The 132,634-nt window shown below is 38.1% G+C and overlaps 2 protein-coding genes and 1 long non-coding RNA gene across 5 annotated transcripts; 2 read left to right on the forward strand and 1 right to left on the reverse strand.

Annotated features, from left to right (window-relative positions):
* Positions 1–26,918: 26,918 nt before the first annotated feature.
* On the forward strand, positions 26,919–107,402 carry LOC144965513 (tetraspanin-33-like). 2 transcript variants are annotated; one of them, XM_078900922.1, is made up of 8 exons: positions 26,919–27,005; positions 29,024–29,358; positions 64,531–64,719; positions 79,788–79,976; positions 86,201–86,347; positions 97,527–97,586; positions 103,510–103,614; positions 104,436–107,402. In XM_078900922.1, the coding sequence occupies exons 2-8, from the start codon at positions 29,212–29,214 to the stop codon at positions 104,499–104,501; spliced, it is 903 nt and encodes a 300-aa protein (XP_078757048.1). In that variant the 5' UTR covers positions 26,919–27,005; positions 29,024–29,211; the 3' UTR covers positions 104,502–107,402. The 2 variants fall into 2 exon arrangements, with proteins under 2 accessions (XP_078757048.1, XP_078757047.1); XM_078900921.1 differs by lacking the exon at positions 26,919–27,005 and having other exon boundaries at positions 28,318–29,358.
* On the reverse strand, positions 87,813–92,629 carry LOC144965515 (uncharacterized). Of its 2 annotated transcripts, XR_013644035.1 has the most exons (3): positions 89,379–92,629; positions 88,940–89,038; positions 87,813–88,601 (listed from the first exon to the last, which is right to left on the reverse strand). It is a non-coding gene; the product is annotated as an uncharacterized LOC144965515 (long non-coding RNA). The 2 variants fall into 2 exon arrangements; XR_013644036.1 differs by lacking the exon at positions 87,813–88,601 and having other exon boundaries at positions 88,766–89,038.
* Positions 107,403–115,623: 8,221 nt separating the features above from the next.
* LOC144965514 (uncharacterized) lies at positions 115,624–121,602 on the forward strand. The gene is made up of 3 exons (XM_078900923.1): positions 115,624–116,712; positions 117,667–117,812; positions 118,290–121,602. Exons 1-3 carry the CDS (start codon positions 116,685–116,687, stop codon positions 118,554–118,556), a joined length of 441 nt encoding a protein of 146 aa, XP_078757049.1. The 5' UTR covers positions 115,624–116,684; the 3' UTR covers positions 118,557–121,602.
* Positions 121,603–132,634: the final 11,032 nt, after the last annotated feature.

The following is a 132,634-nucleotide window of genomic DNA, read 5'->3' on the forward strand; positions in this document are numbered from 1 at the left end:
AGTTTTTCAGCATGCCGAAAGCCTGGTTTGCCTTTTGAATTCTGTGCTTGCTATCGTGTTCTGCATTTCCGTCGTCTGTTATTTTGGATCCGAGGTAGGAGAACTCTGTCACCTCTTCAATTATATGTTCATCTATCCTAATTTCACTGTCATGTTTTGGATTCACCCTAATGTACACGGTCTTATCGAAATTTATTTTCAGTCCAATTTTCGAGGCGTTCTTGTGTAGTACGTTTAGTTTCTCTGAGGCGTCTCTGTGTGTACTGGAAACTAACGCGATATCATCTGCGTAGTCTATATCTTCCAGAAAGGATGTCAGTGTCCAGCGAATGCCTCTCTTCTTACCATCAATTGTATTTTTCATGAGCCAGTCTAGAGCCAGGATAAACAGAAACGGGGAGAGTATGCAGCCTTGTTTTACACCAATTGTTACATTAAAGCTGTCTGTTAAATTGTTACCACAGATCACTTGGCATTGGTAGTTGCTGTACATTGCTTTGATTAGGTTGACTATCTTCATCGGCATACCATAATGGCGGAGTATTTTCCACAGGGACTCTCTGTGTAAGCTGTCAAAGGCTTTTTCAAAATCGACAAAAATGGTGTAGAGGGGGCTGTTCCATTCAATGCTTTGCTCCAGGATTTGTCTCAGGGTAAATATGTGGTCACTACATGACTTCCCTTTTCTGAACCCTGCCTGCTCTTTTCTAAGAATGTTTTCAATGTGAGGTGAGATTCTTTTCAGAAGGATTCTATTAAAAATTTTGCTCGTTACGGACAGGAGTGTGATTCCACGCCAGTTAGCACAATTTCCCAGGTCTCCTTTCTTGGCTATTTTATGGATGATGCCTTTCTGCCAATCCTCTGGTATTTCTTCCTTTTCCCAGATGTTGGTGAACAGTTTACTGAGAATTTTGGACATTTCTTGCGAGTTCGCTTTAAGCATTTCCGCACTGATTTTGTCAATACCTGGGGCCTTGCCATTTTTTTGTTGTTGTATTGCCTCGTGCACCTCATGCTCAGTGATTGGACCAAGATTAACCTCTACGTCCATTTCTGCTTCTGGGATATCTGTGTAAGAAGATGGGTCTGGTCTGTTCAGAAGGTTTGCGAAATATTCTCTCCATCTTTCAATTTTCTCCTTTTCGTCTGTGATGACACTACCATCTTGGGATTTTAATGGTTTCTCTTGACCATAACTTCTGTTTCCCGAGAGCTTTTTTGTGATTTTGTATAGTGTTTGTGTGTCTTGTCTTACAGCTGCATTTTCTGCTTCAGTTGCTAAATTTTCTGCAAAATCTCTTTTGTCTTTCCTTGTGGATTTTTTCACTTCTTTATCCTTCAATGAGTATTCACTGGATAGCCTTTCTTTCAGTCGGGGGGATTTAGCGTTCAGGAGATTTAGTTTGATTGATTTTCTTTGGTTAATGAGCTCCCATGACCTTGCTGATATCCAATTCTCTGTATTGGATTTATTGTGTCCTAAGTGTTCAGTGGCACTTTCCTGCATGACGTGGTTGAAATCTTGGATTGTCATGTTTGTAATATCTTGTATTGCACTGAATTTGTTTCTTACTGAGTTGTCTTTCTTTGCTGCTTACAAATAAACTTGACAATGATCAGTGTTTTTGACAGTTAATGTAATATTTTAGATGGCCGAAGTTACCCTAATTTGGCGCATCCCCCCGTCCAACGGTGGAGCTCTCAGATCCTGGCACAAGTCGAGGGGTTTACCGCTATTTGAAGATTCGACCCAGTTTCTCGCTCAATCAGCTGTAGCGATACTAATGGATAGAGCATTACTGGAGCTCGGATTGCTTTGCACCACGGTGTTGATTAAGTCACTAATTCGCGCAGTGATGTCACCAACACACGAGTCGGCGCAGTGCGTGTTCGGAATCTTGAATAGAGTGGAGACTAAAAAGGCAGTATGTATGTTGTTGGCGAGTTGGGGAAAGACAGTGGAGTTAAAATTTCTCAGTTTTATTTTTAATTAAATTATGCTGTTAATGATTTTTAAAAGATTGGTACGGTGCCTGGCATCCTTCGATCCAATGGCCCCACGCCACTGTATATATCCTTTTTCTTCCTTTTTACTGCCGCCGAAAAGACCTAAATGTGTCGCACTGGGTGGGGTTCCTGACCTTCCATAGTGGGCAGGGAGGTACTTACTGCGTCTTCTATCCCCCTATATCAGTTTTCCAACTTTCTTTCATTGTCTTGGAATGAGATTACTTGGGTTTTGTCCTGGTCCTGACCAGATGCCCTGGCTGACAGGGAAACAGTGAAATGTATAGTTAGTGTTGGGAGACGATATTTTTTTTCTTGTAAATCATTTCTCTCTTATGTTTTCTTTATATTATATATGATCTGTAAAACATTTGAGTGTATTCCTCTTAGTGAGGACTTGTGTATGGATGATCTCAAACGAAGTACTTTGATAGTGTGCTCTTGTAATCTACATCTGTTCCCTATTTGAACTAATTCTCCTTTGTCTCACCTTTTCTTTTGTCCTTTAATTGTAATTCTAGAACTTTTTACTCTCCCATTTTCTTCCTTTTTACTGGCGCTGATATGACCTTAATGTGTTGCAAGCGCCGTAAAACCCTTAAATATAAATTCGACTGTTTTCCTCCCAACCAAGGACTCCGGTCAGGGTTCGGACAAAACCAAGTACATCTCTCACTCCAAGACAACGACACGAAACAATTGGAAAACGGGTATAGGGGTATAGAAGACACAGCCTGTACCTCCCTGCCCACTATGGGCAGCAGCCTCTTATGGTTCACACTATTATGTTATGACGATCGACCCAATCAGCAAAGTCCGGTCCGCATTCGTGCACCGTCGCGAGCCCGCCGGGTAGCATCGTCACAACACACCTTTCGACTAGATGCTCTGCCGTCTCGGGTTCTTGCCCACAGCGTGGACATATTGGACAGGAAGTTAGACCCCACCGATGTAACGCACTTGCCGTTAGGCAGCTCCTCGACCTAAGCCGATTCGCAGCTACCCAGTGTCTCTTCTTACTGGTATCAAAGCCTGGCAACTTCTCACCAAGCTTAGAGGAGTGTAGGTCTCCGCCCCCACGAGGGATTGAATTCGTCCAAACCGACTTCCATGTCGTATGTGCAGCTCTGTCCGTAGTCAGGGATTCTGCGTACAAGGGTTGCCGGGACTTATTTCGGCTCGAAACAGGGGCACCGTCCATTATGCGCATGAGAGGGGTACATATTGGACAGCGTGGACATATTGGACAGGAAGTTAGACCCCACCGATGTAACGCACTTGCCGTTAGGCAGCTCCTCGACCTAAGCCGATTCGCAGCTACCCGCTTCGAGATATTCCGCGGAATAGTCTTCTGAGGAAGCTGGCGGGATCGACTTGGGGCGCTAGCCAAGCGCTCCTGAGAACGTCCGCCTTGGCACTATGCTATTCCACCGCGGAGTATTGCGCTCCAGTGTGGGGTAGAAGCAGAAACGTTGAGAAGGTGGATGTAAAACTTCGCAAGTCGATGCACATAGTGTTAGGAACGCTAGAGAATGGGGCCCGATAATGGCAGCGATCCAGCCCCCTGATGTCCGGAGGGAGACGATTACGGGAAACTGGCTGAGTAAGATCAAAGAGAGAGGGAATGGGGATACCCCTCTCATGCGCATAATGGACGGTGCCCCTGTTTCGAGCCGAAATAAGTCCCGGCAACCCTTGTACGCAGAATCCCTGACTACGGACAGAGCTGCACATACGAGATGGAAGTCGGTTTGGACGAATTCAATCCCTCGTGGGGGCGGAGACCTACACTCCTCTAAGCTTGGTGAGAAGTTGCCAGGCTTTGATACCAGTAAGAAGAGACACTGGGTAGCTGCGAATCGGCTTAGGTCGAGGAGCTGCCTAACGGCAAGTGCGTTACATCGGTGGGGTCTAACTTCCTGTCCAATATGTCCACGCTGTGGGCAAGAACCCGAGACGGCAGAGCATCTAGTCGAAAGGTGTGTTGTGACGATGCTACCCGGCGGGCTCGCGACGGTGCACGAATGCGGACCGGACTTTGCTGATTGGGTCGATCGTCATAACATAATAGTGTGAACCATAAGAGGCTGCTGCCCCTAGTGGGCAGGGAGGTACAGGCTGTGTCTTCTATACCCCTATACCCGTTTTCCAATTGTTTCGTGTCGTTGTCTTGGAGTGAGAGATGTACTTGGTTTTGTCCGGACCCTGACCGGAGTCCTTGGTTGGGAGGAAAACAGTCGAATTTATAGTTATAGTTTTGGGAGATTATATTTTTTTCCTTGGAAATCATCTCTCTCTCTTATGCATTGTTAATTTTTAAAAACATATTTGTAGCCTTAACATTTGAGTGTATTCCTCTTAGTGGGGATCTGTGCTTGTATCTGGGTGAGACTTTTAGGTGATATCAAACTAAGTACTTTGATCGTGTGCTCTTGGAATCTACATCTGTTTTCTATTTGAACCAATTCCCCTTTGTCTTATCTTTTCTTTGATGCTTTAATTGTAATTATAGAACTTTTTACTATCCCATTTTCTTCCTTTTTACTGGCGCTTATATGACCTTAATGTGTTGCAAGCGCCGTAAAACAAACATCTCTCTCTCTCTCTCTCTCTCTCTCTCTCTCTCTCTCTCTCTCTCTCTCTCTCTCTCTCTCTCTCTCTCTCTCTCTCTCTCTCTCTCTCATGAATATGCATAACCTTCCCCATGATTCCTTACTATTTACCGGTCAAACGATGATCCCTTGCACAACCTTTGTTCTAGTATAAACTAAAATTTGTTTGTTTTGTAAAATTCTGATATTATTGTGAATTCAGTGTATAATATAATTAATATTGTGAAGTGTTGTGAGTTTATTTCTTGAAATCAGGTTGTATTGTGTCTTTATTTAGTAATATTCATCCACAATGGCTATGTCAACGAAGAATGACGAAACCAATTTTTTAAAAACAATAAGTCAACTGGTGGAAAAGGGAAAAAAGGATTAAAATGAGTGACACGATATGTTGAGCACTAATTATGTTACAGCGACATCAGGGGTTGATATGATATCGGAACCTGAATTTACATCTCGCACTAATTGTGTAAGTCATGATAGCTCATCAAAAACTGGTGCCCCTAATAATAAAGGGTCTAATGACCTTGCTCTAATAAAGGAACAATAAGCCCAACTTACAAAGCTAATTCCTGTGGTTAAGGAGCTGAAGTCAGCTGATAATACCCACAATAGTGAAGAAGCTATATTCGAGGAGACGAGTAAGGAGGATAACTCTTCAATTGATTATTTTTAAGGGGTTGCAGGCACTATTGTGTCAGCAGGACCAGGGCCCGTTTTCACGAACGAGGACTAGATTTAGTAATTTACTAGTCTAGTAAATTACTAGCTAGTCTTAAGCCCAAGCGAAGTAAGTGTCTTTAAAAATCGGATTTCGGAGTATCTTGTTCATTCTCACTTTCAACTCCGATCCGTTTTATTTTAGATTTTACTCACAAAAATGTGGACTTTCGACGATCTTATAGTTTTCTAAAGCCAGTGTCAATGGCAACAGGAGACTTTTTTCCTTTCATTCGTAACCGACGGATTTTCTCCCCACTCAATCCAAAAATAGCTGCTATCTTGTTGACGCTATAACGTCACCTAGTAACTAGACTCAGACTAGACTCATAGTCTTGCTTCGGCACTAAACAACGCAAATTATGCAAAGCGCAATAACAATAAACATATGAGCGACGCTGTGAGAATATGTTTTGATTTATTTACAATCCTGAGAAAGTTAAGAAGGATTTGAAATAGATGACTACAGTTAGTTCCCCTCGTGTTTGTATAAATCTGTCTACAGATTTCTCAATTGTTTGTGTAGTGTTAATGAATTATTGCTTTTTATGGCCACGTAAGTAAACATGGTTCCATTGGTTTGTCTTGTTAGTGGTCGTTGGTATCGTTGTATTGTTCAGAATCTTCCACGTGATGGCTTAGGTAGTCGGCCACGTGGTTCTTTGACAGGTCTTTGACCCTTTGATATACTTGATCCTGAAGGAGTACCGTTGGAGAAGTAATGACCAGCTCATTAGTTTTGCGTTGAGCTTCTGTTCCGAAGCCAAAAATAGCATGGGTTGATTATCACATTGTAGAGTGAACTGTTGGCCATATAGGTACATCTCGAATTTTGAGATGGCCAAAACGATTGCGAAACATTCCTGTTCTACAGTAGCATATTTTCTCTCCGCTGGGTTAAGTTTCCGGCTGGCATAATATGCTATGGGGTGTAGTACAGAGTCATCATTTGCGTCTTTTTGCATTACGACGGCCCCAATAGGCGTACCGCTGGCATCTGGCCTCAGCATAAAGGTCTTGAAGGGTCAGGCAAATATAATGTGGGTTGGCAGGTTTGTTATTCCTTCAGGGTTTGAAATGCCTGTTCGCACTGTGGCGTCCAAACGACTGTATCAGGTTCTGCTTTTCTCGTGAGATCAATGAGAGGGGCGGCAATTTGGTTAAAGTCTTTAATAAACCTTTGATAGAAACTGCACATTCCGATAAAGGATCGAACATTTTTCTTTTTCCTTGGTCTAGGTGCGTTCTTCATCTTTTCGACATTTTTGTTTGTTTAGGTTGTAACGTTCCTTGATTTAGTTGATAACCTAGGAAGTCAAGAGTTGTGTACCTTGATTTGCATTTAGTCGATCGAGAGGTTAGCCCAGTTTCTCGCAGTCGAGTGAATGTTTCCAGGTCATGCAAATGAGTTTCCCCATGTAGGTGAGGCAACTAAAATGTCGTCCATACAATGGAGAATGTTGTTGTTTTGAAGTGGCGTTAGTAGTTTTCTCATCATTCGTGAGAATATTCCAGGTGCGTTGTGCAGTCCAAAATGGTTTAGGTTGTTACGTTCCTTGATTTAGTTGATAACCTAGGAAGTCAAGAGTTGTGTACCCTGATTTGCATTTAGTCGGTCGATCGGTGAGCAGATTTATACAAAGACGGGGGAACTGTAGTCGTCTATGTATTTCAAATCCTTCTTAACTTTCTCAGGATTGTAAATAAATCAAAACATATTCTCACAGCGTCGCTCGTATGTTTATTGTTATTGCCCTTTGCATAATTTGCGTTGTTCAGTCATTTGCCGAAGCAAGACTATGCTGATTTATACAAACACGGGGGGGGGGGGGGGGGGACTGTAGTCATCTATTTCAAATCCTTCTTAACTTTCTCAGGATTGTAAATAAATCAAAACATATTCTCACAGCGTCGCTCATATGTTTATTGTTATTGCCCTTTGCATAATTTGCGTTGTTCAGTCATTTGCCGAAGCAAGACTATGCTACCTTTACACATTTCGACTCGCCGGAGATTTGGCGTGGATACTAGAAGGCCCACGAGCCCCGCTGATAGCACTTTAACTCTCTCTCTCTCTCTCTCTCTCTCTCTCTCTCTCTCTCTCTCTCTCTCTCTCTCTCTCTCTCTCTCTCTCTCTCTCTCTCTCTCTCTCTCTCTCTCTCTCTTATGGGCACATATTAATCTACGGTACGTCATTAAAAGTAAACTTTATCACTAAAACGTGAAAAATGTGAGGTGAAAATTATAATAATAATAATAAGGAAGAAGATGATGAATATGATACACACACACAGAGAGAGAGAGAGAGAGAGAGAGAGAGAGAGAGAGAGAGAGAGAGAGAGAGAGAGAGAGAGAGAGAGAGAGAGAAAATATTCAAGTAAATAAAAATGGCGACGAAAAAGAATTGATGATGATGAAGAAGAAGAAGAAGATGATGATGATGAAGGAGAAGTAGAAGAATTTTGTATACAAATGAAACCAGATAGATAAATAAAAGCTATTTAAACAATTGGATTTTCAATTTCACGACAAATAAATCTAAAATATTGACTATTACAGAAACATTTTGTACAAAGAGAGAGAGAGAGAGAGAGAGAGAGAGAGAGAGAGAGAGAGAGAGAGAGAGAGAGAGAGAGAGAGAGAGAGTATTCAAGTAAATGAAAATGGCGACGAAAAAGAATTGATGATGATGAAGAAGAAGAAGATGATGATTATGAAATTGTTGATGATAATGATATTAAACCTTGCACAATGTTTCAAATTAATAATTATTGACGTTGAGAAGGTTTTCGTTGTAATGACGACATGTAACGGAGAAACAACAAAAGTTGTATAAACAACGGCGATCCACAACTGCAACAACAAAACTTAATGGTCAGTCACTCCAAGAAAATGTAATATAAAATAACACAAGTGCAAGTGGTATAAGCAAGACTGAATTCTGAAAAGTGACACATACGGAACTACTTAACTCTCGTATATGATGATTCTAAGTGTTTGTTTGTGTGTGTGTGTGTGTGAGAGAGAGAGAGAGAGTGTGTGTGTTTGTGTGTGTGCGCGCGTGCGTCTTAGTCTCAAAACTCTAGATTGCTTTGGTATGCGAGGTGTGTTTGAGTCATGTAATTTAATTACTGCCATACCATACTTGTAACCGAGGTAACTCAACTTCACCCCTTCCCTCAGCTAAAATAAAACCATGGGCCTTCCAGATTATTTTGGCCACGGTCGCTCGAACTGCACGTCTCTAGATTGCTATGCGGTAGGTTCGTAATGTCCTGAAGAAGTGCTAATGAAATCCTTTTGTGAGATCGAGACGGCTGATAAACGTTTTTTCCCGCTAACGAGGCGAATATCCATTGGGATCTGGGAGTGGTTCTGGTTGAAACTGAGTAACCGCGTTGAGTCTTCGGTAGGCAATACACAATCTGTGTTCCCCGCTGAGTTTCCGGAGTAATACGGAGTGGCGGTGACGGAAAAGAGTCTCTTTTATTTCCTTATAAGATTCCCGTGACGAAGGTGTCAGTAAGCTGTATAGCCGGTATGCTTTTGTTTTAAGTACGGTTGACAATTTTAACGCCCATTTGTCTGGGTTAGTTGTAATTTTCTGCCATCCGTTCAAAGCGGTGTATATATCCGTCCAATGTTCCTTCTTTTTCGTTGAATGGATCCATGTGAAAATTTAGCCTGGGGTCAATCGTGGGTGCGGTAGCTGCAGTGGCGTGGCATGCTTTCTGTATTCGGTGGAGCCAGAATCAGAATAAGATTACTTAAAATCATGCTATATTTGTAAATACAAAATAAATTTTAAAAATTAAAGAAAAGACTTACTCAAATAAGTAAGAGGCGGTATATACCATTTCTCAGTTTTATTTTTTTTAAATGCTGTAATCCATTTTTAAAAGATAGATGTGGTGCCAGGCACCAAATCAACCAATTTAGCCACGCCCCTGGGTAGCTGAGGGTGAACTATCAGGTGACGACAGGGTAGTTGACATTGGTCTGGTTTGCGTCTCCATCTCTAATTCGATTTGTTTGTTTTTCTCTCGTTACATTTCTAGCTCATGTGTGCGCATTTGTAGCTCATAATCACGTTTCTCTTTTTCCTCCTCTCTCCTCGTTTCTTCTCGTTTCCTTCTACTTCAGCGAGTTCTCTAGCATTCGCCACCTCTATTTTTTCCCCTAATGAATTGATTTATTTCCATTTGATCTGTCATTCCCATTTCTTCCGCCAGAACACTAATCACCTAAGTGGCGATCCGGATAATATAACAATGAGAAAGATAGAGATTGAGAGGGTGATAGAGAGGAATAGAGTATGTCTAAATATTGAATTTTCCCTACACACAAACATTTTATATATTTTGGTACCGTGATTGGTATTTAGGACTCTTACATTGATCAGAAAGTACTTTTCGATAGACCAGAGTCCTGTTCAAAGGATGTTTTTTTGTTACCATCATTGTTTTAATTTTGTAGCAAGGAGGACGTTAGTGAATATTAATCACTCAAAGTCCGGCTTCAATCAATAACCATCGCTTTTTCATTTGGTCAAATGAATTCAACTCATGTCAAAAATAAGCGTAACTTTAAACGTTTATGTTAAGAAGTAAGAGGGACTGGAATGAGAACTAATCACGGAAATGGTGGTCCTTAAACGAATATAATGAGAGAGTGAGTGAAAAGGGAAAAAAAAGAAGAGAGAGAGAGAGAGTGAGAAAGAGATAGAAATAGATATATGGATAGATGGATACACATGTTTCAAAAATTTCAAAACAACAATTTGAAAATCACGATAGAAGCAAACAAAAAAACAGTTGACTTCCTCGACATCACAATCGATATAAAATCCAATTCATTCCAACCGTTCAGAAAACCAAACAACACCATTAGCTACATTAATAAAAACAGCAACCACCCCCGTTCCGTCATTGAAAACATACCAAAAAGCATAGCACTGAGGTGAGCAAACTTTCGGAAAACAGAGAGATATTCAACGTCGCAGCCACCCCCTACAAAGAAGCACTCACAAAAAGCGGATACAACACACCATTTGAATACACAGACGCCCCCCTCTCATGTAAACCCCAACACACAAGTGAAGAACGCAAAACAAGAAAACGACACATTACTTGGTTCAACCCACCTTTCGACAAAAACGTCAGCACAAACATTGGACAGCGGTTCCTGAAGTTAATTGATACACACTTTCCAAAAAACCACAAGCTACATAAAATTATCAACAGGAATACCATAAAAATAAGCTTCTCGTGTATGCGCAACATAGAACAAATAATTTCAAGCCACAACAAAAAAATATTAATAAACCACCGACAAGAGCAAAACCCACCCACCAGAAAATGCAACTGCAGAAATAAGGAACATTGCCCGCTAAACAAACAATGTTTAGAATCAAGTTTAATTTACCAAGCCACAGTCACCGAAACTAAAACAAACAAGCAAGAAAAATATGTAGGACTAACGGAAAATAATTTCAAAACAAGATACAACCTCCACACCTCAACATTTAGAAACACTAACAAAAAAACATCCACAAAACTCAGCGAACATATTTGGAAATTAAAAGACAACAAACTAGACCACAACGTTTCATGGAAAAATTTATCTAAAGCAACAGGATACACACCAACATCAAAACAATGTAGCTTATGCCTGGAAGAGAAATATACTATAATCAAACACCCTCATGAAGCCACACTCAACACGAAAAGTGAGATGTACGGTACGGGTCCACATCGCCGGAAGTTCTTGTTAATCAACTACAAACCGGAACCACTTCAACAAACAACAGTCAACAAACCAACTCAGTCCTGACGATGGCTAATTAAGCCTGAAACATTAATGTAGACTGTCTCAAACATTGTGGTAAATATTTTAAAAATAATAAGTCGCTCCATTACTACATGTCGAGCACTTTTCGTGCCATATTTGTATCAAACACGATTCAATTATATATATATATATATATATATATATAATATATATATATATATATATATATATATATATATATATATATATATATATATATATATATATATTATTTAAAATATTTACCACAATGTTTGAGACAGTCTACATTAATGTTTCAGGCTTAATTTGCCATCGTCAGGACTGAGTTGTTTTGTTGACTGTTGTTGTTTCTTGAGGAAGATTTCTCTAAATTCTATATGTTACAGATTTGGGACAGGACTGTCCCAGGACAGTCCTGTCCTAGTGCGGAAGAGGTGTAAACATATAGAACATATAGAATTTAGAGAAATCTTCCGCACCTATTGGGACGGGACAAAACAGTCCCGTTGTGTCCCAAGCAGTTGTGAAATGCTACAAAATCAACGGGACAGGACTGTCCCAGTCCCGTGTTCATATCGTTTGTAATAGTAGAAAAATATAGCACTAGGACAAAAAAGTCCCAGACTTGGCGGCGCCATGTCAAAATTGAAATGCCTATCTTTATTTTCTGCATCCCTACTACTACTACTACTACTACTACTACTACTACTACTACTACTACTACTACTACTACTACTACTACTACTACTACTACTACTACTACTGTTGCTTCTGCTGCTGCTAATGCCACTAATATATTAATACCTACATCCCTTATATTTTGTATTTATTTCCAATTCCATTGTATTTATTTTCCAACAGTAGTCCACACTTCATTTTAGTTCACTATCTATACTGCATTACACAGTTCCTCGCCGCCTCCCCTCTTTTGACATAATTAAGTACGCACCTTTTATAAATTTCTATTGCTCTGTTTTAATTCGCGCTTCCTCACAAAGTAGCATACAATTTCCTACCCATCAATGTTTTCGTTCATGCATCTTAACAACGCCACTACCACATTATCTCATTCGTCTGTAGTTTTTAATGCATCATGTGTTGTTGATGAAGGGGAAACCCGAAACGTCCATTTTATCTGTTTTGGTATATTAAACTGAAGCTTACATTCAATTTCACAGTTATAATTTATTTATGTATTTCAATTCTGAATATAAAAAAGCAAGAACAATTCAAAAAATAATTCTATGTGAGGAAACCACGTACAGAAGGCATAGCAACATAAACATTTTCGGCAATTTAAAAACGTATGTTTATAAATATAATTTAAGAAGTGTCACACTGTGACACAGCAGTAACGTGTCTAAAACCGGTCGCACATCTATTCGGTAACTTGTGGGATCAAGTATCTTTATCGGTATTTATTTCGGGAATTCTCAATGAAAATATTTTTAAGGAAGTCCTTCTGAGCCACTTGGACTCAGTGTAAGACAAATTAAGTCCTTTAGAGCCTTGTAGCCAATGGTGCAGGAGTTATCCCGTTTTCAATAGCGTGAAGCGGACAATTAACGTATTTGTTTGAAAACCTTTAAACAGGACGCTAGTCTATCGCAGATTACTATCCCAGCTTCACAGGTACCCTTTTACACCTGAATGGAGTGAGTGATTGGAGTAAATTTTCTTGCTCTAGAAAGTACAAATTGGCTTCGGTCGGAATCGAACACAGAACCTCTGAGTCCAGAGTACAACGCGCTAACCATGGGCCATCTTGCCTCCTAAGCTTATAAATCCGGAACTTATCCATGTTTCTGTGGCGTTGAGCAGACAGATAACAGTTTAAATTTAAAAAAAATAAAATTCCCTTTTTCATCCCATAGGGGAAATTTTTCTCGAGGGTCTATTCCAAGGGAAGACTGGAATAACCCAGGCGTCAGCCGCAATGTAGCGCCGCAAAATTAGCTAGGACGAGGTATAACCCAGGCGTCAGCCGCAGTGCAGCGCCGCAAATTGAGCTTAGTCAAATGATGCCTTTCGGGTACGAAGCATGCTGACTTTCTATTCTCCTCTTGAATGATGCTAGTCCGTCAAAGATTACTTTCATCAGCGAACTGGTACTCATTTGCACCTGGGTAAAATGAGGTGATTCCAAGAAAGTAATTTTAGGATAAGATCGGAGATCACCATAGAGTCTACGGAATTGACCCTTGAGCAATCTTTGGGTCATTAAAGGATGCACCCAATATTGTTTTCTCTTTCAATTTGTCTTTTTTTTTCCACGTAGTAAAGCACAGAAATATGCAACCTCTATTTCATCCATTACTACTACTACTACTACTACTACTACTACTACTACTACTACTACTACTACTACTACTACTACTACTACTACTATAGTAGTAGTAGTAGTAGTAGTAGTAGTAGTAGTAGTAGTAGTAGTAGTAGTAGTAGCAGTAGCAGTAGTAATAGTAATAGTAGTAGTAGTAGTAGTGGTAGTAGTAGTAGTAGTAGTAGTAGTAGTAGTAGTAGTAGTAGTAGTAGTAGTAGTAGTAGTAGTAGTAGTAGTAGTAGTAGTAGCAGCAGCAATGATATTACTCTTCCTATAAGAATATGTCATGATTATATAAATCTTATGTAAACAAATCCCATTGTTCAGTGTAAAAAATCATTATCGTCATGTCGTATCTTATGTTGATTCATAAAATGTGAATTATTAGAGTTGCAATTGCCTACAAATACACTTTTGAATCTTGTAAAAATAAATAAATAATGCATTCGCGCAGGTGTGTCCTGGGACAGTCCTGTCCTAGTGCGGAACCCCTTTTGAATAGAAGTTTTCTCCCATGGGACAGGACAAATTTGTCCCGGGACAGTTTTGTCCTAGTGCGGAAGGAGTCTAAGGTTTAAAAAAAAATTAGGTAGTAGAAGTAGTGGTAGATTATTGGCACGTTATATAGGAATAGGTAGGTTCAGAAGATTAGTATTAATCCCCATTAAAGCAAAAGTACTTTAATATAAATCAGCAGAATTACCTCACACAATAAAAAGTTAACACATATTTAGCAAAAAGAATAATGGTGCTTTTTTTAAAATAAAGTTACGTTATGGGTAGTTAATTTCATTCCGTATCGTAAACTATTCATTTTTGTAGGAGGGTGCTTATCTAGTTTGACGTGACTGGTGGCGGCGTTAAGGTTTCTTCTGGTTAGTTCGTGGAGGAGCCTTTTTCATTCCTTCTCTCAGTGGATCGCTTGTTAGATTCAACTCTTGATCAAATAGGCATTTACTCGGTCGTCAGATGAATGTTTGGTGGGTACTCCGATCTGTGAAAATACCGGAGCAACTCTTTGACTAGTTGCAACATTTTTATATTCCTTTTGAATAGTGATGTCGTGAGGATTTCAATTAATACCCTTGACATCACCACTGATCTAAATTGTGTTAGTCAGTAATTTAATTAACGGGATACATGAAAGTTAGTGGGAAAGGGAAAGGTAAGTATCAATGAGAGCATGATAATCAATACATGTAAATACTGAATCGCGTATTAGCGTATTGTAAATGTAATTCGTGTAATGTAATTCATTCATTTGGAAGGCATACATACATATACATATACAAATGGATAAAGAGAGTGAATGAAATATTTTTTTATAATAACATGAATTATGAATTACTATTAATAACATGAGTTATCGATTTCTGTTATTTTAGATTGTGTCTAATTACGGCCAGGCGAAACAATATTAATTATTACTCACTACACATACTAGTTTTAAATAGCATTAATTAATAGGTAGCGTCAATTGCCAAGGACCTTGACAATTGTCAAATCGTCAATTGCCAAGGACCGTGTCAGTTCATCAACTACGCATGTGTACTTTTAACTGCCACGGAGTACCTTTAGTGTCACGAAGTGATGTATTGCCACATAGTGATGTTATTAATATTAATTAATACTCTCTTTTACTCTCTCTCTTCTCTCTCTCTCTCTCTCTCTCTCTCTCTCTCTCTCTCTCTCTCTCTCTCTTTCTTTTCTTTTTCTCTCTCACACACTATCTCTCTTTCTGTCTGTCATTTTCTCTTTTCCCTCCCTGTGCCATTTTTTCCTTTGTGTGTGTATTTCTCTGTCATTTCCTCCTCCTCCTCCTCCTCTCTCTCTCTCTCTCTCTCTCTCTCTCTCTCTCTCTCTCATATTTCCTCTTTTTGTCACGGACCTTGCCAGTTGGTTAATCGTCAACTATTTAGAATTAACTGCCACGGATTTATCTTGTTGCACAAATGTTTTACGTTAATTGTTCCTTATTAAGACGATGTGCAGTATATTTCCTTTAAAAAAAGGAAATCTTACTTTTTTTTTTTTTTAAATCTAGGACTTGACAGGGATTTGCCACTTCATTCTTCTGGGTTTTTTTTTTTTTTTTTTTTTTTTTGCTGAATCCGAAATCAACAGCAATGTTTGTTTTGATTTTGATATTATTTTAACTTGTCTTGGAATTCGTGAAAAGACATAAAAATTAAAAACAAATGCCAACAAGTTTTGACTCGATCCTTTCCACAACAATTGACAAGGAATGAGTGAATGGCATGGAAGAAAGTAGAAAGTGATGTGATTCGAGATTCGTATGCGCGCAAATCGAGGCTCGACTGAAATCACCACATGCAGCTGAAGAGTTCCAATTTGACTCCTTGGCAGTTGATGAACCGTCAACTACCAAGGACTCACTCCTTGGCAAATGACACTACCTAATTAATAATAACAAAATTTCTCGCTAAATAGAATTTCGAGTTCACAATAGAGGATGTGGATGATAGGAATGATGGAATGGGAGAGATGCCTGACAAGCTGAGTCATTGTTTATATACATAATTCTCACTGGAGTTCGTGAATCACAAGAAGCAATGATGTTCCAGTATTCGGCAGTGTTAGGGTTTTTACTGGTGGCATTCTCGATACCAATCATATTCTGCGTACGTCATGGTGGTTAGCGTCCGGTAATAATGTGTAATCCTAATTATGTCGTTTATATGCCTGTTGACCACGGGAGGTCAACTCCACATGGCTATCGACTGGGCTTTAATTAATGCAGTGTCAATTTCTTAGCTATAACAGATGGCCTTATAATTATACAAAGGGCAATAACAATAAACATATGGGCGACACTGTGAGAATATGTGTTGATTTATTTACAATCCTGAGAAAGTTTAGAAGGATTTGAAATAGATCACTACACACACGCACACACACACACACACACACACACACACATATATATATATATATATATATATATGTGTGTGTGTGTGTGTGTGTGTGTGTGTGTGTGTGTGTGTCCATTCATCCATAAAAATGGAAATTCGTTTACAGACGTGGCATGCATAAAAATGCATAAACACAAAGTTGAGAATCTATGGCGACAATGTATTCATATATAATATATTATGCAAATGCACAAAAATGTAAAAATATACAACCAAGAACCAATAGCAACAATTTATATATTAATTTGATAAATTGAGATAGGCCATACCTCTGGCCTTTAGTCCGAACTTGTGTGTGTATATTTAAAAGATAGTTTTTAATTAAAATCACAGTTGCGCGTTAAAAATTCGAACACCATGTGGCAAAAACGAATTAAGGTGACGTGTTGTCTTTGTTTGTTTTTTTTATAGATATAAGGCGGCGGCTCCTCGTTGAGAACTTAATATATTTGTGAAGGGGGTGATCCCTTCATAACTTTCTCCATTTTACTTAGACAAAATCTCTTGAACAGTTCTTCCACATTTGAAATTGTGTGAGTATAACTCCTGGCTTTATCAATTATCCGATCAACTTTTTAAATTTCGCAAATACTGGCATTTCTACACCATGCTGTAATACAAAAAGTAATAATGGTCTCCAAAACGGATCTATTAAAAGGGTTCATAACGTTTTGTCTATGTCAAATTCTGAAAGTAGCGATAAAATCATCGAGTGTGTCGCATTGGTCAGGCGTCGGTTTCCAATTGCTATGTTTGATGTTGAATGGGGCAAAGGGATCGTCATCACAGTTGTCGCTCTGAGGGTCTTGACCATTAGAACTGCCGAAGTAGAAGCAGAGGCGTAAGGTACGCATAAAAAGTTGAATGTCCGCTTCTTGCTGGATATGGTCAAGACTGTTGGGTAGTGGGACGAATTTGAGTCCTTTGCCCAAGACAGTCTTTTCAGCCTGGCACAATTTGATGCTAGGGGGATGCAGGTGACCAGTTTATCATTCTGGTTGGGTCATGGTGGTTTCTGTGGCACTGGGATGCACATCGACGGTGGATTGAGATACATAAGAAAGAGTTGTAGGACAAGATGTGGATTCATGGGTGGTGAGGGTTTTGATCTTTTTGGCCTTGGTGGTTTTAAAGCACGAGAAAAGCATTTTAATTTGCAAGTGTATAAAAAGCCGAATTGCTTTATGCAAATCAAGGTTAGAGGATAATAGGTTTTTAAGGCGCAAGGTTGATTTACGAATGATGTTGGAATAATCATTGAGTGATGAAATCAAATTGGTGATGGTAAGTTGTACTCGTTTAAGTGCAAAATTCTTTTCGAGAAAATCTGCCTTCGCTTTCTCCTTCAAATTGCTGATAGAAGGATGGAATTTCGATATAAAACCTTTGGGTGGCAATTTCTTACATACAAAGCCTCGTGGTCCAAGCCACAGGGCTATTGGTGTTACACAACCACTCGTCACTTTCGGTCAATCGTGTCCTTTGAAGGTGTACCGCCTTTATGAAAGCTCTCAAAGGTATGCAGTATCGGTACTACCGAGATCTCGTTCATGGCGTCGAGATGTGATGTAAGAAGGCTACATCCACGTATCTTTTTTCTCGTATCTCGTCGATCGGAACGATTTCGTTAAGAGTCCAATGTCTTGCCGAAATTCGTGATTCGAAGATTTACTTAATATAGCTATCAACAGGTCATCTGACGTCATGAGGTAGCCAAATTATAATGGTAACCTTTATTGTCACGAGTGTGGATAGCAACGAGAATTATCCGTCAGATTCGCGATTGAATGAATTTATTAGTTAGCCAATGTTAAAGTTTTCATTGGTTACTTTAAATCAAGACTCTGCGAAATATCGATAACAAGACTAACCGGCCATTAAATAGAATTTGTCTTAAACTGTTAAAGATTTAAAAGATTTTATTTCAATTATAAACGAAATATATAGGTATGAACAATTAATATATGTAAAAGTGCGGTTTATCTATTAGATTTCTATTAGACCAAAAAAAAAAAAAAAATCATCCTTTTCTTTCAATGAGACACCATCACGTAATTTGTCGAGATGCTATATAATATATCATTTTGAATTTACACATGATAGGGATGACAAAGGTTTTGGATGGTTGTATGGGGTAGACAGAGAAAGACGGTGACTAAGATATTTCTTTTAATGGAAACTTTTTTTTTCGAAAAGATTCTGCTCATAGCTTTGTGCTAGAATAAAGTAGGAATTTACATGCAAAACGACACATTTTACTTAAGTAAGGGAAACATCATTATTTGTGAAATTTCTTGTTACTGTTGTTCCAAACTTGTCAACACAAAATGTTTCAACCAAGGAATTTACCCAATGGAAACCGTACAGTACTCTTATTGGCTAACCAACCAGCGGCCTCGATGAGAAAAGTATCCGCCATTGAGACATGGGCTGGGAATCGCGTTACTATAGTAAACAAGCGCTGATCAGCCGTTCATGAAATCTAAGAAAATAACTTCCTGCTCGCTCGTTTAACTCAAAATTATTCAAAAGGATGTCTCTAAAATGATATAAATGTGACTTCTTAAGGTTTTCTTCACGGTCAAAACCACACAACATTCTATTAATGATTACGTCCTCGGCAAAAAGGTCAGACGATGATGTGGTGGTGGTGATGATTGTAGTTGTAGTGATGATGATGTGGTGGTGGTTGTAGTTGTAGTAGTAGTAGTGGTAATGGTAATGGTATGGTGGTGGTGGTGGTTGTAGTAGTAGTGGTCGTGATGATGATGTGGTGGTGGTGGTTGTAGTAGTAGTGGTAATGATGCGGCTATGTGGTCTAGTAGTATGACACTCGCTTTCGGATAGGAAGGTCCTGGGTTCGAGCCTCGCGCTCGGCGCATAGTTGAGTCCTAGGAAAAGGCTCTTTACTCACATTCTCTCACCGTACTCAGGTGTAAAATGAGTACCTGGCCGTTAACAGAGTTGTCTTTGTCCGACAAAATGTAATATCGCCTAACAGGCGTCATGTCCCGTCCTACATGTTAAATGTTGACCAGTGACCCCTTGTAAAGCGCTTTGAGCACATTTAGTAGATATTGCACTATATAAAGCTCAATATTTTAAAAAATATTTCAATGATGATGATATGGTGGTGGTGGTTGCAGTAGTAGTGGTAGTGATGATAATGTGGTGATGGTTGTAGTTGTAGTAGTAGTGATAGTGATGATGATGTGGTGGTGGTTATAGTAGTAGTGGTAGTGATGATGATGTGGTGGTGGTGGTTGTAGTAGTAGTTGTAATGGTGATGATATGGTGGTGGTGGTGGTTGCAGTAGTAGTGGTAGTGATGACGATGTGGTTGTGGTGGTTGTAGTAGTAGTAGTAGTCGTAATGGTAATGATATGGTGGTGGTGGTGGTGGTTGTAGTAGTAGTGGTCGTGATGACGATGTGGTTGTGGTGGTTGTAGTAGTAGTGGTAGTGATGATGATGTGCTGGTGGTGGTGCAGTAGTGGTAGTGATAATGATGTGGTGCTGGTGGTTGTGGTAGTAGTGGGAGTGATGATATTGTGGTGGTGGTTGTAGTAGTTGAGGTAGTGATGATGATGTGGTGGTGGTTGTAGTAGTAGTGGTGATGGTGGTTGTGGTAGTAGTGGTAATGATGATGATATGGTGGCGGTGGTTGCAGTAGTAGTAGTAGTAGTAGTGATGACGATGTGGTTGTGGTGGTTGTAGTAGTAGTGGTAGTGATAATGATGTGGTGCTGGTGGTTGTAGTAGTAGTGTTAGTGATTATATTGTGGTGGTGGTTGTAGTAGTAGAGGTAGTGATGATGATGTGGTGGTGGTTGTTGCAGTTGTAGTGGTCGTGATGATGATGTGGTGGTGGTGGTTGTAATAGTGGTGGTAGTGATAGTGTAGTAGTAGTGGTAGTGATGATGATGGAGTGATGGTCGTTGTTTTGGTGATGATGATGTGGTGGTGGTGTAGTGGTAGTGATAATGATGCAGTGGTGGTGGTTGTAGTAATTGTGGTAGTGATGAAGTGGTAATGGTGGTTGTAGTAGTAGTGACAGTGATAATTTGGTGGTTGGAAAACACATTATAGGTTATTATAATACATGATTACACACATTCTCTAACTTCATTTTTTGACAGCTTCATTGTGCCATAAATATACGCAACAGTTCTGATTCATTTTATTGTGGATTTTGATATTGTTTGTTGTTTTTCTTGTGTCGTCATGTTGACCGAATGAATGATAATGCTTACATTCCCAGCGCTGAATGCTTTCATTGGTGGACATGTTTTAGGCTTCGTACGTATTCTCATTCTTTTAATTCTATGGTTTCAACATAGAAAAAATTGTATTTACTGTGTGATTAATAAGTCAAAAATGCGAGTTACAACCCCCCCCCCCCCCCCCCCCCCCCCCCCCCAAAAAAAAACAAAAAACAAAAAAAACAAAAACAAAGACCAAAAAAAAAACAAAACAAAAAAAAAAACAAAACAAAACAAAAACAAAAACAAAAAAACACAAAAACAAACAGACAAAAAAAATGTTTTCTTTGCTTCCGATATCTTGATAATAAACATCAAATTAGAAAATATTATATCTTCCGACATTACACTGATCACATTATGCACCCACCGATACGCAACCCCCCCCCCCCCCCCCCCCCCCCCCCCCGCCCCCCGTCACATGCACGTCCAAACTAGGTTACATGTGATTTCTATCTATACATTATCAGTTGTCATCTCTCTCTCTCTCTCTCTCTCTCTCTCTCTCTCTCTCTCTCTCTCTCTCTCTCTCTCTCTCTCTCTCTCTCTCTCTCTCTCTCTCTCTCTCTCTCTCTCTCTCTCTTCTTCTTCTTCTTCTTCTTCTTCTTCTTCTTCTTCTTCTTCTCCTCCTCCTCCTCCTCCTCCTTCTCCTCCTCCTCCTCCTCCTCCTCCTCCTTCTTCTTCTTCTTCTTCTTTTCCATACGCATACATACTAAATGTCAGATGATCAGAGTTCCTCGTGGTCAATTTCAAAATCAAAGGCATCCAAATACACCCTAATGTGAACTAACACTCTGACTGCCTTGTAAACTCATCGTTAAAAAAAGATAATAAAACAGATCGACTACACTAAGGAAAAAGTATTTTGTGAAAAAAGGAAATAAAAGATATTTTATTAAACGCCCTATTCTAATTGTGGCCAATCTTAGCCAAATTGGACTTGACTGGCAACCCTGCAAGTAGCGACGTCAACTTCCCAAACCGTTTCGAAGGGTCCTACTGCCTACTAATTGCCGTCCGAAGCCGTCCGGCGGCCCAGGAGAGCCGTCCGGAGGTCATCAAAAGCATTCTCAAGCCATTCGGAGGCCCTCAGACCTGTACAAACCTTTCCAGAAGTCTTCCGCCTTCCGAAACCTCCTCAAATTACGCCGGACAGCAATTATATTCAGGTTTTTAATAAGTGGCCCGTGTTTTTCTTTTTTTTTCTCAGCTGGCCCTCAATGCACAGCTGCAAAAGTTTGTATGAACCTCTGAATCAATTTGTCTTAATCAAGAAATATTTTTACATTAATTGTAAAACAATAGGAAAGGATTTCGCTTATAACAGTTATATTAAAATCGATAACTGGTAAGGATCGTAACTCGCAGATGATTTACATTATCAAAATTATGACTTTTCAGCTTATCCATTTTGAAAGAATTCGTTAAAAAGGAAAATTCGGTTAATTCACACTTAAACGATATGCATTCAGTAATCTGATTATGAAGGAACGAATGGCAATCCTTAACTATCAGATATCTACATTTTATAACTATCAATACACAATACTGATGAATACAAATGAAAGTGAACATAACGCACTTTCAACATCTTTTTGATTGCAAAATTTATAGAAATAGCTTGTGTTTTTGCCAAAGAGGATTACAATAATTTAATGTAAACTGGCCATAAGTATAAATTCATCAATATATGATATATTGTTTCCACAAGCACAATCACGCTCAACCCACTTTGTCAAGGTGAAAGATATTCCCCTACACTTTCTCTAATTCTGTTGAGCGTGATTGTGCTTAAAACGTTTCTTAGCGTGGATAATAAAACTATTGGTCGCAAATTTTCTAAAGGGCCTTTCTTTTTATTTGGTTTGTTTAGCAGAATGAGTTTTCCACTTTCAAGATTGAGAACTTGTTTTGTCTTAAATAACTTATTATACATATCAGCTAGTATTTGCATGCCTTCGTCGTCAAGACATTTTAGTTCTTCTGCTCTAACACCATCTAGGCCTGGCGATCTGTTGTTATTGAGCTTTTGTATGGCTTCACTTATTTCTTGGGGCATTATAGGCGTTTCAAGCTCTGAATTGGTCGAATCGAATGGTTCCACTTCTTGAATGCCCTTGTATTTCTCAGTGTAGTACACGCATAGTGTTTATAATTTCTTTATCATTACATAAGGTCTTATTACATTTATCTTTGATTATAAGTCTATTATGTGTTTTTTGTCGTTTGATTGTATTCACCGCTTTGGGCATTTTCATACTGTCACTCGAACTATTTATTTCTGTCACAATCTCATCTATTTTCTTTTTGTGATTATCTATTGATTGAGATTTAATTTTATGCATGATTTCATTTCTTTATCTCTTCATTTTGTTTTTCGCATCCGTATTTGAGCAGCTGTTGATGTCAAGTCTCAGTTGTTTTTGCTCTTGTGATAAGTCATGCAGTATTGGACAGTAATCTTTTATTTTTGTACTACTTCTCTCCGGCAGTGTTGTTTCCCTGCTCATCAGCACGCTTTGGACAAGATGTTGTTGACTTTCAGCTGGGTGAGAGGCATCCTTTAAATTCTTTAACGAAAGATTTGAAGAGAGTTTGTTTTTGAAATTTTCTTTGACTAGGTCATCTCTTAGACTGCTGAAGTCTTTGATCGATCTTCTATTTTGTTTGTATGTAATACATACGCCTTGGCTTGTTTTCATTTTCTGTTGGTCTGACCTTTGAGACTAAGAGCCTATGGTCTGTGGAGATCTTCGTTCCTGCATATGTTCGTGAATCATTGAGAATGCGTTTGTAATGGTCCGAAATGATGATGATGTCTATCTGATTGTACGTTTTGATAATCTTGTCATCAGAATTTTTCCACGTTCCTTGCCATATGGCGGGAAGGGTGTTTAAAGGCACTATTACTATTACATATGAATGACTTATGCCCGCAGCAAAAATCAATAAGATACTTGCCATTTTCATTACGCAGTCCTTTGGAATAAGCACCAAGGCATGTTTCGTTGTTGTCTTTCCTTGTTCCTATTTTGGCATTGAAGTCGCCCGTGATGATGATGTTGTCATTTACATGGTCTCGGATTATCATTTCAATTTCAGACATTTCTGGATTCAGATGAGGCCGAATTAATCCCTGAAGAACTAAGAAATACTGCAGTGCCCTCTATACTAAAGTCACAACAAGATCTTGACATCCTCAAAACTCTGGCCCAGGATCGTGACCAATGGAAACAATTAACAACATGGATGGAGAGAGCAGCTATACCATGACTGAATCACACAATTCTCAGCAAGCGTCATTCGGACTGCGAAGCTTACTACTACTACTACTACTACTACTACTACTACTACTACTACTACTACTACTACTACTACTACTACTACTACTACTACTACTACTACTACTACCTACTACTACTACTACTATGTCCGTAAGAAATTTTCAAAATTTAAAAATTATTTCATGCAATAACAATAACACATTTTGGATAACAATATTTATTACCATTACTCTTGTGATGACATTTCTCTATTTCTTGTGGTATGACACTCGCTTTCGGATCGGGAGGTCCTGGGTTCGAGCCCCGCTTAGCGCATAGTTGAGACCTTGGAAAGGCACTTTTCTCACTTTCTCTCATGTGATATTGCCTAACAGGCGTTATGTCACGACGTGCATGCTAAGTGTTGCTGTTGGCCAGGAACCTCTCGTAAAGCGATTTGAGCACGTTTAGTGGGGGTTTTTTGTTGTTTTTTTTTTGTTGACATGTTTTCGACAATTCGGACCATTTTTTTAAAAATCTGAATTTTTCGTTTTGTTTTTGTAATGGTTTGGATTATTTATAAAATATTATCTGGTAACGCTGTTGTTCGGAATTTCCCTTGGAATAAAAATATTATTATTCCAAGGAATTTCCTCACTCCTCGGCCTATCAATCATTCTATTAGTGCTGGGATTACCCGCCCAAATCATTACCCGGGTAATACCCGGGTAGTGGTCTGATTACCCGGGTACCCGCGGGTACCGTGGCACGGGTGACTTTTTGTCCCCCCCCCCCCCCCCCGAAAAAAAGGGGGGGGGGGGGGAACTTTTTTTATTTTTTTATTTTTTAATTTATTTATTATTTATTACAACAAATGAAACGAAACTGAAGTAAGAAACAAGGATAATTAACTACAACGAAAAACAAAAACAAACAAACAAACAAACAAAAATAAATAAATAAAATAAAAGTAACTGAGATTCCTTTAAAGGATAAGAACTAATATAATATAGTCTTAATCTGTTGATTCCAACAGGGGGGGGGGAGCTTTTTTTAATTTATTTATTATTTATTACAACAAATGAAACGAAACTGAAGTAAGAAACAAGGATAATTAACTACAATGAAAAACAAAAAACAAAAATACTTGAGCTAATATAATATAGTCTTAATCTGTTGATTTCAAAATTGAATCAAATGTGTGTTAACAAATAAAACAAAAAAATCAATGTAATTGAAAAATAAAGGAAGAAAATCTTTTGAAAAAATGTTATGTAAATGTAAATATGTAAATAAAATTGTATTATTTCCAATTTTTTTCGGAGCGGTCCCAAGCATGTTTAGGACCGCCGGTCCTACGGTCCCTAGGAAATGTGAACCGCAAGGACCGGTTCGAACCGGTTCTTTTTCGACATTGGCCAATCACAAGGCGTCATTGTGACCGTCAAACGATAGGAACCGGTCCTGCAGTAGATGGCTGTCGAACCGCTAAGTGTAAGCGAGAGCGGAGAAGGCGTGTTGCCTCAAAACATGAAAATAGTGCTATAACACTATCCATAAAACATGTTGTGTGTGTGTGTGTGTGTGTGTGTGTGTGTGTGTGTGTGTCTGCGAAGATTGATGGAGCGGGTCGGGTCAATGTTAGGGAGTGAAAGGAAAATGGATTGTTAATATTTTGTGTCTGTGACATGCTGGACCAAAAGTATGGGAAGTGGGAAGAGTTTGTTTTGATTTTTTAAATCATTTGGGGGGGGGGGGGGGGGGGGGGGTTGTTGTCTCCATTCCTTTTTTCTCTTTTCGTGCGGCTATGTGGTCTTGTGGTATGACACTCGCTTTCGGATCGGAAGGTCCTGGGTTCGAGCCTCGCTCGGCGCCTAGTTTAGTCCTTGAAAGACTCTTTACTCACATCCTATCACCGTACTCAGGTGTAAAATGAGTACCTGGTCGTCAACATTGTTGTCTCTGTCGGAAAAAAATTGTAACATTGCCTAACAGGCGTCATGTCTCGTTCTACATGTTACGTGTTGCTATTAGTCAGGGACCCGTTGTAAAGCGCTTTGAGCACATTTAGTGGATATTGCGCTATATAAAAGCTCACGTTTTTGTTTCTTTTTTAATAAAAAAAAATGTCTTTGGATAGGACGCTGTCTATCCCAAAGTACTTTTCGCCAGATCTAACAAACCCAGCTACCCAATCACTGCTGAATAGACAGAGATCAGAAGAAAAAAAAAGCTCGACTGCACCCGGGATCAATCTCTGGCCCCTTGCGTGTAAAGAGAGTGCTCTATCAACTGAGCTATCGGGGCCCCCAAATAATCTAATGGTGGTTTTTTAAAATACAGACGTTATAATTGTTATTTTTGAAGAAACCTATAGTATGTGAAACTTGTATCATTTGATTAGTTAAAACACCAAACGAAATAAAAATATTATTGTATCATCAAATGACAACAATGCGATAGAAAGGAGTGGTGACAACAGATAGCCAAAAGAAAAAAATCGGACCAGGTAGGTTCGAAACACACACACGAGCACACACATACACACAAACACACATCTTATAGTAGTCACATTCATTTCAAAGAATAACCCATTAGAGAAGAGGGGTGATGTCGTCAAAATAGATCATTGTCATTGCGATCATTAGAATCGTCCAAGGCGTCTCGCGGCCCCTCTTACCCCACCACACACACAAGAGGGCGTATGTGCAAGAGGGGGTTGGTGCGATTAATTAAGTGGGATGGGTGGTTAGGCGAACGACCTAGGCAAAAGGACCGAGAAAAGACAGTAAAGAAACTAGAATCGCTGGGACCGTGCAAATAGAAAGATAAGAAGTGAGGATAATAACGTTCGGTTCAACGGTTCGGTGAACGGTTCGTCAGCTTCGGACCGGTCCTCCGGTCCCAGCTAAGGAACCGTGGGACCGGCCCTCAGCGCGGCACTAGTACCCGTTACCCGCCCCTTTTACCCGAGTACCTGGTTTAACTTTAGGAACTGTGTTTTCAGTCCACCGGAAATAAAAATATTTAAAACGGACCAATTATCGATAATGACGACATTGATACTGAGTCTATTGTAAGTAGTCATCATCAAAAGTGGATAGACATAACATTTATGGTAATTTGACGGCTTAATAATATCATTTACAGCGTTTTATTTACTCTCGGAAAGTCTTGAGTGAGAGTTGTTCGAAATCGGGAGCCTGAAATAGATCTCTTCGATACCATGGTTGCCAGATAGCCATTGGTCTGGCCAATTTACTCAAATTTACTGTGTTTTCAGTCCACCAGTGGACTGAAAACACAGCTGTGTATTCAGTCCACCGGAAATAAAAATATTTTAAAAGGACCAATTATCGTCTTTTCTTACCTTAATCGATCGTGACAACTTTGATACTGAGCCTATTATCGGCATCATCAGAAATGGACAGGCATAAAATATATAGCAATTCAACGGCTGAATAATATCATTTACAGTGTTTTATTTACTCCCAGGAAATCTTGATTGGGAGTTGTTCGAAACCGGGTGCCTGAAATAGATCTCAATTCTCGAAACCGATTTATCAAACATTGACGAGATTCTTACCGTCGCTGCGAGATAGCCATTGGCCTGGCCAATTTGGCCAAAATTGACCACACAGAGAATAATGTTTCTACAATTAATTTAATATTAACATTTACATCTATTTTTAATTTTTCCTAGTCCTTTAGAATTTTTTTGTGATTATTAAAACCGATTAATTTTCCAAGGAGATCAGAGTATTAGTATTGGTTCTAGGTTCTATTTGGTCACTTTTCACATCGATCACTGGCCTCGAGTACGGCTGTGCTTTGAGGCCTTCCCCCTCTCTCCTCCCTCCCTCCCCCCCCCCCCCCCCCCCAGGCAGTCTTGATTTTGTCTTCTTCCAAGATCCTTTTCTTTCAAAATCATCCCTTGTCCTTTGAATTGTAGGGCTGGTCTATTGTTCATCGTCAATCATGTCTTCTAAAACTGTAATTTGTTTTGACTGGCATCTCATTTTTTCCTTTCTACTAGACCTCAATGTTTTATAAGCGCCATCAAACCTTTAAAAACAAAAGAGTCCTTAAAAGAATGTAGAGTCATCTTCCTGGCTGCTCACGTCCATATTGTCTACACCAAAAGTGTCCCAGGCTGTAACCTTATAAATAAGGATAGGAACCAAAATAAAAAATGGAGTACAAGTAGCTACAAAGCAGTCCTTCTCTTTCTCTCTCTCTCTCTCTCTCTCTCTCTCTCTCTCTCTCTCTCTCTCTCTCTCTCTCTCTCTCTCTCTCTCTCTCTGTGTGTGTGTGTGTGTGTCTCTCTCTCTCTCTATCTATCTATTTATCTATACTCTTTTATCTTTTTTTTTTTTTGGTTGGTTTTTGTTTTGTTTGTTCGTTTTTCTCCGGATTCATATTGTTACGTACAAGAAATACACAAGGCAATACATTTTGACGCCTCACTGTGTTCTAAATTAAAATAATCTTAAAAGTGAGTAAAAGTAAATCATCTTTTTACAAAATTAAAAGTCGATCAAACTTCTCGAGTCACCAGGAATGGCGTCAACGTGTTGAACTTGAAAATTAAGAATTTTTTTTTTGCCAATGCCAAGGGAGTACACAGGCGTGCCCGAGGCCAATGATCGATGTGAAAAGTGACCAAATAGAACTTTACGTGGGCAAACAATACTAAAACTATGATCTCCTTGGAAAACTCATCAGTTTTGGTAATCATGAAAATTGTAACGGACTAGGAAACATAAAAAAATAGATATAAATATCAATTTTCGATAGAAACATTATTCTGTGTGGTCAATTTTGGCCAAATTGGCCAGACCAATGGCTATCTGGCAACCATGGTATCGAAGAGATCTATTTCAGGCTCCCGATTTCGAACAACTCTCACTCAAGCTTTTCCGAGAGTAAAGAAAACGCTGTAAATGATATTATTAAGCCGTCAAATTGCCATAAATGTTATGTCTATCCACTTTTGATGATGACTACTTACAATAGTACAACAGTATCAATGTCGTCATTATCGATAATTGGTCCGTTTTAAATATTTTTATTTCCGGTGGACTGAAAACACAGTTCCTTCTATTGAGTCATTGACACTGTGACACCTTAGGTAACTAAGTTTTATGTTGGCCATTCAGTTGGTAGAAGGAAAACAATTGTGACGTGACAGATTTGATACAGGGAGGCGTTGTTCTCTGATTTGATTGTAATGTTTCGATTTTAATCTATTGTTTACAAGACAACAAATACGACCAGTATCGATGGCGAATAATAGGCCTCCAAGACGACACTCTGGTCGCTTCAGCGACCGATTTACAAATTCTTTGAGACGAAGAGCTATAAATGCACGGAGTCCTATCAACCCATTTGTGAAGTACTTTCTATTTTTCGTCAATTTCTTGTTTCTGGTAAGTTTGATAGATAGCAAACGTTAATCGTGGTTATTTATTAGGTGGCGATTTTACTGTTGCAGTGGGGCCATTCCATTTCCATGATGTTAATGTAATAAAAAAAGTGGACCAAATTTTCGGAAATTGGGAACCACACCCCTTTGGATTTTCCTCAAACTTGGCTCAATTGAAGATACTTATGAGTATGAGACATGAAGAAAACCAATTATCGGGAGGCCTACCGAAAGCTCCTACAAAGGGAAACAACTCAAATAATATTCCCTCAACTAACCCAGAGAAAAAATAAAACCTATCTAGTACTCTAGTATACCTTCTAGGAAGCCGCTATTTTCACCGTACGGTGATAATAGCCTGACCGTGTGTGGGAGACTATTTTCACCGTACGGTAATATGGTTTGGAGGATGCCGACTTAAAACTTAGAGAAATCAAAAATTTCAAAATCTATTAAAGAGGCATCAAAAATAATAAACCATCCTCTTGATGGAGTAGAAAAAATTCATGGAAAAGCAATAGAAAGGAAAGCATTCTCAATTACCAACAATAAAAAACATATTTTATACCATGAATTTAGTCTTTTACCATCTGGGAGAAGGTTTTGTCAGATTAAATGTAGAACTAACAAGTATAAATCAACGTTCGTTCCATCAGCAATAAAAATTTTGAATATTTCATATGGACAGAAAAACCAAGGATTGATTCGTTGACTGATTAACTGATTAATTTATTTAATGTAAGATTAACTGACCAATTGATAATAATGATAATTTTTGGTGTCGAATTGCCACAATCGTAACAAATTGAAAATGAAATGAATATATTTTATGTTGTGTATATCGCACATGTGAAAGAAAGAGAGGAAGAGAGAGAGAGAGAGAATGAGAGAGAGAGAGAAAATAAGCAGGAGTGAAATATCTGTTCAATGTTACAGTTATTGTTTAACGTTATAACAAGTGTAACTAAATGACAAATTGCCATATTTATGGACAATAAAGATCTATTATTATTATTATTATTATTATTATTATTATTATTATTATTATTATTATTATTATTATTATTATTATTATTATCTTGGTGGACCATTTTCAACGTATGGTTATGGTAGTGTGGGAGACTTTTCACCGTCTCGTAATATTTTGGTGGACGATTTTCACCGTACGGTGATAATAGTGTGGGGGACTTTTTTCACTGTCCCGTAATATTTCGGTGGACGATTTTCACCGTACAGTGGTAATAGTGTGGGAGACTTTTTTCACCTTACGGTAATATCTTGGTGGACGATTTTCACCGTAAGGTGAAAATAACCCGACACACTATTTTCACCATACGGTGAAAATGGTGTGGAAGACTGTAATCAGTGCACGGTGATAATAATGCGGGAGACTATATTCACTATAATGGTGTGGAAGGCTCTATTCACTGTACGGTGATAATAGTGTGGGAGACGATTTGCACCGTACGGTGATAATAGTGTGGGAGACTATATTCACCGTACGGTAATATCTTGGTGGACAATTTTTGCCGTACGGTGAAAATAGCCTGACACACTATTGTCACCGAACGGTGATAATGGTGTGGAAGGCTATGTATTCACTGTAAGGTGATAAAAGTGTGGGAGACTATATTCAATGTAATGGTGTAGAAGGCTATATTCACCGTACGGTGGTAATAGTGTGGGAGACTTTTTTCACCTTACGGTAATATCTTGGTGGACGATTTTCACCTACGGTGAAAATAACCCGACACACTATTTTCACCATACGGTGAAAATGGTGTGGAAGACTGTAATCAGTGCACGGTGAAAATAATGCGGGAGACTATATTCACTATAATGGTGTGGAAGGCTATATTCACTGTACGGTGATAATAGTGTGGGAGACGATTTGCACCGTACGGTGATAATAGTGTGGGAGACTATATTCACCGTACGGTAATATCTTGGTGGACAATTTTTGCCGTACGGTGAAAATAGCCTGACACACTATTGTCACCGAACGGTGATAATGGTGTGGAAGGCTATGTATTCACTGTAAGGTGATAAAAGTGTGGGAGACTATATTCAATGTAGAAAGCTATATTCACCGTACGGTGGTAATAGTGTGGGAGACTTTTTTCACCTTACGGTAATATCTTTGTGGACGATTTTCACCGTAAGGTGAAAATAACCCGACACACTATTTTCACCATACGGTGAAAATGGTGTGGAAGACTGTAATCAGTGCACGGTGATAATAATGCGGGAGACTATATTCACTATAATGGTGTGGAAGGCTATATTCACTGTACGGTGATAATAGTGTGGGAGACGATTTGCACCGTACGGTGATAATAGTGTGGGAGACTATATTCACTGTACGGTAATATCTTGGTGGACAATTTTTGCCGTACGGTGAAAATAGCCTGACACACTATTGTCACCGAACGGTGATAATGGTGTGGAAGGCTATGTATTCACTGTAAGGTGATAAAAGTGTGGGAGACTATATTCAATGTAATGGTGTAGAAGGCTATATTCACCGTACGGTGATAATAGTGTGGGAGACGATTTTCATCGTCTGGCGAAAATAGCCTGACACACTCTTTTCACCGTACAGTAGGGGAGGTTGGGGCAAGTTGAGCCAATTTTCAATTTTGACTCTTCAGAACCCAAACGACTAGTTATTTCGCAAAGATGAGTAGTTTTATGTTCGATTCTTTTATTTGGGAACATTGTGAAACAAGATGCAGTCTTCTACTAGTACACCTAAACCGACTACGAGCCTAAAAAATATGCATATCAAATGGTTCAAGTTGCCCCGACCATGGGGCAAGTTGATCCAAACTCTGGGGTAAGTTGTGCCACGAGAAAATTTGTTGCAAATGAAGAAAGAACAAGCCCAAAATGTTGCTGTGATATAAAACAAATTAAAATTATAATCATGAAGTAGAACTGTTAATTACAGCATTGAACAAAATGTTATTTTTCTCATAGACAGGAAAGTAATAAACATGTAAAATAACATGAATAATAAGAAGAATGATGAATGATGTCAATGATTATGATGATGATGATGACGATGATGACACATATAAACCAGCAGAAAATTTAAAACAAGTTAATGAAGTTGCCACTGTGACAAGTCACAGCTGAACACGAGCTGGCTAGAACAACGGAGAGAATTGCCAACACTCTTCGGCTGTGGCAGCTTGTAAACAACATCTTCTGCATTGAAACCCGCTTCGTCTTTTGGATTTGGAACATACACAGGCTTGTCCGTTCCTACTTTCCCAGCAACTTTTTGAAGGAAAACACCTTCAAACTCAAAGTCCTCCCCGTTGAGTCGGTTGAGAATGTCAACCCGAGCAATGTAGTTCACAATTCGTGATTTGCCAGCACATTTGACAACCACAAAGTCACCTTCAATTATTGGGATATCCAGATCAATATCACCATCACTATCTGATGACACATCATCAAATTCAACATCTGAATCATCAGTGTCACTTGAACTTGGGGTTTTAGATATCAGAAGACATGACTTTTTCCCACCAGCTTTGAACAAACACTTCTTTGTTTTGGGCAATAGGCTTCTCTTTCTATTTTCAGAAAGGGCTACCAGCTCCTGTCTTTCGGGGGTGCCAGTCAAAATCTTTGAGCTGCCCTTTTTGCGACCACCTCTCCTTGCCTTTCTTGGTGCTGCTTTCGGAAATGGCTGAATAGCAGATGGTGAAATGTACGGACGAGGCATGTCATCATGTGAGCTAGGTGAGACACAAGACCCACATGTGGACGGTTGCATACGATCATTTGCTTGCTGTTTTTGTAGCTGGACATCATCACTGGGCACGGGCAAGACAGCTCCAGGAACCTCTCCTGAAGGTCCTGCATCTTCTATGGTAGAATTTGCCTGAAGGCTTTCTGCAGCAGCAATATTTTGCTCCTGGTCAGTTGGAAGAGAAGGGGCAAAGTCAATTTCACTAAAGATGTCCCGGTTAAATGGATGAATGCCCGAGGCTTGGAAGCCAGCAGCAATGTTCAACGGTGTCATGGCAATCATCTGGGCTTGGTTCACACGAGCTGGGATATCATAGATTGTTACTGTTTTCCCTGGATATGATCGTAGCCATCCATCCATGGCTCTGTTGTACGCAGTTTTGAAGGGTCCGTACACTGACCGGTCGAGCGGCTGGAGACGATGGGAAGTGTGTGGTGGAATGGTCAATATGACAACCCCATGAGACCTTGCTGTGTCCACAACATTCAAAGAAATATGTGTGTCATGGTTGTCAAGGATTAATAGGATTTTCCTTTCTGGTGAGCATCTGGTGTGTTTGATGATGTGATTCAAATACTCCACAAACACCAGCCACTTCGTGTTGCCCTGCCTATGCACTGTGTTGGTCCATCTCTGATAAAGTGATCTCTGTAGTGGACTCTAGGAAAGATGAACAAAGGAGGCACGACTGTACCAATTGCACTCACAGTGTACACCACAGTTACCAATTCCCCACGTTCAGCAGAGGTGATTGAACCAACTTGTTTCTTTCCTTTTTCTGTGACAACGGCTCCAGGGTTTTGAACTGTGGTGCACCCAGTCTCATCAGCGTTGTAAATGTCACTTGGTGAGAACTTGTACTTGTCCATTACCTGGCTCAAGTTGTTAAAAAATTTATCAACAACCGGGCGGTTGAAGGCTGTGGCACGCCCAAAAGATGTTGCTTCTGGCGCTTCTTGAAGCCTAACCACCAATCATGTCCTGCTTTTTTCTCACGATCCCAACTTGGTGCCACATTAAGAAAGTTTTTTTTAGCAAACTCAAATGCCAGTGTGCGACATCTGCTCACTGACAAACCATGAAACATGTCTGACAATTGTTTCACATGGTCAGCCAAATCCCTTTCCATTTCAGGATTAAAAACCAATTGCCATAAGGACACAGGTGTGTAAGCAGTCCCTGCTGGTTGCCTGTCTTGTTTGTCCATGTACCGCTTGAGTGTCATTCGATCAATGTTGAAGTCCTTTGCAGCACTCCGCACACTCTGCCCTCCAGCAACAGCGGCAGCAGCCCGTTCCATAACGTCTGTAGGAGTTCGCCCACGATTGGTCTTTCGTACGTAGTTGCGCATGCCTGATCGTTTTTTTCCTGTGAAACAACACAAAAAAAGAAACTGATGTTTAATTCTGATTTTAATTAGTAATAATAATAGTAACGATAATAATAATAATAATAATTATAGCAAAGCGACTTTAATTTGTGCAAATTCCTAGGCAAGCACAGCTTTCTAATGTTAAACATTTAACACAATAAGAGTATATAGGCTATCTATCTAGAACATGTAGGGCTAACTTACACACTTAAATTTTGAATTCAGTCTATAATAGGCTTACTGATGTGATTGCACATACAACTGCTTCTTGAAAACATGTAAAAAGACATATGGGGTAAGTTGAGCCAGTGGCACAACTTACCCCCTTAGCATTGGCTCAACTTACCCCCATCTTACCTCATTGACTTGTCTAGTCAAATGCATGCATCCCATGTGTGGTGCATGTAAAAAGCTTTTACAGGCATGAAGGCAAGTAATTGAACTAACAACTACCACATATTATTTCTAATCGAACTATTACTGCATAAAGAAACATGCACTTACCTCTGAAATGCTGAATTTTACTTTTTTGGCACGAAATCTGATTTTCTTTTACTGCACCAATGTCTGATCTTGAATCAGCAAAACAAAATGGTGGAGGTTAAAGTCATGTGATCAGTTATTTATAGACAGCATAAAAACTTGGATTGGCTTAGTCACTTGTGGTCGAAAGAGGGTGGCTCAACTTACCCCTATGCTCAACTTACCCCACCTTCCCCTAATAATGGTGTGGAAGGCTATATTCACTGTATGGTGATAATAGTGGGGATGACTATTTTCACCGTACGGTGATAATGGTGTGGAAGGCTATATTCAGTGTACGGTAATAATAGTGTGGGAGACTATATTCACTATAACGGTGTGGAAGGCTTATATTCACTGTACGGTGATAGTGTGGGAGACTTATTTTCACTGTACGGTGATAATGGTATCTTGGTAGCTAACAAACTTCGCGGCGTTTGTCTGTGTTGAACCCATGATCTCAAGAAGTCGGGGGTAGCGGCTCAAGATAGACATAGAGATTGAAATCACTTTTTCTCGAGTTGTGAATAACTCATACTCATACAGTAGAGCCACGCTCTCCCCGTCCAGGTGTTGTTGTTTTACCAGAAAGGTCGTGGGGTCGAGACCCTATCGCCGCCACGAAATTGGAAAGCTTCATCTGTAACTGTAACCAATTCTGAATCCGCCTGTACTATCATAGCTGTGGCAGGCCTTCCGAAAACTCATCGTGCCAAATATTCGCTCGAGAGAAAAAATACAACTTAGTACCTATAACTACCCGTATAGGAAAAACAAATGACCTCTAGCTATCCCTAATAGAAAAACAAAAAACAAAAACAACCCTAGGACTGCTTTGCACTGCCTTTCAATACCCCACAAATCAAAATGGCGGCCGAAAATCAAAACAATGGTCAAATTAGAAAATTTTTAACTTTCACAAATCTATCAAGGCGGGTGGTTGGATGGGAGCATCACCCTTGAATCATATACCTATGATGTTCGCATGGGTGTACGATCCGATAGTGATGTCGTTTCTTCTTCTCTTTACTAGCCTATCCTGCTTCTTTGGTTTGTGATTGTATTTTTGACAGGGGATATTTTTTTTTCTGTAAATCTTCTGCCTGTTAGTTCTTGGTTATTTATAATTTAGCTTATGATATCTTTAGGTTATGATTTTGATTTACATTTGTACTATTTTTGTTAGATTGCTTGTTTTTTTGTTTCAGCGGTCTCTCATATAACCTCAATTGTGTTGGAAGAGGCCTAAAGCAACAAAAAAACAAACAAAAATCTATCAAGGTTTGTTCTAGATATATGATGACGAATTGAATAAATCAACGTCTGACAAAAGGTCCAAAGTGAAAATACAAATTGAAAGCAATGCTACAACGAGGAGCTTTCGGGAGGCCTCCCTTGTTCTTGGCAAACGTTTTCTTTTTTTTTTTTACTCGTCTGGAAGAAAATGATGTTGGGTCGAATTCTAATGGTCAGGATGCTGAGGCACATACAGTTAGTATCCTGGCTTCTGATTGGTACATACGGTGAAAATAGTCTTGTCAGGCTATTATCACTGTACAGTGAAAGTAGTCCAATACCTTTAACTAACCCTAATAGGAAAAACAAGCACCCTATCACCTTTGCTAAGACTTATGGCTAACCCTATAGAAAAATAATCATCCATCCGATCTTGAGCTAACCCTAATAGAAAAAAAAATCCTCCGATTGCTTTGCACTACCTTTCAATACTTCACAAATAAAAATGGCGGCCAAGAATCAAAACAATGGTCAAATTAGGAAACTTTAAACTTTCACAAATCTAGATATCAAGGTTTGTTCTATAGTTTTTAAAATGCTTCTATTATGATGACAAATTGAATAAATAAACAAGTGACAAAAGATCAATGGTGAAAATACAAATTGAAAGAAGACTGGGGATGAAGGAGCTTTCGGTAGGCCTCCCCATTTTTCAGTCAGAATGTGGAGTTTTGACTTTTTAATACTTTTTTGAAATTATGTCTCAACCGTCAAAATCAAATTTCCTCGTGGGTCCAGGTTTGAGAGGCTAAAACTATAACTTTTTTATCACTCACTCACTCACTCAATCCCATGACCGGATGGTCGTCGGGGGGACGAGTGAAGCAGAAGTTACAGTCTTCCTCCATGCCTGCCTTTTGCTAGCCCTGTGTAGCAGCTCCGGAACTGACATCTCTGTCCATTCTTTTATATTGTCCAGCCACATCTTCCTTTGGTGCCCTCTTCTGCGCTGGCCTTTCGACTGTGCCCTGTAGGACTGTCCTGCTCAGGCTATCGTGTTGAGTATGGTGTCCAAACCAGGACAGTTTTCTGCGCTTCACAGTCAATAGAAGAGGTTCTTGTGGGCCTGCCCGAGCTTCTATTTCTTCCAGGACATCTTCGTTTGTGCTATGCTCCGTATATGACACGCATAGCAGTCCTCTATAGCACTTGCTTTCGAACGCCCTTAGGCGCCGTTGTCCATCCATTGTAAGTGTCCAGGCTTCTCATCCGTACAACAAGGTTGACAACACCAGTGATTTATACAGTTTGACCTTTACATTAAGACTCATGTTACTGTTCCAAATCTTTGTTAATTGAGTCATCACTGATGTTGCCATTGCAATTCTCTTTCGAATTTCAATTGTGCTAGTCCCATCTTTGCTTTATGTCACACCTAGATATTTGAATGTTGTGACTCTTTTAGTTTTTTATTTCCCACTGTGATGTTTGTGTTGCTTTCTGTGTTGCTGTTCACCAAGATTTGTGACTTTTCAGTACTTATTTCCATTCCTTATTGCGATGCACATTCAGCTAGACGGTTTGTTAAGCCTTGTAGTTCTGGTTCTGTGCCTGCCAGTAGGTCAATATCGTCCGCAAACGGGCGGCCGCCAACGGATATCGAGGTGTGGTAACCCTCCAGCACATCTTGCATGATGCTTTCAAGGAATATATTGAATAGCATCGGAGATAATATGCAGCCCTGTCTGACTCCTACAGTAGTGTTGAAAGGAGTTCCTAATTGGTCATTTACCAGGACTGTACTTTTTGACCTGCCATACAATGCCTCTATTGTCTGGATGAGCCCTTCTTCAAAATTATATTTCTTAATCACATTCCAAAGACCATCATGCCAGACTCTGTCAAATGCCTTCCTGAAGTCTATAAAATTATGGTTCAGCGCACGCTGGTGCAGAAGGCATTTCTCTGTGAGCACCCTGCAGTTAAATATTTGCTCCACGGTACTTCTTCCTGTTATGAATCCTGCCTGTTCTTCTGCGAGTATTTCTTCTGTTCTAGATTTCATTCTTTTATGGATTATTCGGAGCATGACTTTGCTTGGATGGCTTATCAAGCTTATTGTTCTGTAATTCTTGCATTGTTTTAAGTTCCCTTTCTTTGGGAGGGATATGACGATGGATTGTGTCCATTCTTTGCGCCATTCTTTCTGATCTAATACCTTTTTGCAGAGCATTGTGAATTTTTTTATAAATCAAGCTAAATCGCTCAAATTTGGTAATCCTAATCCTGTACAACTTTTAGCATATATTACAATTATTTGAAAGAAAATGAAAAGATTTATCAACTTTTGGAGTTATCTGCCCTTGAATATGGTCCAGCGTGCTGTTTGGTAAAAAAAATGATTTTTTTCATTTTTTATTTTTTTTTATGGGAGGCCTTCCGAAAGCTCTTACAAAGGGAAACAACTCAAATAATATTCCCTCAACTAATCCCAAGAAAAAATAAAACCTAATACGTTTAACTAACCCTAATACTAATAGTGGGAAAAACTAACACCCTAGCACCTTTGCTAAGACTTATGACTAACCAGTGGTGGTTGGTAATAGTGAGCAGGGTGGGCACAGCCCAACCTGTTATTTTCAAGTTTCAAGATGATTTACCACATCTGAAGAACACTTAATTTACTCAAGTGGAATTTAGCTGATAAAACTTGAACTTGATTCTTTGTGCTTAGGTTAATTTCGATGTTTCAGATGTATCATGATTAAGCGTGCACTCCACAATGTACAGAGCAGGACACGCTCCTGCTAAATTTACCACCATCTGCCCTCCACCTATCAAACACCCACACCGTCGTCATCGCCTCGGCGTTACGACCTTATGTCTAGCCGCTGTCTAGGTTGGGAAAAATGCAAACAATTCCATTCTGCCCACCTTACACTCGGTACCTATGGATCTCTATTAGACTATTGGTAAACGAAATATGATTTAAATATCACTTTAGCTTATATTGATTAAGCAAAAAATGTCTTAAGAAAAATCACAGTATGGTATTAATGTCATTTATTGACTTATTCATATATTCATTGTTGTCGTGCTGGTTTTTTTTTTTTAATGATTGATTAATTATATTACTTTTAGTCTTGAAATCCATTTGTATTTCTTCATCACGTTCTATGTGGCATTTAACAGTATTCTTGTACAGTCAAACTAACATAGGTTATCACACCAAGAAACAGTGTACAAAACATAATCAGTCATTTTTTCCTCGTTACCATAGTACCTCAATAACATAGGAATAAATAAGCTAAACCAAGGTGGGCAGTTCTGTGCTTGCCAACCTAGTATGAAATTCGTACAGTCAGTCGAAATAAAGAAATCAGACAACGATGCTGGGGATAGGCTGGGGGAGGAAAGAGGAGGGAGAATACCAATCCAAGTAGTAGTAGTATCGAATGGCTACACCTCTATTTTGAATCTTTTAATCCATTCTTCAAATTCTTTTCCTGCCTTATAGGCTGTCTCGTAGCCTCCTGATTGGCTTGTCACTGGGCAGTGGATGACGATGTGGTCCATTGTCTCAGGGCCTCCTTGGCAATGGCGGCATGCATCTGATTCTCTCAGATTCCATCTATGCATGTTAGCTGCGGTTCTGCCATGTCCTGTCAAAATGCGGTTGGAGGTGACCCAGCATTTTCGGCTATTGCAGAGAAAGCCAGGTGTTCTTTCTGTTGGGTCGGGTATGATGTCGCCTCCCCTGGGGCTGTCTTAGTTCCACATCGAAATCCACGTTGAAATGTTGTCTTGAAGTTTTAAAAGGTTTCCATGATTTCAGTCTTGACGTTGTTGGGGCTTCTTCTAGGACCTCCTTCAATGGGACCCTGTCAGTGACCTCCTCAATTTTGGCATGCATTCTTTGGTTTAATTCTTGTCTTCTGATATCAGGCAGTGCTATGCCACTTAGTGTTGGGAGCCATTGGGTTGGGGTTGACTTGAGGCATCCTGTTATGATCCTCATTGATTCTCTTAGCTTGACATCAATCAGTTTGGCATGTGGGCTCCTCATCCAGACTGGAGCGCAGTATTCTCCCACGCTAGAGCAAAGTGTCAAAGCAGATGTTCTAAGTACTTGTTGTGAGGCTCCCCAATTAGTACTTGCCAGTTTCCTCAGGATACAGTTTCTTTTTGAGATCTTGTTTGCGTTTCCTTCAAGATGTTTGCGGTAGTTTAATTGTCTGTCCAACGTGACACCAAGGTATTTTGGGTTGTGGTCTGAGGGCAGTCTGGCATTTCCAGCTATGATGTTGATTTCTTTTTTGGCCTCTCTGTTGTTGAGATGAAATGTGGTAGGTGCTGATTTGGAGGTATTCATTCTGAGATACCATTTGTCAAAAAAGATTTTTAGTTGTGTCGTGTCTTCACTGAGAGCTTTTTCAATTTCTTTCCAGTTGTTTGATTGGTAGGCCAATGCCCAGTCATCCGCATAGCCAAGTTTTAGTGATTGCATGTCGCTGATATATACGTTGAAAAGTGTTGGTGCTAATACTGAGCCTTGTGGGACTCCATTTTTTATCTTTCTTGTTTTGCTTTTGTCTCCCCCCAGCATAACATGGAATTGTCTTGTGCCAATCATGGTTGATAGCAGCTTTAATCCAAGTAACTTCTTGTAATAACATCATGTGGTGTAGACCAAACTACAATAGTGGGTAATATGATACTTTTAGATAAAGAATGAAGTGTCCCAACCGTTGCATATTGTTCCTTGCAATAGCCTGTTGCGTTAAGGGGAAGAGAAAGAGGAGGATAAATGCTGTCTATCTAGAAATATTGTGTACTTTCATCCTCATCATCATCATTATTATTATCTATTACAGCAACAATAACGACGTCATCATCATCATCATCATCATCATCATCATCATCATCATCATCATCATCATCATCATAACTATAGTCGTCGTCACAACCGTCACTACCACCATCCGAACCATCATCCAAAACACCACCACCACCATCCGAACCATCATCCAAAACACCACCACCACCATCATCATCATAACTATCGTCGTTGTCACTACCACCATCCGAACCATCATCCAAAACACCACCACTCATCAACACCACATCATCATCATCATCATCATCGTCGTCGTCATCATCATCATAAATGTCGTCGTCATCACACTCATCATTACCATCATCCGAACCTCGTCCTAACCACCACCATATCATCATCATCATCATCCCTACTACAATCACATCACCACAAACTACCATAACTACTCCCACTAACAATTGGTTTTCGTCAACTAAATATAAACATTGAAATGATAATGACTAGGACACAAGAGTTGATTTATTTTACAGACGCCATCTCTCGACGCATCAACAACTAACCTTCTTAATCTCCCAAAAGATAATGCGGGAGGAAGTCTCTATTGTCAATTATCAACTAAAAACATTAGAGGAGATAAATTGTAAGAGGTGGATATAACTTAGAACTTTTGGCATTTTGATTACCGAGGGAGAATTGCATGCCCGATTATTTTTCTTTCCTGCTCTGACACACTCTCTCAACACCAAGCAATTCAAAATTTCATACTTTACAGCTAAAATGATTAGTTTTGAATTTTGATGTATTTCACAAACACAAACTGGTAGCGTTATTTTAATCCTACAGTTATATACCATTTGGGCCTAAGTTCACAGAATTTCATATTGAGTTCCTTTTTAAACAGTTCAACATGCAGTTCATTCAAATCCATATGCTTTTGCACTTTAGTTTTTTCCCCCATCAATTGTGACTGAAACATAGTTGTTTTTTTACAGGACACAGCCGCAAATATTCCTCATTGTTATAAGTATTCAAGTACCTTTTCTTTGATCTGATTTGGCAAAAAGTCCTTTTCCTTCTTTAACTTTCTCGCTTTTTTCACAAACTATTTTTAACTGTAGAACATTTCAACACACAAAATGATAAATCTAAAGGTGATGAATATTTTTTTAATTCGTTCATGCCACCCTGATATATCTGAATGAGTGAGGTCCACAATTATTGAACTGTTAATGCATTATTTGGGGGTCAAAATAATTGAGTTATGCCCCTTTGTAACTTAAGAATTGAGATACTAAGCTTCTTTGCATGCAGGTGATTGTCACCATGAAGCACCTCAAAATACAAGGAAAACTTCCATGTGCCTATAGAAATAGTGTATCTGCACAATATATAAAATTTTGAAAAAAAATCACAGCCGACATCTTGGACCGTTTTGAGCCTTGAAGTTGACGAAAATTTGCGATTTTAGTGAGTGTCGCAGTACATTACAGTCCAGGCCCATATTTTTGTTACGAAGTGGCAACTCGGACTCGAGTCTGAAAAGTCTCTCATGGCTATTCAGACTCAAACTCTAATGTTCGTGCGCATAAAGAGGGGAGGACGACACAATGTGGGCAGTAGGCAGAGGGTGAGAGTGAAACAGAACTAGAAAAAGAGCTCGCCCATATTACACTGACTCAGCTCATACCACTACTTTGGACTGTAGAAGGATTGTTGCCTGTCTCACACTATCAGAATATGTAATTTTATAATTATTTATTTTTGTCCTGAATTTATTTGGACAATGTGTTAAGTTGTTAGAAAAGCTTTTCATTTATACCACAGTTATTTTGACTGACTTTTGCTACTTTTGAAGAATTTTAACTGTTTTCTTTTAAATTTCTATCTGGAATTCCAATTGATCCATGATTTTGTCTTTCTTGTCAAATAAAGGGGGGTTTAGACAACCTGTCGATAGTTACTACAATCGTAATTTTGATTTGCATTAATTTAATGCACATCCCCAGTATTCTTTAAATTTGTATTTTCACCGTTGATTTTTTGTCAGGCATTTATTTATTCAATTTGTCATCATATAGAAGCATATTAAAAACTCTAGAACAAATCTTGATAGATTTATGAAAGTTTAAAATTTCCTAATTTGACCATTGTTTTGATTCTCGGCCGCCATTTTGATTTGTGAAGTATTGAAATGTAGTGCAAAGCAGTCCGAGGATTATTTTTTCTCTATTACTATTAGGGTTAGTCACAGTGGCGGTTTGAGCCCTTTGTAGTGGTCGGGCAAAAAGAAATAAAATGGAGGAAATAGAAAGAGAAAAAATACTCACCGGGGAGTTTTGCACAGCCGGGAAGATATATGTATATATATAATAGTAAAAAGCCCGCAATTTCGCGGGGAAAGAACTATTTTCATTCGATATTGCCTGAATCATTTTCTTGATTAGCTTGATTACGATTAGATGCATATTTTAATCGATGTGCTTGTCGTCGTTGCCATGCATGATTCGGCATGATTTTAGTTTATCAGTCAGTAGATATCAATATCAACAAGTCGCACGTCTTTACCACGCTTTACTTGGGAGGCCTTCCGAAAGCTCCTACAAAGGGAAACAACTTAAATAATATTCCCTCAATTAACCCCAAGAAAAAGTAAAACCTAGTGCCTTTAAATAACCCTAATAGGAAAATAAATACCCTAGCACCTTTACTAAGACTTATGACTAACCCAAATAGGAAAGAAAAAACCCTCGGACTGTTTTGCACTACCTTCAATACTTCACAAATTAAAATGGCGGCCGGAATCAAAACAATGGTCAAATTAGGAAATTTTAAACTTTCACAAATCTATCAAGGTTTGTTTTAGAATTTTAAAAATGCTTCTATATGATGACAAATTGAATAAATAAACACCTGACAAAAGATCAATGGTGAAAAAATAATGGGGATGTAGGAGCTTTCGGAATGTCAAATTATGTGAGGTCAAATGAAAATCTGAAGCAGACGCGAAAAATATCATGTCCCCGAATCTATCTACTTTTGGTTTGTTCGGGCTAGAAGCTAGACAGAACCAATTGACAGTTTGCCGACAACGTCTAACTAAATATTTCCCAGGGCAATAATTATCACATCGATGGCATAAAAACGACAGTAATATCAGCAGTAATATTAGTTGATGTTGTTAATCGGTGAAACTTGTTTAAAATTTCTATAAATCCGAATACCTTCATGTGATCAAGTTAATAATATCACAATGAATGCCACGATTTGCTGAAAAATGCCAATCTGACAGTTCCTAGCAAACAACCCCCCCCCCTCCTCGCTCAGGAATTTCTGTACTTTTTTCTCTCCACGCAACCACATTCCAAAACACACATGTATAGATAGTTCGAAGTTGACGTCACTCAGGTCTTTGTTATTGATTTTTGCCATCCGCGTTTATGAGTAATTCTCACTGAGCTGTATTAACCTGACTATAAACGATCATGGTTGCACACAGTTTTGTGTGTTGGTCCGATATTCTTCCGGATGGCAATGTTGTGAACTAATTAGCCAAGCGCATACTAACTATACACCACACACAACTCACACACATAAGCATACACGCATTGAGAACACACTACTACATAACAACACGGATCACCGCTAAATCGACAACACAACGGAAGTAAGAACTCTACTGGACAGATAGAGTTGAGGGTGTGGCCATAAGTTAAACCTGGGTATTATCCACCCGAAACCATCACATTAAGCATCAAATGGGGCAATAATAATACTTGATGTCATTAATAGATGAAAACTGTTGAAAACTTAGTGTAGGTCTGAAATCCTTAAAGTAATTAAGTGAATACATTATTTCGAATGCAACGATTTGCTTAAAAACACCAAACTGACAAGTTTTTAGAGTGTAGAAATTGGTTGATTTGGAGAGTGTTAGTGTCGTCGGCAATTTTTTTTAATGATATCTGTTTGACTTAACGAACTTTCAAACTGACTTTAAATTGTAAAAGGAAATCAAGTTATCTGTTTATCTATCTGTAAAAAAATACATTTCTAATTTTCAAATCTTTCAGTATAGTTGTGCGCCGTACATTATTTTTTATTGACTCAAATAAGCACAATGGTCTCCACAAGGCTATATTTTTTAAAGAAAGGATATATATATATATATGTATATATATATATATATATATATATATATATATATATATATATATATATATATATATATATATATATATATATATATATCTCAAACTATGTCTATCTCAGTTCATTATAATGGCGACGAGGATAAATTCTTAGTTGTGCAATAATATTTAAAGTGTCATAGTGTGCTTTTCCAACCTTATAAGTCCAAATGGCATCAATCGTTGGAAGTGTGCAGGAGTTTGAGGAAAAAGTTGATACATGGTCAAACTATATTGACAGAGTTGAACAATTTTTTCTTGCTAATGGCATCGAGTGTGAACGTAGACAAAAGGCAATTTTATTGTCTAGTGTGGGGGCAAAGACATACAAAGTAATCTGCAGTCTTACACAGCCTTCCAAGCCCAGTGAAAAATCATTCCAGAAAATTGTTGACTTAGTGCGTGAACATCGTTCACTAAGGCCCTCCATTATTGTACAACGTTTCAAATTCAACAGTCTTATTAGACAACCACTACAACCCATTAGAAATTATGTGGCAGAGTTGAAGACATTGTCAGAATTCTATGAGTATGGTGAAAAACTTAATGAGATGTTAAGAGATAGACTTGTATGTCATGTGGTGTCAATGACAGAAGTATACAAACAAAGTTACTTGCAGAGAAAGACCTTACATTTGAAAAGGCATTGAAAATTGCACAAGCATTAGAACTGGCAGATAGAAATTTCCTCTCATTAGTGTCAAAGGAAACAGAAACTGACGCATTGAATTTCGTAAAGCGGCCTAGCAATAAGTTATCTCAACCAAAGGTGTCTGCATCTTTTTCAACAAAATCGTCAAAGTGCTACAGGTGCAATGGTAGTCATAATCCGGCTACTTGCAAACACAAAGACAGTGAATGTTACCACTGTCATAAGGTGGGTCATTTAGCGTCAGCGTGCCGAAAACGTCATAATTCGTCAAAGCCACCGGATAAGCGTCATCATACAAACCTGCTTGATCATTCGGAGCAAAGTGTCAATGAAAACTACGACCTATTTGGTTTGTCTGAACCAAAGATACCAGCCTTTCAGGTGACTCTGAACGTCAACAACACATATATTTCGTTCGTAATTGACACTGGAGCATGCTTGACTGTGATGAATGAATCTGATTTCAAGCGTTATTGGAAAGTGCCATTAATACCTACCAACAAATCGCTTACAACGTTCACGGGTGAACAAGTGAAGTTCTTGGTCAGTCAACTGTGAATGTACTGCATGAGGGAAATTCTCACGAGTTGTCGTTACACGTTGTCGAAAGTACGGATCCCTCTCTATTTGGGGCGGGATTGGATGTCAGCTTTGAGTCTGGACCTGAATAGCGTCTTCAATGTCAGCAATGAGAATAATCTGGATCAACTCTTGGTACGTTTTTCGTCTGTCTTCAACGATTCGTCAGGGTGTGTCAATGACGTCGCTGTAAAATTGCATGTCGAAGCAGGAGCAGTGCCCAAATTCTGTCAGGCAAGGACTCCGCCTTACACACTCAGTCGGGGCGTCGAAGTCGAATTAGCTCGTTTACAGCAGGAAGGAATCATCGAGGCAGTGGAACATTCAAAGTGGGCTACGACGATAGTTCCAGTACTTAAGAAGGACAATTCTGTTCGATTGTGTGGTGACTATAAGACTACATTGAAATCAGTATCAAAGGGAGATAATCACACAATTCCCTTAATTGAAGACTTGGCATATAATTTGTCAGGTGGAGACAAGTTCTCCAAAATTGATTTTTCGCATGCATATACGCAGTTAAAATTAGACGACGACAGTAAAAACTTTACCGCTATTAGCACACACAAGGGTTTATTTAGATACAATAGACTTTGTTTTGGTATTGCTGCTGCGCCAGGCATATCCCAGCGCACTATAGAATCAATTTTTAGAAATGTTCCTTGCACTGTGAATTATCTTGATGATCTTTACATAACTGTGGAAAAATGATCATGATCACTTGGAAAATTTGCAAAAAGTGTTGTCCATATGCAAAGATAAGTGGTTAACAATTAAGAAAGATAAGTGTGAATTTTTGAAGGATGAAGTTTCCTTCTTGGGATTTAGATTGAGCAAATATGGCATTAAGCCCATGGAAGAAAAGTTGAGGCAGCTAAAAAATTTGCAGCGCCAACAAATAAGACATTACTGAAATCTTTTCTTGGGTTGACCAACAGCTATGGCAAATTTGTTTGTAACCTAGCAACGATTCTAGCTCCTCTTTACCACGTGTTGCGTAAAGACGTGACATGGAAGTGGGATAAGAGAGAGAGGGATGCATCTGATAAAGGTAAAGCTGCGCTGTCATCAGACACAATGCTTGCGCAGTACGATCCTAATAAAGAGACAATCGTAACTTGCGACGCATCTCCTGTGGGTATCGGGGCAATACTTAGCCACATTCATGAGGACGGGGAACATCCAGTTGCGTTTGCAAGTCGAACATTGCAAGTGGCCGAATGCAATTATTCGCAGTTAGACAGAGAGGCACTTGGAATAATTTTCGCTGTCCGGAAATGGCATACGTTTCTGTCAGGTCGTAAATTTAAGATTTACACAGATCACAAACCACTACTTGGGTTGTTTGGGGAAGGAAGACGCATACCCGAACATGCATCAGCTCGTGTCCAACGGTGGGCAGTAATCTTATCTGGGTATACTTACAAATTGGAATTCAAATCTGGAATTACCAATGAGGCTGATATTCTAAGTAGGTTACCATTACCAATCACAAATTCAACTGAGTTTGTTCCGGTAGAATCGGAAAATTTATTCTCACTTATTAATAAAACACTGGTTAGTGTTACTGATATTGCAAATGAAACTCAGAAAGATGAAGTCCTTAGGGACGTATACAAAAGGGTACTTGAAGGTTGGCAGGATACATCCTATGAAAGTTTACGGCCATATACCAAACGTAAAAATGAATTGTCAATTGACAATGGGTGCATACGTTGGGGTGTAAGGGTTATTGTTCCCAGAACCTTGAGAGAGAATATTCTTGAAATTTTACATGAATCACACATAGGCATGGCGCGTATGAAAACACAAGCAAGATCATGGATGTGGTGGCCTTGTATGGATGCAGAAATAGAAAGCATGGTTAGGGAATGCTACACATGTCAACAATACGCCCAATCACCGCCCAAAGCTCCTCTATTCCCCTGGAAATGGTCAGAAAAGCCGTGGAGTAGAGTTCATCTAGACTTATCAGGTGTCTTTCTTGGGCAAGATGTTCTTAGTTATTGTTGATGCTCATTCCAAATGGATAGATGTCAAAATGATGACTAAAATCACCGCTCAGGATACCATACTTGAATTACGTGATGTGTTTTCGTTCTTTGGCCTTTGTTCCGAAATTGTTACAGATAATGGTCCTACATTCACTAGTGCAGAATTTGGAAAATTCCTTGGCTGCAACGGCATAAAGCACATCGCCGTTTCTCCGTATCATCCTTCGAGCAATGGGTTAGCTGAACGTTATGTTCAAGAATTTAAAAACCATATGGTTAAAAAATCCAACAGGGAGTTTAAGGGAAAGAATAATAAAATTTACTAAAACTAGATCATTAGCTCACTGTACCACTGGGTTAAGTCCATTTCATCTTATGTTTGGGCGTATAATGAAAACGCATCTGGATTTAATGAACCCTTGCTTACTTGAAAAGGTTGTAGAAAAATAGGCTGTTCAAAAGAACAACCATGATAGTCACACGCACTTCCGTGAAATGGATGTGGGGGAAAGTGTGTTCGTTAAAAACTTTTCGGACAGAGGTGAACCATGGATTCCGGGTGGAGTTTCCGACCGAACCGGGACTTGTCCTATAAAGTCAAAACACCGTCAGGAACTTGTCGTCGGCATGTTGATCATATTCGACACACAAATGTGGATTCGAACTGAAATACAGGTTCAAGTGTAGAACACGACACTGTCGAGAACAATAATTGTAATAATGCATTACCAATAGATGGTACTTCCGCCGCAGAGGATTCAGAACTTATCGAGTCTGATTCTGATGTTGTTGAGGCTCCAGTATTAAGAAGAAGTGAGAGATCACGCAAACCTGTGGTTAGAATTGACCTTTAAATCTATTTCATTGTATTGTACGCTTGAATGATATTGAATGATTTAAATGAGATGATTATGTATTGTTGTTAAATTGTGGTTCATGATATGTTTAAATCTTAGGGTGGAGGGATGTAATGTAGTAGAAAAGTATATATATATATATATATATATATATATATATATATATATATATATATATATATATATATATATATATATATATATATATATATATATATATATCATATTAGAATATTCCCTTTACCTTTTCTGTATTGAATCACTTCTTCTTCCTGTTATTATGGTTATCTACTTCCTGGCGCCAGAATGCCTACTTCCTCTTCTCACTTCTACTCTAATTTTTAGTCTGTCCAGTAGGGGCGGGCATCCGGATCACCAAAAGGTCACCGATGCTTTAGGTTTTGAGAAGTCAGGTCATCGATGCTTTTAGTATTGAGAAAGTACCGACCTCGACTTTGGTCTGGATGCTTTTTCTCGTCTCGAGAATCTCGGTCATCGATGCTTCTCGTATTGAGTCTCGAGACCTGCGCGCTCGTATACTATTACACTGTCTGCCGTGTGCGTTGATGGTGCGGATGGCTGACAGGGAATAGGGGATGGGAGGGGAAAGGGTGTAGGATCGTGTAAGAGCGTTGCCTTTGTGTTGATTTTTTTTCTCTTGTTTGTTTTTTATTTTTATTTTTGTTTTTAACATTTCATGAATGATAATATAACACAGACACAAATTCGTTGCGTGTGTGTGTGTCTGCATTATTCACCCGTCTCTCGCACACATTGCCTTCGTCGGCGATGAGTGACGATGACTTGAGCGATGCTCGAGACTTTTTTGCTTCTCGATGCTTTTTTTGAGTCTCGAGACTCAAAAAAGTCTCGAGCATCGCTCAAGTCATTGGTGCTTTCATTCAATACCTTGTCATTGGTATTGGGTATTAATAATAATAATAATGCTGAAAACTTATATAGCGCTATAACTCCGAGACACCAGACTCTAAGCGCTTAAATTACAAATTACTTTGGCTGAAACATACTCATTCACACACACAAGCACACACACACACATACACACACACAACACAACACACAACACAAACCAAACCTATCTTGCTTCTCATACCATCTACTAAAATCGAAACAAATATGTTTTAAGCGAACGTTTAAAAATAGACAAAGATTCTTTTTCACGAATGCTCTGCGGTAAGGCGTTCCAAATAGAGGGTCCGAAATGAGAAAAGGATCTCATTCCAGCATTTTTCCGAATTCGAGGGACAACTAGTTTTGTGGAATCACTGGCCGAACGTAAGGGGCGGGGTTTTGAATATCTTTCAATTAGTTCTGAAAGGTAGGAAGGGGCAGTACCTTCAAGACAACGATACACTAAAACACAAGCTTTGAATTTAATTCTTTTCTCAACAGGCAGCCAATGCAGGTCATGAAGTAGAGGTCCGGCAGAGTCGCACCTACGCTTCATAAATACTAGTCTGGCAGCGCTGTTTTGGACAATTGTAACACGCCTGACCGGCGAGTCTTGTTTTTGTTGGCTCTTTCATTTACGTGTTTTGAGTGATTTTTATCTGACATTTCGCCTGGATTTTAATACCATCTGATTTGTGATAGTCTTGTGGTTTTATTGATATACATTTTAACGATTTCTAACAGAGGATTTTTCTAAAATTTTAAAATTTAAGTATGGATTTTCCAAAGTCGAACATAGTTTTAAACTGCTATTTGTTTACAGCCATATTGGAAACTTTATTCACTGTGCTATATTTTACAACTTTTAACAACTACCGTGTACATCGATCTATTTATAATACTAATTTTGTGAACAGACTCAGAGGGGGTAGACGAAAACAACGCCCTATAACCACCGTCATTGGTCATCGGCCAACCCCACGCCCGCTCCCCCTACGACCTCGATCCTCGCTTCAATTTATCAACACTCGTCCCCCATCCAATCTAATCACTTCAATGAGTAATCCTCACCGTTCCTTGTCAAATGTCAACACTGTCCGTGACAGTCAGTATGAAATTAACGACCACCATGACAACAACTCGCAGCAACAGCACCGTCTTGAGCAGCAACAACAACAACAACAACAACAACAACAACAACCTGCACGTAGTGATCATACCAGTTTAGAAATTGGATTACTAAATGTTAGATCGTGTCGTAATAAAACTCAAGACATAATCGACATTATTGAAGATCATAAAATTAATATTTTTGTCATCTTGGAAACATGGCTTAATCATTCATATGATGATCCAATTATGAAAGCAATTACACCCGAAGGCTTTTGTATTAAATCATTTCCACGCATTGGGAGGAAAGGAGGTGGTATTGCAATTATTTACAACTTGTCACTCTTTGACAAGATATCATTTCACCATGATAATTTTAGAAGTTTTGAATACGCTGGATTTGCCATTCATGAAAATAATTTTAAAAAGTCGTTTCACTGTGTCTACCGCCCACCACCAAGCCAACAAAACAAAATATCAACAATTGATTTTTTATCTGAGTTCGGAGAATTTATGTCTATGCAATCCATTAACAAAAAGCATAATATTTTTATGGGTGATTTTAACATTGATTATTTCGGAAACAAAAATGAATCGAAAGTATTTCGGGAGATTATTGACACAAACAACTATATTCAACTTGTAAGCGGTCCTACAAACAACCATGGCCACACAATAGATCATGTCATTACAGACATTGAACATTCTCTCTCTTCACCTGTCTCAAATATTGATAAATTAATCTCTGACCATCATTTAATTGTGTTTTGCGTTTTATTTCCAATGAAGCACGAAGTAAAAAAGATGATAACATCTCGTAATTTGAAGAATATAAACATGAACATTTTTAAACAAGACCTTGACCATAACGTTAAAAATAAACATGATGCGAATGGTCTCCACGAGTCAATTGTTGGTACGGTGGACAAGCATGCTCCCTTAACAACTAGAGCAGTAAAAGTGAGACGTCAAGCACCCTGGTATAATACCGAAATAAAATTGAATGGATTAGCCAGGAGGCGGGCAGAAAGAAAATGGCTCAAGTCCAGAGATGCTGTCGATATGAAGCGATACATCGCGGCTAGAAATGATGCAAAAGCCGTCAATTTCAGGGCCAAAAAGAAATTCTATGAAGAAAGCCTCAAAAACGTGGGACGTTCGAGACAATTCTTTGCCTTGACCAAGGAACTGCTGGGACAACAGACGCAACCAGCTCTCCCATCTTTAATCGATCGTGCAGATCTACCAACTCGCTTTGGTCAATATTTTAAAGAAAAAACGGATACCATCAGGAAGGAACTCTCGTCTGAATCGATCCCTACAACATTTGACAAGTTTCATGGTGATTCGTTAACACATTTTTCAAAGATTACTGAAGCTGACTTACGTGATTGCATTATGTCGTCTCCAACTAAAAGTTGTGATTTAGACCCCTTAAATACTGCCATTTTAAAAAAATGCATTGATGTAATTTTAACACCATTTACATGTATTGTTAATAATTCGTTGCAGTCAGGTGCTGTACCAGACATTTACAAAGTTGCTCATGTCAAACCCCTTTTGAAAAAACCTGATCTCGATAAAGAGAACTTAAAAAACTATCGCCCTGTCTCTAATCTTCCTTTTCTCTCTAAGATCTTAGAAAAGCTTGTTTTGAAACAATTACTGTCTCATCTTAAAAATAATTGTCTTGAAGAAAAATTTCAGTCTGCTTATAGGCAACATCATTCGACGGAAACCGCACTTGTTAGGGTTGTTAATGATCTCCTCTCTGTTATAGACAATGGTTCATGTTCTTTGCTGAATTTGCTTGACCTATCGTCTGCTTTTGATACTATTGATCACAATCTTCTTCTCAAACGTCTTGAAATTACTTATGGCGTGTCTGGTGCAGCGCTTGATTGGTTTAGGTCATATTTGTTTAATCGTAAACAGATTATTACGGTGGATGAATATAGATCGGAGGAAATCTTTCTTGATTGTGGGGTTCCCCAGGGTTCAGTACTTGGACCCGTTCTTTTTGTTTTGTACGTTGGCCCTCTGTCTAAAATCATCAGAAGTTTTGGTCTGTCTTACCATCAATACGCTGATGATACGCAATTGTACTGCGTTTCCAATATGAGAAATTTACAAGAAGTATCAGCCAATAGTAAAAATTGTATCCAAAGTGTTAAGAAATGGATGAATGAGAACAGACTGAAACTGAATGATGATAAGACGGAGGTGCTGTATGTGGGGAACAGGAAGTGGAAAAGTGAAACAGATTTGAAGTTGGGGGATGCCTCTATTCAAATTGTTGACAAAGTGAAAAACCTTGGCACATTCTTAGACTCTGGACTGTCGATGGAGCATCAGGTTAATAATTTGGTTAGATCTCTCTTTTTCCAACTAAAAAAGATTGCTTCCATTAGACGGTTCATATCTGAGGATGTGACCAAGCACCTGGTTGTGTCCCTCGTACTATCGAAATTGGATTATTGTAATGCTCTGTTGTATTGGCGTTATATCATATTTTAAACAGCTAACAAAACACAAAAGTCGTAAATAGATCAAAATGGTTATAGGTATCAATGTTTTATTATTATACAAAGTGAATTTATTTAATGTATTTTAAGTTTTAATACAAAAAAGCCATCCAAAGCTCAGTTGAAGCGCTTTTTCTCGGGAATTCCCGACTTTTCCTTGGTCATCGATATCGGGAAGTTTTGAGTGTTGGTGGCCGATGACTTGAGGCATCATCGAGACTTCCGCTCGACACTACTGTCCAGTTCAGGAGCTCAATAAAGTAACATGTCAAACTATGTCTATCTCACTCAGTTCATTATAGAGAGACCGAGAAATTTTCCTCTTGTTAGATAAAATACTATTATCATAACTGATTAAGCTATGTTAAGTTAACTGCTAATCATCATGCCTGGTGGAACATTCCAGGAGTTCTGGACCAAATATCTGGCTTTCAAATACAAGGAACAATCTTGAAACATACTGCATATTGTATAAAAAGACTAGATATTTATATCAAGACCATGGGAAGGTCTGCTTTGACTTCCCACATGCAAGGAACAATCACAAGTCACTAGCATTGGCTATATCTCGGTGTGACAGGGGGTTGTTATTTACCTTTGTGCTTCTGATTCAACGCAGGCCCAGGTGATGCCAAAGCCTTCATCATTATCTAGAGAGGTGAGCCGGTGTTACCAATACTTAGCTTCTATACCAGGACAAATCATTCGTTTGGACAGAAAAATAAATAAAAAACTTACCGCTTACCGTCAAAAGCAGTTTAGATTTGAAGATACATTTGTTTTCTATCAAAAAACATTCGGTACTAGACAATCCTTGATGAATTTCAAAAGTTGTGTTTGAAATTATATCCTAAATATTTTCATGATTCATTCCTCGCTAAATCGTGTGTGTTTTTCGTCTGTCCAATGGTTGGTGCCTGCCGCCTGCCGCCTGCCGCGCAAAACAAAGGTTTTTAAAAAAAGTTTATTGAGAGAAAGATACGGAAAAAAGTGTCCCTAGATAGGTATGCAATTTGGTGCATAAATGCAGTAAAAATTGGTGCGCAAAATTAGTTCGTAGAGGATGCGAGACTGTGTGTGTGTGTGTGTGTGTGTGTGTGTGTGTGTGAGTATGTGTGTGTGAGTATGTGTGTGTGTGTGTCTCTTTCTTTCTTCCTACACGGTACCGGGGCATCTAGCCTCAGGATCTATGTACACGTAAACCGGTTTACCGTTGCAACATTCTGTCAGTGATGGTCCTCGCTGTCGTGACCGCGCGCGCTCATGTGTGTGTGTGTGTGTGTGTGTGTGTGTGTGTGTGTGTGTGTGTGTGTGTGAGTTGTTTTTTTTTAATCAAAACAATTTTAACCATTAATGGCGAGATTCCATCTTACACTCCCCAAACTCCAGATCTTAGTCTTAATGTTATCATTAAAAGACAAGCTTTGCGATTTATAGTTTAATTGAAGCCCGAGTCGAAATATACTCTTACTACTGCTCTCTTGGTGGAAACGATTTATTCTGCATAAGCAATGTGGAGAGAAAAAAAATCAGTGTCACTGTAAAGGGTTAAAATTTCACGAAGTACGCATCGTGAACACCGCTGTAACAATCCTTTGATCTACGTCATCAGGCAACCCATTGTTTCTTTCATCTTTTCCCATTCCCCCTTACTATCCCCCCATCCCCCCGCCCACCTCTCTCTCTCTCTCTCTCTCTCTCTCTCTCTCTCTCTCTCTCTCTCTCTCTCTCTCTCTCTCTCTCTCTCTTGTCATAGTGTTATCCCTTCCCCTTCCAATCTCAATGTAAAATGAAAACGTTCTGCTGTTTGCAGATACATGTATGATTGTTTTGTTTTCTCTCTCTCTCTCTCACTAGGCTAGGATTAAAAACCAAGACATCAGGTAATGGGTGTCTAATGCCAAAGTATAGATTCTCTCTTTGGCCAATTTAGTCACGCATGTGGCAGCCCAGCTATTTATTATGTTCTGCCTATAACACACAATAAGTGGGATTTTGGGGTGGGTACGAAAGAAATCAAGGTCATAAGTAACCGTGCACAAGAGCTGTATAGGGAATTGGTTTCTGGGGGTCTTGCAAATACCAAATATTTTATGGAAAGCTCTTTCGAACTCCAAGACGTCTGGTTTGTTTTGCTATCTTGGAACAAACGAAACAGAGATGTCTTGATGTGTGACCTAGTTGTCTGATTTTTTGACCTGGATGTAAGGTTTTGTGACCTAGATGTATCCTTTTGTGTGTGCAAGCCATGCGGGTAAGTACAGCGATAGCTTGCCAGTCGAGGGAAAAAAATGAAGCAGCGTATCCGCATTTGAAAAACAAAACAAAAAACCTGAAAAAAAACAAAACAACTTAACCTTTTAAAGGCGAATATCAATCTTACTTGGACCAAAAATAATATCTTACCGTTTTCATCAAAAGACAAAAAACAAATTACAATTTAAAAATTTGAGCTGTTATATAGGGCAATATCCACCCAACGTACTCAAAGCGCTTTTTATCAATATTCTTACTGCTCTTATGGTGGAAACGTTTATTTTTCTGCGTTAAAAAATAATATAAATGACGACTATTATTTGAAAACAAAAAAATCAATGTCACTGGCAAAGGGTTAATTGCAGTACTCCTGCATCTGTGAGACTCATACGGCACTTGCTAATCATAAAAAAAGGAAATAGCAATCAACAATACTAAGTTGAAAAAAAAAGAAGAAGAAAAAAGGAGGGGGGGGGGGGGAAGAGAGCAAACTCAGTAGCAATGCAACCTTTAGCGGCGAAATTCGATCTTTGACCTAACACCAAATCCTCTACATCAAAAGACAAGTAACGGCAAAACGATTATGGACAATTGAAGTCCGAGTTGCGATAGTCTGACTGCTCTCTTTGTGGAAAAGCTGTATTCTCCGTTAACAATAATAAAGATAAAAGCAAACTATTATCTGAAAGCAAAAAATTTGCTTCGCTGTTAAGGGGTTAAGAACATCTGCCAGCAACGTTGACATGCTCTACGTCACCAAGGTCACCCAGCGACACGTCTCCCTTTCGTCTTCATCATGCAACCTCCCCCCCCCCCCCTCTCCACTCTCACGGTGGTGGTGGCGGCGGATAAAAAAGGCCTTTTTTTCTTTTATTCAATCAACTTGACTGCTGGTGGACCCTAGGCCTCTCTACAAGTACAAGAAATAATACTCACTTTTTCTCTGCTCCAACGAAAATATCTACCCCCTACCGGTCTAATTATTTGTAGCAGACGACAAATTTCTCAAAACGGTCACGTGACACTGTAAAAACAACACAGGAAGTCCATGAAAGCTTATTTACGGCTTTTCCTTTGAACCGTGTAAACAACAAAATTTCGTTTTCATTCAACTCAACGGGTCAGATTGGCCGGTATTTTTTAACGAACTAAAGTTCTGAAAAATCAAAATGTTTCTTAGAAAGTTGAAAGATGCTAGTTTTTGAAACAGAGGTAGGTTTTTAAAAAAAATCTTTATATTTTACGTGAATGCATGCTCGACAAATGGATGATGCCAAGTCTGCAAAGATAGATCATCATCAAGCCCTACTGCAACCTCCTCGTGGTGTCGAACGGTAACAGGTCAAGCTGGCCAACTGCAGAGGGCGACAAGAATAGGCAATGGCAAACCATTCTTGTAACTTTGCCGAGTTAACTGCATGAATAAGTCCAAAAAGTCAAACGGTGACAGCGTAAAGGGGAGCATGTTTTCACGGAAGACTGCTGCCTCGCTCGGTTGGGAGCGTGATGTTCGTCAGGTCACACCGAACCGTCAGCCAGTTACTAGGCGAAATAAATTTAACAAATGTGACAAAACCAAAATTGGGACATGGAATGTCAGGACCTGTGCCCAAAAAGGAAAACTAAACAACATTCTAAAAGAAATGAAACGGCTCCAAATAAATATTCTTGGCCTGGCAGAGATGAGATGGAAAGAGCAGGGAACCATGTCAAAACAAGAAAACAACACGACATATAAGATCATATGGAGTGGTGGAACCTCTTTCCAAAAAGGAGTAGGGATGATCTTAGACCAAAAATCAACCAAATTTTACAAAGGGCACGTAGCAATCTCAGACAGAGTTTTGCTGGTTAAGCTAAGAGGACCTGTAGTTGACACCAATATTATTCAAGTTTATGCACCAACAGAAGAGGCGACAGATGCAGATATGACAGAGTTTTACCATTCACTAGACAAAGCAAAACGAATGTGTAAATCACAAGAAGTCCTTGTGGTAATGGGGGACCTAAATGCTAAGATTGGCAGAGGCAGAGATGGTGACATAATCGGACCACATGGACTCGGAGACAGAAATGAACGAGGAAACATCTGGGCAGATTGGTGTAGAACAAATAAATTAATGATTTCAAACACCTGGTTTCAACAACACCCAAGAAGAACCTGGACATGGCAATCACCAGGGGACAGAGCAAGGAACCAGATAGACTTTATAGCAGTATCATCAAGATTCAGAAATGGCATATTAAATTGCAAAACCTACCCAGGCGCCGATGTAGACAGTGACCATGTCCCAGTTGTTTGTACAGTAAGGATAAAGTTTAAAGCTATTCAGAGAACAGCTGGTAGAATAAAGAGGGATTACAGGTTATGCAAAGACAATGGCATACAAACAAAAATGAGAGAAGAATTTGAAAATGCACTCATGATACAAAGCCAAAGTGAACCTGATAACGAAAAATGTGAAAAACAATTTGATATATTCCAAAAGTGTGTCAAAGCAACTGCAGAAAAACATTTACCAATAGCTCAAATAAACAGCAAAAAGGAATGGATGACAAATGAAATTCTAAACCTATTTGAAGAAAGACGAAAATGCAACAGAGGGTCTGCAGAATACCAAACATTGAACAACCACATTAAATCCAAATGCATCGAGGCACACGAGAACTATCTAGACTGGAAATGCTGCGAAATCGAAAGAGAATACAAACCCAACCCCCAACAAGCTCACCAAAGAATAAAAGAACTATCAGGGAAAAGGAAAAGCAAAGCAGCAGGAAGTTGTATCCAAAACAAACAAGGGGATCTGCTATTTGAAGAACAACATATAGAAAGCCGATGGGTAGAATACATAGGCGAACTGTACAATGATCCAAATAGAAATGAACCACCACTGAAATTCAAAGAACCATTAAGCGGTCCAAACATCACCAAAAGTGAAATTGAACATGCCATGGAACGAATGAGGGATGGTAAAGCAACAGGCCCTGATGAAATATCTGTAGAGGTATTAAAAAGCCTAGGAGATCTAGCAATTGATGAACTTCACATATTATTCAACAATATATACAATACTGGGAAAATTCCAGAAGATCTCTGTAACTCTATTTTCATAGCAATACCAAAGAAAGCAGGTGCAGTCAGATGCGAAAATTTTAGAACTATAAGTTTAATAAGCCACATCAACAAAATACTGTTGCGTATAATTATCAACAGGCTAAGGAATAAGATTAACCCCGAAATCGCAGAAGAACAATATGGATTCCAACCTGACAGAGGGACAAGGAACGCAATATACCTCCTCCGTGTTTTAAGTGAAAGAGCTATACAGGTTCAGACCCCACTATACCTCTGTTTTGTCGACTACAAAAAAGCTTTTGATAGAGTACGCCACGAAGAAATACTAAAACAACTGCACTCCATTGGCGCTGATGAGAAAGACCTCAGACTCATGCAAACATTATACTACACCCAGCAGGCATCTATCAAAATCGGAAACTCTACAGGAAATTCCATTCCTATTAAGAAAGGAGTCCGTCAAGGGTGTGTTGCCTCACCAGATCTGTTTAATCTATACCAAGAAACAATCATGAGGGGCATAAATAATATGGAGGGAATAAAAGTGGGAGGTCACAACATAAATAATATAAGATACGCAGACGATACGGTACTCATTGCAACATCAGAAATCCAACTTCAAAGATTGTTGACAAAGTGGTAGTAGATAGTGAAGCCAAGGGAATGGAAGTGAATATCACCAAAACGGAATGCATGGTAATACAGAAAAACCCCGAAAACAACAACACCTGCAATATAACGATTCACGGCGAACAACTTACCAACGTAGAAAGTTTTAAGTACCTAGGTTCAATAGTGACAACAGATGGAAGATGTAACCGAGACATACGAGCAAGAATAACTCAAGCCAAACAGGCCTTCATGGACCTGGGAAACATTTTGAAAAACAAACAGATGTCGTTCGGGATTAGATTCCGAGTCTTGAAGTGCTACGTGTGGCCAATCTTGTTATACGGATGCGAAAGCTGGACTACAAATGCAGAAACACAAAAGAACATTGAAGCTTTTGAAATGTGGTGCTTGAGAAGGATGCAGAGAATATCGTATACTGCACACAAAACGAACGAAGAAGTGCTAAAACAAACATACCAACAAAGGAAACTAATGCCCTTAATAGTGGATCGACAACTATCCTTTTTCGGACACATAGTAAGGAAAGATAAGAATGAATACCTGGCAAGTTGTGGAAAAATACCTGGTAAACGCGCCCTCGGGAGACAAAGAAAAACACTCATAGACCAACTGAAGGGCTTCACCAACCTAACAATCCAAGAGCTGTTTGAAAAAGCAAGAGACAGGGAGGAATGGAGAGAGATAATTCATGCAGTATCCGAAGCCTGGACCAGGCATGGAACCTAGAAGAAGAGAAGAAGATGCTCAAGGCGAGTTGGACGTGCAGCGGAGGTTGGTAGGCCAAAGGCCCACCTCTCTAGATAAGTTTGAGTGTGTGTGTAAGTCTGATGTCATCGATGTAGTGCTGGGTCAAGTTTGAAACGATCAAATCGAGCGGGTTTTCGATCGAGTCCTCTAAAATCGAGCGGGTTTCGGGCGGGTTTCGAGTCAGTGACGTCATCGAGCAGTGATTCGTTTGAAAAAAATAAAAATACGAGCATCTCGTTTGCCACAGGAAACTTCGCATACCCCTCCCTCTCTTATGTCTGTGGCTGGCTTGACTTCAGCTGGTTATGATGGGAGCTGCCAGATGGCCAAGTTCAAAATTGGTTACTAAGAAACGCTTTTCTATTATTATTCATTTAAAAAAAAAATCTTTTATTTAAAAAAAAAGAAAAGATAAGTTTATCCAACTGTAGTCGATCCTTTTGTTAATCAAAACCAATGAGTTTTTTAAGGGAGTCAGAATGCTTGTGGTGTTTGGCTATTTGGGGTCTATTTGACTACTTGGGCAAGTAGAAATCTGGCTGTCTGGCAGCCTTGATTATGATCGTTCGTCGCATCACACACACACACACACGCACACACACACACACACACACACACCATCAAACAGTTGTTGATGGTGAAGGGTTGAGACCCCCCCCCCCCTCCCACCACCATCATCCCGCTGTCGCCTTAACATTTCATATTTATGTCGCGCCAAAAGTTGTCGGCCGCCCCCACCTCCCATAATTTGTCACTGGTCGTCATCGCCTCTTGTGTGTGCGGGAAAAGGTCGTGCCTTTCATTTCATTATTTGAAAAATAAATGAACAAGAATGGTGTGTTTTTATTAGGTAGGTAGATAATAATAATATTTAGCAGGTTCCACACCCAGACACACACGGATTGCCCGGACACGATGATAACGATGCCGACGACAATGGATGACGACGATGATGATGATGATGATGATTATCGTGTTTCTGTTTAAAAAATGAAATACTTTAGCAGGTTCCACCCCCACCCCCCACACGGATAGACCGGACCCGAAGATGATGACTGTGTATTGCTGGCTGTTACGGCTGTGATGAGGATGATGATAATGATGATGATGATGACGATGGCGCAGATGGTGATTATTTGTTCGGTCGCTCAGTGGTACGGTGTCTCTTGTCACAAAATCAAGCCTTGTCAATGGCCGAATGAGTGACAGTGATTGTTGAAAATTGTGATCCAGACGTTAAGTCCGTGTGTAAGGCACTTGACTCAGATGTGAATGTATTATCTTATAAGCAATGACGGGTATTGTAAAGAGCTTTAATACAAAAAGACTCCAAACAGCGATCGGTACCTACTGTACGAAATGGATGTATGGTCGATATGGCGTGCCGGAGGAATGAATTAAATTAAATATTGTGAAATTCATTGAGCATGGTAAATCCTTGGAAATGCGCTTTGAACTAATACACCCGCTAGACAACTCCGATTCCAATATAAACGACTGATCAATGTTCCCATATATAAACTATAGTTAGCTGAAAATCTTTCTTTGTCGGGACTCCAAAAGTATGGAACGAATTAGACAAAGAAATCAAAGGGGTCTTTTAGGAGCACTGATTGATTTTAGATTGATTATTACATTGAAATGTGTTGATATTTATTTTATCCATTATTATTAGGGTGGTGGTGGTGGTGGTGATGATGATGATCCCGCTGATATGATGGTGATGATAAATAAATTAAACATAATTCCCTTTATTCATCCCATAGGGGAGATTCGTCTTTCGGGTCTATTCTAAGGGAAGACTGGAATAACCCAAGCGACAGCCGCAGTGCAGCGCCGCAAATTTAGTTAGGGCAAGGTGACTTGCTCAAGACCACTCAGCGGCGGGTGATCGAACTCGGTACCTTTCGGGTGCCAACCAAAGACCGTACCGCTGCCCCTGATGATGATGATGATGATGATGATGATGATGATGATGATGGTGGGAACTAACAAAGAATACACAGGCATCTAAAATTGAAACATTCCATATTCAAAGCTAATGTTTTACTTTAAAAAATTGAGCTTTACAATATCCATTAAATGTGATCAAAGCGCTTTGTAAAGGGGTCCCTGGTCAACAGCAACATTTAATATGTAGGACGGGACATGACGCCTGTTAGGCGATATTACAATTTTTCAGACAAAGACAACGCTGTTAACGGCCAGGTACTCATTTTACACCTGAGTACGGTGAGAGAATGTGAGTAAAGAGCCTTGTCCAAAGACTCAACTATGCACCGAGCGCGAGGCTCGAACCCAGGACTTCCCGATCCGAAAGCGGGTGTCATACCACTAGACCATTATAATGCACTAGACCCATGGTCGACTAGAGTACTATAGGTACGTCATGACTAGACCACATAGCCGCACTACTGAGTGTTCATTGATAGTGATAGATGGATGCGTGTGTGTCATAGAAATAGCCTAAGTGTGTGTGTGTGTGTGTGTGTGTTTGTGTGTGTGTGTGTGTGTGTGATAGTCAAACCTGAGTAGGTTTAATGAAGACTTGTCACACACGCGTGATATGTACACCTATACGAATTTCCCTGCCACCCAGACACACTAACATCTGACAAGGAGTGAGGGCTGTGGAAGAACCACAGACTACCGTGCGCAAACGTTGGCGATTGGTATCGGATGGCAAACTGTGATCGTTTGAATTTGAAATGATTCGAAACACTCGTTACCCCTCCGCTCGCTCGGATCCTGATCGTCTCAAGCTCGTCTCAATTGTCAAGATCGTCTCAAGCTCGTCTCAAGCTCACAACCCGCCTGATCGTTTTAGTAACTCGTTTTACTGACTCGCTCTTCCGGCATTGAGATCGGACGCTGACTCGCTGACGCTGACTCGATCGTCGATCGGGTAAAAGCGATCAAATAACCCAACACTTCATCGATGCTGAGATTTGGTGGTGTGTGTGAACGGCAATGAAAAACCACTCTGCCAGTACGAATGAAGACATTGACTATTTTTATTTGAAACAAAAGTTCAGTCAATACAAAAAATTTGTTGTGGAGAAACTATTGGTCTTGAAAAAAATGTGACAGTCTTGAATTTTGAAATGGGTTTTGAGTGGGAACCCTGCGTACCCGAACGGTACTGAGTTCGATTACCCGCTGCTGCGCTGTGTGGCCTTGAGCAAGTCTCCTCACCCGAGCTCTATTTGCGGCACTGCACTGAGGCTGACGCCTGGGTTATTCCAGTCTTCCCTTGGTCCAAGGCTTGGAATCGACCCTAGGAACAAATTTCCCATATGGGATGAATAAAGGGAATTTAAAAAAAAATTATTTAAGTAGTGGTAATAGCTGTGGTGGAGGGTTGGGATAACAACTGATCAGGGCTGCCAGATGGCATGAGTTCCTCGTAGCTTCAAAAGTGGCCAAATACAACTGTATGTGGCTAAACTGTACTAACCGTCCTTCTTGAGCAATGCATCTGCTTTAATAAACAAAAACTAACAAGACGTGGAAATGTTTGCTATTGAAAAACAGAATTAATAATAGAAAAATGATTCTCTGTGTGGCTTGGTAGCGATACTCTGCATATAGAAAATGCCGCTTTCTGTGCACGTAGTTACGAGTATAGAGACTCAGCTTTTTTTTTCACGGACCTACGCATTCTTTATAAGCTATCGCTATTATGGTATAAATGACAAAATTTTTAACGTTTTCATTGTGTTTACCATATTGTGCAATGTTTTCAGCAATTTGTGCACTTTCTAAATGTCTTACACTTGAACACATATTTATATCTCACGTTTAAAAAAAAAATAATTTGTTCTTTTTTTTTTTTTTGCAAAGAATTTGTTTATCTATTTTGGTTTATTTTAAAACTTTCTTTCTTTTTTTCTTCTTTTTTTTTTTTTTTGACAGGCAGGAGGCATTCTTCTCATTGTGTTTTCTTCATACATTCTGGTAGAAAAGGATAAGGCTATTGACCACATCATCTACTTCATGTTTGACCCAGCCTGCTTACTTTGTTTACTGGGCAGCATCGTCACACTACTTTCATTACTGGGAGCGTATGGTGCACTCAGGGAAAATACAGGAGTCCTTCAAGCAGTATGTCCTTCACTTTTGACTCTTAGTAATTCGAACCTTATATTCCTCTACCTTTTCCCCCCTTATTTATTTGAATTCATATAATACTTAATCATCAACTTCACACTCTTTAATGTTTGTGCATATGGATCAAAACAATGAAAGATGTCCTCCATCTTTGAGTACAAAACAATGGCTGATCCACATTCATCTTGTCAATATTTGATTACCTTACGTATATCATTATATCATTTTATGGATCATGTCATGTTCAGGGTTGTTTGGGTAAATTGACTTATTAATACCCTGTATCGAATAAATTCTTTATTATTTTTTTTTATGGGTCGGGTTCCTGACCTCCCATAGTGGGCAGGGGGCACTTACTGTGTCTTCTATCCCCCAACATGCTTTCTGTCTTTGTCTCGGAATGCGTTTTGTCCTGGTCCTGGCCAAAGTTCTTGTCTGGGAGGGAAACAGTCAAATATGTAGCTAGAGGTTTTGGGAGATGATTATTTTGTCTTGTAAACCAATCTCTCTGTTATCCACTTTTATTTTTTGTTCTAAATATATATGATTTGTAAACATTTGAGTGTAATCCTCTTGGTGGGGACCTGTGCCTGTGTCAGGAGGCAGTTAGGTGGTCTCAAACTAAGTACAATGATAGTGTGCTCTTGGAATTTACACCTGTTCCCTATTTGAACCAATCCCATTTGTCTTACTTTTTCTTGGGTGTTATAATTGTAATTCTATAATTTGACTATTCCATCTTTTCCTTTTTACTGGCGCTGATATGATCTTAATGTGTTGCAAGCAACAAAAAAAAAACAATTTTTTAAAATTCTGCCAAGAGAAGAAGCATTTATTGCTTCATATGTACTATTCTGTTGAAAAATCAACCAGGTAAACAAGCCAACCACACGATGGACTACAAGTAATTGAGTTTACCTGATTTCTTCTATATTTAAGACTAGGAAAATCCCAATTTTTTAATAAACATCATGATATTGTCAACCCTCATCTGCAAATGATCTTTTCACAAAATTTCTTTTGACATTTTCAATGTTATTTTTTACGCATTGGATTTAAATTCAATCCATATTCAAAGAATGATATACAGACATTAGGGAAGAAAATTACGAGAATTTTCTTATTTGTAAGAGCAAGAATATAAGAATTCTTTATTTACTTTCTTCAGATAATTTAATTTTTCTAAAAATATTTGTGATTGAAAGAGATTCTTCCTTAAAATCTTTTTTATGCATTTTGTCATATGCCTTGACCCAGTTACACAATCTCTGCTAGGCAGACTTAAGAAAATTTCTTCTTCTGGTATATACACCTGGTTCCTTTACATGCAAAGTAAGTAAACCAATAACAGTTCATGAAAGTAGTCCTTTATAAGGCCAGAGGAGCCAGAGTTTATCCTGTGTTCTATTATGTTAAGTTGACGATAGCAATTGCTTGGTTCCCTTTTTGTTTTGTATCTTTTCATTTATCCTTTAACTGTGAAATCAATCTCAAACTTAGATTTTATTAATGACCAGATTTTGAAAAATACCACTTCATTTAATGCTATGTAAGAGCGATATAAACTTTAGGTGTCATGACTCATATAGTTTTAACACATGAAAAGTCTCTGGTCCATCTTATTACTGTACAACCTCTCTGTTACGACAATTATTATAGCGACATTCCCTCAGTAGTGACATGGCAGCCAGGTTCCGATTTTTTTTTATTTTTTTTACAATATATTGGTAGTAATAAAAAAATCTAAAGCGGCATACATTTTAGCAAGACCCCTGAATTACAACATTAAAATTCCTCCGGTGAAACTGCTAAATCTTTTACCAATGTAATTTGTCCTCATGGCCTATGAAAAAGCTAGATTTGCCACCAATAATATTCCATATTTGTATGACACATAGCCAATGAAAATGCTTACTCTTTGACCAATTATATCCCATACTCACACGACATGTAGCCAAAAAGAACACTTGCTTTTCAACCAATAAATGCTCATGGTAGGCCATGCAATGGACTGATGGGTTATATAAAGCGTTACCAATCCGTCATCTATCAATCAATTATTATTCATTATCTCTACACTACGCACAAGAAAAAAGATAAGAAACAAACCAAGCAACATCGTCAACAATAATGAAACAAGAAACAAACCACTAGATTTCATACTATTACAAGAAACAAACTTGCACGACAAACATACACAAAAACAAATAGAAAATAAGCCATATCCATACGTTAAAATAAAAATATTCTGGACAATAGACACACAGAAGTGAAATTCATGTGGCGACAGGTGGAAAATACATCACCACAAATTCGACCATACAGGAAGACTAGGGATGATAGACATACAAAAATATCACTTATTCAACATAAATGGACCAGCTAAAACAACAATAATGAATCTACTACGCAACACTAACATATAGGATCGAAAGAAACAAACACATAATAATTGCAGGAAATTTCAACGCGACTATTGACCCAAATGACAGCTCGACAGACGAAACATGGAGATAAAAAAAAGAATGAAAAAGTCAGACAAATAATACAAAAATTTTGTTTAATAGACGCTTATAGGACAATCTCACCCTTAGGAAAAGAGACAATATTTACAACAGGACACAACAGTAGGAAAAGACTAATAGGATTCTAAGCCATAAAACAATAACACCAACACAAACAGAACACATTGCAAGCACATGAACATTCACAAAGCTGTGTATACACAGTTCGGCAAACCGCAAAAGAAAAAGAAACATAAATATGCGTAATGGAAATTCAACAAGAAACTACTAGAAAATAAATACTACACAAGTAACATGAACATTATCCTACAACAATACACTAATATCTTACCAGAAAACAATGTATTAGAATGGTGGGAAACATTAAAGATGACAGTAAAGACAGTGAGTGACAATAGCAATAGCAACGGCAATACAAAAACAATTACGGCAAAAATAAAAAGAATACAAACACATACTAGAAAATGATGAAATTGAACATCTAGACAATGACCAAATACTTGACATTTAAGACAAACTGGATGACATAGAACAGACTAGACTGTAAGGATGTAAAATTAGGTGCAGCTACAAATTAAGGACAAACTCAAACATTACACTCGAACAATCAATACAAAACATAGAAACACAAACACAAAACAAAAAACACATCAAAGAAATAATAGACATGTCAGGGAACACAACAACAGATGAAACAGAAATCCAAAAACCATTCACCCAATTTTACACAAAACTTTACGAATATGAACAAACAAATGCAAAAATAGAAGAATATACAAAATAAGCAAAAAAATTATCAGAGCACCAACAAGAAACATTAAACACACCGATATCTCTAGCAGACATCAAACACACAATCAGCAACATGAATACAAAAAAAAACTCATGGCCCAGACGGTTTAGCCGTCGCATTTTACCAATTCTTCCCCCCCCCCCCATCTCGGTCCAGCTCTAAAAATAGTTTTGGAAGAAGCTTACAGACAGAAGACTCAGCAGATCACAAAACACCTCATACATTACACTCATACCTAAGACAAATAAAATTAGCACAAACATGAAAGATTATCGACCCATTTCACTATTAAATACAGACTACAAAATTTTAATAAAAATCCTTGCTACAAAGATAAAGCTATTTCTTCCAACACTGATCCACCCAGATCAAACATGCGCCATCCATACCAGGCAGAAACATAGAACAAAATACACATAACATAAGAGATATCATAGAATACACCCTACAAACAAACACGACAACCAAGAAAAGGCATTAGATAGGATAGCACACAGTTACATACATAAAACACTACTAGAAAATAACAGGAGAATACTTTCGAAACTGGGTTGAAATCATAAAAGAACCAGAGAGAGAGCTGTGTCATCGTAAACCAATATATACCAACACCCTTGCAAAAAGGCGGGTCCGCCCGTCCCTTTCAGCCATACTTTATACACTGTGTTTAGAATATTTTTTAGAAAGTGTAAGAAAAGACCCCTTGATTACAGGTACAAAACTACCTGGTAGTACAAATAAAAAATTAATAGCCTATGCAGATGACACAACTTTCTTTCCAAGGGATTGGAAATGTATTTGATTGTATTTAATTCTAAATTGCAACCAAAACAAAATCAGCAATCCAATTCATCATAGACACAATAAAATACTCAACAAAACAAGAAATACATACACAGTTCGCACCACAATACAACATTATACCAAACATAAACAATAAAAATCACAAGACAAACCTAAATGTTTTAGCAGAATTAAGAACATTGATATGGATAGTTAGGAACACACAAACATTTCGCACAAATCAAAATATCACAGACAGAATGATAAACATATTAAGACATAGACTCAAAAAAAAACCCTCAGACCAACAACAGTCCTATCTCTAATAAAACACTACAACACGGCGACCGACGTTGACATTGTTAGTTTATTCATATCACTATAGTTAGATTAGATTAGGTAACGCAGACCCTGTTTCTGCATAAAAGATCATGTGGCAACCATAACATGTTACTAATACTAACTTTATCGTATAACATTATGATCTACTTCTCCACTCCCATCCCCGACACGAGGTAAATGATAAAGTAATTTAATATATATATATATATATACATATATATGTGTGTATGTGTTGTCACACAGGTGCATATACATGTGCATGAATATGGATGCATATGTGAGTGTACATGTGATAGACATAAATTAATAAATAAATAAAATGGAGTGCTTCCGATGCGGCCTTGGCGAACTAGGCGCAACGGTTCAGCGAAAAGGCTCAATGCGTATGCCGCGCAGCATGCCGGATGAGTCTGTTCCCGTCCCCACCCGTTTGAAGCGCGGCTAAAACAGTTGTGTTGCAGTGCCTAGAATGTCGTGGACCCCACATATACAGCCAGGATCAGTCGAGGCCGACTCGGAAGAAATAATAATAATAATATTAAAAACGTACAGTACAACAATTTGTACTTCTTAGCTCACAGTCCCGGACCCCCCTCCCCTTTTTCCCAACCCTGACTCTAATTTAAAAGAAAACCGTAACCATATTCACAGTGTAATACAATAACGAATGCTGCCTAGGGAAAGACCACGTGCACAGTAGATAAATCAGCGAATGACGCTCGGTTAGAGAGTGGGAAAGTGGGTGGCCACCCTTGGACTTAGGGAGCAAGAGATTAGGTTACTGTACTAACAATTAATCAAATGTTCTCTTAAAAACATAACTGCCTTCATTACCACTTAATCTGTCTGATCCTGATAATGAACAATAGCCCAAGAATGACAACCGACCACAAACAAATAAATAAGCCTCTAAGACGATTGGTCCTTGTACCCGGCAATCCACCAATGGAAACAATTTCTAAACCTCTCCCCCCCCCAAACTTAGTGGAACACTAATATGTTTCCCGCCTTTATAGATCCAAAAACTACAATCCCTAAATTGTAAACCGACCAGCTGATTGCCGCAGGCTTCCACCTTCCACCAATCAAAAACTCACAAAACCAAGCACTTCTTCTCAATAAATACCATTCCACAGTTTTTGATCATTCAATAAATCGATAAACTGATTGGTTCAGGTTCCCAGCAATCCACCAGTGAGAACAACACAACCTCCCCCCCCCCCCCCCCCCCTCCCTCCACATCTAACCGTATCTACCACTAATCTGCTGTTTTATTGTATAATTGTCTAAAAGAATAATATCATTACAAACTACCAGCCCAATATATCCCCTGATAATTGACCAATTAACCCCTCACCCTCCCATGAACTCCCTAGCCAACATTAATAATTCTATCTATTCAAATATTTCAATAGTTAAAACCAAATTTAAAATAAAAGAAATCGATATATAACGGATGACACAGAAGCAATAAATGGCACAAAGTCATCCTACTGTTACTGCCACTAAACAACATATTAAAACTGTTTGCACACCTAATAAAATTGATACTAATTAAGAGGGTCATGGGATTAGAAAATAAAACAACACTACGCACAAGAAACAAGGAGTTGTCTGCTCCTACTCCTAACAAGTTAAATAGTATAGAAAACCTTGACCATTACAGATTCTAAACGGTGTTGACGAGATGAAAATTACAAAGAAGGACATCGCTGCAAAATATGGAATTCCCCACAACAATTAACCAACCATTATCAAGATCCGGGAGAAAACAGAATAACTCTTGTTGGACCTACAAGTAAGGAAACAGTTAATGGTAATGTCGATGCAGCTGTGCTAACATGGTTCAACAGACTCGAGCCATCAATGCATTGACTTCCGGCCTATTCATTATGGAGCAAGCAAGGATAATTGCAGACAAACTGGGCTTGACGGAATTCCAAGCAAGCAACAGCTGGCTCTCTCGTTTCAAGAAGCGACATGGCATCCTGTTCAAGATGGCTTGTGGTGAGTCTGCCTCTGCCTCTGTTTCACTTAGGATGATTGAAAACCCTCAAGAAGTTGTTGACTGAGTATTCACCTGGAGACATTTTCAACTGCTTACCTAACAAGACACGCTTTCAAGGATGAGACCTGCCAAGGAGGAAAACAAGCTAAAGACCAGTTGACTGTCCTCATCAGCTGCAATTTGTCAGGAAGTGAGAAGCTGCCCCTTTTGGTGATTGGAAAATCATCCAAACCCTGATGTTTCAAGAATGTGAAGTCCTTGCCTGTCGAATACACAGCCAACAACATGGCATGGATGACTAGCGCTATATTCGAAGTATGGTTGCAGAAGCTGGACAAAACATTTGTACTACAGGGATGATCAGTTGTCATGGTCATCGATAACTGCCCATCTCAATCCAACATTACTGGCCTGAAAGCGATCTGACTGGAATTTCTGCTACCCAGCACTGGCTTGCCAACCAGTATGATTTCTTATATTTTAATATGCTTTCAGGTCCAAAATATGATTATATGGGAATGTCGACTAGAATATGCTAAATACAAAAAGTCAAGAGTTTGTAACAAAAAGGGGGAAAAAAAGAATAAAAGTATAATAATTGAAGGACATTAAATATTGTCTCCATTCAGATGAGAATCTGAATAGCCAGACAGATGATTGTAATAAGAATTGCAAGATTTTCACACCCTCTAATAGCTTGATAAGTCTCCATAAATTCATCGAATGTTAAATTTGAAATTTTGGATGGGTACACATGTTGAAAATATGATTTTTTGGGGGAATATATGAGAAAATAAGCATAAATATTGGGAAAACTATGATTAATCTTTTCAAATGGTCGAGGTTGGTTGGCAAGTCTGCCAACTCAACCAGTCACACCCAGCCTTGCATCAAGGCATTATTAATGCATTCTAACACCGTTAATGCAAAAAGGTTGTGAGCCGATATTTGGACTATCTCGATGAAACTTCTTTCAAACTTGTCTCAGTTTTGAATGCACTGTACGTGCGCTGAACAAGTGTAATCTGACACCACTTCTTATTGTTTTCAGCATGCCAGTTTCTGTGTAGACAACGGTGCCTCGGATGCAGCATCATCGAATGACGACTTAATTGAGATATCTGAACTGCTTGGACACATTGAAGATGTTGACATTGATCCAACAGAATATGCCTACACATACCATGACGTTACAGTGTCCCCGTGTGGTCTCCGAGGTCCCTCAACTGAGAGGGAAAAGAATTGAACCACCGTAAGCTCATGCGTGTCGTAGAAGGCGACTAAAAGAGCCTTTCTGGTTTGGTGGTAACCAACGAAAAACCACCCGACTGGTGAGAACAAACCTGGAGAGACATAGTGGCTTCACAGACCCCCATATCCCAGCCCTTTACAAGAATGGCTTCATTCTCCCAATTTGTTATTTTTCTTGTCCTGGCAATCATCCCCAAACTTTTTCTCCCCCCAAATCCCAAGAACGTAGCAATTTAAAGATGTTTTGAGGAATGCCGGTTTAAGTTTAAAGAGAGCAAGGGAAGGCGATGGCATAGCACAAATCCTACCCCCTTTTACCATATTTGAGCTATGATTTCCATTCCATACCCCATTTCCCCAATGATTCCAAATTTCCCTTCCTTATCAAAATTGAGTTGCCAGGACAGAGAGAGAGAGAGAGAGAACCGAGGAAAACAAGCCTTCTTTACTGTCTTCTATCCCCCAGTATCTCTATACCCTGTACCGTTGAAATAGGTTCAATGAGGAGATATTCCTTTCCAAATCCTGCACAGCAGGCACCTTTCTGCTGAGGGTGCGCAGTTCCGAGAGGACCCCGATAAGGAGGAGTTATTGATCCTGGACGCTGAGGGGGGTTCACCTTGCGAGGTGTTTCTACCCCAACACTCCTATTTGGCTTGATGCTTCTCTAAAGACGGGTGGGTAGCCTACCTTGTAGATGGCCCGAGCTACCCAACGCAGAGATGCCAAATCTATTTTTTGGCACTCCCCTCCATTTAGGCAAAGAGATTGGAAGGACTAGATTTAAAACCATATCTAGTTCCTGTCCCCCATGAAATTTCTTTCTAATCATGGTTTGTCATCTCTGAATCAGCAGTCAGTCTTTGTGCAACGCAAAGATTAGGGTCAATCCGAGAGAAAGGCCTGGAGGCGGGACGTCCCCCAACTCCACCCCTTGAGTCCTTTTTTTTTTTTTTTTCTTCCCAAGGACAAGAGGAGGCCAGACTTGAGGAGTATAGCTTCGGTGAGTGCCTTACCCCCCCCCAAGTGTGGGACTGAGCCGTGCTAGTGGGCACAATTTAGCCGGGTTGAATAAAAATTTATATATATCATGGCCAAAAGTAATAAAAACTCTCCCCTTAAAGCCCCACCCCAGACAGGAAAAAAAAAGAAAAATTACAGCCCCGATGACTCTTGATGACTTACCAGGAATGGCAACCCCAAAATTCTCGCCGTTCCTGGTAATTCAACCGAATGAGGAAAATATAAAACTGAACACTTTGAGTATCTTCACCATCAGCAAGGCACTCAAAGCAAATGGCGCTGGTACACCAAAGGCAGTGAACAGGAACAACTCTGGCACTTTAATGATACAAGTGCAGGGTCAAAAAGAGAGTGAGAACCTCTTGAGATGTACCAGATTCTCTGACATCCCAGTCACCGTTGAGGCTCACAGGAGCCTCAATAGGTCAAAAGGTGTCATAAGAAGCAGAGATCTGGTAGGCTGTTCGGAGCAGGAGATGGTTGAGGAGCTGGAGGGTGTTGTCGAAGCTCGGCGGGTTAGCATCCGCCGCGGCGACAACACAATCCAGACCAACACCTGGATCCTGACTTTTGACAGCCCGATCTCATTCCAAAATTTGAAGATTTCATCATATTGTCGAAAACTCGTAAATTTGAAAAAATCGTCAAATTTAACCAAAAAACGTGAAAAAAATGAAAAATCTGGAAACTCCCAAATTTTACATTTTGAACAATATGATACTTTTTAGATGATCAAAAGCGACTCTTTCATGCAAAAATTTGAAGATTTTCTCAATCTGTCGAAAACTCGGAAATTTGAAAAAATCGTCAAAATTCACCATAAAACGTGGAAAAATTGAAAATTTGAAAAATCTTAAATTTTCATTTTTGATCATTGAAAAACTCTTAATATGCTCAAAGTAGACTATCTCATGCCAAAATTTGAAGATTTCATCAGATTGTTGAAAATATGATACCTTTTAGATGATCAAAAGCGACTCTTTCATGCAAAAATTCGAAGATTTCATCAGATTGTCGAAAACTCGAAATTTGAAAAAATCGTCAAAATTCACCATAAAACGTGGAAAAATCGAAAATTTCAAAAATCCCAAATTTTCAATTTTGATCATTGTAAATCTCTTAAGATGCTCAAAGTCGACTATTTCATGCAAAAATTACGTCCCGAACCCCATGAGATGTTTTAACTGCCACCGGTACGGCCATACTAAAACAAACTGCCGCCGTAAAGCTACATGCCCCCGCTGCGGCAAAGAAGACCACAATGAAGAAAACTGCAAAGTGGACCCTTGTTGTCTGAACTGCCAAGGCAAGCATGCAGCACATTCGAAAGATTGTCCTAAGTGGCAAGAAGAAAAGGCAATCTTGACATACAGAGCCACTTACGGCGGTACGTTTGCTCAGGCAAAAGCAGTGATCTGCCCCCCTCGGCAGGTCGCTGCTTCTGCCAAGAGCTATGCAGAAGTTGCCAGGGCTGCTGGTAATAACCAAAACAGCTATGGCAAAATCGCACAGACTAGAAAAGACAGTCCTCAAAAGAAAAAGCCATCAAGACCTAAAAACAGGGTCCCAAATGTGTCAAAAAATCTTTTTGACACATTGGAGGTTCAAGATGAACCTGCAGCCCCCCTCCACATCCACCACCAAGGCGACCTCCACCCCTCCTCCTTCCCCAAACAAAAAAATTCTCCCCCTCATGGGCGTGGATGTTGGACCCACCCCTCATCTCCACTCCCTTGAGCCCTCTCTATCCCCCCAAAAACAAAACCCCACCCCTTCCCAGAATATGGAGCCACCAACACCAGTCGGGGGATCCACAAATCCCCCTGAGGGGCCTCAAAGCCCAAAAAAATCTAAGAACCCAGAGGGACCTAAAAATCCCAAGGGTTCAAAAAAACTCAGCCCTAAAACAACCCGAGAGGCCCTCCACTGGAAGTCTCTCCTCCTAGGAGAATAAAAGTAAAAGGGTTGAAGGCAGGCATACTGCCTAACCTCCCCACAAAAAATTAGGATACCTAGTCAGACAAGATTAATTTCCTGGAACATCAGAGGGATCAGATCAAATAGAACAGAATTGGACCTCCTCCTCCAGAGGAATCCTGATGTAGTCTGTCTGCAGGAAACAAAATTACCGGCAGACGACTACACAGTAAAAGGATATACCGCCAATCATCTGATTCACTCTGATGGCCAGATAGCGTGTGGGGGAGTTTCAATTCTCACTAAGAAGAGCACCCCCCACCGCTTGATACCAATAAGAACAAATCTACAGGCAATAGTAGTGAGAGTGACATTGCATAGACCAATCACCATCTGCTCTGTGTACATCCCACCAGATCACCGCCTCCAGTCTGCTGAGCTAGAGGGAGTTCTAAACCAACTCCCCCCTCCCTATGTGATAATGGGAGATTTCAATGCTCACAGTCCTCTCTGGGGAAACACAGACACAAACCAGAGGGGAAAAGCAGTGGAGACATTCATAATGAAAATGGATGTATACTTGGCAAACGGTCTCGAAGCAACACGGGTAAATATTCACAATCTTACCACGTCTGCCATTGATCTCACTTTTTGTGATCCTACACTAGCTCCAGAGCTCTCCTGGACTGTGATCGATGACGATCACGGTTCTGACCATTTTCCAGTCTGCCTCGACATCACCCCGACTTCAAGGGCCCCACAGCCCAAACGTTGGAGTGTTCGGCGAGCAGATTGGGAAACTTTCTCACAGGAGTGTCACAGACTCCTTACGACAGAGGTGGACAGCTATGACAAATTCAAAAATATTTTAACAAATATCTGCAGCTCGACAATACCAACAACCTCTGGTAGACCGAGAAAACACAATCCCTGGTTTACAGAGGAATGTCGAGCGGCCCTACGGGAGAAGAAAAAAGCATACAGGAAAGCGATGAGATTCCCAATCCCTGAGAATTTCACAACATTTAGGAAATTACGAGCAAAGTGTAGGAAGATCTTCCGAGAAAACAAACGGAGATCCTTCCAAAACTTTGTCTCCAAAATAAATAGCCAGACACCCCTAAATAGGGTGTGGAAGATGTTACGGAAACTGATGGGATCTGATAGTGATTCACTAAATCACTTGACACGTCCCGATGGATCCATGGCTGAAACAGAACAAGAAATTGCCAACACTCTGGCCGAGAGGCTAGCGCACAACTCCTCGTCTGCACACCACACACCTCAATTTCTGCGCCATAAACAAAAGGCAGAAAACACACCAATAAACTTTACATCTACAAACACTGAAGACTACAACAAACCATTTACACTTGAGGAGTTGGGTGCCTGCCTCCGTGACACAAATGTCACAGCACCGGGTCCTGACAACATCAGTTATGAAATACTCCGACATCTTCCACAAGATAGTCTAGTTGTCCTTTTGAATATCTATAACAAGATATGGACAACACAGACTTTTCCACCTAGTTGGAATCTGGCCACCGTGATTCCAATCCCAAAACCTGGGAAAGACCATTCGGACGCTTCAAACTACCGACCAATCTCCCTCACCAGCTGCCTATGCAAGCTGATGGAGAAAATGGTCAACAAGCGTCTGATGTTCTACTTGGAACACAACAACTCCCTCTCCGACCTCCAATGTGGCTTTCGAAAGAACAGATCAACTGTTGATCACCTTGTTCGACTAGAGAGCTTCATTCGTGAGGCCTTTGCCAAAGGTGAGCACTTGGTAGCAATCTTCTTTGACCTCGAGAAGGCCTTTGACACAACTTGGAAATTCGGAATCCTCAAAGATCTGCACAATCTTGGTCTACGAGGAAACCTTCCAATGTTTGTCAGAGCATTTTTAAACAACAGATCCTTTCAGTTCAAAGCGGGATCCACCTTTTCTGATCCGTTTGATCAGGAAGAGGGAGTTCCACAGGGTAGCATTCTGTCTCCCATTCTGTTTGAGATTAAAATAAACTCAATAGTGAATGCAATGAGACGGAATGTTGACTGTTCCTTATATGTTGATGACTTTCTTGTATGCTATCGAAGTAAATCGAGTATGGACACCATTGAGAGACAGTTACAACTCCAACTAAACAAACTGTCGGAGTGGGCAAATCTCAATGGTTTCTCCTTCTCCCCATCAAAAACAGTAGCTGTCCACTTCTGCCGAAAACGCACCTGCATCAGACAGCCTGACCTTTATCTCAACAATTCCAGAATTGAGGTAAAGGACGAAGCCCTATTCCTGGTTTGATCTTTGATAGGAAACTAAATTTCCTTGCCCATATCAAAGATCTCAGACTGCGATGCATGAAAGCAATGAGAATAATGAGAGTTCTGTCGAGCATGGAATGGGGTTCGGACACTAACACTCTTCTAAAGATATACCGAACCCTTATTCGATCAAAATTGGACTACGCATCTTTTGTATACGGCTCTGCAAAACCATCCTACTTAGGCATGCTGGACCCAATTCATCATCAGGGACTGCGCTTGGCACTCGGGGCTTTCCGCACTTCTCCAGTGGCAAGCCTTTATGCTGAGGCAGATGAGCCACCTCTCCATCTCAGGAGGAAAAAACTGGCTCTCCAGTATGTTACTAAGGTCACATCGCTGCACGACAACCCAGCACACAAACACGTACACTACACGGATAGGACACTAGAAGAAAAATTTCGCAAGCACCCTAAAATGACACCACCATTAGGTTGCAGAATAAAAAAAGACATCGCAGACATGAACATCACTCTAGATAGGATACATCCATACGTCCAGGCAAAGACACCACCATGGTCCATACATAGACCAAACATAAATTTGGATCTAACAAAACTCGAAAAATCACAAACAGATCCACATATTTACAAACAGACACTAAAAGCAATATTACAAACATACAAACATTATACTCACATCTTCACGGATGGTTCAAAGAGCGCAGATGCAGTAGGATGTGCCTATCACTCATCGGAAGGCACAGGATCACTTCGCCTGGATAAAAATGTTTCGATCTTTACAGCGGAATCGAGAGCAATCCTAAATGCTCTCCGTTTGGCTGAGAGATCGAATAAGAACAAATTCTTGATCTTGTCTGACTCGCTGTCCGTACTTAAGGGGATCTCAAATTTTTATTGCACCGATCCAAGACTCATAAGTATCTTGGAAGGTGCAAATAAATTATTTATTAAAAAAAAGATAGTTTGTTTTCTCTGAGTACCTAGTCATGTGGGTATCCAGGGGAACGAAGAAGCGGATCGACTGGCAAAAGAGGCGGTGAGCCAAGAATTACAAGAGGGCAGTAAAATCCCACACGCGGATTTAAAGATCAATATAAAAAAACATGTCTGAAAGGAATGGGAACGATCCTGGAGTCGAGATGTACATAACAAATTAAAACAATTTAAAAGTGACCTCGGCCCCAGACCCAACTCGGGGCTAAAAAGAAGAGATGAGGTCAAAATAACTCGACTCCGGATCGGACATACTGCCCTCACTCACCGTTTCCTTCTGGAGAGGGATGACAAACCCCTCTGCAGAAGATGTAACTGTGACCTCACAGTTCAACACATTTTAATTGAATGTACAGAATTAGAACAGATAAGGTCACAACATTATGATAACAGAGACTTGAAGTCTCTGTTCCAGTCGGTCGATCCGCTTACAATTTTAAAGTATCTGCAGGAATGTGAACTCCTGCAGAAATTGTAAATAGATATTTTTACAAAACAAACATGTAACTATTATGATTTTATAAAGATTTTATTACAACAGTACACGTTTTGAGCAGCTATGGCCCCTCAAGGCCGATAAAAATTGATAAAAGACAGAAACGGACGCTTAAATGACCTAAATAGTGTCGAAAGCGCCGTTAAACACCTAAAAACAAACAAACAAACGTTACAGTGACCAATGGAATCTGTGTGGATAATGTCATTAATGATATGAAGGAAAGACGACAGCCAGAGTCAGATGAAGAAGCAGCACCACTTGTCACACAGGAAAGGAGCTGAAGATGGCACTTTTCACCATAATGCTTCATCACTTTTTGACTTGCTGGAGCGTGCTGAAGACAGGGTGTGTGAAATCGTCTCCTCCAGGCAAAGGCAAGCGGGATTACATTGACGAATACATTGACGTGAAAGTCAGTATTGTTTGTAAATGTAAAATAATACAGAAAAAAAGAAGAAATATTTTAAAAAAATAAAATATTATCTTTTTTTCTGACTACCCCTCTGTAACGACAACCCTCTATAACAACATTTTTACCTTGGTCCTGACATTGTTGTTATAGAGAGTTTGCACTGTAGTTTTTCTTTTCTTATTTCCAATCCTACCAATTAATTTCTCTTTTTTTTTTCTCCAGTACTACATCATATTCAGTCTTCTGCTACTTTTGGAGATAGTCTTGATTGTCTTGATTTTTGTATTCTTCTTTGTGGAGGATGCCTTTGCTGACATGGGATTCTATCCAGAAGATACAATTAAGGAGGCCATTTTGAAATACCGTGATGATGATGACATGAGAGGCTTCATTGATGACATCCAAGATTTGGTATATGAGTAATTTTTGGTTAATTTTAATGCCAGCTCAGGAGTCTCAACAATCAGCATTACATATTATTATTATTATTATTATTATTATTATTATTATTATTATTATTTGATATAGCGCCAGTATCCACAAATAGTGCTCAGAGGTGCTTTATGTGTAGTTCTTTTAGTATCACACATGTTCATTCAATCGACTACAAAATCACAACCAACAGTCACACACATATCTTGTTTGAAGTTCGCATAGAATCACGATAAGCAGAATGAAAACGATTTGTTTTTAGATGCTGTTTGAAGACTGGTAGACTTTCACATTGTCAGGTTTTAGGTGGTAAAGAATTCCATACGATTGGAGCCGAAAATGCAAAACCACGCTCAGCAAAATTTGTTCTTGGGATGCTTTTCTCCATTAGCGAAGAACTGTCAGATCGCAGAGATCGAGCTGGTTTACATTCCCCAACAAGGCATTCAAGGTATTCAGGTGATGTATGGTGAAGGCAATTGTAGGCAGAACATGCGATTTTGTATTTTATTCTTTTCTCTATTGGAAGCCAGTGTAGTGACTTAAGGACCGGTGTTATATGGTCCCAAGGCTTTGCCCTTGTAGCTTTGTTTTGCATCAACTGTAGTCTGTTCAGCGATGTTTTTGGTAGGCCGTACAGCAGAGAATTACAAAAATCCAAGCGGCTGGTAACAAGGGCATGGATGAATGTTTTGCATTGTTCGTCATCAATAAAATTTCGTATTCTGCATATCATTTGGAGAGTGTTATGAATCACCTGACAATACTTTGTTATGTGTGCGCGCATGTCTAGGTGAGTGTCAAAAAAGAAACCAAGGTTTCGAATGACATTGTAATTCTTAATAACAGATTCGCCGAAGGACAGTTGGTCAATGAGAATATCCTTTCTTGTCTTCTTGAATACAATCAGCTCAGTTTTGTCCTCATTAAATTTAAGCTTGTTGTTTGTCATCCATGCTTTAACGTTATCTAGACATGCTGAGAGTCACTCTTTGTTTCTTCGATATTATTGATGAAATCGTAGCTGGGTATCATCGACGGAGAGATGATGACTGAGACAGAAGATCGTGATGATGTTCCTTAAGGGCTTTTTGTACATTGTGAAAATACAGTAAAATTACTTTAAACCGAAAGAAGCTAAACCGAAAAATACCTTAAACCGCAAAGAATTTAATAAATTGTACTAGTTTCTTCATTATCTTTGTACTCATTCTTACGAAGAACCGAAATACTTCTAAGCAGGACTTTCTTTAAACCGAAACAACTTCAGATCACCTTCCCTTTTCTCTTTCTATTTTTCTTCAAAAATTCGGGAAGATGGCCACAGATGGCCTGGCAATAATAAAACAAAGAGCGTAAGTACCTATAAGATGAAGGTGAGTGGTGGGGTGGGGGTGGGGGTAGGCAAACACTTCAATCACTGAACTTGGGCTTGGCCAACACCACAATCGCACAGATTGGAAAAGGAAGACAAGGGTGACTGGCAGGCGAAAAATGAGGAAAGAGGGGGAGTTGGGTTGTAGAATCACGCAAGCGAGATGTTCTATGTAATTAGGCCTTTGAACCTAATGCTTTTCAACAAAAGAGGGGTGTGTAGTATACAGCTTAGCATTGACACGCCTTTTCATTTCCATTTCACTTCACCTCTGAGTAGTTGCGCATCATTCATTATCAATTATCGCACATGAACTTTCGATCTTATTTTAGCTTTACATTTTACTAAAAGAAAGCACTGTGCTTACACACGTTGGAGTTTAAAATCAAAATACTATGTGAAGTCAATGATAACAAAATTGAGCAAGAAGGAGATATGTAAAAAACACAGCATCCCGAACTCAACTCTGTCAACAATTTTGATTGGAAAACGAAAACCCCCAAAAATATTTTTAAAACACACCACCCAAAAAAATTTTTGTTAAAAAAAATAATTTAAAAAGGTTATAAAGACGGCATTTATTCAACAACTCCATTTAAGGCGAAACCCATGATATGATTATGAGCAAATTCCTTAAATAGTTACTACCCATGAAAAACATCGCAAAACGGGAACTTGCTTTAAACCAAAATGTCTTTAAACCGAAATGGTATAGAAGGTCCCCAAACATTCGGTTTAAATTAATTCTACTGTATAAGGGCCAAGCACTGAACCCTGGGGAATGCCAAATTGCAGCTTTGCTGGTGGTGAAAGGGAATCATTTATGATAACGCATGTGACCAATCTCGTAGATAGCATGAAAACCTTTCTAGAGCTTTGTCTCCGATTCCAAAGATCCTCTGAATTTGGTCTAGTAGTATTGCATGACCCGCAGTGTCGAACGAGGCACTTAGGTCCAGCAGCAGTAGTATTACATTATCGTTTTTGTCAAGTAGGTTGACAATATCATTGTGGACACGCAAAAGAATTGTTTCTGTGCTGTGTGATTGCTTATAGGCAGATTGAAAAACAGTATACAGATTGTTGAAATTAATTAGTTGTTGAGATGTTTGACAATGAGTATCTCTGTTAATTTTGAAATGAAATGAAGGCCTGTAATTTTTAAATTGATTGCTGTCTAAATTTTTCTTTTTAAAGAGTAATTAGAACTTCCTAGAAGCAGGCTGGAATGTCTGCATTCTCGATAGACCTATTTCAATTGAAGTGATATGTCTAAGTTGTTTTTGTTCTTCCAAGATTTGTTGAGGATTGGACAGAAGCTCCTTTTGAAATTCTTTGTCTTAGGAAGAGTTTCGTCTCTAACTGAAATGATAGTGTCAATCAATTTCTGGATAGACCTGTAAATTCTCAGTTAATTCATCAAATTCAAAAATTTCAAAGAAGGACAGAAAGAATTGAACGAAGAAAGAATTCATGATTCGTAGTCGAATAACCGTAAAGTTAATTAGGAATGTTCCACAGCGCTACACATAGCTCATGGGCCGTTTATATTAGCGATGGATATATTGCCAAGGCTAAGCTACCCTTTTTAGAATTGCCGTGTCTGAACACATCCCAGTGTATTTTCACACATCCTTCGTGAAATTATTTTTTCACTTTCCAAACCTGTCGTGATCCCAATGGTAGCCAATTTTAACTGAGCTGCTGAGTGATAAATTTCACTGTTTCGTCTAAGCCAAAATTGACCACATTTACATGGAGTATGAAAAAGAAAAATTTGAACACCGGAAGTGCGTTATGTAGACAACTTCAAATCGAAAGTTAAATGATTGCTACAAGCACATCTTGATTGCCTCATATTGTAAACAAAATAGTTTCTTCACTGATTGGGTACTGAATTATAACTAACAATGGTAAATAGCCTAATTAATTCCCGTGCAAATTAGTTTTCTGCCATTGTTTTGCTCAAGCGAGCTTGCTGTTTACTATTCATTTCAATTCTTTGGATTTTTCCATTACGAATGACGAAGTTTCAGTCAATTTTTATAGAGCTCATTTACAGGTCTAGTTGTAATGTATAAGCTCAAGTTCGTTTGTTTGTGAATATAGTGTTGAAAGCTCTGTTAAACACCTAAAAACAACAAACAAAAATAAAACATGTTTGTGAATGCATGATGTATAGCTTCATCTTTTAGGCTAGTAAAATCTGTTGCTGGTTTTGGTCTGGTTTTGAAGAAACACCTACCAATAGCTTCCCATAGACTAAATGAAGATTTAGAAAGCTAACACCTTCTGTGATAAATGGAAGCTAAAAGTAAATTGCAATAAAATGGCCCACTCTATATTTACTAGGAGTCATCCTGTTTCCAAGAAAGAAATAACACTCTCCATCCAAAGCCATCGACTCGAGAAAGAAGAAACCCCACATATCTAGGCATACAGTTAGACAGACAACTATTTTTTAACAAACACACGCAGAATGTAAAAACCAAAGCCACAAAGAGACTCCAGTTACTGAAACGGCTAGCCAGTACTCATTGGGAGTGAACAAAAAACGCTTCGACAACTTTATTAGGCTATGTGCGTTCCATCATGGACTACAATTTAGCCCTCCAAAATATAAGTAGTAAAAACACAAATAAAACCTTGGACATAGTACAAAATCAAGCCTTTTCGCTTCATCTCCGGTGCCTTGAGATCGACACTCGCAGCAGCATGTGAAATACACACTGATGTGGAACCACTTGGGCTGCACAGAGAATCAGCAGTGTTAGAAATGGTTGAAAGATATAAATGAAAAGATTAAATCCACCCAAACAGGATTCTGGTCGAGAAATGGAGACCAAGAACAAGATTAAAGCAAACATCTCTTCTACATATTGCTAACAAATTGAACGAAAGACACAGACTCCCTGAAAACAGAGAAAAATAAATTGTTATCAGTCAAAAACTGCCATATATTGGAACTAATAGCTTCCAAAATGAAGGACTAACCTCATAGAAGGAACAACAGTAAGAAATAAAAACAAATCAGAAATACAACCATTAGCAATGAAGACAATACAAGAATACCCAGACAACTGGATATATGTTTACACAGATGGATCTACCCACAAACGAACTTAAAATGCCGGGTATGGAATACCATGATAAAACCTGTGATGAAATCCACAATTCCTGCGGAGCTCCCGCTCAAACTACAAGGCAGAAGCAGTTGCAATAGAAGCCTCACTGCAACACCTCTCCTCTGTCTTTCAAATCAGTTCTCCAAACTCTGGATTTAAATAAACTCTCCTCAACCTTCAATAGATTAAGATCTCAACTATATGAAATTCTTAAACACACAGAGTAGACTTATATCTCCAATGGATACCAGGGCATTCAAATATACTAGGAATGATAATGCAGACAGACTAGCCAGACTCAGATCAACACGTTTGCAACTATCACTTCCAGTTTCCTTAGACACAGCGAAACAATAATCAAAACAAATAAGAGAGAAGAATGGATGAGCAGTTGGGCAATGAGCACCATATGACCACTCCTGTAATGACTGATAGCCTAAATAAGCTTAGAAGGCACCAGCAAAACATCATCTGTCAACTAATACATAACAATGTGAAATTGAATGTAAGCTTCAGTTTAATATACGAAAACAGATTAAATGAATGTTTCTGGTTTCATATCTTTATCAACAGAACAGGATGAATGAAACACTACAGACGAATGAGATAATATGGTAGTGGCGTTAAGATGAATAAACAAAAACATCGATGGACAGGAAATATTGTGCTCCTTTGTAAGGAAGCACAAATTAAAATAGAACAATAGATATTTATAAAAGGTGCGCAATTTATTGAGTCCAAAAAAGGGGAGGCGGGTAGTAACTGTGTAGTGCAGTAAAGAAAGTGAAATAAAATAAAGTGAAGACTATTGTAAGAAAATATACAATGGAATTGGAAATAAATACAAAATATAAGGGATGTAGATATTAGTATAATCATTAGTGGCAGTAACAAGTAGTAGTAGTAGTAGTAGTAGTAGTAGTAGTAGTAGTAGTAGTAGTAGTAGTAGTAGTAGTAGTAGTAGTAGTAGTGGTGACAGTCATAGTAGTAGTAGTAATGATACTGGTATGTAATTCGAGGAAAGGACGATTGATGGCCGGGGGAGTCGGAGGGGCAAGAGACAAAGTTAGTATAATATTTAAATGAGGTCAGTCTCGAGTTCATGCCATGAGGTGACAAGGTGTTCAGTTTAAGTATCAGTTTTGCCTCCCTGTGTTTCCTATGTTGTTTAGTGGTGTGACAGAACTGAAGGATGGCGATTTGGATGTCATGCAATCCTCGATGACTGGACCCATCGAAGTGGTGGATGACATGTTTGTCCTCGTCGTTTTCAATAGACTGTAGATGTTTTCCAAACCTGTCGCTTAATCTCTTGCCAGTTTCTCCCATGTATGTCTTATGGCAACGTTTGCAAATAAAATCGTTCATAACTGTTCTCTTGCTACTACTGATTAAATTTCTGATCATCTGTGATCTGTAACGGCCCTGCTAGAGACACAAGACAGTGGAAGGTTTCTTGCTCTATCTGTATTTTGATACAGTGTGATGCATGGGGTGGGGTAGGGGGGGGGGGGGTTGATGTATACTATTCACTACTGTTCCCTTGCGACTGCTGATCAAATTTCTGATCATCTGTGACCTGTAATGGCCCTGCTATAGACACAGACATTGGAATTTTTCCTACACTTCTTGTATTTTAATACAAAAAAATAAGAAAATTATCAAATTGTAGAATCCTGACCTTTATACCTTTATTCCAACAGCTTTCATGTTGTGGATACAGCAAAGATGATGAAGGCTACAAAAACTGGAATGAAAATCGATACTTTTTCTGCAATACATCTGATCCCAATTACAGGACCAACCCAGAAGCTTGCTCTGTACCATATTCTTGTTGTAAAATAAACGAGGTAAATGCTTGACTCTCTGCACTGATTTTTAAATTTTTTTTTATTTGATTGGAGTTTTAAAAAATAATATTTGAGCTTTCAGTTCTATATTCGGAAGTTCAAATTCGTGATAACATTTATCCCCCATCTTTTGGCTCAGCTTTATTGATTATGAAGTTTGCTGTAAAGTTGGAATTTGATTTTTATGAATGTTGAAATTTTTCTTAATCCATTCAATCTGAAAGTCACTCAGTTTTATGATGTCATCATGCTCTCCTAACAAAAATTTCCAATCAATATGAGCTGCTCATAAATCAGGTTGGGGGTTGGCAAAGGGTTAACACCCCTTTCCGTTAAACTCAAACCGTTACAGAAACGCAGACAGACAAACCAAATCCTTTTTTTAGCTTGGGCGACAGAAGAGTTTCTGGAATGACAGAATTTAAGCTGATATACAGAGAAGTGGTAAGACCTGGAATGAGATTAAAAGGATAGGGAAGGATGGCAACTGTTTGTCTGTGGCCTATACCCTGACCCAGGGTGAAAAAGGCAATGATGATGATGATGATAAATCATCTGAAATAAAATCAAAGTCAAAAAATTTGTTTAGAAAATCCCTCAAAACATCCTCAGTACCATCAACCAATTGAGAGCTTTTGAGTAAGCAGAGGATATTATGCTGCGTAGCCGATCACATGGTCATTGTAGAGATAGCCAAACCAGTCTTGTACTTTCAAGAGAAAAAATTATAAAAATTGTCAACAAATTTCAATAATCAAACTATTGCATGAAACAACAAAGAAAAATTGATATAGTCCTGCACACACACACAAAATCATTGGTACCGATACCATTAAATTTGAAGTTTTTTGTGTCACTGTAATAATATGCAGTTTTGTATTGAGCTCGCAACACATCCTAAATTGGGTTCGACCGACAATCTACCCCTCAAGAAAAGGCAAATGCAAATATTTTCCTTATTGAACGTTATATTCAGAGAAACTCCATTGCCTTTGTCTGAAATTGTAAAGCACCTAAAAGGAGTACCCCATCTTATGAGTTAAATGTACACTATTCCATCATTAGATGAAATATGCCGCATTAAGCTTTGAACTAAAAAGAGAACAACGATGAAAAAAATGTGAAGCTTCAATGATAGTATGATTCTTGATTTATCCAGTATTTCCTTTATTTATCTTAACGTACATCAAGACCGGTCCAAAGAACTTAAAAAATATTATTACTTGTCTTGTTTATATATCTCTCTTAACTCTCAAACGTTCCATTATTTTAAAGGTAGAGTGAAAAATGACTGGGTAGTGCTATTTAAAATGTCCATTAACCCATTCTACTGGCCCACAACCATGTAAAACTATATATCATTGTACTTGCCAATGATCATACTATCACAGTGACATGTCTATACCACAATTGAAACCCTCTCCTAGACAAAATCAGATTTATGTGCTGGGGTAGGGTCTCAAAAAATTATCACAAAAACAACACATTTCTCAATCACTAAGAGGGAAAAAAATTCAGGTTATGAAATATAATCAAATATCATTTATTTTCCAAACAAACAACATATTTTGCAGATTATTTACAAAATTCATTGCAAATTTCCAGAAAATGAGTATTTGACAGGGTCTTAGAGACGAGCAATTTTTCTGGAAAAAAGGGGCATAATCCAGCATTATTTGACATAAAAGAACTTAACAGCCTTTTTGTTTGTCCATAATGTCATATTTCTTTTATGGCTGAGGAAAATAATGACCATAACACTTGAAATCATACAGCTGATTACAAATATTACTTATTAGTTCAATATTTACGTAATATGAGTCATATATATGTGAACAAAAAATATCACAAAAAATGACAGTTTCAATTTCAAATTGGTCTGCTTTACTTCAAATGAGTGATATTGACTGATTAAATGAATTATATGGTTCATTTTACATTCCAGAATAGTAATTCACTCACAAGTGACATATTTATTTCACAAAACTGCATTTGTAAAGGCATTTGATTATATAAATCAGAAGAATAATATTTGCATTTTTTGAGAAAAGTCACTATAAATTTTGAAAACCATATATGGCAATCTTCCACAAAAATAAATAAATTACAAACTCAAACTTCAACACATCCGGCATACAATAGACCAGGGACAAGTTCAGGCCAAAAAGGTGGGACAGGGGTTGTGGAACCAGGATCAAGGCGCACTTTCTTGGGTTTGGAAGGGCCAGGAATCTTATGAGATGGAATTTGAGAACTGAAATGAGATGAATTTTTTTAAAAGAAAAAAAGAAAAAAAAGAATTAGAATTGCAAAAACAATTTTAATAAGTCAAAGGTAAACAAAATAAACAAAATATTGACAGTTTGACTCAGTCCATATACAAAAGTAACAAAATTCAGTATATCAACTGTTTGTCATTCTCATGTTCCCTGTGAACCCATGAAATTCTTACCTTCACTATTTGTGAGCCACATACTAAAACATTGCTTCATACCAACCATTTGAAGCAATTTATAAACTAATGATAATTTCTAGAATGTCATACTTCCAAAGTGCATCTGAATAGAGTATAATAATATGATTCCTGCTCACCTTTCGTAATGACTTCTTTTACTTGTACTCATACTTGCAACACCAGGGATACTAGTGACATCTTCCTAAACCTCATCTTGTACTTGGATTTGGGTCTCACTGCGTTAAAAAGAAATAAAAAAGAACAAAATTCTGTTAAAAGCTGCTCTCACAAAATATCGCAATCTTCATTTCTAAAAGTCAGAAATAAAAATCAAGTTGTCTCACTCTTGTTGAAATACATGGCTCTCTACTTCTATTGTCAGCCATGTTTGTTTACATTTTCAGCTAACCACTTGCCCAACTTCTATGCTTCGTAAATGAGGTGAAAAGTGAAAAAATGAATAATAACTTAATAGAAACTGATAAAAGAAAGATCAGGGTTAAAGAGGATGTGCGTTTTTTTACTTGAACATGATGTCAGAGGATGTAATTGTGAAAAGTTGAGAAAAATACTTACTCGTCAGGTTCGTCATTCGAGTCCAGATTTGGTGAGTAGGGCAGGTCCCCATCAGGCATCATATTCTCAGGAACAGCAGCGTAATTTTCATCGTCACTGTCTTCATCCATATATAAGATATCGTAGACCTCTTTTTCGGTACAATTACAATAAGTCATTGTAAAATGTATATAATTAGTTTATTTTGAGTAAATTCGTGAGTAGAGACGACAAGTCGACTGTCAAAACAAGATGGCGGAAGTCGAGTGACGAACCGAGTTACTGACACAAATACTTTCGTATTTCTTGTGATTTAGGAGGAAAAAATCAAATATTCTTAGATATTTTGTAGTTTTTATTGTATAAAATTAAGTAAATTATAAAATCCCCATTTGGGGGCATATTATAAAGCGCACTTAAAGCGAAACGAGAGGAAAGAAGGGGGGCGTGTCCATCGATCACCGGTGATCGAAATCTCTATTATGGAACGTGTGAGAGTTAAGGGGAGGGTGACACCTGAAATATCGATTTTTGGGTCAAAATATAAAATTTCAGTTTTTTATTTATTATCAAAGAACAATCATTTTTTCACATATTTTCAGCACTGAGATGGTGATTTGGATAATATAAAGTTTGTAAATCGTCTTTCATAAACATGGAAGTCGACATGAATATGCCAAACTTTTCAATTTTTTGTGAGAATTCAACTGAAAATAATAGGGCTGAAAAGCATTATAATACATATCGATGTTGTAAATTTTGATATCGATAGTTTAGTCTACTCTTTGCCCGTCTAGTTGACACGGTTTCAGTCTCATAAATATCACAACATGGGCAGGGGAGGGGTTTAGAAACTGTTAGTCGCGAACAAAGATTGTGTGTCAAACAGCTGATAAGAGGTCAAGTTGTCAGGTAAATACAACATGATCACGAATGGTGCGATCTGATTGGCTGACCTTATTCTCGACCTCCAACTCCGCGCCAGGATTAGATGTTGAGTCAGGGTGAAAGTTCGCCTCTCTTAGAATTATTATTTTACTACGATCTGTTTACATTTCGAGTGATCAATTGTTTTATCAAATTTTGACACGTATTCACGTTAATTATCTCTAAATATTTCCAATTTTTACTGGATTATTATAAATATACCTAAAGTGACCAAAAAATCTAAACGTTGGCAACAGTTATTTGCTACAAAAGCCAAGAAAGCAAGAAAGTTATGATGGCTCGTGGTTGACCGGTGGCCACAAATCTTTGATTGGAATTGGGTGTGTGATATTAGTATTATGATAAAGCGATTCCAAGCAATGCCGCAGTGGAAAGAAATGAGATGGGCTATTCTTGCTGGTCTTTACCACGGTTATTCCACCAATGACTTCCCTCAACATATGTATTGTCCTCCTGAACCGGACCCCAGATGCTTTTATAAAAAACATATTGCTGCCCATGTGTATCCTGTTGACACAAGCAGCGTGTACATACACCTTTGAATTTTGATTTGCTTCATGAGCACTTGTAGTCTGTATATGCTTTGTTGAAGTGTTGTGAGATGAAGACAACACAAAATCCAAACGAAAGGTTTCATAATTCTGTTTGGTCAAGATGCCATAAAACATACTTCCATTCCCTGAAAAAAGTTGAGTTTGGTGCAGAGTATAATTTTGGTCCAACAGAAATGACATCCCTGATAGTGTCTTTGGTATCGGTGGACTGGGAGAACACTCCCAGATGTTGAGTCGGCAAGCAGAGTCAAAAAGACTTGACCAAAGCATAAGGGCTGCTCAACATAAAGAGAAAAAAAAAGACTCAAAATGAAAGCTCAGCCCTGTGAAAAAGCCCAGAGGGAGGCAGAAAAAGAACACAGGGGACCCTCATACGGTGATGGTATGTTTTGAGCTGGTTGTACCGTTTTGTTTTATTATTTTCATTCATTGTTATCTTTGATCTCGTTTTTCTCAAAATGACATTTTTTAACACTCTTTTTTATCTTATTTTGTCATTTATCAATCCATTTGTTTATAACTTTGCATGTCTAGAGCTATAGTGATTATCTAAAATCATACAGAAGGAATTTTAAATATCTTCATTATTTTTTGAAAAATTGACATTTTTATGTCAAAAACATGATTTTTATCATACCGAAAATTTATTTAAAAAAAAAATTTATAAATAAAAATCTATTAAAATATTTCAAAAATGCTCTGTATTTTTTAAAAATAATATACAAATATACACCCATGCAAAATTTCAAGAAAATTCCATGGAAACTTATAGAGAAAGTAACTTTTAAAAATAGCACCCAGAGAAGACTAAAATCCAAGATGGCGGCCGTCACCATGGCAACCGGACACGCCCACCGAAATAAATCACATGGTTCGAATCTATTGGTCATAGGCAATGTCCCATTATAAAAAGATATTGGATCTAATCCTTATTCTTGAAAATAGTTTCAGGTGTCGCCCCTCCCCTTAAAATCAGTTTCTTCCAGTTTAGTTTTAAGGGGAAAATCGAAACATCAATAAAGACGATCAAAATAAAACCAAAGAACAAAATTGTAGTCAAAGCATGATATTTACTGTGGATAAGTGTTATATAAATGCTTTGTATCTGTGCTAAAAGAATGATATTTTCACTATCCGTACCGTAACGCCATTCTTAAACACATACCTTCAGAGCCAGAGTTTATCCCTGACTCTATAGCGTGAAACAGACAATAGCAATTGCTTGCTACCCTTTGGACAGCACACTAGTCTATTGCAAAGTACTTACCACTAAATCTGACAGACCCAGCTACCCAATCACTGCTGGGTGGTCATGGCGGTCAGAAAAAAACCTCGGGATCGGTCTCAGTCCATTTCATTGTGAAGCGAGTGCTCTACCAACTGAGCTATCAGAACCCCCATTCTTAAACACACACTTTAGGAAAATTGGATATGACATGAGAGAAGGTGTAACATACCATCTTCTGTTCTTGACCACTACAAAGCATGCCACAATGGAGGGTCAGTGGATTGGTATCTTCTTCCCTTTCCTCATCTGGTAAATCTATTAAACATGGCATCAACTGTGATGAAAGAAAAAAGAATGTTTATGACAATTTCTTTGTAGAATATTAAAATAAATTAATCCACTCAGGACATCAGATATAACAACATTCAGCTAATGAAATCAATTTGAAAATACAATTTTTTAATTCTTTGATTTATATCATAAGTAAAATAGGTAGAGGGGGAGGTTAGGAGGCTTAAAAAAAAAAACAAAAAGAAAAAAACAAAAAATCTATGAATGGTAATATGTGACCCGGTATTAAGTCGGAATTTGGAAAATGAAGAAAATCGGTTTTAAAGTGAAAATGGTCAAAATAATCAAATTTAAAAAACTGCAACCATAAATATTTGCGATAAGTTGTATAATTTCAAGTTTTAAAATGCAATTATCAATGACGCATTCAAAACGAGAGTTGCCTTTCTCTCAGCCACCATTTCCAGAGCTTAATAATACTGTCATTTCCTCCACAAATATCATGTAAGATATCATAGCAAAGTGCGTGTCTTTATCTTTACATGGCTCAACCAATAATGAACTTCAAAAACTGTAAACAAGACTAGCATTTTCCCTAACAACCTGTCGGCCATTGAGATGCTTTCTTTGTGTGTGTGTGTGTGTGTTTGCGCATTTTGATACACACCACGTGTTCTTATTTCATTGTCTAATTGAATTGCATTGAATAAGGAGGCTAAGTATCTATCTTTCTTTATTAATGAAATTTTAGCAGTAACTAAGTTATTTAGATTACTTTGTTAGGAACAACAGTTTCTTCGAATTAAAGAATTTCCTACGATAAACATCTTTAAAATATAAAAATAGAAAAGTAAACAAAGCCTTCAAAAATTAATGAACTGCCGATGGAAATACTAACGAAAAATGAAAAAGATAAATGTACGGATAGATAAACTGACAGAGATAGATAGATAGATGAATAGATAAATAGATAGTTTGATATATTGATTTATGAAAATGAGAGAGAGAGAGAGATGTTAATTTTATTGTGTTTTCATCGAATTATGGAAGGGGTGTGGGGTGGGGGGTTAAAACAATCCACAATGTCTGCGAACGCTAAAAAAAAGGGAAGAGAATTAAATAGCTGACAATTGACCACAAGGGGTGATGATAACTAGTGACATGTCCTAAACAACTGGGGAATGCAGCTCAAAGAAGATTCAATTTCATGATTTCATGCTGGTCATTACAAAATAAGCCCCACCCTTTCCTCCTCAAGCTGTCAACTGACTCAAAATGGAAACAATGTAAAAATGATTTGACAAGTAAAATTTTTGTTATTGGTCAATATGTTTCCACTTGATTGACTTTGACTTCTTGTGAAACAAAGGTCTTTCTATAACTATCCCTACAAATACTTTGCTTTGCCTATCCTTTCTTTATATCTACCTCAATCGCTCTCTCTTTCGGGGGCGCTTGTTTCTTTCACACAAAAAACACAAACACACACACACACAAGGCTTCAATCTTTACTCTTTTCCCCTCCTGTCCTCTTTAATGTACAAGCGGTCTCTTCCCCCCCCCCTCTCTCTCTCTCTCTCTCTCTCTCTTTCTCTCTCTCTCTCTTTCTCTCTCTCTCTTTCTCTCTCTCTCTCTCTCTCTCTCTCTCTCTCTCTCTCTCTCTTCTCTCTCTCTCTCTCTCTCTCTTCTCTTCTCTCTCTCTCTCTCTCTCTTCTGTCTCTCTCTCTCTCTCTCTCTCTCTCTCTCTCTCTCTCTCTCTCTCTCTCTCTCTCTCTCTCTCTCTCTCTCTCTCTCTCTCTCTTGTGCGTGCGAGTTTTTTTCCTTCCTTTCTCATCCTCTTTCTTGCTATTTCTCTCTCTGTACACCTGGCTTCATGTTGTTTCAAACTGTACTGAAAATATTAGTTGTTCTATTAAATAAAACAAAAATGTCATATTAATAATTCTTTTTTCATTGATTGTTTAATAAAATGTCAAAAACCCGTCAACAAGTGAACAATTTCGTAAAGTTGTAGGCATTTATTGGTGTTTTTATAACTTTAATAGCATCTTACATAATAATAAATATCTACAGAAGTAATGATTGAATTATTGCAAAAATTTGTGTGCATCATGAAATGTATGTTTTAAACTCATGCCAAATTTTATCTCTCTCGTTAAATTTTCAATACCCATGACGAAGGAGTTATGTTGCACATTGATTCAATCTGGCCGGATACCCTGGCTGAGAGGGAAACATTCAAATGTATGGTTTGTTTTGGGAGATGATATTTTTTTCCTTGTAAATCATCTCTCTGTTATGCAGTGTATTATTATGTTTTGTATACATATTATATATAATTTGTAAACATTTGAGTGTGTTCCTCTTAGTGGGGACCTTGATGAGACTTGTAGTGAGATTTCAAACTAAGTATTTTGATAGTGTGCTCTTGGAATCTACATCTGTTTCCTATTTGAACCAATTCCCCTTTGTCTTACTTTTTCTTGGGTGCTTTAATTGTAATTCTATAACTTTTTACTTTCCCATTTTCTTCCTTTTTACTGGTGCTGATATGACCTTAATGTGTTGCAATCGCCGTAAATCCCTTAAAAACAAACAAACAAAACATAGGTTCAAAATGACACAGTAAATTGTATACTTTGTACACACTTGACATTCATTACCAATTGTTACAAAATTGTTACAATTATTAGTTAAAATCCAGAGGCGTAGCGAGCTGCTGGAATTTCTATATTCATATAAAATGATAATATGGATATTTTTTTATGAGGTGTGAAGAAAAAGTTTGGATTTTGTGATATTTCACATTATTACATTCAAAACGCCCCCCCCCTCTCTCTCTCTCTCTCTCTCTCTCTCTCTCTCTCTCTCTCTCTCTCTCTCTCTCTCTCTCTCCTCTCTCTCCTCTCTCTCTCTCCTCTCTCTCTCTCCTCTCTCTCTCTCTCTCTCTCTCTCTCTCTCTCTCTCTCTGTCTTTGTCTCTCTCTGTCTTTGTCTCTCTCTTTCTCTCTCTCTCTCTCTCTCTCTCTCTCTCTCTCTCTCTCTCTCTCTCCCATTTATCCCCCTCTCTCTTCTTGCATCCTCATCCAACACCCACTTCATACATTTACATTATTTCCACATTTGACAAAATGTGATATTTTGTAACCTTACAAGTATGTAACTAAGGTCACATCGCTGCACGACAACCTAGAACACAAACAAGCACACTGCACGGATAGAACACTCAAAGAAAGATTTCGTAAGGTCAAACAATCATTTTGTCATAGCAACAATATGGCCGCCATGAGAGTTGAGTGTGTGTATAAATTTGTCACTCATTTTTTGTTTAGCAATAAATAGGCATCGAGAGACAAACCAGATATGAAAAAAATAACATGGATAAATTGATAAAAACAGCACTACGTTAATAAAAACAAACCAGAAAGTCATTTAAAAAATTACAGGTCAATAAAAAACGAAACAATTAGGGGTTTATTTCGGCTGGTCCATTATTATAATATGCCCACTTATCGACCCGAGATAGAGAATTGAAATAGTGGAATAACTAGAAATGATAGAAACTTCAATTTTTTTTTTTTTGCATAGTTTTCCATCACTATTCAAGTTTTTTATAGTGAAAATTTCAGGAAGATGCTATAAGACGTTACTGTACAGTCATGCTTTTGTAAAAAGGGAGAAATTTGACTCAAGCAATTTTTTTTACGCGTTTTTATTTTTCTTCCAATTTTTGTGTCAAAAGTTGCTTGAGTCAAATTTCTCCCTTTTAAAAAAAAGCACAAATGTATTGTAACCACTTATAGCATCTTCCTGAAATTTTCACCACAAAATACTTGAGTAGTGATGGAAAACTATGCAAAAAAAAAACTAGATGTTTCTATCATTTTATTTTTTAAACTATTTCAATTCTTTATCTGGTAGTAATTTAAAAAAAACACCCTGTACAAATGCTTTCCAGCTTTTTGACCAAAAAGTGAACCCATTGAGCTTTAATATTTTTTTTAATTATTGCGCAATATCCACTTAATGTGCTCAAAGCACAAGGGGTCCCTGGCCAACAGCAACATTTAACATGTAGGACGGGACATGACGCCTTTTACTTTTAGGCGATATTACAATTTTTTTTCGGACAGAGACAACGCTGTTAACGGTCAGGTACTCATTTTACACCTGAGTACAGTGAGAGAATGTAAGTAAAGAGCCTTCTCCAAGGACTTAACTATGCGCCGGGCGAGGCTTGAACCCAGGACCTTCTGAACCAAAAGAGAGTGTCATACCACTAGACCGCATAGCCGCATTGATCCATTGATGGAGTTGGTATATTTTAAGTCTTTAAAATCATTTCAAGTAAAGGCAATTCATTATTTTTTAACAAAAATAAGTTATATCTCTAATGATGAGAATGGATACATAGTACTATTAGTAATATATTACATAATATTACATATCAAAGATTTTGAACAATGGATTGATTCACTTTCTTCCTTTTTGAAAAATTGCCATTGTCTTCACTGCATAACAATTTAAATTTCTTTTTATCATTAAATTAGTGGAACATATGCTGTTTGTATTTTTAAAAAAAACCTTGTTATCGTTTTAATGAGTGTCTGAAGATGGTAAACTTCAGAACTCACTAACTGACAAAAGTGACAATAAATTATACTGTTAAAACTGGCACACAAATTCTTGACAAAATTCAAAATTTTGCAAGCTTTGCATTTTGATGTGTGGAAATTTTGCATTTGCATCGTAGCCACAAAAAATGTTAAACTACAAAACAGATTATTGAATTCTCTTCAGGTATAGTGGTAGGTAAAGATGTAAACGTATGATTAGTGTATGAAAAAAATTATATGGAGTCCATTACAATGTGTCAGAAAATAAGAGAAACCAATTTAGACGTCTCAATTTGTCTTTTTAACTAAGACTTGTATCGTGCCGTAAAGCTTGTGACATTATTTAAAGACTTCAGAAATTTGAAATGAGCTAGAAGCCATAACCCTTGAATCTTTGTTACTATAGGTAATAATTTGACACATACAGTTTGTGTTTGAATTTAGTTTTAAATGCCTCTTTTCTTTTCTTTTTAAAATTTATTTTAACTGTTTTAAAAGCAAGTTTATTGACTTTTCATTTTTCCATAACCCAGGGAGAAAATATCAACTACCAGTGTGGTAAAGACATGTTGAATCCCAAAACACTCAATCCGGTATGTTGCATTGTTTATTTTTAAAAGAAAAAATAGTGCAACCTCTCTATAACGATATCGACAGGATCAGAAAAAAAAATGTCGTTATAGAGGGTTGTCGTTATGGCGGAACAAACCAAAATAGTTGGGTGGGGGACTGGACAATGGCTATCATTGTAGCCATCGTCCATTCCCCCACCCTACTATTTTGGTTTGATGATCAGTTACCACTTGAGCTTGAACTTGAGCTTTTATATAGTGCAATATCCATAAAATGTGCTCATAACGCTTTACAAAGGGTCCCTGACCAACAGCAGCACATAATATGTAAAATGAGACTGATACTGATAAAAGAGATAAAACATTGCCTGTTGGGCAATAGTACAGGGTTTTTTTTCCAACAGAGACAGCGCTGTTAACGGCCAGGTACTCATTTTACACCTGAGTACGGTGAGAGAGTGCGAGTAAAGAGCCTTTTCCAAGGACTCAACTATGCGCTGAGGCTCCGATCCGAAAGTGAGTGTCATAAAACAAGACCACATAGCCGCACTAATACTGCAACCACCACATCATCATCTCTACCACAACTACTGGATATTGCGCTATATAAGCTCAATTATTAATTATTATCATCACTACCACAACTACTACAACCACCACCACCACATAATCTTTGCTACCGATACTACTACAACAACCACCACCACATCATCATCACTACCATTACTACTACAACAATCACAACCACATCCGATGCAGACCTGCCAACCAGTACGATTAATCGTATTTTAGTACGATTTTTGGACCCCAAATACGCGGATACGATTTTCGTGGATTTAATACGATTTTTTAAAAGATATGTGATGTGAATGATATTGATACTGTTGACTGTGTTTCTGAATGAATGATGCATCACATTTAATACTATAGTTATCATTTCAGTTGCTTATATGATGCTGGTTTTCACCAATATTTTTCTCATACATTTTTGAGGATTTGCATAGGATTATGCATAGAAGCTTGTTTTATACTTTAAATAGTCTCAGACCACATTTAAACTTTTGCCACTTATTAAATAGAAAATTCTAAGTGAAAATTTTATTGAACCAATATCTTTGACTTTGAAGCCTTCAATTAAAAACTGTATTGCTAATTAACTTAAACATAAATGGGTTATTTCCCTTTTAATAACTAAAATTACTCTATTTTGATTTATAAAATTTATAATGATCTTTTTTTCCTTAATTATTTTGTACGAGTCTTGAATTACAAAGTGGGCAGCTTTAGGAACAGTATTTGGTTCAAAATGAATTCTCCATAACCGTTTTAGAAGTATTTAACTTGTCTTTGCATATTATTACATACTTAGGAATTTCCCATCATTTGACCAAAGTAATAGTATTAGTAGGATGTAGTAGTAAAAGTAGTAGTAGTAGTTAGTACTAGTAGGAGGAGGAGTGAATGCTCAAAAAAAAAAAAAAAAAAAAAGAGAGAGAGAGAGAGAGAGAGAGAGAGAGAGAGAGAGAGAGAGAGAGAGAAAGAGAAGAGAGAGAAAAGAGAGAGAGAGAGAGAGAGAGAGAGAGAGAGAGAGAGAGAGAGAGAGAGAGAGAGAGAGAGAGAGAGAGAGAGAGAGAGAGAGAGAGGGATCATTATATTCATATATGGAAAATATCTTGCCACTGTTGCAAAATGTCATGTATTGAATTGAAGACAATCTCCCACATATTATATCTCAAAACTTACTCATAACTGATTTACTGGGCTAGCAGATATCACCATCACAAGTTCATTTGGTACATCAGCATCATCCCCACATCATCATCTCTTACCACCACCGTCATGGCATCACCACTTCTACAACCGCCATCACAGCATTGTCACTGCCACAACCACCACCACATCACTTCTACCACCACAGCCACCAGTTTCATCATCATCACCACCACCACTAGAGCACCATCGCTACAACAACCACCACTTCTTCCACTGACACTAGCATCAATACTACGTACATGTTTGGGGCCTTTTGGTCATTTCTTTGAGTGTTTCGAAAGCAATTTCCTTAGATATTGCAATTTCTAAGCCTTATGCTAATTTAAAATGGTCATTGAGTTTTAGTTTCTTGATAAATCGATAATTTTGTAATCACTAGAGATTGCTTGAATGATGAAGATCAGAGTTTATTTTGATTTGGGTTTGGTGTTAGCTTTTATATAAATTTGTGTATAGAGTGCACACTTTTTTTCCACTCACGCGGACAAAATAAACTTTTTTGCTAAAAAGTACACTTTTTAGGGTCATAGAATACACTTTTCATCCTGGGAGGGTTGGCAGGTCTGCATCACCACTACCACTACTATTACAACAACCGCCACCACATCATCACTACTACTACAACCACCATCACCACATCATCACTACTACTACAACCACCACATCATCATCGTCACTACCACTATTACTACAACAACCACCACCATGGCTACTACATCCTCCAACACATCATCATCACCACCATGACTACTACAACCACCACCACCACATCATCATTGGAACCACTACTACTACAACAACCACCACCACCACATCATCACTACCCACTACTACAGCAGCCACCAGCACCATCACCTCCACCACATCATCACTACCACCACTACTACAACTGCCACCACATCTTTATTACAACCACCGCATCCTCATCGTCACTACCACTATTACTACAATAACCACCACCACATCATCACCGCCATTGCTACATCATCACCACTACCACTACCACCACCACATCACTACCCTTTACAACAGCAACCACCAGCAATATCACCACCACCACATCATCACTACCACCACAACAACAACTCCTACCAGTGCTACAACATAGACCTGTAAATGAGCTCTTATAAAAATTGACTGAAACTCTTCGACAAACTGAAGATTCAATTAAAAAAAAAAAATAAGGGCATCATTGGAGAGGAGAGTGATAAATACAATACATTAAAATAGCGTGTGTTATTTCTTACTGGAAGTATGACTGCCATTGATTTGTAGAAGGAATGCTAAATAAGCATGTCATTCATATAAGTTAAGATCAAAGTCACATTCCTGCCTCTGGAGTTTTTCTGCCATAGTCAGATAAATAATCACCATTATCATCTTTAACTTCTAGCCATGACCAATTGAATTTATTCCTCACATCTTTATCGATGCTCGACAAGTCTGAATTGCCTGAATTGCGATCCACGAACAGCTCAGGCATTGTGAGAACATTAGAATAATGTAGCAATGAGCAAACTTGATTTTCAATCAGTTAATGACAGAAAAAAAAAAAAGAAATAAATATGACTTCTGGCCAATACACTGAATTAATAAGTAGGAGAAGTGAATTATCATGAAGAAACTTCGGCAGGCGTAGTGGAAAAATCCAAAGAATCAAAATGAATCGTAAATCGCCACAGTAAACAGCAAGCTCGCTTGAGCAAAACAATGGCAGAAAACGTCCTGATTTGCACGGGAATTAATTAGGCTACTTACCATTGTTCCTTATAATTAGGTGCCCAATCAGTGAAGAAACGATCCACCTGTGAGGCAATCGAAATGTGCTTGTAGCAAGGCGAATGCGTATGCCCTGGCTTGTAGCAATCTATCCTAACTTTCAATACTTTTTCATACTTTTACAACCCACCTTGTAAATGTGGTCAATTTTGGCTTAGACGAAACAGTGAAATTTATCGCTCGGCGGCTCAGTTAAAATTGGCTACCGTTGGGATCACGACAGGTTTGGAAAGTGAAAAAATAATTTAACGAAGGCTGTGTGAACTTACATTGGGATGTGTTCAGACATGCCAATTCTAAAAAGCGCCGCTTTGCCTTGGCATATATCCATCGTTAACATTAAACGGCCCCCATGAGCTATGCGTAGCTCTGTGGAACACTCCTAATTACTTTATGGTCATTAGACTGGGTTTAAAAAAAAAAAAAAAAAAAATTATGGTCATTCGACTACGATTTGTGAATTCTTTCTTTCTTCACTTCTTTCTTTCCTTTTTTAAAATATTTGAATTTGGCAAATTGACTGATTTCAGTTAATTGGTTGAGAATTTACAGGTTTACTACAACAACAACCACAACCACATTATCACTACCACACTGCGTGGCATTTTCCCCTCTGAGCGGTATTTCAGTGCTAGGCCAACTCGACCCAATTAGTGAGGTCACCCCATGGGTAGAACAGGTAGCGGTCAGGGGGAATCTGTGATGCAGCTGATGGTAATTAATTGCTACAATATTTCATGGTATTGCTCAGTTGCTGACATGAATATGAAAATTGTTTACTCACCACAAGCGAAGCAAGGGTTTCTTTCATCATATGCCATGGTTGATAATAATGTATCCTCATAAGAGAGGTGTCAATTTAGTAAGTTTTTGAGCTATCAATGAAATTAATTTGTTGTAATTTACATATTAATAATTTAATTCCCAGCGGCAGAATATGATTGAAACAAGCATCATTGTAAAGTAAAAATGATGATCTTAACACATGCCCAGTTTTGTTGTCCGGCAGTAAAATCTTAAAAGATATGAATGTTTTATTGTAAAATTCTTATTTGGCATGACTTGGTGAAATCCTCATTTTATCTCACACAGTATTCCATGCCATGAATTATGTCCAAATATCAGTTTAGGAATAAAATATAAACCATTAGATGAAAATAATATTAATCTTATTTTTTAAAGCATTTAACTGATTTAAATTTTATGTAGTTTTGGGCACATTTGAAAGCCAACTTTTCAATGGCTTGATGACTTTTTTCTATATTTAAATCCCTTACGATTCAAGTCAAAATTACATTTTTTTATGAATATTAGGCATAATTGTTTGAAGATGTATACTGCTTTTGTGTGGTTTTCTCAGGAAATACCGACTTTATAGTGTCGTTATTTAGAGGTTTCCAAGATGGCGGACAAAGTGGGCGTGGTAAGGCCCGCGGGACCAGTTTTTATTAACATTGACAAAACAAACAAAACATTGTAGTGTATTCCTCTTAGAGGGTTCTTGTGCGTGTGTCTGGATGAGACTTTTAGGTGATCTGAACTGAGTACACTGATACAATACATCTGTTCCCTATTTAAGCCATTCCCCTTTGTCTTACTTTTTCTTATGTCATTTCAATTATAAATCTAGAATTATTTTTAATATCCAATTTTCTTCCTTTTTACTAGCGCTGATATGACATAGATGTGTCACAAGCGCTGTAAAACCCTTTAAAACAAACAAAAACAGGTAATTCGGACGCTGCGAGTTAGATAAAATTCCTCCTCCTCCCACAAAAACACTACTACTACTACTACTACTACTAGTAGTAGTATAGTAGTAGTCATGGGCAATAACTCCGTATTTACTACATCAAATGCCAGGTGATTTGTGTTTCTGAACTTCAGAGTAATAATTGAACAACTTTTTTTCTTTAGGAATTATTTTCGGTTAATGAAGCTATGAGTCATGTAAACGAGTCCATTCCAGTGAAATCATTATGATAGATAATGGCATTGACTCATATAATTGATGTCTATATATCTGGGCTGCCCTGTATTTGTCGATTTGTACTTCATTAAAAAAAATGTAGATCTGCCTCAAGGCCCATAGGTCCAGAGTTTAAACTTGTTTCTGTTGCAAAGGTCAGCAACAATTGTTTGCTACCATTTGTCTTATTTATCACATAGTCCTCCCTAAGAGACCTAAAAGACGACCCAGCCAATTAACTTACTGCTGGGTGGCCATGGGTCTCAGAAAAGTAAAATTTCAACTGTGCGCAGGACAATTAATGACCCCTTTGTTTTTTAATCAATTGCTTTACCGTTTGACCTGGAAGGACCCTGCTGTTGTTCTTGTTGTTGTTGATTATTTTATTATTTTGGAATAGGTATTGTTTGTGTAAATCCACAGGCTGCCACTATTAATGTGAGAGGTTGTCTGAAAGGACTAGATGAGATTCTCAAAGCCAATATCTGGATTGTTGGCGGTGCCATTATTGCCATCTTCTTTGTTCAGGTTGTATCATTTGTTTTGAGTTTTTCAGTTTAATTTTAATTTTAAAAAAAGAAAAACTAATTTTTAATATGCAAATTTGAAATGCCTGAGCCTGGAATCATCTCGTTTGCAGTTTATAATAGATATAGAGCCCACAACATATGGTTAACCAGTGTGAAATTGACAATAAAAATTGTTCACACGCTTGTACATTCTGCCTAAACGGAAGCAAGTCTGAGTACATCTTCAATTTTCACACGCTTCAGATAGGAGGATAGTACATTGGTACATTCTGCCTAAATGGGAGCAAGTCTGAGTACATCTTCAATAAGCTACGGAATAAAAATGTGGATGTTGAATCCAGTACATTAGATACCAGTTTGACATTCTGCAACCTTGTATCATATTAAATCATGTTAAAGCTTGAATACGGGCGCTTAAATGACCTAACTAGTGTCGAAAGCGCTGTTAAACACCTAAAAACAAAAATAACAAAGCTTGAATAGTAGAGCTGTAGCAGACCAACAATCTCCCTGTCCAGCAGCAGGAAATGGCACTTTTTCCCCAAATCCCAGATTAGAAAAAGAAAAAAAAGATGCATGAATGGATACTATAAATTTCCCATCTGCTTATTCAGAGACATTATGCAATATTATACAACACTTATTGAGATAGTGTGCTGCGGAACTGTAAGATTATTTTTTTTTAGCTTTGCACAACTTGGAAGTATCAAGTTTTCCTGATATTTCTTTAGTTCTTACACTACTCATTGTTCATTTTAAAGTCAATTTATTGACAATGTAGAAGATTTTAATCATTTGGTCATGTGTGTCATCATGCAGATGGTGTTTATCTGGTTTGCTAAAGCATTGATATCCCAAATTGACGAGCAAATGATGAAATGGTGATGCTTCTGGTCTGGCTTCTACAACAGCAAAGGAAAATAGCAGGACGATATTATTTAGCAATGACTATCCCGCACAAATCTTTGGGCCTCTTTTTCGCTCACGAAGTGCCCGAATTCGCGTCAAAATATGGGACGAAGCCGTTTCGCATATGCTATTTTAAAAAATTAATTACGACGCTGTTTATCGATGAATATGACTGAAAGTTGGCACACAGTTAGAAAAAAGGTCATTTTAGATTATGTCAAGCGACAAAACTCGTGCGATTACCAGAAGACCGTTAAAAATAGATTTTTACTCTTTGGAGTAAAATATATCTAAAACTACCGGGCGTGGAGGTTTTGTCGCTGACAAGGTAATACATGAACATTTCTTCTTTTTGGTTGTAAAATTTCATATGAATATGACGAGTACTTTTCCCGTATTTTACAAAACACCATCCTAATTTGCTCTTCAAATTTCAATCTTTTAATCCACTTATTACGCAAGATACAACGAAAGGTCGAAGAAAAAAATGCCGAAAAAGCGTCCCATATTTTCGCGTTTTTTTCCTCTTTGCGGGTCATCCAAATAAATGACACCTTTAAAACTGTATAACTTGTTTATTTATGAATGGATTTTCAAAATTCAAAAACATTTTTACTCAGTGGAGATAGGGCTTGGATTTTAGACAAAAATTTTCCTCAAAAAGAGAAAAAAACATTTTTCATAGTCATTGCTATATTATTATAGTTACTCAGTTTAATCTTTTTAAAATTATTATTATTACTATTTGTTTCATTATGATGTTACGATTATAAATGCAAGATCATTCCTATTGGTTACAGTACATTTGTTTTTTTCAATAAAGGAAATGTATTGTGAACAGTTGCATGCGATTTAAAATACATTTTCATCTGTTCTGTGAATTGGATTAGAAGTAGCCAATATTGAAATTGAATGCATTCATTTATATTATTTCTCCATGAGTGATTAGTCTCTAACAATAGTAATCGCCATTTTATCACTTTTTGGAATAAGCAATCAGATCATGCCATTGAGTATGATAAAGATAGAAAGCCCAGCAGGCCAAATGCCATGTCACTTCATTGTTTTATTTACCTACTGCCTTCATTAATATCTAAAATGGCGATTCTTGCCTATTAGGTTTCTGGGGGTTTATTTTTTTCGGTTTATAAGAATTTTTCATTTTGATATTAGATAAACTTGCCACAGTAGTAGTGTTCTTATATCCAACTTTGATTTTGGAGTTCTTGAAGTAGCCCAATCCTTTATTTAGGATATAACATTTTCTAGTTTTCTTCTTCTTTTTCTTCTTCGTGGATAGAGGATCCAGACTTCAGTTCACATTTATGAATTTTACAACACACACATACAAACCCACACATATATTCATAGTACACACTGTGATCATTTCATTATTTGATATTTTTTTCCACGCTTCCAAGACCCTTTTAAATTCTTTATTGTTTTTAGTTTCTATCAACTCCTGAGGGAGTTCATCCCATAAATGAATGGCAGAGGGAAAGAAAGAGTGGAAGCGGGTGTCTGTTCTTCATGTTTGAATTGAGAGTTTGTTGTCGAATCCTCTTGTTAGTCTTTTTTCTTTGGACTAATGTAGTTGGGGAGTTTATTTCTGATGTTGCCTGTATTATTTTTTTGGAAGGTACATATCTTGTTTCTTTCACAACAATGTTGTATTTTTTCCAGATCTAAGCTTTCCATCTGGGTGGGGTTCCTGACCTCCCATAGTGTGCAGTGAGGTACTTACTGTGTCTTCTATTCCCCTATATCTGTTTTTCAACTTGCTTTCTGTCTTTGTCTTGGAATGAGATTACTTGGTTTTGTCCTGGCCCTAGCCTGTATATCATCTCTCTGTTATATAGTTATTTTTGTTTATTCTTAACATAGGATTTGTAAACATTTGAGTGTATTCCTCGTAGTGGAGACGTGCTGGTGTCTGGGTGAGACTTTTAGGTGATCTCAAACTAAGTACATTGATAGTGTGCTCTCGGAATCTGTTCCCTATTTGAACCTTTTCCCCTTGTCTTACTTGTTCTTCAAGTCCCTCTAATTGTACATCTAGAATGTTTTTACTTTCACTATCTAATTTTCTTCCTTTTTACTGGCGCTGATATGACCTAAATGTGTTGCAAGCGCCGTAAAACACTTAAAAACAATAAACATAAGCTTTCTGTGAGTTTTGTTACGCTATTGTAATGTATTTATTAGTTATTCTCCTTGCGGCTCTATCTTGTACCATTTTGATCTTGTTGATATTGTTGATATCAATTTTGGTATAGGGATCCCATAAAGCTTGCACATTCGAGGATGGGCCTTACTATAGTTTTGTAGGCAAGTGTCTGAGTTTTGACTGGACAGCCACTCAGGTTTCGTGTTAAAAAAGCGCTTGTTTTGTTTGCCTTGGATGCTATATTTGCGATGTGTGGTTGCCATTTGACTGGGTGGGGTTCCTGACCTCCCATAGTGGGCAGGGGGGTACATACTGTGTCTTCTATCCCCTTATATCTGTTTTCCAACATGCTTTCTGTCTTTGTCTTGGAATGAGATTACTTGGTTTTGTCCTGGTCCTGGCCGGATGCCCTGGCTGAGGGGGAAACAGTCGAATGTATAGTTAGTTTTGGGAGATGATATTTTTTTCATTGTAAATCATCTCTCTGTTATGCACTGTATTATGCTTTCTTTATACAGTGGAACCTCCCGATTACGACACCTCCGAATAGCGACAACCTCCTGTTAACGACATTGACCCGTGGTCCCGATTTTTTTTCTATTTAAGATCAGTAAAAAAAACCTCCAAATAACGACGCACTTTTTGATAAAACCTTGAATGAACTGTGTAGGCTTTGTAGAAATGTCAAAAAACACAAAAGAAAAGAAAAAGAATCTCAAAATATTATTGTTTCAGGATTTAAAACCTATCTGTTAATCTCATTCTCATCTTGAATGTGGACATTTATAATGACGATGCTTAAGAGCCCTCAAAAACTATGCGCTACAAGTGTCATGACAGACTACGTAATGTTGAGATTTTGAGATTTATTTATACAGCGCAATTTTCACTAGACGTGCACAAAGCGCTTTAGAAAGGGTCCCTGACCAACAGCAACACGTAACATGTAGAACGGGACAAGACGCTTGGTGTGTGATATTACAATTGTTTTCAGACAAGAGAATGAGGGAAAGCATTGACAACAGCTACTTATCATGATAGTCACCACATCTGATCGAAATAAAATCAAAATAAAACCTCAAAGTGCATGCAAGTGAAAGTGAAAACCTCAAAAAGAATAAAGAACAGCAACAGGTCGACATTAGCATTAGTGTATGGAAACAGCACAAAATACGTCACGCATTGAGACTTTGGAGACAACAGAGTGACTTTTACAGTTCAGTTAAAAACCAATGTTTTCCATCCTTTATTAACGAAATGAACTGGGTGGGGATCCTGACCTCCCATAGCGGGCAGGGAGGTACATACTGTGTCTTCTATCGCCTTATATAATAGTCGTGGTAAAGATGATGATATTATCGCCTTATATTTTATATCTGTTATCCAACATGCTTTCTGTCTTTGTCTTGGAATGAGATTACTTGGTTTTTTCCTGGCCCTCGTCGGAGTCCTGGCGGGGAGGGAAACAGTCAAATGCATAGTTATTGTTTTGGGAGATGATATTTTTTTCCTTGTAAATCATCTCTCTTATGTATTATTATATTTGTTATTTTTAATGTTTAATGTAAGCATTTGAGTGTATTCCTCTTTGTTGGATTTTGTGCTTGTGTCCGGATGAGACTTATAGGTGGTCTCAAACTAAGTACTTTGATAGTGTGCTCTTGGAATCTACATCTGATCCCTATTTGTTCCCAATTCCCCTATATCTTACTTTTTCTTGGGTCCTTTATTTGAAATTCTAGAACTTTTTACTATCCCATTTTCTTCCTTTTTACTGGCGCTGATATCACCTAAATGTGTTGCAAGCGCCGTAAAACCCTTAAAAACAAAAAAAATAAAAACAATGGGTGGGGTTCCTAACCTCCCATAGTGGGCAGGGGGGGGGGGGGGGGGGGGGGGTACATACTGTGTCTTCTATCCCCTTATATCTGTTATCCAACATGCTTTTCTGTCTTTGTCTTGGAATGAGATTATTTGGATTTGTCCTGGTCCTGGCCAGATGCCCTGGCTGAGAGAGGAAACAGTCAAATGTATAGTTAGTTTTGGGAGATGATATTTTTTTCATTGTAAATCATCCCTCTGTTATGCACTGTATTATGCTTTCTTTATATTATACACATGTATTATGATTTGTAAAACATTTGAGTGTGTTCCTCTTAGCGGGGACCTGTGCTTGTGTCTGGATGAGACTTTTAGGTGATCTCAAACTACAGTGGAACCTCCCGATTACGACACCTCCGAATAGCGACAACCTCCTGATAACGACATTGATCCGTGGTCCCGATTTTTTTTCTATTTAAGATCAGTAAAAAAACACTCCAAATAACGACGCACTTTTTGATAAAACCTCCGAATAACGACATCATTTTGGCGATTTTCGGCAGTTTTCGTAGATATCTGATACTAAAAATACCGAGTATGAGTACTCAAAGTTTATAAAAACGATTCCTGCTTGAACTGATGAGAACGCAGCTTTTGAAACCAATGAGAACGCAGCTTTTTTTTTGACGAATCTTGGCTGATATGCATTAATAAAAACCAAGCTATAAATGTTAGTGTAAGCAAGTAAACACAAAATCTTGGTAACTGTGATAGTAGTAGTAGTAGTAGTAGTAGTAGTAGTAGTAGTAGTAGTAGTAGTGTTTTTGTGGGAGGAGGAGGAATTTTATCTAACTCGCAGCGTCCGAATTACCTGTTTTTGTTTGTTTTAAAGGGTTTTACAGCGCTTGTAACACATCTATGTCATATCAGCGCCAGTAAAAAGGAAGAAAATTGGATAGTTAAAAACATTCTAGATTTACAATTTAAATGACATAAGAAAAAGTAAGACAAAGGGGAATGGTTTAAATAGGGAACAGATGTAGATTCCAGGAGCACACTATCAGTGTACTCAGTTCAGATCACCTAAAAGTCTCATCCAGACACACGCACAAGAACCCTCTAAGAGGAATACACTACAATGTTTTGTTTGTTTTGTCAATGTTAATAAAAACTGGTCCCGCGGGCCTTACCACGCCCACTTTGTCCGCCATCTTGGAAACCTCTAAATAACGACACCTCCGGATAACGACATAAAAACTTGGTCCCGTGGCATGTCGTTATCGGGAGGTTCCACAGTAAGTACTTTGATAGTGTGCTTGGAATGGACATCTGTTTCCTATTTGAACCAATTCCCCTTTGTCTTACCTTTTCTTATGTTGTAATTCTAGAACTTATTACTGGGTGGGGTTCCTACCTCCCATAGCGGGCAGGGAGGTACTTGCTGTGTCTTTTATCCCCTCTTATCTGTTTTCCAATTGCTTTCTGTCTTTGTCTTGGAATGAGATTGTTTGGTTTTGTCCTGACCTTGGTCAGAGTCCTTGGCTGAGGGGGAAACAGTCGAATGTATAGTTATAGTTTTGGGAGATGATATTTTTTTTCCTTGTAAATCATCTCTCTGTTATGCATTGTATTATGTTTAGTTTACACATTATATTATATGATTGGTAAACATTTGAGTGTGTTCCTCTTAGTTGGGACCTGTGCTTGTGTCTGGATGAGACTTTTAGTGATCTTAAACTAAGTACTTTGATAGAGTGCTTTTGGAATCTACACCTGTTTCTTTTTTGAACCAATTCCCCTTTGCCTTCCCTTTTCTCGGATGCTTTATTGTAATTCTATAACTTTTTACTATCCCATTTTCTTTCTTTTTACTGGCGCTGATATGACCTTAATGTGTTGCAAGCGCCGTAAAACCCTTAAAAACAAAAAAAAATAGAACTTATTACTATCCCGTTTTCTTCCTTTTTACTGGCGTTGATATGACCTTAATGTGTTGCAAGCGCCGTAAAACCCTTAAAAACAAAAACAACAAAACATATATATATATATATATATATATATATATATATATATATATATATATATATATATATATATATATATATATGTCAATACACTGCCCTCTCCGAACTGTTTGAATCTTTCTAATATTCTTTTGATGCTTTTCCCATCCCTTGGAAAGAAAGTTGTGTTATGCGGGTGGTTGGATGGGAGCATCACCCTTGAATCATATACCTATGATGTTCGCATGGGTGTACGATCCGATAGTGATGTCGTTTCTTCTTCTCTTTACTAGCCTATCCTGCTTCTTTGGTTTGTGATTGTATTTTTGACAGGGGATATTTTTTTTCTGTAAATCTTCTGCCTGTTTGTTCTTGGTTATTTATAATTTAGCTTATGATATCTTTAGGTTATGATTTTGATTTACATTTGTACTATTTTTGTTAGATTGCTTGTTTTTTTGTTTCAGCGGTCTCTCATATAACCTCAATTGTGTTGGAAGAGACCTAAAGCAACAAACAAACAAAAAAAAAAGTTGTGTTATCTGCATAGGCTATTAATTTTGTATTTGTACTACTAGGTAGTTTTGTACCTGTAATCAAGGGGTCTTTTCTTACACTTGCTGAAAAATATTCTAAACACAGTGTATAAAGTATGGCTGAAAGGGGGCACCCTTGACGGACGGACCTGCCTATTTGAAAGGGTGTTGGTATATCTTGGTTTACGATGACACAGCTCTCTAGTTCTTTATATAAGATTTCAACCCAGTTTCGAAAATATACTCCTATGTTATTTTCTTGTAGTGTTTTGTGTATGTAACTGTGTGGTAGCCTGTCGAATGCCTTTTCTTGGTCAATCGACAGTATGTATGTTGTGTCTGTTTGTATTCTATGGTACCGTCAACCGGGGTTACTTAGGCCACTTAGTAGAATAAAAAAGGTTGCTTTTTAAAACTCATGAGTGCTTATTTTATCTATTGGGTTGTAATTATTTAAAAGATAAAATCTACGTGTAATTTATCTTTTAAAATAAACAATTTTGTTTTCACTAAGTGGCCTAAGTTACCCCGGGTGGCCTAAGTAGCACCAGTTGACGGTATCTCTTATGTTGTGTGTATTTTGTTCTATGTTTCTGCCTGGTATGGCGCATGTTTGTTCTGGGCGGATCTGTGTTGGAAGAAATGGTTTTATTTTTGTAGCAAGTATTTTTGTTAGAATTTTGTAATCTGTATTTAATAGTGACATGGGTCGATAATCTTTCATGTTTGTGCTATTTTTCTTTATCTTAGGTATAAGTGTAATGTATGAGGTGTTTTGTGATCTGCTGAGTATGTTTTTTGTCTGTGCGCTTCTTCTAAAACTATTTTTAGAGCTGGTCCTAGATGGGGGAAGACACTCATTGGTGGCCAGTCGACAAGTTATTTTATTTCAACTCTATAAATCATATATCACAGACATAGTAGTAATTAACATGGCACTATAGAAATATACATAAACAGGAATATACGTTATGTAATATAACGTCAATGCACATGCGTAGTTAACTAATGATACTAATATAATGTATTCTTAAAATATATTATTTAGAATATTATTTAGAAGTAATTCAGTGTATTATTCATGGAAATACAATATTAGTAATACACTTACAAGTACTGCTTTATGGAAGTGAAAGCTGGAAAATGACATCCTCCTTAATACAGAAACTAGAAGCCTTTCAGAACAAGTGTTTAAAAAGAATTTTTAATTTATTTTGGCCTACAAAAATAAGAACAGTGGATCTATTAAAGAAAGCTGACTGCACTAGCATTGATAGCCAAATAAAAAGAAGAAGATGGCGTTGGCTGGGTCATGTGGCCAGAATGGAAAAAGGGTCACTTCCCAAGACAGCTCTGTACTGGACAGCAGATGGGAAGAGAAAGCGGGGAAGACCCAAAGAAACCTGGCGAAGGACCATGGAGAAAGAATTAAAGGAAGCAGGCCTGTCCTGGAATACAGTCACCGCAAAAGCAGCCGATCGCAAAAAATGGAGATGTCTGGTGGATGCCCTATATGTGCCTCAAGGCCCGAAGAGGATTAAGATAAGAAAGAATACACTTACAAAGGGCAATAACTCAATAATAATAATAATAATTAATATTATTACTATTATTATTATTATTATTATTATTATTATTATTATTATTATTATTATTATTATTATTATTATTATTATTATTATTATTATTATTATTATACATAATAATAATAATAAATGTATATCTAAGGTTGAGTCAAGACATTTTAAAAGAAGATTTGTTGGAGGAGACGATATGATGACATCACTACTTCAGATGAACTGTTTTAAAATCAGTAAAAAGAGTGCCTTTATATGACATGCCAACAATCAAACTTTCTTCATTTTGGCATGAGTCAAGCAATCTAATCTTAGCAATTTTTTCTTTAAAGTATGTGGTGTATTGTAGATTGCTAATGATAATTTGTTAAGTAGAAAACGTCAACAATAGTCAGCCATTTTGGAATCGAAGTGATTCTCTATATTCTTGAAATAACGTAATCGAATACTGATATTTGGGTACTCAGGTATCCCACAATCTCCCCCTTAAAAAAAAATAAGATGATGTAAAAAAATGAGCTATTATACTTTCGCTCGTTTTGGTTTACATAATGGTTCATTCATTCTTGCCTTTGTTTTATACAGCTTAAATGATTAATTAAGTAAATGAGAAAAAAAAAAATAATGTTTGCATACGAGAAAAAAATAAAAAATTATCTCATATATCAATGATGAGTAAGAAAAAGTGTTTCTTCTGTGTAGTACTAAACTAGTTGAAGTGGTCAACAGTTCATAATGATAAAAGAAAACACAGTAATGGACTCTAATAGTCTTAACTAGTGTCTACTTCATGCGGCTGTGTAGATGCAAAGTGTTTTTATGTTTGTGGTCGTAACGTCACAAATATTTCTTCCAATATTATAGTCAAGCTTAAGGCTTATAAATGGCCCTGCCTACTAGTGCCGCGCTGAAGACCGGTCTGGACCGCGGTCCGACGGGGAAGATCGGCGGCGGTCCTCACTTCTTATCACCTTTCAACTAGTGCGGGGCGGTCCTTGCAAGGACCACGGTCCTACGGTCTCGCGCCATAGCCTACTACTTCCCCAGCGCAGGGTTGCCAGATTATTTTTCAACAAAATGCCAGGGGAAGACTAAAAAAATGCCAAAACACTCAAAAAGATGCCAAAGTCTGTTGACTCCCACCCCCACTAAGAAAACTACTCACTTTTGATAGACAATTTACTATCATATCTTGGTGGCTTGCGTGTTTTCTTTTTTCTTTTCTTTTTATTTTTTTTTTTTTTTTTTTTTTTGAATTATACTAAATTTCCTGTTGGGGTAATTATTTACCTACTGACTACTAAGTGGAGTGCTAAACCACTACACCACGGTTGGATTTTAAGAATGAAAAAGAAATGTGAAGATGTTTGTTTTTACGCGTTTAGAAATAATTAAGAAAAGGTGTCATTTGAAGTATAATAATAATATACAAGAAAAGAAAATGCCAAATGAAAATGCCAAATGATTTTTCTAATGCCAAACGGTTTTCAAAAATGCCAGATTTTTGGAATCTGGCATTTAAAATGCCAAACTGGCAACCCTGCCCCAGCGATTCGTTGCTTCGGTTGCCTATCTTCCACCAATCACCACCCATCCCACTTAATTAATCGCACCCACCCCCCTTTGCCATACACTAAACGACACAGACGACCATACAGGCAGACGACCACCAACCTCCACTCCGCAAACCGCCCTTTCGTGTGTGAGATGGGGGGAGCAGGAGGCGCACGCCTTGGACGATTCCATTATACGGGGTAAATTTCAAAATTTACTACACCATAATGATCGCAATGACAATGATCTATGGTGAAGGCATGACCCCTCTTCTCTAATGGGTTATTGTTTGAAATGTATGTGACTACTAAAGATGTGTGTGTTTGTGTGTGTGTGTGTGTGTCGAACCTAGCAAGTAGCAAATCCGATTTTTTGTTTTCTTTTGTCCATCTCTTGTCACCACTCCTTTCTATCGCAGTGTTGTCATTTAAAATAATACAATAATATTAAAATTTCGTTGGTGTTTTTACTAATCAAATAATATGAGTTTCATTAGTTTCTTCCTTCCAAAAAACCCAGTTATAACGTCTGAATTTTAAAAAAGTCCAATAGAATATTTGGGGACCCCGATAGCTCAGTTGATAGAGCACTCTCTTTATACGCAAAGGGCCAGAGATCGATCCCGGGTGCAGTCGATTTTTTTCTGAATCCCTGTCTACTCAGCAATGAATGGGTAGCTGAGTTTGTTAGATCTGGCGAAAAGTCACCATCGACCCCTCTTATTACCTCATCCACCCCCTCTTATTATAACTTCACGTCTCTCTCTTACTCTTCAATGCTCGCTGCCCTCTAATGTGTGTGTGTGTGTGTGTGGGGGGGGGGGGGGGGGTAGGAGTTGCGTGTGTGTATCAACGCCACGAACAACTCGATCAACGCCTTGGGCGATGCCATTATCTCCGTTAATGGGGATAAATTTCAAATTTTATTAAATTATCGAAGTAACAATGAAGTACGGTGAGCAAATAAAGAAGGCATCACCCCTCTTCTCTAATTAGGTTACAATTTGAAATGAATGTGACTACTCCGTGTGTTTTACTCCTGTAGACCACGGTTTTCATCGTGTAGCGGTCTTTAACGGTTCAAGAATGAACGATCCCATGGTCTCAAAGGTCAAACCGGTTCGAATTTCCAACAGTCTCTCAGGAATGTTCAATGTCGAAAAGGACCGGTCCTTGCGGTCTTCATTTCCCAAGGACCGTAGGACCGTGGTCCTTAAGCTTGCCAAGGACCGCCCCGCACTACTGCCTACAGTGTGAATTTGTTTGGTTTTCTCACGTTGCGACCACTTCTCGTAGTGTAAGGTGCACTTGTAGTGTTGTGATTGTTTTGAGATTGCGTTCTCTGTGACATGTTGTCAGAGGGACTTAGAGAATTTGGGAATTCTCTATGTGGTGAGGGCGGGACCTCGACCTGTGACCGCGTAGAATTTGGATCTCGGTCATTCGCTGGGTTGTTTGAACCATGGTTGGTATCTCTGTCGTTCTGAAGTTTGGGACGATGTCCAATAGTGGTGCCGGTGCTGGTTTGCTTGTGATTGCAGGGGTGTTTGTGTGAACAATTTGGTCGGAGTGTCGTCTCCATATGGCTCCGGGAGCTGTTTTGACTTCAAAGGTGCGTGTTCCCGTTTGGGCATGTATTACGCCGTGTTGCCATCGTTGGTGTCCGCGGTAGTCTCGGACCAGGACGTTGTCTCCGTTGTCGAAGTTCCTGGTGTTGGCAGAAGAGTGAGTACGAAGCTGACGGTCTTGACATGAAGATACTCTTGTATGAATGTAGGTATCCCAAACTACCGCTGTGTGGCAGGCGAATTTGCCGTGATCGATCAAAAAGTGGGGTCTTAATATCTGTCTCTCTCTCTCTTGAATTAAACTTTATTTAATAAAAAAAAGGACAATATTATATTTCAATATCTGCTCTATAAGATGAGCTAAATATTTAAACTATTCAAGCTATGTGAACTTTTTAACAGCTATTCAAAAACGCCCTCATAAAGAGATCCGATTGCAAATTTTCGCTGTGAAAACTGCGTGCCGATCGACCGAAATTCGGGTCTCGTCACAAGATCTGCTCGCGCTAAAAGCTGAACGGACCAACAGCTGTGAAATCAAGTGTGGGAGAATCTCCTTTTAATGCCCTTTCGTGTGGTGTAATTTTTTCGTTTATAAACACAACAAAAATATTATTAAAATTTAACTGAATTTGCTCTATTTTTGAGTGAAAATTTGACTCTCTTAACGGTTAATAAACGGCGAAAAAATTACACCATTAAAATCTGCAGCATTTGAAGGCTATAATATCAAAAATCCAGCATGCTGGCTTGATTCAACAAATAGCGCCATCTTTAAAAGCAAAGCCTCTGTTTCCGCTTTCTCTTTCTTTCTCTCCTACTGTCCGACGCGTGAGTTGATAAACTGCCGGTGACCGAGACCGATTGTAAGTTGGAGTAACACAAACGTTTCCAAACATTAAAGCCATCTAGAATAGTCAAACGTATTTCAATTATGGACATGGACTTACTTGAATTATGTGGTAAGTAAATTTTATTGTTTTGTATTTTATTATGATCGGTGTTGGAGTAGATCGAAGCTTTTCTCTATCTTGTCTTATTCATGATACTGTTTGAGTTTGAGTTTGCTCCACTCACTTTTCTGAATTAATGATAATGATAATGTTTGTAACCGCTAGACAACTCGTGTTCATTCATGAAGGCTATTATTATTATTATTATCGGAGCCCACCGTTCGCTAAGAATGAACGTGTCATTATCACTGCTACTTCTTCTAGATTCAGATGAGAAATAAAATACTGGTCGTGTCAGTGTCAGTGTCCGTCCTGACTACTAGACTGGTGCTTGTGATTGTGAGTCCTACTAGTACTAGGAAATGGAAAGTATCACACTATTGACATCTAAGTCTAGTTGTTTCTGAAATTTAGATTAAACCAAGCTCATTCATTAAGAAATTATTGATAATCTGAGTGCACATTGTTTGATCTAGACGTCTACTAATAATAATAATAATAATCTTAACCGGACGGCCCCATTCTTCATCAGGTGTCATCAATGAGTAGTAGGTATCTACTTGTTTGTTTTTCAATCGTTTTTGTAAGATCCAGTTTCAATTATGCCATGATGGAACTATACTATAGTAACTCAAACTCCAGTTTAAATTTAACTTTTAACCTTTTACTGTATACTACTTGGTAGAAGGCTTGTTTTGATTTGATGCTATGGGATTGACTTGATTATGGTTGCTTGTTTATGATATGTTAGTATAGTATAAGATATTTTAGATTTATATTAAATTCTTGAATCCTGCCTATTTGAATTTGACAGTTGAGTTTTGATAGATAGTGTTGATGGTAATGAGTAATCATTTAGCGCGTTGAGCTTGTTGAAATACGGGGTAAGGCGGTGTATAGAAACTATTTATTATTATTATCACATCTCAAATAAGTTTGAACATTTTAATTCTCCATTTTCAGATGACGAACAAATGAGTCGTCTCAGGGCTTCATTTTTGATGAAGGGGAAAGGTCGTAGACCTGCACTGCCACTTGTGCAAGTGACAAACAAGCTGTTAGTCCAGCTTTATCATCTGCGCTTTGAAGCCAAAACGACAGTGTCTGAGGTAAGGTTTCTATGAATATATGACACATCTGTTTTTTGTTGTCACAGGCCACCATTATATTTTTTTGGATAAATATTGTAGTTACAAGTGACTGAGTGACATAGACAAGTAAAAGTCGTGTTTATGGCTCTCTTTATGATATTTAAGCATGCCTGCAACAGTCAGCAATTAGCAATGGGCAGTGTGCTGTTGGTATAATTAGCACTTGTTGAAAAGGTCTTTACTAGGTTAGACAAGACTAGATGTTTGCTATGGAATACAATTAAATTCTAAACCATTCCCGTGTTTTTCTCTCTAGCAAAGTATGTTCATTTTTTCATACCTAATCCTTATCTTTTTAAAAACTTATTGGATTCTGGTGTATTATCAAGGGTTATCTTTTTGTATAAGATTCTATTTTTGTTTTTTTTTGTTCTAATATACTAATGCATTAGTTATAAGCCCTTCAATATTTTTTGGTTATTTTTTCCCTTCTAGGTGGAACAATGGTTCTCCAAGTTGAGTCCAGACTCAAGTTATCCAGTCAACAGTATCTGGCGGAAAATTTTGAAGGTTGTGAAGGCGGCAAAAGGGAAAGATAAAACATTTCTGAATGCACCTGTGGATCTTCACCACATCAGTGATGCCCTCAATGCCATTGGTGTAAACATGACGTTGGAGAAAAACAATTTTAAAAAGACTGTTGTGTCAAATGAAATTGCTGTGGACCTCGGCAATTTTCTCCTGAAACATGGTTATACTTAACCATAAATTTCTAGAAAACATATCGCCTTCTCCTGTGATTTGCACGAGAGAGAAGTTACGAGGCATGTATCTCGCTGCAGATACAAAGAAGGGGAAGCTGATAAAAAGTATCAGCAGGGACCCAGCAGCACTTCAGGCATGGCTCAGGAAACCCTTCTTTCCCTGTCATCTGACGGAAATTCAATTAAACTCTCCTCCTGCCACAGCCACAAAGCCACCCTCATCATCGCCACCACCACCACCACCCCCACTGTCGTCTACTGTTGACTGGCCAGCACTGAGTCCTCAGCCGTTTTATTTCCTTCATCTGTACTGCCATCATCAAGTCAACCTTCTACTTCTACTAAGATTCTCAGCTCACCACCACCGTCGTCTACTGTTGACTGGCCAGCACTGAGTCCTCAGCCAACCGTTTTATTTCATTCATCTGTACTACCATCATCAAGTCAACCTTCTACTTCTACTAAGATTCTCAGCTCACCACCACCGTCGTCTACTGTTGACTGGCCAGCACTGAGTCCTCAGCCAACCGTTTTATTTCCTTCATCTGTACTACCATCATCAAGTCAACCTTCTACTTCTACTAAGATTCTCAGCTCACCACCACCAACACCATCGTCCTGCATTTCTATTGTATCTGGTTCTACCCCTCATCCTTCCACGAATATTAATTCTCGGAATGTGTCCACTTCTACTAAGATTCTCAGCTCACCACCACCAACACCATCGTCCTGCATTTCTATTGTATCTGGTTCTACCCCTCATCCCTCCGTGAATATTAATTCTCAGAATGTGTCCACACCTGATTCATGTTCAGCACCACTACCATCATCGTCATTCACTTTTGGATCTGGTTCTACCCTCTACCCTCTACATCTGTTGCTACTCAGAATCCAGCCAAACCTGAATGTACCCCTGCACCTATCACTTCTGTTTTATTGCCAGAATCTTTTTCAGAGTCCCACATCCCACTTCCTTCCACAATTGTTAATGTTGACCATGCTAAAAAATTATCAAAGTCTGTCTCTTCTAAAAAATTGTTTTCATCTAAAAAGTCTAAAGTCGTTTCATCAGAATGTAGTATTTTAAAGAGAGAAATTTTTAATTTAAAATTAAAGAACAAAACTTTGTCACAGGATCTTGTTAAATTTAAAAAATCCAAAACTTATAAGAACAATTGTTCCCTGAGGAAAATTAATTCAGATTTAACAACAAAAATTGCGGACTTGGAAATGAAAAATTCTGTCCTTAAAAAAGAATGTGATGATTTACAGAAAGTCAAGTTGTCTTTACAAAAAAATTTGTCTAAGTCAAAGAAAAGATGTTTGTTGTTGAATGAAAAGTCTGAGTCTCTGCATTACACATTAAACATGGTTAACAATCTTGATAAAGATGACAGTAAATTCAAATTGAAATGTGACAAATATAATAAATTTAAAAATTCTGTCCGTATTGCATATATGGCTCTCCAAGGGGAAGCGAATGTGTCTGCAACTAATTGCTCAAAAGTTGTACAAATAGTTGCCAAACATTTGTTTGGACATTCGTTTTCTCTTGAAGAATTACCTTCCTCTTCTACTGCTCTAAATATAATGTTTGAAGGCAATCATGTAGCAAAATGTCAAATTGTTGATGAAATTAAAAATACTGATTGTTTTACTTTTGCATCAGATGGTACTTCAAGACAAAAGAAACATTACATGGAAAAACATATTGTTCTTAGTAGTGGAAAAGCAATTAGCTTGGGTTTTCAGACTATAGCCTCAGATGATGCAAATAGTATGTTAGAACAAATAATTAAAGTTTTTGATGATTTAATTCAAATTAATAGTGACCTAAAGGAAGAAGAAAGAGATGAGCTTTTAAAAGAAATTGTTTATAAAATGAATTCTGTTATGTCCGATAGAGCGGCAAATATGAAACTTTTAAATAAAAAAATTCATGAATGGCGTAAGAGTGTTTTGCATGATGAGGATATATGTACACATTTTTTGTATTGTAACGCTCATTTTTTGCTTGGTTTATCTAAAGCTGTTGAGAGTGCTGTGTTAGAATTTGAGAGGGATGTAATTAAAGAGGGGGGTTCACTTGGGAGGGACAGTCAGCAAAAGTTTAATCATTTTCAGTCTAGTATTGGTAAAGAAAGTGCAGCCTTACGTGCTATAAGACTAACTGCAGAAGTATTGGGACCTCGGGGGGATGAGAAAAATGGGGCAAGGGAAGAATGGCTAAATTATTGTGAAGTTAATAATATTAAGTCTCAGTTTTGCAGTTTTAGAAGTAATCGTTTCAATAATATATTTGAAAATGCTCTTTTGTACCATCATAAACATGTTCTTGATTTTTTAGAAAATGAAGTTTCAGGTGACAATTTAAAGCTTCAAAGTATTGTTGCAGATTTGAGGGATAGTAGGGTAATTTCTTTAGTTGCTGCTATTTCACTGTTTAATCTGACTATCACTGGGCCATACTGGGAGTTGATGAAAAGTAAAATTCCTTATGGGTCATTCTCCTCTTATGTCAAAAAGATTGATGTTATTTTTGAGAAATTTATGTCCATGATTTCATTTGATGAACATGAATTTGTTTCCGTGTTTGATGATTTTTGTTTTGATGACATGTGTACTTTAGATTTTGTGAAGCATGAATGCCAAATTGATTTAGTGTTGTCGGCTTTTAAAGATTTTGTACGGAATTGTATATTGGTTTTAAGGAGGCAATTACATGACTTTCTTGACGGTGGTGTGTATGGTGGTGATATTGCTGTTGATGTTAGGAATATTTTAGATAGATGTCCATTGACCAATTTGACTGGGGAAAGGTTATTTGGGGATTTAGATTATGATCTCAATAAACGAAAAAGGGCCTCCTTGCATTTACGCTCCACACTTAATATGTGGAAGCATAATAAGACAGTTTCTTGGTTTTGTGCATTAAGCGAATTTAAACAAAATGAAATTTTAGAGGAAGCTAAAAGGAATTCTGAAAACCTGCAGTCTATTAGTAAGGAAGATGAAGCTAATGTACGTGTAAAAGTTAAGGAAAAGATGAGTGAAAATAAAAGAAAAAGATGTGATAAAATAATAAAAGATAGGCAACAGAAATCTGATATATTAGATGCTGTAATTTCAGATGGTGGGATATGTAAAACTAAAGATCAGTTAGATAGACTTCTGAATATTGGCACAGCTGAAAGTTTAAGAAATCAAATAAGATATAGAAAGGTATTTTTGGGTGAAAAGAATTTAAAGATAACGGGGACCATTAGCACTCTTTATGATTCTTTGTTAAGGTTGATTAATGATGATGAAGCAGATGCATCTTTTTTGTCAACTGCTGTCAAACGAAGTAGGGTTTCAGATGTTGATTAAATAACACTATGAGATTAAATTCAAGCTTCAGTTTAATTACAAAAACAGATAGAATGGACGTTTCAGGTTTCTCATTTGTCAACAAACAGGATGAACCAAACACTATAGATGATGAATGAGATGATGTGGTAGTGCCGTTAAGTTGAATGTGTTTGTTGGTAAAGGGGAAACACGAAACATCCATTCTTCTATCTGTTTTTATAATTAAATTGAAGCTTACATTCAATTTCACATTGTTGTTTATTGCTTCGAGTAGCAACATTTACATTATATTGATTCATGAAATTATGTATCTATTTCCATCACTTTACATTTGATCAGTGACATGCTTTGTTTAAACCATTGTTGTTTCTCATAATTATGTACCTATCATGTAGCTTTTCTGATTATTACATTTGTTTTATTTACTCACCATGTTTAGCGTCAAGCAAGACGGCTTTCTCTATTATTTCAACATTTTTAACACGTCTGAGTGTACTTAAACACTTTAATATGTTTTTTTTACCTGGAAGTTCATATTCATACAGGGAGTCCAATATAATATCTATTTCTATTTAAACATTTTATAAATGCATTTAAAATGTGTATAGTGGAGAGCCAATGATAACCCTTATACTCATACTGATGTTGGGCTATTCGACCATAAGAGCAATATTATAGTCCGTGTTTAAATTAATCTTTATAATTTATAGGCTATGTGGATATGATCAGCTTCCAGAGTCCGCGTATGTATAATCTGTTATTCGATATTATATTGGACTCCCTGTGTGAATACGAACTTCCGGGTAAAAAAAACATATTAAAGTGTTTAAGTACACTCAGGCGTGTTAAAAATGTTGAAATAATAGAAAGCCATCTTGCTTGCTCGCAACATGATGAGTAACAAGAGCGCTAAGATAGGTTTGCCCGGCGTCTGTGCATTTATATGCATTAAAGCGTGTCCTTATACCGTTGCCTTAGATATATAAACTAATATGTGTTAGGGCAGGGCGTTGAATTTTAGGCTGATTGTCTCAGAATATGTACGTATGGATAGGTATAAATTTTTCATGTTCATGGGTTGCATTGGATATTGTATGCTTTTGTGTACTGACTTTTTTGTCTAATTTTTTTATTTATTTATTTTATTTGATCGACTGTGCACCACCAGTAGGTGCAGCATTAACTTCCATTATTGTGTTAGATCGTGGTATGAATTTTTGACTTTTCCCCCCTTTTTGACATATATTTCTGTTGATTTTCGAGAGTTTAAATCTTGATTTCTTTTCATAACTCTGTTTTTGTCATTCTTATTGTGAAAAGGACGTAAAATTTGGATTCCCCATCCCTCAAATCATTTGTATGTGAAGTTTCATAGCCATATCTCATCATTTAAATTTTTTGTAGCGGAAACACTGTTTTTTTCTCAAAATGTCTTCCTTTGGCGATTTCGGCCTTTTTTCGAATTTTGAGACGTAAAATCTCAGTAATTATTGCCTCTATCTCTCTGAAAAAAATTGGGCTTACTGTATGGTGCCAGTTCTAAGGCTCAGATAAGTTTCATGCCTTAATTTAGATTACTGACGAGTCTGCAAAGTGCCGAAGATGGTACATCTGGCGATTTCGGTGAAATTATTTTTACGCGCGTCATGTTTTTTCTTGATTTTGATGCTGTATAGCAACTGAATTATACTAGGTGAATATTTGTTTGAGTACTTTTCTTATTCTCTATGTCCATGGCTTGCGATTGCTTGCAAATTATTCAATTTTGTTATTATTTTGTTTGTTTTGATGCACCTTAAACTTGCTGTTTGGTAGCATGTTCTGTTGGTGTACGAAAATTACAAGTTATTAAATAAATAAAAAATTCGTAACTTTTTTATTTGTTGTCCGATTTTAATCATTTAAAGACTGTTGTTCATGGTTTGACAATCTGTATTTGTTCAATTCAAAATAACAGCAGTTTTCTGCAGTTGAAATTTTAGTTTGGGATACCTAATGAATGCTTGGTCGAATGATGTCTAGGTGAGTTCGCAGATGTCTGCCAAACATAAGTGATGCTGGGCTCTCGTTTGTTGTGGTGTGTGGTGCATTCCTATAAGCAAACAGGAATCTTGCCAGTTTGGTATGGATGGTACCCTTCTCATCTTTTGAAGCTTTCATAGCTTGTTTGAAAGTTTGGACCATTCGCTCAGCCAGCCCGTTGGTTGCTGGGTGGTAGGGTGTGCTAAGGGTGTGCTTGATTCCATTGACCTTTGTGAAGGATTTGAATTCATTGGATGTGAACTGCGCACCGTTGTCAGATACGAGCTGTTCAGGTAAACCAAATCTTGCAAAAAGATTGCTCAATATATTGATTGTTGAAATGGATGTGGCGTTGGATGTCGGTATTATTTCGGCCCATTTGGAATGAGCGTCGACGACCACTAGAAACATTAATCCCATGAATGGTCCCGCGAAGTCTATTTGAATTCTTTGCCATGGCTTGTCGGGCCAGTGCCATGGGTGAAGAGGAGCTTTCGGTGGATCAGGTTGAACTGAAGCACAACCAGGGCACCCTTTTGTAGTTGCCTCGATTTGTTTGTCAATAGCAGGCCACCAGAAGTATCCCCTAGCCAAGTTTTTCATTTTGACTATACCAATGTGTCCTTCATGAAGAACACTTAAGATTTTTGCATGCAGTTTTTGTGGAGGGATGAGTCTATATCCCCAAAAGAGACAGTTTTGTTGCACTGACAGTTCGTTTTGTTTGTTGAAGTAAGGTTTCAGTTCTTCGTTGACTGTGTTTGGCCATCTGTCAGTTTGGACGTAATGTATGACTTGTGACAGTGTTTTGTCGTGGCGTGATTCTTTGGCAACGTTTGCTGCGTTGACTGGTAAGGACTCTATTACTTCTGTATAGAATAGTTCATCTGCTGAATCGGCCTCTTGACTTGAGTTTGTGGTGGGTAAAGGCAATCGTGAAAATCCGTCTGCATTAGCGTTTGACTTGGAGTTCCTGTATTCGATTGAGTAGTCGAAGGCTGAAAGGAAAATTGCATATCTCTGTTGTCTGGCTGCAGACATTGCAGGGACTGGCTTTGTGGGAGAGAAGATGTATTTGAGTGGCTGATGGTCTGTGATTAGTGTAAAGTGCCTGCCACATACATAATTGAAGAACTTTTTAACACCCATGTGATAGCTAGAGCTTCTCTGTCTAGTTGGGAGTAATTCTGTTCTGCCTTATTGAGGGTTCTTGAGGCGTATGCAATAGGTCTTTCGTCGCCTTCTGGTGTGATGTGCGAGAGAACGCAGCCGATGCCGTATGGTGAAGCGTCACAGGCAAGTCGCAATGGTAGATCGGGGTCGTAGCGCATGAGGACTTTGTCCGAAGCGATCATTGTTTTTTATTTGAATGAAAGCATGATCAGCTTCAGTTGACCATTCAAATTTTGTGTTATCTTGTAGAAGATTGTACAGTGGCTTCGCAATTTGAGCTACATTTTCCAGCCACTTGTGGTAATAATTTACAAGCCCGAGGAATGATCTGAGTTGTGTTTTGTTTGTTGGCTGTGGTGCGTCGATGATGGCCTTGACCTTGTTTTCGGTTTTGTGCAAGCCATTTTTGGTTATTTTGACACCGCAAAAGATAACTTCGTCTTGGAAGAATTGACATTTTTCGAGATTGACCTTCAGTCCATGTCTAGCTAGGACTAGTAGCAGATTTTGCCAGTGTTCATCGTTTGTTTTCCCTGTGACTATTATGTCATCTTGGTTGCATTGAACTCCGGGTGTTCCCTGGAGGATTGTGTCTATTGTCTTTTGCCAAATTGCTGGTGACGAAGAAATACCAAACGCTAAACGGTTGAAGGAATACAGTCCTTTTGACGTGTTGATTGTTGTTACTTTTTGTGACGCACTGTCTAAAGGGAGCTGAAGGTATGCTTGTCTCAGATCAATTTTAGAGAATGTTTGACCTTGTTCCACAGTAGCTAACATGTCTTCCATTTTTGGCATTGTGTATTGCTCTGTGTTAAGTGCTGGGTTGACTGTTACCTTGAAGTCACCACATATTCTCACTGTTCCATTGCTTTTCAATACAGGTACGATGGGTGTGGCCCAATCCGAGGTTGCAATTTTTGTGATTATCCCTTGTTCTTCTAAGTTGTCTAGTTCTTTCTCAACTTTTTGTTTTAAGGCGTACGGCACTGGTCTGGCTTTGTGGAATTTGGGAACGGCTCCCTCTTTTAGATGAAGTGTTGCCTCTATTCCTTTTATTTTTCCAATTCCATCTGAAAATATATCTTGAAACTGAGCTTTCAATTTTTCTGTATTGAATCTATCTTTAGGTGTCGTCATCTGATGTATGCTCTGCCAGTTCAGTTTTATAGCGGCCAACCAGTTTCTTCCCAAAATAGGATTGCTGCCTTTGTCAAGTATAAGGAGTGGAAGTATTTTCTTCTGATTGTTGAGTTCTACATGAACTGAAATTTTTCCCAGTGGAATATGGTTTCACCTGTGTATGTTTTCAGACGAACAGCTGTCTTTTCCAAATTTGGGAAGGTTTTGAATCAACATTAACTAGAGTGAAAAAATTATCGCTCTATCTCAACTGGTTACAAAGTTATGACCGTTTATGTGGTGGAAAATCTCATAGGAAAAAATGTGACCAAAGCACAGCATCCCAATGGATAATCAAGCATAATTCAGAAACAGCTTCAGATACAACTTTGAAATTTTTACATGTGGTAAATCAACATCTCTGTAATACATTGCAAACAGAAAATGAATTATTTATTGAGAAAGAAAAGTATAGTTTAGAGCGGAGACAGCTGAAATCAAGGAAAAATAGATCCCGACATACAAATGAATGACCTATTGGAATTTTGGAAAAGTCAATAATGAAATATTTCTTCACATGAAGATAGACCAAATACACCACTGAATCGGCGTCATTTAGTTGTTCACTTTGAACTTTTCAAAATGAAAATAGACCTCATAAAAGCAAAGATATGGACTGACAAATGTTTGAGGTGGTGTATTAGCCTACAGATGCCCAGTGTCAGTGACCGTGCTGTAGCCTATTTTTATTTCATTTCATGATAGACCAAATACACAATTGAATCGGCGTCATTTAGTTGTTCACTTTGAACTTTTCAAAATGAAAATAGACCTCATAAAAGCAAAGATATGGACTGACAAATGTTTGAGGTGGTGTATTAGCCTACAGTCTACAGTCCTACAGATGCCCAGTGTCAGTGACCGTGCTATAGCCTATTTTTATTTCATTTCATTAGTGACAAAGAAAAAATATATGTACTTCTCTTTTTTTCGCACTGTCACGGAGTGCTGCAATCTCGACATAATTGTATTTTCCAGGAGGGCTGCAGTTTCAGGGTTTGAAAAGTTATAGTTTTTCTCTTGTTGAGCTCCATTTTCGTCATTGAATTTCAAAAGGAAATAGAATCTAAAGAAAACGAAAGCGGATGTGGCGCTGATTAAATCTTTTGCGTCAGAAGAACCCAAACAGCAGCACAAAACAACCGATAGAGTCAAGGGCTAGGTCAGGACTAGGTCAGGACTTGCCACGCCCATTTCTAGGCTAAAGCCCAGCTAGTCCGCCGAGACTAAATAATGCTCATTGAATCCGATTTTTTTAGACACTTACTAAGCTTGGGCTAAAGACTAGCTAGTCATTTACTAGACTAGTAAATTACTAAAGTTAGTCCGCGTTCATTAGAACGGGCCCTGGAGTGGATAGTAAGTCACCTGATCTCAATATTATTTAACCCTCTTCCGCACTAGGACAGGACTGTCCTGGGACAAAATCAACGGGACAGGACTGTCCCAGTCCCTTGTTCATATCGTTTGTGATAGTAGAAAAATATAGCAGTCTTCCGCACTAGGACAAAAAAGTCCCAGACTTGGCGGCGCCGTGTCAAAATTGAAATGCCTGTCTTTATTTTCTGCATCCCTACTACTGCTGCTGCTACTACTACTACTACTACTACTACTACTACTACTACTACTACTACTACTACTACTACTACTACTATTACTACTACTACTACTACTACTACTACTACTACTACTACTACTACTACTACTACTACAACTACTACTACTACTACTGCTACTACTACTACTACTACTGTTGGTTCTGCTGCTGCTAATGCCACTAATATATTAATACCTACATCCCTTATATTTTGTATTTATTTCCAATTCCATTGTATTTATTTTCCAACAATAGTCCACACTTTATTTTAGTTCACTGTCTTCTATACTGCATTACACAGTTCCTCCCCGCCTCCCCTCTTTTGACATATTAAGTACGCACCTTTTATAAATTTCTATTGCTCTGTTTTAATTCGCGCTTCCTCACAAAGTAGCATACAATTTCCTGCCCATCAATGTTTTTGTTTATGCATCTTAAGAACGCCACTACCACATTATCTTATTCGTCTGTAGTTTTTAATGCATCCTGTGTTGTTGATGAAGGGGAAACCCGAAACGTCCATTTTATCTGTTTTGGTATATTAAACTGAAGCTTACATTCAATTTCACAGTTATAATTTATTTATGTATTTAAATTCTGAATATAAAAAAGCAAGAACAATTCAAAAAATAATTATATGTGATGAAACCACGTACAGAAGGCATAGCAACATAAACATTTTCGGCAATTTAAAAACGTATGTTTATAAATATAATTTAAGAAGTGTCACACTGTGACACAGCAGTAACGTGTCTAAAACCGATCGCACATCTATTCGGTAACTTGTGGGATCAAGTATCTTTATCGTTATTTATTTCGGGAATTCTCAATGAAAATATTTTTAAGTAAGTCCTTCTGAGCCACTTGGACTCATTGTAAGACAAATTAAGTCCTTTAGAGCATTGTAGCCAATGGTGCAGGAGTTATCCCGGTTTCAATAGCGTGAAGCGGACAATTAACGTATTTGTTTGAAAACCTTTTGTTAGCGTCCTGACGCTAGACTGTCGCAGATTACTATCCCAGCTTGACAGGTACCTTTTTACACCTGAATGGAGTGAGTGATTGGAGTAAATTTTCTGGATCTAGAAAGTACAAATTGGCTTCGGTCAGAATCGAACACAGAACCTCTGAGTCCAGAGTACAACGCGCTAACCATGGGCCATCTTGCCTCCTAAGCTTATAAATCCGGAACTTATCCATGTTTCTGTGGCGTTGAGCAGACAGATAACAGTTTAAATTAAAAAAAAAAAAAAATTCCCTTTTTCATCCCATAGGGGAAATTTTTCTCGAGGGTCTATTCCTAGGGAAGACTGGAATAACCCAGGCGTCAGCCGCAATGCAGCGCCGCTAATTTAGCTAGGACGAGGTATAACCCAGGCGTCAGCCGCAGTGCAGCGCCGCAAATTGAGCTAGGCGAGGTGACTTAGTCGACTGATGCCTTTCGGGTACGAAGCATGCTGACTTTCTATTATCCTCTTGAAGGATGCGAGTCCGTCAAAGATTACTTTCATCAGCGAACTGGTACTCATTTGCACCTGGGTAAAATGAGGTGATTCCAAGAAAGTCATTTTAGGATAAGATCGGAGATCACCATAGAGTCTACGGAATTGACCCTTGAGCAATCTTTGGGTCATAAAAGGATGCACCCAATATTGTTTTCTCTTTCAATTTGTCTTTTTTTTTCCCACGTAGTAAAGCACAGAAATATGCAACCTCTATTTCATCCATTACTACTACTGCTAGAGTAGTATATACGGTTGTAAACAGTTAGAAACCGTTTTTTGACGAAGGATGAGGATGATTGGTTTTTTATCTGTTAATCGATATGTTGAGTTCGATGATGTATTGAATGGTATTGTTTTGAGTTCGATGATGTATTGATTGGTATTTTGAGTTCGTTGTTGTATAGAGTGGTTCGTTCTTTTGAGTTCGATGTTGTATTGATTGGTATTTTGAGTTCGATGGTGATGTGATGCAAGGTGATGTGACCTACCTGAGCGTGTGTTTATTGAGTGTTCGATTTGCCATCGATTATGTATCGAATGGTTAATTGCGTAATAATAGGGCTATACAGCTGATTGAATGGCTAAAAGGATCCTATCCCGGTGTTATTAGGTTCCGATGGGTTCCGCAGCGCCGCAGCGCAAATTGAGGTCACGCAGTACAGTCCAAGGACTATAACGCTGAGCCGCGTTGTTCTTTTAAATTGGTTTCTTACTCCTGAGTCTAATGACTTATTAATTTAATCAATTAAAAGTCCATTGATTCCCTCAAAGGTCAAAGGGCAAATAGCTCAGGCGTCAGCCGCACAGCAGCGCCGTAAAAAAAAAATAATAGGTCAAGGTCATTCAGAGCAGCCGGTAGTCTAAATCATTTTGATTGGTTCTTTCAAATTCTCCGATCTTGATTGGATATCATATTGTCATAATTTCGTCCGTTTGATTGGTTCTTTGAAATATATTTTTTTCGGGACAGTGTCATCGTAAAATGAGTGGTCTTGTGAAAGCATTAATTCTCAATGTAGAACCAGATGAAATGTTCCATTGTGTTAAAACCGTGATAGATCAATGTTTTCATCTTTGTCATCAATCACTCTTTCAACAACCAGTATTGGATAACCCATTGGGTTTTTGCTCGGTGATTGATACATTGTTTCAGCAGCATATCAACTGGTATAGGATAGTGATTCTAATTGCTTACGCTAGAAGAGTAGCTTTACGTCATCCAGACAGGGAAAATTTTTCTCAGATCGTTAGTCTTCATCTTGAGAAAAAACTTAATCATTGGCTCGAATCACATGGTGGTTGGTTAGCGATGCTTCGTCAGATTATACCAGAAAGGTATTGGATAATGCGTCTCATGTGCGTTTTACTTCGTGTACTTTTGTCTTGACTGATACTGAAATGGAACTTTTTGTGAAAAATTTGCTTCTCGATCAACAGATAGATGATCGTTATCAGAAAGCAATTGCAGGATATGATAAGTATATTCACGAACATTTATCGACAATTGTATATCGTCGCAGACGAATTATTCTCTCAGATCAGCTGGGGTAGAATCATTGTTTTTTTATGTTACATTAAGCGTGTACTCCGTATTCACTCGGATAGAGAAAACTTTGCTTTATTTGTGGGTTCATATGTGGACAAAAAACTCAGCAGCTGGATTAAGACAAACGGTGGGTGGGCCTCTATGATACAGGAGATTTCGCCCGTCAATCGTTGGACGAATCGAGTACTTTTCCCCATGATGTTTTACTTTGTGATGTGTGTTATCCAACAACTCAACTATCTTTTGAGTTAATGATCATATTGATGATTCGAATCATTTTTTATGTTTTGAATAAAAGAAGCTATATCTTTTCATCTTGTATTTTTTTTACTCTTTTATAATTATATTACCCAACAATTTGTTACAGTTTCGAAGGATTCTTTTTTTATGCTAATTTTTCTTTGAAATTTAATGTGAACATTTCGAAACTGAAACAAAAGTAGTTCCCCATATAATAAAATTAAAATCTTCTTTTACAAAAAAATCATAACAGACACAGAAAAAAAAAACGACATAAAACCATGTGTCGGTGAATAAAATTCATTTTGTTTTATTTTTTCACAACATCGAAAGCAATGTACTTTCACACACCAGTTACACCTTATACAATAATGGTCTAAGGTCATTCACACATTGACATATCAAGCTTTTAAATCATCATTATAATTTTCTATAAATATTAGGGTAGCCCTATTCGTCCTTAAGGTCGAATAGCATCAACCGCCATTGCCGTCCGTAAGGACAAATAGTGTTGCTTGCACTATTCGTACTTCACACTACAGTTGGGCACTATTCCGTTTCTGTTTGTACTGAGCTAGATTCGATTCTACGTAATTACATGATATATCCGTATCGTCTTTAATTTTTTGTTAGTGAGTCAAATAATCAGTTGAGTGTATGTGTGTAGGTGTGTGTGTGCGTGTATGTGTTAGTTTTGTGTGTGTGTGTGGGGGGGGGGGGGGTTGTTTTTTTGTTTTCTGTTGTTTTTTTTTTTGGGGGGGGGGGTTGTTTTTTTGTTGTTTTTTTTTTGGTTTTCTTCTGGGATTTTTTTTCCAGAATGGTGATCGTTTCCTTATTAGGAACTATTTTCGTGTTCTCCTTTTGGCAAGTATCCTATTCAAATACCTGCTCGAAAGTTTGGGTTGGTTGGGCACAGAGGAAGATTCGTCAGGTATTCTTTTCTTTTTTTCTTTTCTTTCTGTTTTTGGTGGTTGGGGATAATTATTTTTTTCTTCTTCTTCTTTAAAAAAAAAATTGTTGTGTATGTGTGTGTGTGTGTGTGTGGGGGGGGGGGGGGTTGCCTTTATTACATGATTTTTAACACTCAAATTTATTTGTTTTAAATGACTAGTATTAAAATTGTCAAAAATATTATATTAGTCATAGTAATATAAGCAGCCCAATAACATCAACGTATCTCTTAAGAAGCAGTTTTAAAAAAATATTATAATCTTGATAATTCAGTGAGGGCCATCAATATTGGCTTGAATTTAGCCAACATTTTTCATTTATTTGAACAATGTCGATACATGTCCTTTAACTTCTGAAAATTTTGTTATAAGTTGTACCGAATCTACTCAAGAGTAGACAAGCTGTATAACAGAATTGTAGATTTAATTCACGGAGAATTCAATGAGTTAGTGGCAGTGAACGAGTTAATGGTATAGACGGTATGGAATTACAACACGCAAATTAATTCC

The sequence above is a fragment of the Berghia stephanieae genome, chromosome 2 (genome assembly GCF_034508935.2).
Source record: "Berghia stephanieae isolate SIO BIC M18660-M18661 chromosome 2, UCSD_Bste_1.3, whole genome shotgun sequence".
In the NCBI taxonomy this organism is placed as follows: Eukaryota; Metazoa; Mollusca; class Gastropoda; order Nudibranchia; family Aeolidiidae; genus Berghia; species Berghia stephanieae.

Excerpts from the sequence above, each read along its gene's own strand:
- LOC144965514 (XM_078900923.1), top strand. The coding sequence starts at position 116,685 with ATGGACATGGACTTACTTGAATTATGTG. Across the intron at positions 116,713-117,666 it reads GGACTTACTTGAATTATGTG|ATGACGAACAAATGAGTCGT; the intron begins GTAAGTAAATTT and ends CTCCATTTTCAG. Across the intron at positions 117,813-118,289 it reads CCAAAACGACAGTGTCTGAG|GTGGAACAATGGTTCTCCAA; the intron begins GTAAGGTTTCTA and ends TTTCCCTTCTAG.
- LOC144965513 (XM_078900922.1), top strand. The coding sequence starts at position 29,212 with ATGGCGAATAATAGGCCTCCAAGACGACACTCTGGTCGCTTCAGCGAC. Across the intron at positions 64,720-79,787 it reads ATACAGGAGTCCTTCAAGCA|TACTACATCATATTCAGTCT; the intron begins GTATGTCCTTCA and ends TTTTTTCTCCAG. Across the intron at positions 86,348-97,526 it reads CTTGTTGTAAAATAAACGAG|GGAGAAAATATCAACTACCA; the intron begins GTAAATGCTTGA and ends TCCATAACCCAG.